The sequence below is a fragment of the Conger conger genome, chromosome 5 (genome assembly GCF_963514075.1).
Source record: "Conger conger chromosome 5, fConCon1.1, whole genome shotgun sequence".
Classification (NCBI taxonomy): domain Eukaryota; kingdom Metazoa; phylum Chordata; class Actinopteri; order Anguilliformes; family Congridae; genus Conger; species Conger conger.
The window spans coordinates 22,637,787-22,781,965 of record NC_083764.1 but is presented as its reverse complement, the minus strand read 5'-3'; the positions used below and the strand labels follow the sequence as shown (position 1 = coordinate 22,781,965).

The window sequence follows — 144,179 nt, the reverse complement described above, 5'->3', positions numbered from 1 at the left end:
TACACGGCAGTGGTTTCTTTCTTTTTCAGGACATTCCAAGTTATTGTACAGGCTATCCCCTATCCTCTTATCCAGGCTCTGATCGATTTTCTAAGCTTCAAAATGGCTTGCTTTTCTCCCAAAGACAGCTCTCTGGTCTTCATGTTGGTCTATCTAACAGAAATGCAGCCTTCACAGGGAAAACTCAAGGCTAAAACCAAGATTAGCCATTCAGAACTATTCATTGTTTAACCAATCACAGGACATATCTGGGCTACAAGAAACACCTGTCAGCCATATCCTCCAGTATTTTTGCTCACCTAAAAATTGGGTGGTCTGATACAAAAGGTGATACATTCCAAGTTGTTTAACAAATCTAGATAAAAGATACCAGGATATAAAAGCATAATTTGGATCTGTCGTCTCTGTACATTCAGTGTATAGCAAAAACAAAGGAATTGACCTTGCTGTTCCAATACGTTTAGATGGGACTATATGGTTTGAACAGGAGAACCAGCAAAAATGGGTCTTGGAAAAACAGTGTAGTTCTGCACTCATTAAAGCCTGGTCATTCACCAGTCAAGCTCCTGTAGAACTTTGTCACTACAAACAGAGTTCAGGCTGGGGCCTCTGGCACTTTTGTAAGCCTTACTACAGAAGCAAACTTGTCGACAAAATCTGAGGCCTATCAAGGTCGACTGACTGTAGTCAAGACAAAGTTGCAATTTCAATAAAAGGTTTGTTATATTCAAAATCCTTATCGGCCAACCTAAAGACCCACTCCCCATTGACCTCACATAAATTGTGTTTTTAAATTTTATCTTGGTTATCTTGGCTCTTACTCACTTTTGAGAGCATGCCCTGGAGGATTATTACATGTAGGGAATTCTGATACAAGCCTGTACCTGTCAAAGAAATAGCAGTGCAGTGCTACTAATATTTGTTCAATCAGCAAATGGCAAAAGTGGAGGTTCAAAATGTAGAAGTGAAATCTGCTGATTTTTGGAAGACTTTTACTTTCTGACTGCTGGACTTTCCACCTCTGGTAGACACTGATGCCATGTTCGTTCATCTTACAGTGAAGGAAAGGTGTCTTTCTGATTATTTATTTAACTGTGCTCACAGAATGTTTATGTTCCCTGACTTCAGTGTATCCTGACCTGACCTGCAGGTGATGTTGTATCTTCAGGACCACAGAAAACTTTAGATACTCAACTCCTCCATAGTTGTAATACCTGGCTCTCACTCCATCCATCAACCAGTCATGAAACTGCAGCAGTTTGGTGTGGGGAAAAACACAAACCTAATACAATGCTTTGGCATGTCAATCAATCATAGAAATGCTTCATTAATATAATCGCTACCAGCTGTGCCCCTCAGCTGATCCCCACATGTTACAAATGTAGAACCTAAACACTTTTCATCATTGTTTGTCTACAACATAAGATATGAGCTCCTCTGTCAAAATCCCATTTTTGGCAGGGGTCATAATGGATTTCATGTGAACTTGACCTCTAAATGAATAAAAGATGCTTCTGCTGAATTTCACCCTGGAACACCCCAATGAAGACCAAGAAATAATCTGTCTAGCATGTCTACATCATGAAATATACACTCAGTGAGCACTTTATTTGGTATTTATTAGACCATTTTTAGACTTATTAAGTCTTTTGCTGCTGTAGCCTATCCACTTACAGGTTTGACACGTTGTGTGTTCAGAGATGCTCTTCTGTGTATCACTGTTGTAATGCATGGTTATTTGCATTACTGTCATTTACCTGTCAGCTTCGACCAGTCTGACACTTTTCCTCTGACCCTGGTGTAGTGTAGTTTTTTTTTTACATATGAGAGGCCCAAAGGACTCACATCTTTGTCAAAAAGTGCTGGAGCTTCTGTAATATGCAACCTACATTACATTACATTATTGGAATTTGGCAGATGCTTTTATCCAGCCAAGAGAGAGTTGCAGTAGTCCAGGCGGGACAAAACCATTGGTTGGACCAGGAGCTGGGTTGCGTAGGGGGTGAGAAAGGGGAAGATTCTCTGGATGTTGTATAGGAAGAATCTGCATGACCGGGTCACTGCCACAGTGTTCTTGGAGACGGACAGTCTGTTGTCCGTCACCACTGCACAGGGCCATGCCATCACCTGTGTGTCAGATGGAAAGAAGGAGAAGAGGAGTTGGGTGTCATCAGCATAGCAGTGGTAGGACGAACCATGAGCAGTAATAACAGGGCCAAGGGATCTAGAGTATAGGGAGAAAAGAAGCAGGCCAAGGACTGAGCCCTGGGGAACTCCTGTGGCAAGGGGTTGAGGTGTCAATACTGTACCATCCCAGTCAACCTGGAAGGAGCAACCAGAGAGGTAGGACTCGATCCTGTTCAGGGCTGTACTGCAGATCCCTGTTGCTGACAGGTAGGACTGGAGGATGGAGTGATCCACAGTGGTAAAGGCAGCCGAGAGGTCTAGAAGAATCAGGACTGAGGAGAGGGAGGGTGCTCCTGCAGCATGAAGTGATTCACTGACAGAGAGGAGTGCGGTCTTGGTCGAGTGGCCAGGTCTAAAGCCAGACTGCTGGGGGTCTAGCAGGTTGTTCTTGGAAAAGAAAGAAGAGAGTTTGTTAGAAGCAGCTCGTTCAATTGTTTTGGATAAAAAAGGAAGAAGAGATACCGGATGGTAGTTGGGAAACATTGGAATCTGTAAGGGGAGAGAAAGTGGAGAAAGAGTGGGCGGGTATAGAGGGCGGGAGGGGCAAAGAGACGGGCGGTGGTTGCGAAGGAGCTGCGGAAGTCAGTGATTTTCTCATCAAAGAAAACTGCAAAGTCATCAGCAGCAAAGGAGGAGGCATGCTGAGGAGAGGAAAAAATTGAGAACAGTTTCCGGGGGTTAGAAGTGGAGTTATGAATTTGAGTATGACAGTAATTTACCCTGGTAGTGGTGACAACAGAAGAGAATACTGCCAGGAGGGAGTGATAGGTTGAGAGGTCCATCCGATGTAAATATTGTACCCATAAGTGAACTGCTGAGTATCTGAAGTCGGGTACACAAGAACGAACCAGGTGTGTACCTGGTGCTTCTGGTCTATTTTCTTTTTGGCTTGTTGCATGACACAATTACCATCCATGCATGTTAATTTCATGGAAAATGCTGGGTGTACATTATTTATATTTCATCAGTGTATTACCATCCGTGTGCCCAAAGTTCTCTTGTGCATGTGTGGGAAACTAACAGCAAATATTTAAGTCAGCAGTTAAACATACTGTAGCTAAGCTATCATTTTTATATTGTCCACTCAGAAAATTAAAGTCATGTGTTATCCAAGATTCGGACATCTTGGGGAACACATTGTGGACAAATGTTTTTGACATAAAACACTCAAGTGTCAACCGGCACCTCGCAGTGAAAGCTCTTATTGACTGTATCTTGTGGCATGGGGCTTCATTTACACACTGCTATGAATAGCTGACTGAGTGCCCCCCCCCTCCTCCCACCAAATAAAGGGCAGCTTGGGGGCTGGGTGCCTGGCAGAGCCAGGGCCGATAGGGCAGCTGGCACATGCTACCCCCCACCCCCAAACTGTTCTGCTGCAGTAAAAGCATTTTTGTGTTTCTCTTCCTCTACTGAGGGATGCGAAACAGACAGCTGTTTCAGCTTGGTTGGCTGTTTTCACAGCAGAGTATGAGTCAGCACATTGGTCCCTATTGCACCCAGAGCACCCTTCAGGAAGTACTTTTTGAGGATAATTCAACGACTTATCTCAATGGTCTTTTCCCAGAGTAATCCATCCAGTGCTTCTGCTCGTTATGGACATTCAGGATACATGTGCAGAAGTGGCTTTCTGTAGCCCCCTTTCCATTATTAAAGAATTCTATCACTACAACATGTAATGGAAAAGGGGCTTGTGAGTGAAGGGGATCTTATTGGTGTTTCTGTTAATATATCCATCAATAAACATTCCATTTCCTTCCAGTCCAGCTTCGGTTCCTCCCACTGCACTGGTTGCCATACCCTGCTGAAAACAGCTCAAGCTAGGTACGGTATGGTAGCTGGTTGACCAGTTCAAACCATCTCCCTGTTCAACATGGTTCGACCAGCTCAAGCTTGTCTGTTTTGAATAACAGCTGGTATCTGGAAAAGTCAAGATGGTCATAGCTGGATTTCAAAGCAGGGAAGAGACCCCAGTTTGCTAACCTGCAAGGCATATTGTGCCGGGTGATATTATTTTCAAATAAAATTATATCACTCCTTGCCTAGCGTTGCTGAGTTGTAGCCATTGCGACTTGTTAGTAAATCCCATGCGTGGTTTTATATGACTTTACTGCCAGCCAAGCACATGCATGTCCTTCGGTAAAATTGTCCTTTGTTTGTGTGTTAACATTGTATTACATTAAATTACATTTTATTTTTTTACTTTTATCCAAGGCTACATACAACAAAGTGTATCAAGGTTATTAGAACATACAGCTAACTCTGGTTAACTCTTGTCTGCAGCGTGGTCCTAACATGACAGCCAAACAAAAGTGGGGGGTCCTGAAGGACCATGTCACCACCGTCCTGGAGAAAGCCCAGGTAGACGGCAACCTGGAGAATGCCGACCCGGAGCTGTGCATCCGACTGCTGCAGGTCCCCACCGTGGAAAACTACTCCGGCCTGAAGCGACGGCTGGAGGATAGCGACAGCGCCTGGATGACACAGTTCCTGGAGCTGAGCGGCCTGGGCCTGCTCTTGGAGGCCCTGGACCGGCTGTCTGGGAGGGGCTGCGCCCGTATCTCTGACGCCCTCCTGCAGCTGACCTGTGTCGGCTGCGTACGCGCGGTCATGAACTCCCCCGCCGGCATCCACTTCATTGTGGACAACGAGGGCGGATACGTCCGCAAGCTGTCTCAAGGTTGGCAGGGAGGGTGGTATATGCCCAGTGGGGTGGGGCTTCAGCTAAATTAACAGCCAATTACAAATAATGTACTGTATAAGGTATTAGGTATTAGATGATTGTAATGATCACTAGGGTATAATAAAGAATAAAGAATAAAGAAGCAAATTAATGACTACAGAAAATATTAGTGGAGTTGTCCCCACAGTGGTGAGGGTTTGGGGAGGCAGGAGGAGAAGGGCAGAGAGAAAGAACAGAATTGAAAAAAATGAATACCTATTTTTCTTTTTGTGTATGTGTGTATTTTTTCTTTTTGTGTTTGGGTAGTGGATAGGAAGATTCGTGCACAAACATTTAATCACTGGATTAACAAAGTTGACCTCCAATGTGGGGGGGTGGTGGTGGGTTAAAAATTGAGACTGGTAGCTCTGTAGTCTGTTCATCTGAACATATAGTATCTTAAAATATATAAATGAAAACTGTTCGAATATATTTGCATACATTTCAAAAGGGACAATGAGACTGTATGCAAGGGAGAAAGAAAGAGGAAAAAAAGCAAGACCAAAGATGGAAGAGAGAGAGATGTAATGTAAGAGATGTAAAATAATGACACTGACCATCTTCCCCAGCTCTGGACACTTCTAACACCATGGTCAAGAAGCAAGTGTTTGATCTCCTGGCTGCCCTCTGCATGTTCTCTGTAGACGGTCATAGCCTTGCCTTGGATGCCCTGGAGCACTACAAGGTAGGTGTCAAAGAGCTGGGAGTAGCAGCTCCAAAAAAAAAAAAGAAACTTAAAAAAAAAGAAAAACATAAATGAATGAAATTCATTATTCATTATTCTAAGAAAAACGTCTCTTGTCAGGAAAAGCAGAAATGATCATGAAAAAAAGTTTTTAAATGTTTTCCTTGTCAAAGTAACTACAGCAGTGTTTATATGTATTTGGAGTAGTTTGGATTTATTTCCACTGGCAATACACTATTCTTACAGTGCCCTCTAGTGTGCAGCACATGTGATATATCAGAAACAAGTCTATACTGACTGCAGGATCCAATGAACAAGTTATGAATGTCTTAAGTATGTAAAGATTTAAATATGAAAAAAGTACTTCTGCAGGCTTTGAAATTCATGCTCTGTCCAAATGTGTATGTGTAGTGGACAAGTTAGAAATGTGTTCTAGTCTAATATCTACCCATGATACTGAGACCATTGTTTATACTGTTTGTTCAAACTGATATCAGAACTAGATTTTAAGATACTTTGGATTACACTGACCTGTAGGCTCTGAAACATCAAACAAAACATGTGAATCATTTCAAATTATTTTCTTCTATTTCTTAAAAAAACCCCAATTAAACTATGTCCTAATATACAATTTAATTAACTTATTTAATTAACTAATTAACTAATTAAAGAAACTTAAACAAGTCCATTTACCATGATAAACAAGTTGCAATCAAGTGCCTTGCATGAGCATGCCACAAAACCTGCCAAATAAAGGTACAGGCGCAAAGAATATACCTTCCTGGAATTGTAAGACATCCATGATTTAAAGCTACTTCCTTATTTACATGATCATCTCTGGGTACATAAACTGAGATTTGAAAAGGTTCTGTAACAGCTGTGTGTGTGTGATTGCATGCATGTGACTGTCTTTACAGAGTGTAAAGACCCAGCAGTACCGCTTCAGCGTCATCATGAACGAGCTTCAGGCCACGGACAATGTGTCCTACATGTTCACCCTCCTTAGTGTTGTCAATGCCCTCATCTTTGGCACTGAGGACCTCCGGAAGAGGGACAGACTGCGCAAGGAGTTCATTGGTATGACAACTACCCCCCTCTGCATTCAAGTTGCCAATCATTTTAATATTCAAAAATCTGTTATTTTGATATTAATAAAAAATGTATGTTGAGGTCACAACCTCCTGTTAACTCGATATTTACATGAACAAAATAAAGGGCCAATGTTTTAGAACTTTTGTCTCCATTTTCAATCTCTTGTCTGCAATGTCCACACCTTTGTATATCCTTGCATGTGGCCCTTCTTAGGCATTGGATGTATTTATGTTGTGGTAAAATCGCAAATGTATAATAAAAAATAAAAAAAAGGAATTCCCAGATAAATTCAAATAAGATTAATTCAGATTTTGTCTTGCAGGGCTACAGTTGCTGGATATACTTCCAAAATTAAGGTAAATGCTGGGTTTTGCACAAACTTCTTGGTTCCTTTCAGGTGTCACTGGATTTGGTTTTGTTGTGCAGGATAACCTGTATTTTACGATGTGGTTGGTTGGCTATGATTACTTTCTCAGTACTGATTTGACTCTTAATTGCACGGACTGAATGAAGAAAATGTTTTAAAATATGCTCTTGTAAAACAAATCCGTAAAAGCAAAGATGCTTTACAAAAATATTGAAATCAACAGTTTTAAATATCGACCACCGTTCACCTTTAAAACTGAATTATTTCTCTTCGGTACGCTGTCCTGTAGTTTCATAAGAAAATCAGCTAGTAGGTTGTACTAAACATATTGGAGAATTTGCCTCAGTTCTTCGCCAGTTTTTGGCTGTCTCGCTTGCTTCAGGCTATCGAGGTAATCGGAGACCGCCACGATCAAATAGTCTATTAATATCTTATTAATATCTTCCTTTATTTAAGAAAATGCATAATTAACATAATGTATTCTGATAGTATGCAGATTAAATGACATTGCTGAAATTAAATGCATTTGGCATATAAGAACAGGTTAGTGTGTAGATGCCTTTTTTCTCTAGCAACAATAAATACACTACACGTAAACCGATTAAATATTAGTTTACTTTTGCAACCTGTTGAACGGAATATTGACTGCCACCTCTGAGAGGAGACGCTTGGTGCGTTTGTGTCAAATGTATTTCTGATTTGACCCAGCCTATGTCTGCTAGGTTTGTTGGCTACTTGTTTGCATTTGGAAATGCTATGGATTGTTCTTTTACATCTAAACAGTTATTTTCCATCTAAATTGTTAGCTTTTTTTTCGCGAGGGCGGCGAACTTTGCAAGGTGCAATTTTTAATTCAGTTACCTCGGCAACAAAATGTTCGGTTGTTAAGGTAATGATGACGCATTTCATGTTCATATTCGAAAACGGCCAGGAATGCCGTATGTGATTGCCAATTTCGCAACAGTTAATCGATCATTTCAATCAGTCACATCCTCACCTGTCGTCAAAGTTTAAAACGTAGGTTGCTCCCGCATTATTAGTTGTATTCTTTATTTTGTTATTAGACTTAGAGTAGGCATTTTGCCTGCTATGCTATGTAATTCAATTCGCTATATTTTTCTAGCATATCACACAAATAATTTTTTTTTAAATGGTTGGACAGCCAGAAGAATTGCAGTTCCTCTGCAAAAATCACATCAATATTGAGCAATTTTGGCTACATAGCAGCGTATACTACTATGTAGCCATATGTACAAGTTTAGAAATTATGAAGTTATATTGCATTACAGTGTACTCTATATGGTTACTGATAGGCAAAAATGTTAATTTGCTTCATATTACCATAGCTACTTATAGTGACTGAAATTGATTTAAGGAGCCAAACCAGACATTATCCAAACATTCCAGTCTTTTTAGTGTGAGCAAGAGTGCTCACACTACATTTAGCTTATTTTTCTTATTTGAGTGCATGTAACAAGTAGCCACATTACTTTTTTGCTTCTGCCCAATGGAGAGGAACCAGTTGTTTATTTTTGCATGTGCCTGTGTGTGCTTGTGCGACAGGGAGCGGGAGGAGGAGGCCCTGGTCATCCAATGTGAGGTGTTCGAGGAGACAATGGCTGAGGATGAGGAAGAGCTCCAGAGGGCCTATGGGGGCATTGACATGAGCAGCCACGAGGAGGTGTTCTCCGCCCTCTTCACCAAAGTGAGCAACAAATTTGAATAATACATGTGGGGCGACGTGTCAAAGTGTCCCTGAGCTAGGCACCTAACCCCCAAATGCTCCTGATGAGCTGGTTGGTGCCTTGCATGGCAGCCAGTCGCCGTTGGCGTGTGTATGAATGGGTGAATGAAAAGCATCAATTGTACAGCGCTTTGGATAAAGGCACTATATTAATGCCAGTCATTTACCATTTACCATGATAAGACACGAATGCAAGCACATCCTTTTTTTAATCATCTGTTTTGGAATGGACAGTTCCTCGAGTCACTGCTGTGCCACCTGCACTTCACCCAACGAGCTCTGCAGCTGAATGGCATACACTCTTCTGATACCCCTTGCTCTCTCTTGATACCCCTTGCTCTCTTCTTCCCTTCCTCCTCCTGCTGTCTCTCTCCCTTTCCTCTCACCTGTAGGTGAGTAGCTCTCCCTCCTCTCTCCAGCTGCTGTCCATCCTGCAGGCCCTAATGCTGCTGGGTCCAGACCAGGCTGAGATGTGGCAGGCGCTAGAGGCCCTCACCAACCGGGCCACACTACTGGCCCAAGTAGGTGAGCTTTGGCACTGTTGCATGGAGGTGGTGGGGGGGCAGTCACCAGAAAATATTGTACTTAAGGATGAATGTGCATAATTAGCCATAGGGCTCATTCCAATCACTTATTTCATCCTTCATTGTCTCTTTGTTCCTTGCCTGACCCGAAAATCAATTTAGGTCCACCATCATGAAGGACATTCCAATCGGTAAATGTTCCATCAATAAACCAGGAGCTAGGAGGCTCCTGAAGGTTTCTTGAGCAAGGAAAATTTGCAGGAGTGTTTTTTTCTTTGTGAATGCTTGATGTATAAATGATCAACCTGTGGATCCACCTCTCCCCATCTGTCACACGTCTCCCTTGTCTGTAGTTGACTCGGCTTCAAACTGAGATTTGAAGAAGCGAGATGTGTCTAATTCATGTTTTCTTGATTTCCCTGTCTTCACGCACTTAACTGCACTCTCAGAGGACAGGTGTGCTTATCTGCACTTTGCTGATCTGAATCAGAACAGCATTATGATTAGCCTTACAGTTGAATTTGCGCATTCCACATTTGGGGACTAAATGTCAGCAGGGATAACTGGAATTGTGACCAGTATTACTTTGATTTGGGTTTGAGTCAGTGTTCTTTTGATATAAAGCATGGCATGTTTACACCCAATGAGCACTTTATTAGGTATTTATTAGACTTATTTTTTTGACTTATTGGTCTTCTGCTGCTGTAGCGTATCCACTTAGAGTTTTGACGCATTGTGTGTTCAGAGATGCTCTTCTGCATACCACTGTTGTAATGTGTGGTTATTTGCGTTACTGTCACCTTCCTGTCTGCTTTGACCAGTCTGGCCATTCCCCTCTGACCTCTCTCAATAACAAGGAATTTGTGCCTGCAGAACTGCTGTTCCCTGGATGTTTTTTTGTTTTTCACACCATTCTCTGCAAACTCTGTTTGTGTGTGAAAATCACAGGAGATCAGCAGTTTCTGAGAAATTCAAACCACGCTGTCTGGTACCAACAATCTTTGCATGGTCAAAGTCACTTAGGTCACATTTCTTCCCCATTCTGACATTTGGTCTGAAAAATTGCTGAACCTCTTTTCCATGTCTGCATGCTTGTATGCATTTCATTGCTTCTACGTGATTGGCTGATTAAATATTCATTAACAAGCTGGTGTACAGGTCTACCTAATAAAGTGCTCACTGAGTGTATATGCTTTGAAAAAAGAACTGAAACTGTTTTGTCCATGTGAAAGTTGTAAAGCTTGTGCTGCTCAGTAGAACCCTTGCTGTGATGGAATAAGTGATTACCTACAGTAGTTGCAGTGGTGATGTTTTTGTGTTCTATGTGACACAGCTGCAGTGGAAAGTATTGAGAGTGTCATGGAGCGGCTGGTTTCATCCAAGGCGGGGTCCAGCAGCCAGCACTCTTCAGATCCTGGGCTGAAGAGGACGAATAGAGCCATGCAAACGGACCCAACGGACCCAATCCCAAGCTCTGCGTCTCAGCCATGCCAGCCTTCCACTGTGGAAGCTCCTATCTCAGCGCCTCCTCCTCCCCCTCCCCCTCCTCCCCCTCCTCTTCCTCTTCATTCAGCCATAATGGGAGGCCCACCCCTGCCCCCACCATCCCCACCCTTGCCTGGATTGGAGCCACCACCCCCTCCTCCTATGGCCGGGCCCTTTGGTGTCCCACCACCTCCTCCCCCACCCCCCATGCCAGGAGGAGTAGGCGGGGGACCCCTGCCACCACCACCCCCTCCTCCACCAGGCATTGGACCCATAATAGTGGCGAAGACCAGTCAATCACTGGGGTGCTCCTATGGCCCGGCCCACAAAGCTGGCCGCTGCCCCACACATCGAATGAAGAAGCTCAACTGGCAGAAACTCCCATCCAGAGCTGTGGCCAGTAAATAGCCCATTGTATTTATTGCATCATTCCACATGACCAAAACTTGGTCATTCTACTTTTTGAAGTGTCCATGTTATGTCCATCAGGGATGTCATCATTCCCTATTTCTCTGTCGTTTTTTAAAAGACAGCCAGTCGATGTGGACGTCGGTGCAGACAGACCCCATGGAGCCGGACTACTCCAGTATCGAACAGCTCTTCTGTCTGCCCCAGGCGGATCTCAAGAACAAGAGCACAACGACTGCTCCAGCCAAGAAGGAACCCAAAGAGGTGATTAGATGTCCCAAACCCACCCCATTCTCTAGGCCCAGAAGGCCATCATGCATCTTACCGGCTAAATTCTATTCCTTGTTCCACTGACGCACTCTCTTGGCCATGCCAGTGATGACAGGGTGCCTGTTGTGTCAGGAAGATAGGGTTTCATTCAGTCTCCCCTGTGTCCTCTGGTTGATTGGGCACCCGCTGTTCATTAAATTGAGTTGTCCCCTGATCCAATGACTGCAAACTAAAAAGAACTGGCAACTGGAAGCTTGTGCTTCAGAGGATATGCGGGCTGGTCTGGACTTGATGGAGGGTATTGTAGAGATAAGGTGGAGTCACAAACATGATTGGGCAAACAGTAATTTGGTGAAAATAAAACGATAAATAGATGTGTTTTTGGTGCCTCTGTTTTCAGATATCTTTCATTGAGGCCAAGAAAAACATGAACTTAAACATATTCCTGAAGCAGTTCAAATGGTAAGTTACATTTTTCTGTTGATAAATGTAGCCTGCAGAAGTTTCTGGAACTGTTTCTTTGAGGATGGGCTAACCTTGATACCTTAAACCTTTGGAATTTCTCCACCTCCAGTTCGAATGAGGAGTTTGTGGCCATGGTGGAGGGTGGAAACCGCTCCAAATTTGATGTGGAGGTGCTGAAACAGCTTCAGAAGCTTCTACCAGAGAAACATGAGGTGAGCATTCTGCAAGGATTCAATACCAGACATTTATGGATAACCTTACTCTGTGAACGCACATCCAGGCTCTCTACCATAAATAAGAATGAAATTGCACATACAGGTTGCTTTAAAGACCCACTCAGTAACTTTCTCAGAATGGGCCTCATTTATCAGTATTTTCATAACTCAGTGTGCAAATGTATGTGCGATTGGAAACAAACAAACAAATTCCACCGGATTTATCAAACAGGATTTTTTTTGTATCCATGTGTGAATGTTGATAAATACCAATCAATCATAAATGAAAAGCGTGCACAGAAATCTTATGATTGTCATAAACTGACGCCCCTAAAATACCTTATTTGGACCATGGAAATCAATTCCAGGAAATTTAAAGAGATGGCCAAGAAAACATTTTAAAATGCTGTGTAGCCTGCACATGATCTGATTTTTAGCAATGCCATTATGTTTTGTTTTATTAAACTTGAACTCACCATTATTGTTCATTGTTTATTCTGTTAAAAAATGGAAATTAAGATGATTGTGGAGAAACATAAAGCGATGTGCCAAACTAATGCGACAAAATGTTGTCTACAATAAAGATGTGTAAGGAGCATATCAGTGACCAGGATTCCTTCTTTTCATCCAAACTAATGTGCCACATAGGACTGGGAAAAAAAACGAATAGAGTCAGTGTAAAATGTGGTGAGGCGTCCTACCTGCTGCATTCGCCTATGCCAATTTATATTCAACTCCACTTAAGCATTCATTAATCAGGATTACTTGAATGAAACATCACCCATTTTAATGTTGAATCCTGTTGCATTTTTATATTATATTAATGATTATAATATTCAATTGGCTTAAAATAATCGTGCCTCTCTAAATCAAAATAAAATATGAATGAATTGAATCATAAAATTAGCTTTCATTTCCGTGCACAATATGAACAGCTGAGACCACTCGTGAAGTGCGTTCGGAAAACTTTGAAAAAACTTTGTTTTCTGAAGGAAATTTGGCTCACGTTTCATAAATGAGGCTGTTTTTCAACAAAAATTATATGGATTGTAACTAAGTACCTTGGTGGATTATGGTACTCATGGTATATAACATCTTGGACTGTTGTCTTGGTAACCTGGACAACAACTTTGCTTAGCCCGCTAAACCTGCTAAACCTTACTGTTGCAGTTCATATAAAGCTACTGTGGCGATGTCAAGTACATCTGAGGTAGTCACGCATGGTTTATTTAGCAAAATGTTAGCAAACTCTATTTTGATATTTTGCCTGACAAGTGAGTTATGAGTCCATTTATGTGATGATGAGCTGAGCAAGGTCTCCAAAACGTCTGTTAGATAAAACAAAGAAGAATGAAATGTGGAAGATGGAAGTAGTGTTGGTCCGATTCTTATTTTTCCTTTTGAAGTGCTTTCTATGAAGATATTTACCATTATTTCTATTGGAATAATTCCATGTTGTACCACATTAGCTTGCAATCATGTATCCCCGCTGCACTAGCTAAGCAAATGTATTGCTAACGTTAGCTAGCAATAATGTATTCCCGCTCTACTAGCCAAGTAACAGTAATTACGTTAGCTACTAGAAATAATGTGTCCCCACTGCAATAACATTAGCTAGCTAGCTTGCTAGTTTACCTTACACTGATGACCCTGACATACAAGTCATTTGTCTTTGTAGTAGATGTTTATCTGCTCACTGCTAGATAATTTATGATTATTGTTATTGAAATGACTCATAGCGTAATTTCAATAATGAGTCAGCATTTGCTTTCTATCAAAATCATTCAACAAAGTCTATGTTGGAATATAAAAATAAATTGTTTAAGCTGAACAATTAAAAAAAGCTTTTTTTGTTGCGTAATTTCATTCAAAAAGTGAGACTTTCATATAATGTAGATTCATTACACAAAGTGAAATATTTCAAGCCTTTTTTTGTTTTAATCTTGATGATTACGCCTTACAGCTCATGAAAATAAACAATTCAGTGTCTCAAAATATTAGAATATTACATAAGACCAATCAAAAAAAGGATTTATAATACAGAAATGTTGACTCTGAAAAGTATGTTTATTTATCCACTCAATACTTGGTCGCGCAATCATGGGGAAGACTGCTGTCCAGAAGACACTCATTGACACCCTCCACAAGGAGGATAAGCCACAGAAGGTCATTGCTGAAAGGGCTGGCTGGTCGCAGAGTGCTGTATCAAAGCACATTCAAGTTGACTGGAAGCAAAAAGTATAGTAGGAAAAGGTGCACAAGCAACAGGGATGACCGCAACCTTGAGTGGATTGTCAAGCAAAGCCGATTCCAGCAGGACTTGGCACCTGCCCGCAGTGCCAAAACTACTACTAACTGGTTTGCTGACCATGGTATTACTGTGCTTGATTGGCCAGCCAGCTCACCTGACCTGAACCCCATAGATTCTCTATTGTCAAGAGGACGACGAGAGACACCAGACCCAACAATACAGACGAGCTGAGGGCCGCTATCAAAGCAACCTGGGCTTCCATAACACCTCAGCAGTGCCATAGGCTGATTGCCTCCATGCCACACCGCCTTGATGCAGTAATTCGTGCAAAAGGAGCCCCGACCAAGTATTGAGTGCATAAATTAACATACTTCTCAGAAGGTCAACATTTCTGTATTATAAATCCTTTTTTTGATTTGTTTTATGTAATATTCTAATATTTTGAGATACTGGATTTTTTATTTTCATGAGCTGTAAGCCGTAATCATCAAGATTAAAACAAAAAAAGGCTTGAAATATTTCACTTCATGTGTAATGAATCTTGAATATATGAAAGTCTCACTTTTTGAATTCAATTACGGAAAAAAAAGAACTTTTCCATGATATTCTAATTTTTTAGATGCATCTGTATATTACGTGAGCCACAAGAGAATGTGTATGTGCATTGAACTGAAAGTTGTTTCTCCTGTTGTTCCTCAGATTGAAAACCTGACGTCATTCCAAGGGGAGCGAGATAAACTGGCTAATGTTGACCAGTTGTACCTTCTTCTCCTCGCTGTACCATGGTACAGGAACTGCCTGTACATCTCTCTTAGGAGCATGATGGATGATAGAATTAACGAGCAACATACATTTTAGGCTTGCTTAATGTTTAATAATGCAAGCACCAGGTTGAAGATCAAAGTTTTTTTTATCAGCTTTCATAGTTGTAATCAACATTCATTGTTGCAAATTTGAGGTGAAAGTTGAAAGTTTGGTCAATTGCATCTCTGTGTCATTTCATTTAGTTACTCTCTGAGGATAGAATGCATGCTGTTGTGTGAGGAGACTGCCTGTGTGCTAGAGATGCTGAGGCCCAAATTGGACATGGTGGCCCAGGCATGCGACAGTAAGTCCCGCCCATCCCCACATGCCTGCCATCTAGTGGCGACAGAACCTGAGCTTCTTAGGTATTCCCCTGCCAGCATATCACAGTCAGGGCTCTTCCATCCCGCATACCATACTCGGGTTACTTCATTGACTGGCCATGTCTCTACTGCACTCATATGCATGATTAAAAGTTGCAGATGTTCCACTCTTGATTTTATGTTTATTTCTTTAGGTGTGAGACAGAGCACTCGGCTGTCCAGTTTCTGTAAGCTGATACTTGATGTTGGAAACTTTCTCAATTATGTAAGGGCCCTCGTACAATTCCACTCTTGGCTAATGCTAATACTGCTAATGCCTGTTAATACTAGTACTGCTGTTGCCACTGCTCCTGCTATTACTGGTACTGTTGTTAGAAAAAAAATTATTCGCTACTAGTAATATAATTTGAGTTGCTATTGTTAAGCTAGTGGTTCCACCACTGCTGTCACTAATACTGGTATTACAGTATTATCTACTACCTATACTACTGCAGTCATTAGTTCTAGTGGTAGACCAATATGGGTTTTTTAATGGCCGATGCTGATGCCGATATTCAGAGAACAGGGTGGCTGAAAAATACATATCACAGTCTGTATTTGGCTTACAAACTAAGAAAGGTCATGTATAATTCCCTCCATCTTTTCCAGTAACCGGTTGTATTAGATGGCAGTGGCGTACCATGCAATAGAACTACCGTATTCTGTAACATTACCTTTCAACATACGTTTCCGTTTACTTTGCCTGATTAACCATAGTTGCACAATTGATTCACTCAGTAAATAGCCTGAATTAAAGCCGTTTTGTACCAGTGTGAAACGGAATTGTTGCCGAACATTTTGGCCACTAAATTTCACATTGGCCACTTCAGGCAGGACAATTGAAAAATGTATTCCCCAAAATCAACATGAATAGGCTAATATCGGTTCAACCTTAAATTAACATATTGTGGACAAAAATCTGTATCTGGCATTTTAATGTGATATACTGTACACACTGTTTTAGTGACTTTTAAACTCACATTTTCCTAGCGTTCTATCAATGATAAGAGTAGTACTCCAATGGCAACGAAAACAGCACCACGACAATTAAGTGTTCCATTTGAGATGTATTACTATTCTAACACACTAACAGTTGGTTCTTGTAAGTTTTACCAGCACTGCTGTGAAGTGAAAAAGTGGAGAAACTCTGTTTTCTATGAGAAATGTATTGAGTTCACATGCACACACAGTGGTCTACATTCTAAAGCTCTATTTTGCATTAGCTAACCACATGAACTGTTAGGAATCCAGCCGACTTTCCCTCAGAGGATCGATAGTGCGTTAATTGAGGAGAATCTCTTTCAGGACCAATAACAGTTACATTACAATGCAAACAAAGACGCAAAGCGTCAACATTAAAAAGACACTGTTTGAAAAATCAACAATAATTATGCTGAGCAAAGGCTAATATTTAGCTGCTTAACAAGCTTGCAAAAGTTACGTAATATTAGCTTGCATTGGGTCATATTTATTTTCAACAAGGAATTGCATTCTCACTAAAAGACCGGAATCATTCGAATTATACATATAATAAGCTTTGTATAGCTTAACTACGATACTAAGAATGGCCAGTTAAATACTTTGTCACATCCAGCGTTGGCAGCAAATTTCCAACAGTTTTGACACAAGGGGAGCGCTAACCTTTTTGATAATCGGCCACAATGTTCTCAAAATGCCAGATTAATCGCCCGGCCGATGCAGCGGTCGACCACTAATTAGTACTACCATTTGTGCTATAGTTCACTGTTATTGCTTCTCCAGCTCCAATTGTATTACTGCTTTTTTCTTTACTTGGCCTATCTCTGCCTATCTCTTCCAGGGAAGCCACACAGGAAATGCTGAGGGGTTCAGAATCAGTACTCTGCTAAAGCTAGCCGAAACCAAGGCCAACAAATCCCGTGTTACACTCCTCCATCACATCCTGGAGGTATGGCGTGGGTGTCCTGTTGCATGATGGGTAGAGAACTGTGCTCATGGGGTTGAGGCAATTATGTGGTAATGGGTTTCCACTGAGATCTGTTTGCATATTTTCTGACTTATGGCATCTCTGATTGGCAGAAGGCAGAACAGAACCAGGTCGACCTGCTGAACCTCCCTGATGACATTGAGATTTGTGAAAAGGCAGCGGGGTAAAAAGCCAAGCGTTGAAATGACACTTTATCTTTACTCAAGAGAACTTAATCTTGATGTGATTTTTCAATCATCTGAATCTGTTTTTTTGGGGGGGGGTTTTCCGTCAGAGTAAACCTGGACTCCATCCAATCAGAGGCCAGCTCCCTCAGTCTACGCCTGAAGAACACAGAAAATAAGGTGTCTTCATCTGAGGAGGACATCAAACAGCAGTATTTGGCTGCTATTCAGGTGTGAACCTAAATGTACTCCTTCATTCGCTGTGTTTTCTTAAGCAGGGTCTTGTATGCCGACTGGAAAATTGAACCAGAGCCAAAGAACCACTTCAGTGCTGAACCAACAGAATTTGAATGACCAAAATGACCATTTAAATGACTGAATTTGCACTCTTAATGCAATTAGTGGGGTTTGTTTGAAAGTAGTGCAAATGCTTTTAAATTATAGTCCTCTCCCAGAGAGGTGGATTTGCATGCACTATGGGGGAACTGCATGCACTATGGATGTGAGGGGTGGAAGAGGAGGAGGTAAGAGCTACCACAGTAGAAGGCTGAATATGAGATATTAATGAGAAAAATGTGCAGACTATGCTTAGTCATTATGTAGCTTTATCTGTGACCACGTGCAACCACTAAGGTTATCAAAGATTCACAGGAACCTTATTAAATGTATTCAGCTGAAGGTTTGGAGAGACAGGGCGGTGACACACTGCCCTTCATGTGCACGTAAAATAAAACCGTTTGTACTATTGAATTGGGTTGTGCATCATCTGTTCAGCTTCAGATTTTCCTGAGACCCACCACTTGTGAAACAGAAGGGACATACTGGAATATCGTAAAATATTGTTTGCTCAATATGTTTAAATGACACATCTTCCAGGAGAATCTGGAAGCCTGCAAGGACTTGGATAGGCGCTTTGCTGAGATTGAGAAAAAGAAGACTGACCTGGCACAGTATCTGTGTGAGGATGCATCCACACTCAAATTAGAGGAGCTCTTTGGAACCATCAAGACATTTCGTGGACTCTTCCTCAAGGCCCTCAAGGTGGGAGGGGAACATTTTCTACTTCCTCTTTGAGGTTTGAGGCAGGACAGACCAATGAGACACTTCTTGTTTAGGGTTTGTGAAATGTCACAATCATTCATGTTTCAAAGAGAGGGCACCAAGAGGGCAAAGCAAAAGTTTCTTTGTTTATGCATTTGTACATCATTAATGCATGTTAATAACTACATTAGTTCATGCCAATTAGCATTGGAATGGAAAAAACTGTTCATATATTTTTTAGTGGATAACCAATTATGATTTTATCCTATGGTTTGCTAATGTTGCTAAATTACAACCCATTCTGAAATGGTGAAGTTTTATAGTTTTATAACATACAGCATACAGCATGGGTTAGCCTGCTTCTGCACAGTTGTGTGGTCTTACTTTCTACAGTGGTGCAGTGCCTCTTTAAAGCATTCAGGTCTCCTCTTCTGTGCTGCAGTGCTTACTCTACTCTGCACAGGTTTGTTGTCGGTTGTGTGTCAAATCGAGCAAACTAGTCTGTACAGTGCCATGTTCCCTCTCCTCTACTCGCATCACTGTGGTCTCTGGAGGGGAGTGTGGGTTCTCTCGACAGCACAATGGCCTCCACTCTGAATCCTAGTTCCTTCCGCCCTCAGGAGAACAAGAGCCGCAGAGAACAGGCCATCAGGGTCGAGAAGAGAAAGATGCGCATGGCTGAAGAAGAAGCCAAGCGACAGACAGAGGACGGTGGAGTGATCAGTGAGTGGCATCTGTTTATTTGTATGTCTATGTACTTTTATTATTATTATTAATGACAAGAACAATCATAATAATAATAATAATAAGAAGAATAATAATAATTCTGACCAAAAGCAGCTGAGCAGTTGTCCAATTAAAAAGTCAATTACTTTTTGTGCCCTAAAATTGGGTGACTATGTATAGAAAATGCAGGAATTACTACACAGATCACCCAATATGGATGTAATTAATTACTCAAATGAAAGCAGAAAGTCTGCACTTCAACTGCATGTTCATTGTTTCATTCATTATTTCAGATCCAATGAGCAGGACTACAGAAATAAAACAAAAAATGTGTCACAGTTTAATGCAAAAGCATTGGGACAGTATTTCAGGTGCTTTATAAGACTGAGCATCGCTCTTTTCCTTCAGAGCGAAGGATTCCCCCACCACAGGAAGAAGGCTGCATAATTGATAACCTGCTGGCAGACATTCGGAAAGGCTTCCAGCTGCGAAAGACGCAACCCAGGAGCCCCGCTGTACAAGTACAGAGGGATGATAACCATAGTGAGTCAAGGAGCATATTACATTTACATTTATATTATTATAGGCATTTGGCAGACGCTCTTATCCAGAGTGACTTACAACGAAGACTTGGGCCTTGTGGATTAATCTGATGACAAAGGATTATATCTATGATGCTGTTTTAGGAAACACAACGCTAGGAATAGTTAAACTACCTTCTGAAAGGTAACCCTTTTGGGTTTGTTTTCCTAGAGTCTGAATTACTCCACATATTACTGAAACAAAAGAAGCTCAAACACAGTGAAAGATTTTTTTTTTTGCACTGAAAATATTATCTGTTTTGACTGGATACAGATTATTGTAGCTGTGGCTTGTGTGCTTAGAAATACAGTGGAGCCAAGTCACAACACAAATCCCCTTTTGAAATCTGAGGACGATATCACAATGAAGTAGCTTTCTGCATCTATGTCTAGGCAATTTTCCAAAAAGGACATTTGGAGACTCTAAAGGACACATGGAAACTAAATGATATTACAGGTCTCATGAGGTGTAAAATACTGCATTTTGCTTACTAAACTATACAACATTTTTTATCCTGAAAAAAAGTGTTTACACTTCTCTCCGCCTGTCACCCTCCCCTACCTCTCTGCCCAAAACTCCCTCTCCATGCAGCCGTCCTCAGACTGCAACAGGTCAAGAAGATCATAAAAAGTACAATAATCACAATAATACCATCTCGTATACTAATATATTCATTGAGGTCCATTGATTGAAGTTTTTGTCAAATACCCAATCCCCATCAAGAAGTCAAACACATTCCATAATTTCTCATGATATTTATCATTCAAAAGCAGGCTGGCTACTTACTTTCTTATTTATTTATGCATACTGAATAATGATAAAATATTTTGAGAACCTATTTAGATGCTCACTGATATAAAATGGGGTCAGGTCACTGAAATAGCACCTCCATGTTGTCAACAGTGTTTTCACTGTCTTCCTCAGAAATATTCACTCAGATGAGAGATTTCTTGGAACTCCTTTATTTAGGCGTAGGCATCCCAACATATTTTTTTGTTTTTGCCTTTTTTGGCAACTGTTTTTGCCGAAACGCGACTCCACGTACATATTGAAAATGCTACATTTTCATTACGCAGGCAAAAGACTTGTTTTATACAAGTCTAACAAATTACTTCAAAAACATGTTCGTAGTCGGTCCTTTTAATGAGTTGCACTGAATTTTCTTACACACGGATGCATTTTCTCTACAACTAAATTACAAATACTGGTCAGAGATGATTGTACAGACATGGCTCATCATGTTCAAGATATAGCCTATAACAAATGTAGATAATAGCATTTCTATGTACAAGTAATTTTGTAGAAGTGTACAACGGCAAAACAGAAATGATCATTCCTCCAGAGAAATTTGAAGTAAAGAATGCACATTATATCATTATTTCTCCCATGTTTCTCTCATTTTTAGAATGAGAAACTTATGCATTTGGTCCACTGAAATCACCTTATTTCTTGTAGTATGTGGATTTCCAAAATCAAGAGAAGGTGAGGTTGGCCACACATGTTCTCTTGACTTCCAGTGCGCTTGCAATTGACAAGCTGTCTCTTTCTGTGTCTACAGGACAAAGCACTGTGGCTGAAATAGAAGCAAGAGCTTCAGACACTGGGGTCACCCAGCCCCCTGGCCACACCAGTACTGCTGAAGGTGTGGTCAAGGATGACGTAGGCCAAGAGGCACCAGCCACACCTGCCATCTGTGATGTGCCTGATTCCACCCTGGCACCGGCCAGTCCAGACGTGACCTCCACCACAGATGAGGAAAACTCCAAAAAACGCAAATCTGTCCTGAGTATGAAAAGAACCACCACTTTCCCAACTGCATTCTTATTTTGACACGTCATTTTTGTTTGCAGTGAATTCCCTCTAGAGTTTGTGTCACACGCTCTGCGACAGGTAATTGAGCAACGTTTCATCACGGAAAAGTGGCCAGTTATTTTAAATTGAGCTTTCCTTCTATATTTCCACAGGACAAAGCAATGTGCCTGAAACAGAAGCAAGCGCTTCAGACACGGGGCTCACCAAACCCACTGAAGACGCTCATACTGTTGAAGGGGTGGTCGAGCACGTGTCCTCCAGTGTAGACCTGGAGGCCTCAGCTGTACCCACCAGGTCCAACTGCAATGTGCCTGATAGGAATTTAGCTGACTCTACCCCTTCTCCGCCCAGCATGGACGTAACCTCCACCACAGATGAGGAAAACTGCAAAACAGAAGGTAATAACACCATTCGGTCAAATTCAACACCTATACATGCCACGTTCTCAACCACCTTCTTATTTTCACACTTCAAACTGGCTTGGGTTGCAGTGTATTTGCTGTAGAGTTTGTGCCCCTTTCTCTGCAACAGATAAGTAAGAAATGTTTAATCACATGGAAGTAATTAATTAAAAATAACAATTAATAAGTAATTATTTAAAATGGAGTTTCTGTGTCTACAGGACAAAGCACTGTGCCTGAAATAGAAGCAAGAGCTTCAGACACTGTGGTCACCCAGTCCCCTGGGCACACCAGTACTGCTGAAGGTGTGGTCAAGGATGAGTCACCCAGAGTAGGCCAAGAGGCACCAGCCACACCTGCCATCTGTGACGTGCCTGATGGGAATTCCGCTCCTTCATTGCCAAACCCGGAAGTGATGTCCTCCACAGATCCACAGGAGAAATCCAAAATGTACAAATTCTTACATAGGAACAAAAAGAACCATGGGGAAGGTAAGTGTCCCAGCATTGTGCAGGCAAAGCAGTGTATTAGATATTTATTATTTTTTAGACTTCGACTGCTGTAGCCTGTCCACTTAGAGTTATGTGTCGTATGTTCAGAGATGCTCTTCTGCATACCACTGTTGTATGTGTTGTTATTTGTGTTACTGTCACCTTCCTGTCAGCTTTGACCATTATTGAACAGCAAGGTAAATTTCTTTGTTTTTGCTATACACTGGCAGAAGACAATTGAGTTTGATATCAAAAGATGTACATGAGATGACAAAATTTCAGACCTTTTCATTGTGCAAGCAGTCACATTTCCCTGTCCATCTTACAATCCACTACTTTTCTATTGTGCATAGTCATCTCCCTCGTTTTTGGCCATCATTAGCCATTCAATCAACACTCAAGGTCAAGTTGCATAGACTTAGTGACCAATGCATTATGTATTTATTATAGTTATTTTTTGACTTATTGGTCTAAAATAGACTTATTTAGACTTTTGTTGCTGTAGTCCATCCACTTCAAGGCATTTTTGGCGACAGAACTGCCGCTCACTGGATGTGTTTTGTTATTTGTGCCATTCTCTGTAAACTCTAGACACTTTTGTGTGTGAAAATCCCAGGAGATGAGCACTTTCTAAGATACTGAAACCACGTTGTCTGTCACCAACAATCATTCCAGAGTTACTTAGATCACATTTCTTCCCCTGAATTATGGTCTGAACAACAACCTCTTTACCATACGTGCATGCTTTTATGCATTGAATTGCTGCCAATGACTGGCTTACACTGGCTTACACCCCTCCCCTTTAATTTTCTGAAAGCAGTCGCTCGCAAAAGGAAAGGACGCAGGGGTCGTAAAAAGAGTTGTGCTTTGCAGTGAGGTAGGTTTGGGGTTGCACGAGAGATCCCTCAGTGGCGTTCTACTCACTGATTTGATCTTCGACCTAACCAACGTCAGTTTCACTGTTTGTTCGTTTGTTCCTTTGTGTGTTTGATTTACTTATTAATTTGCCCTCTCTTAATCAACCCTCTCATCTTCCAAACTAGGTTTGGGGTTAATTCCATTTCAGTTAAGTCACTTAGGAAGATTACATTCAAGCAATTGTAATAATTTTGTGGGGAGTCTTACAATGAATTAACTGAACTGAACTGAAATGAAATGGAATCATCCCAACCACACTCACAAAAATAACAATTCTTGGCACTTCAGATGGGTGTGTTGCATTGTGGGTATGTGTACTGTCATATTTTATTGTATGGGTGTCTTTGGGGGGTGAGTGTGTCCATCACTGTAGAGCAGAGGTGGGCAACGAGGGTCGTATCTGTTTCTGGTTTTCATGCCAACCGCTGGCCTTAATTACTTATTTGGCTCTAACACTTATGCCATCTAACATTTTAGCTACGTTTCTTGATGAATGCATCAATGCCAGTCAAAGACTATTCTTGTGTCCCTATATGATATAGTTTTACTGTGATGTAATCTCAGTGAACTAGTGTTGGTGTGTACAGCCATTTAGCCAGAGTAATTGGTGGAAACAAAAACCTGCATACACACCGGCCCTCCAGGACTGGAATTGCCCACCCATGCTGTAGAGTGATTTGAGCTCTTGAGTGACTATTTGTGCCCAGTCCATAAAGCCTTAATATCATAAATCTGAGATCTATTGAGTAAACCAATACAAATCCCGTGAAGGCTGGAAGATCTGATGAAAGGAAGCTTGCCCTTCTCCCTGTAGTACCTTGGCAAGGTACAGAATAGAATGACTGTCTTCTAAGGTACATTCAGGCCTCTTGTCCAAAATGTGAGTTATGCTAATGTTTCTCTCCCTTTCCCTCTTTCTCTTTCCCTATCCTCCATCTCTCTCTGTTGCCCCCTCCTTCCCCCCTTCCCTCCCTCCAGGTAGCACCAGAAGAAAGACATTCTAAACCTTCACTTCATTCTAAACCTTAATTTCACTGTTTTAAAAAAATATATGTATACGTAGCCCTACATGTCTTAAGTATTATGTATGTATGTGTGCATTTTACTACCATTGAAAAGTTTGGGGTCAACTTGTCTTTTTCCGCTTTTTCTGAATAAATGTTTTATTTTCCCTGTTTATAATCACACAATTTATACGTAGTCAAAGTGCAGACTCAGAGCTTTTATTAAATTGTATTTTTAATGTAGTAATGACTGCACTTTTTATATGTAGTCCCCCATTTCAATGTTTGAGACAAATTAACATCATCAAAATAACAATCAAATAAAAGGGTCATGTTTTGTATTGGGTTGCATATCCTTTGCATGCCATGCTTTCCTGATGTCTGTGACCTTTCAACATCGTCTTATTTTCAGGTTATTCTACAAGCAATAAGAAAACTCTTTGCATTTGAATGGATCATAAATCGGAATTCAGGGGTGGGACTAGATTCAGCTGTAAATTATGCTGTACAGTATGGAACACATTTGCTGGCGAAATGGCTTGAAGTCAACAAGGGTCCAAGTTATCAAATGAGCCTCAAACCACCAGCTTGCATGCATGTATGTATAACATCTGCACTATATTTGAAGAGCAAATAGAGCGAGTGGGTGGGGTCTCCACTGGTCAGGCCCCTCCAAAGAAAAAATGTTGTATGTCTGCAGCTACTTCAGCACCTTCCTGTGAACTCTGGGTTAATGTGGTCCTTTTGGGAGTTTGTGAAGACAGCTGTGATATTGAAATATTTTGGTCGATTCTTATTGTAGAAAAATGTGATGGACCATTTTACACTGAGACTGAAATTACTATTAAAGTGTAGGTAACATGTATATTTTTGTATGTCTGATTATTAATTGGTATCCAGTGTTATACAAGTAAACTCAAACATCCATGAGACACAAGGCAGTGGTTGATGAACTCTAGTCACGTGTTCATATGTCATGTTATATTACCGTCCCCTCTTGAAGGACCCAAAAGATGATGGTTGAATAAATTAATCTGATATGGAGAAAGATTCTTTGACAATGTCTCTTGATAATGTTTTTTGTTATTCTATATCTTGTAACTTCAAGTCCATATAAATCAGGATAATATTTGGCTGAGGTTATCCTAATGAGGTTATGTAATTATAAAAGCCAGACATGGCCTTTTATAATGGGATAAAACATTTTTTTGGCTCTGTCTGCCATGTTTTGAAATGAAACAATGAGTATGAAGTGCAGACTGTCCGCTTTAATATATACAGTAGTGTGCAAGAACTTGGGCACCCCAGGTCAAAAAGCCTTTTATAATTAATATCCAAGTGAACAGAAGTGAACCTGACCTCTAAATGATACAACGTTAAACAGGACACGTCTTCAAATTTTAAAGCAAGATAACTTTTTATTACATATTATTGCAGTTTCAAAATAATAAAAAAAAGGAAAAAGGCCCTGTGCAAAAGTTTAGGAGCCCTGCCAGTAACCCCTCCTCGGGCAGCTGTAAAGCTTATAAATGCTTCCTGTAGCCAGCTAAGAGTCTTTCAATTCTTGCTGTTGGAATTTTTCCACATTCTTCCTGGCAGAACACCTCTAGCTCAGAAATATTCTTCGGCCTCCTAGCAGGTACGGCTTGTGTGAGATCTCTCCACAGATTTTCAATAATATTCAAGTCTGGGGACTGTGGTGGCCATTCCAAAACCTTCATCCCTGGAGGTACTTTATAGTTGATTTTGAGGTATGCTTTGGATCATTGTCTTGCTGGAAAACCTAGCCTTCTCCTTGGTGGAAATTAACCAATCTTCACTCTGAAATCCTTTGACAACTGTTTAGAGGAACCCATGGTTGTTCACACCAGACGGCATACCTACTGCAATTAGATACTTTAGAAGGCATGGAATTACTTCAGAAAAAAAGGTTCAGCCCTGGAAATATATTTATCCGACTCATCTAAGCCCTAACGAGTAAATTGCAATCGTAAAAAGAAGCTGAAGCTCCTGATCCATATCTGCATTACTATATGTATTGCACTGCTGCCACACAATCGACTGATTAGATAATTGCATGAATATGTACGTGTACAGTTGTTCCTAATAAAGTTCTCAGTGAATGTGTATCTGCATAGGTATCGTCCACATAACAGTGAACACCATGTGCCCAAATAATATTTTCAAGGGGTAGCATATAGTAGTATAATGCAAAAAGTACTCTTTCTAGCATTTCTCCTTGTGGAATACCATATTAGGGTCATTCTTGTTATCCGGCAAGCTGTGTGAAATTTCCTGAATTGCTGTTCATTTCTTAATAACATTATTTCTGTGGTGGGGTCCAAATCCTGGATTTGGTATTTCATGGATATGGTAAGAGCTTAGGTTTGAGTTACGGTTGGTGTATCAATAATTGGTTTCTTCAGTAATGGCTTAATAACTGCTACTTTTTGTGACTGGTATATACATATCCTAGTACAAGGGGTGTGTTAATTATTTGTAGTATGTGCTGGCCTAGTACAGGAAAAACTAGCTCTTTTGAATTTTGAAGGAATCATTTTCAGCAAGCAGGTAGTTGGTTTTGAGGACATAATTTGTTCAGCTCATCCATGTCAATGGGCATAAAACAGTTTTTTTCCTAGAGCATATGCATCCCAAGATTGCAAAGCTCAGGCAAACAAATTCCAGCATGATATAAAACCTGTTTGAAAATAATAATTTTCATATGGCCCTGTATTCAGACTCAAACTCAGGGTTTTGGGGGGTATCATCCTGTATCATCCCACCAGTTTTTCATGTAGCCTACTTTGCCTAAACACACAGCATAGACATTTTATGGTAGTAAGGACATTTAAAACCTTTTTTTGACAGAAAAGAGATTCTCATAGCTGCCTCGCCTCACAGATACCGAGGAAATTAAAGATGGTATCAAATTAATTTTATTTTATGGTAACGTCCTATGCGCTGTGCTTTAAACCATGAGAGTGAGAACTGAAAACACACTCCAGCACAGTAATACCATTGTCAGCAAACCAGTTACTAGTAGTTTTGGCACTGTGGGCAGGTGCCAAGTCCTGCTGGAAAAGGAAATCAGCATCTCCATAAAGCTTGTCAGCAGACAGAAGCATGAAGTGCTCTAAAATCTCCTGGTAGACGGCTGCATTGACTCTGGACTTGATAAAACACAGTGGACCCACACCAGCAGATGACATGGCACACCAAATCATCACTCTGACTGTGGAAACTTCACACTGGACTTCAAGCAACTTGGATTCTGTGCCACTCTTCCTCCAGACTCTGGGACCTTGATTTCCAAATTAAATGCAAGATTTACTTTCATCTGAAAAGAGGACTTTGGACCACTGAGCAACGGTCAAGTTCTTTTTCTAACTAAGCCCAGGCATAGTTTTTGCATAGCATTGTCTTTATATATATATATACAGTGGCAAGAAAAAGTATGTGAACCCTTTGGAATGACTTGGTTTTCTGCATTAATTGGTCATAAAATGTGATCTGATCTACATCTAAGTCCCAAGTATAGACAAACTCAATGTGCTTAACCTAATACCACACAAACAATTATAATATTTCATGTCTTTATTGGACACACCCATTAAACATTCACAGTGCTGGTGGAAAAAGTAAGTGAACCCTTATGCTAATGACTTCAACAAAAGCTAATTAGAGTTAGGAGTTAGCAAACCTGGAGTCCAATCAATGAAAGGAGATTGGAGCAAGGTGTAGAGCTACTTGGCTTATAAAAAACACTCAAACTTTTTGAGTTTGCTATTCACAAGAAGCATCTGCTGATGTGAACCATGCCTCGCAAAAAAGAGATCTCCGAAGACCTACGATCAAAAATTGTTGACTTGCATAAAACTGGAAAAGGTTACAAAGTAATCTCCAAGACTTTAGGCATTCACCAGTCCACAGTTAGACAAATTGTCTTCAAATGGATACGATTTAGTACTGTGGCTACTCTCCCTAGAAGTGGGCGCCCCGCCAAGTTGACTCCGAAGGCACAACACAGAATGCTCAGTGAGGTAAAAAATAAGCCTAGAGTAACAGCTAAAGGCTTGAGGGAATCATTGGAACTGGTTAACATCTCTGTTCATGAGTCTACCATACACAAATCAGTGAACAGGCAGGGTGTCCATGGCAGGACACCACAGCGGAACCACCGCTGCTTTCCAAAAAAAACATCACTGCACGCCTGAAGTTTGCCAAAGAGTACCTTGACACTCCACAACGTTACTGGGAAAATGTTTTGTGGACTGATGAAACCAAGGTTGAATTGTTCGGGAAGAACACGCAGCACTACGTATGGCGTAAAAAGGGCACTGCATACCAACATGAAAACATCATCCCAACGGTGAAGTACGGTGGAGGGAACATCCATGATTTGGGGCTGCTTTGCTGCTTCGGGGCCTGGACCGCTTGCCATCATCGAGGGGAAAATGAATTCTCAAGTTTATCAAGGTATCCTACAGAATAATGTCAGGGTGGCTGTCCGCCAGCTGAAGCTCAGTAGAAGTTGGGTGATGCAGCAGGACAATGACCCTAAACATCGAAGTAAATCTACTACAGAATGGCTTCAAAAAAAGAAAATCCGCCCTTTGGAGTGGCCCAGTCAGAGTCCAGACCTGAATCCAATAGAGATGCTGTGGAATGACCTCAAGAGAGCTGTTCACACCAGACATCCTAAGAATATGGCTGAGCTAAAGCAGTTCTGTAAGGAAGAATAGTCCAAAATTCCTCCTGAACGTTGTGCAGGTCTGATCAGCAGCTACCGGAAATGCTTCGAAATGGTTCGACCAGTTATTAAATCCAAGGGTTCACTTACTTTTTCCACCAGTACTGTGAATGTTCAATGGATGTGTCCAATAAAGACATGAAATATTATAATTGTTTGTGTGGTATTAGGTTAAGCACATTGAGTTTGTCTATACTTAGATGTAGATCAGATCACATTTTATGACCAATTAATGCAGAAAACCAAGTAATTCCAAAGGGTTCACATACCTTTTCTTGCCACTGTATATATATATATATATATATATATATATATATATATATATAGTCTGCGCTTGAAAGAGGTCAGAGACTCTGCCATTCTGACATCCACAGGGAGGTCATTCCACCACCGTGGGGCCAGGAGAGACAGCACTCGTGAGCGAGGAGAGCAGGTGTGGCGAGAGGGAGGTGTCAGACGGCACAAAGGGGTAGAACGGAGGGGTCTTGCTGGTGTATAGGTCTTGATAAGTGATTGAATATATACAGGGGCTGATCCCTTAACTGCCTGGTATGCGAGCACCAAAGTTTTAAATTTGATGCGAGCCATAACAGGCAGCCAGTGGAGGTTGCTGAGCAGGGGGGTGACGTGAATGTCTGGGAACATTGAATACCAGACGGGCTACAGCATTCTGGATCAGTTGTAGGGGTCAGGTATAGTTTTTGCAATGTCAAGAATGAGTCGCCATAGGGGCCCGTTAGGATGTATTTTTGCAAGCCATTGATGCCATTAAAATACCGCCAGGTGGTCTACTTGTAACTTCTATGTGTGGTTAATATTTCTCTGTATGTAGCACTCACACGGAGATGTGACGCAAACCTTACACTTTATACCTACTTTACTTTAGACCTCACACTTCCATTCACGGTGTAAACTGACTTATAATGAAACATGTATAATACAATTTCCCCTCACAACATAATACTCTTCATTGGGAATGTGGAGAGTCTGAAATAAAACTGCAAATTGTCCTTTTATGTCTCAAAGTATCAAAATAAATTAATAAAATTTTTCCTTTTCATGTTTTAATTTGTACACATTAGTGGGTAACCCTTTACTTGAACCCCTCACCATACAGCGTGCTCCCACAGCCGAACAGAGCCACTGGAGTCCCTTAATGTAGGGGTTAAGCATTCAGGGCTGTACTGTTTGGCAAACTCCAGATGCTTGGTTTTGCTTATAGTACTCTGTAAGGGCTGTCTTCGTGCCATCTAAATAATTTATTGGTAAAATATGTCTAATAAATACCTAATAAATATTTGCAGCATTAAAATAAAAGATTCAGGAGCAACCACGTCAATTTTCATGTGACATTTGAAAACTCATCCGGAAAGGTCATTCAGTTTACTAGCACAGGGCTGTCAACGCTTTTCACTGTTGCGTAATGTTATTAAGTGGTTGTGTTGGCCAAATGATGCGTTTCAGACTCAGTATAATGTTTGTGTCACTGTTTAATCAGCATCACGGAAGCGCCATTATATTGATCATAAAATCTTATTTTATTGAAGTTGTAGCTAAGTTGGCTTGCATTTCATACAGAGAACGAGAGAACCACGAGACGTACAATAACATTAGAACAAACTTTTTCAGGCTGGCTTGAAAAGCCCCTTCCGTTTTAATTGTCAACGTAGATCACAGAAGCAGCTGCGTTTTCAATAAAACGGTCATCGAATGGAATTTTGATCTGGAGCATGAGCAAATGCTTTCACTATTTTAAACCTTTGAGTATGATCTTTAAGCTCGATATGCAAGCAGGACACAGTCATTTCGAATGTCCGGTTAGGTGACGTAGCTGTTGCGTGGACATTTTTATTCCAGTGTCATACAAATATTAACTGTGTTTACTTTAGCTTGTTTGTAATAGGCGTTGGCATTAACAGCTGTAGAACCCGAGTTTGGCATGTGCTATGGTTGCATGCGGTAATATACAAATATACACATAATAAGTGTATATTGAGGTCAGGGGCCTCATTTATAAAACTGTGCTTGGATTCACGTCAAAAGGTTGCGTGAGCATGAAACCTAGGACGTGTGTACGCAAAACAATATTCTGATTTATAAAACAGTGCATACGCACGTCCCACGCCAGTTTTCCTTTATAAATCACAATCAACTCTAAATGTGGCGCAACTTTGCCAGCTTTTGCCTATAAATAGGCAGTGAAACACCCCTAATGAATATGCATTTCACGAAGACGACTGTGACGAGTGTGGTGGTTGTCTGTTGGGTGTCATATGTATATATGTGGGCGCATGGTATGTAGTCACCTAGTTAGACACACACACACTCTCACGCACTTGGACACGCACACACATATACACTCATACACATGCATTCATTTCACACACACACAACATGAGCTAGTCACTGTTTGTGTGGTGTGGGGTCGAGGGCATGTTTAATTGTGTAATTGACAACAGCTGCTTCTCCTTTTCAGGTGCTGGTTTGCACCTGAATCCCGGCCTATATAAGGAGGAGTTGGCTACACCATTGCGGCTACCATTTTTCACACATTATGTTGTAGTTTGTCTGCACAGTCTTTTGTTAGTTTTGTGTTATTCTTTGTTTTAGTTGCCTTTCCCCCTTTGGGAGGGTGAGATGCCTTGTTTTTGTATCTCTGTTGGACCTCACTCTCCCGAGGGGATGGTAATTATTTATTAAACACTTTTTCTTTTGGTTTCAAACAATTGTCTTGATGTCCCTATTTTCATATGTTTACGTTGCCATTGAGGGTTGACAGGAGCTGGGGCAGAGTTGTCAATGGCACAGGTAACAACGACAATGGCAAATGCTGAAAAGAAGGCCAAGAAAAGGGATTTCAGCCATTTGATTGCCTCTGAAAAGCTACAGGTGTGGGAATTATCCTGATTGATTGTAAATGACGAACAGTTCTGCACAACGAATGTGATGATGACGATGATAATAATAATAATAATAATAATAATAATAATAATAATACACGTTATTTGTCTAGCACCATTGAAAACAGTTACAAAATTAAGAGATAAAACGAACAAAAATGTATAACAATAAACACATTATAAAACATAATATATGAATATGATAACAATATATGAAACTATGCTCGTATCTGCCCGACTGACGCATTGTAAACGGCATCAGTGCAGCGCAATTTGTCCGACTGTTCACCATATTACTTATGAGAACACATTTAATAACATGAAGTATTGTTTAACAATTCGTCTACAAATTTGAGGGATTATTTTACAACAACATCTCCGTTTATATTTATCATCCTAAATCATATTTTTTGGGCACTCCAGGGAGCATCAATCAAACAGCTGTTTGTTTATTCATTGTAAGAGAGGCTTTTATCCGTTTTTGCAAATTAACTCTTCGTATATGATACGTGAGAGGTAATATTTCATTACATTACATTACATTACATTGCATGGCATTTAGCAGACGCTTTTATCCAGAGCGACGTACAACAAAGTGCAAATTAAACACAAGAGCAAGTGCAAATAGGACCTGAGAGGACAGTATAGTTCCGAGTCCTAGTGTAAACATGCAGAAAATCAGAACCCTTTAAGAGTACAATCAACAACAATCAATTTCGATTTATTTTACACAGTGGTATCTGTTATATATCATTTTCGACTTTTCTCGTCGCCAAATGTTGTGTTGCACTTAGGAAGGGAGAGAACCCGTATAGCGAGATTCAACAACACAACACTTTAATAAGTATAACAGGGACGAAGCACGTCCTTACAGCAGCCATACCCAGCCACAACTCCCGGCAAATCTTTATACCTTTTTAAATCCTGTTTCACTTTCCGTTTTCCTGGTCTTACGTCACAAGCATTAAAGGCACAATTTCTCATTTATCCAGTTAATGTGCGTACGCATGGGTCAGAGTTTCCGTGGAGGACCGCACATTGTCCCGTCAAGTTCGTTTTTTATAAATGCCAAAGTTTGCTTAAAAAGTGGCATACGCATTCTTTGGTGCCTACGCAACGTTTATAAATGAGGCCCCAGAACTGTAGAATCTCTCCCCACCTTCAAGCGCAAGCTGAAGACACACCTCTTCAAGCAGCACCTCTCGCCATCCCTCCCTACCTCCCTGTGAACCTTAATTGTTGTCTCTGACTTGCTTTGTGTATCAGTATTTTTAGTTGGCTAGGTAAGCAGTGTTTGGATAGTTAACTTTCGTCACTTTTGCTCTGTTGTTTGTTTCTTTGTTCAAAAAAAATAAAATAAAATTGGCCCTCGTCCACTTTGTTGTACAGGTAGCAGTTGAAATTGTACTTCCCTCTGGGGTCTTTCAGCAAACTTATCCCTGGTTATGGGTATGCACTTTGTTGTACGTCGCTCTGGATAAGAGCGTCTGCCAAATGCCAATAATGTAATGTAATGTAATGTAAGTGTTGACAAACCTCTCAAGTCTCACCCATTGACCGTGAGACACGCAATTCAACCAGTTCACACACTCACACGCCACACCTGTCTTTTCTCACGGTGAGTCGGCCGAGAAGGGATAAAACCCACTACACGGAAATAAACATAATTTTAAAAGCAGTCTTGTTGGATTTGGAGCCACGTTTGGACACTTGAGGTAGGCGAGGTTACTGTGAGGATCTGCCGCGTTTGTCCCACTCTGCACCTGCACGCCCAGAAAGGCGGTGTGCTCTGATGGGTAGGTGTACTATGAACAACGCTCCAGTAAGTTAGTATGTTTTAAATAGTAAAATATTGTTTCAGTTGAAAACTTCGACATATTTCATGTCATTTTTTTTCTATGAATTGTAGTGTTTGGCTGCAATACAAAGTCCCAATGGGAGGTTTTTAACCTCCCATGTCGAAGAATTTTATGCAAACTTAACGTTAGCTACTAGCTGCTATTAGCCTATGTTTGGGAACATTGCTTAAATATGAATATGAAAGTTTAAATGCAATTCCTTATGTTTTGTTTGTGCAGCCAATGAAAAGATGCCCCTGCGAAAATTATAGAGATAATTGATGTTAATTCGAATTTAAATGTTTACTGACAGGGGTTTACAGTCTACCAGACAATTTTACAAGAAAAACACTAAGTATTTTATTAATTTATTTCATATTTATCATGGTTGATTTATGTTGTAGATTTTTTCGACTCAATATTTCAAGGCGGCGCACTAGCACCCTTTATTGATGCATTGCCCCTGCTGAAGTGTAAAGAGTAAACAATGAACAGACAGTATGACTATTTTTTACTGTTTGCATTTGTCTATTTCGAAGATGTCAGGGAAGAAGCACTGACTCGACTCTGGCAACTTTTTTTTTTTTGTAATAATATACTCATAAAGTCCTCTACTACAGTTTATTAGCTGGTTCTAGGGCATCAAAAATTCAATTTACTTGACACTGCACCAATCTACCCCCCTGTTGAAAAAGGCCCCCTGCCTAAACCTTGCGGGGGGCTCCTGTCGAGATCTAACAGGTGCATAAGGCAATTTAATGTAGGACAGGTACGCCCGCCTCTTCATTGTCTCCCTCTCTTGTGTGTGTGATCCTCTAAAGGATTTAAATCGGCATGCTAATTGAATTCACGTAAGTGTACATTTTTAATTATACTCTCTTTTAATCTGGAGAACTGAGACCATTCTGGCTTGTAGATTGGCCCTTGGGCTACTGACTCTGCCCCCATTATATCAGAGTAGCTTTTGGTGCTGTGCTGTTGAAATTGTGTATTTCTTTGTGAACAGGGTGTTGTGACAACGGGTTGTGCTGTGCATCGCAGGGTTTTAGGACTATTATTGTGTTGTGTTCTACTCTGAACTGTTTTGGCATGACTCAACCCCTAAGGGCCTAGCCTAGCCACATGGTTGAAGTATGTACTGGGGCCCATCTGGGGCATCAAGGCATGTATTTATTTCTGATTTGTTGTATTTTTCTCTTTTGTGTATTTATTCATTTACTTATTCGGTGGGGAAGACTACCTGTAACACCAGGGGCCAGCAGCTTTGTCAATGAGCTGGAGTATTATCGCAAAACCAAACAAACTACTATTTAAGGATAAATAAAACATTTTTAAAATTTTTTATATTAACAGCTGTTGCTTCTCATGCTGTACCTAGCTGGATTCCCCTACCCATTATAACCAGGGGTGGTGTAGTCACTCTTAGCCTTGTTATGATTTACTTCCTTACCATCTGGTCACATATGCATTGGTTAATGGCATTCCTTAGGATTCTAGCTAGATTTTCTGATAACATAATATAGATGTAGTCACAAAATCATAGCTCCTGATTTCTTGCATAAAAATATCTATAACACATTTTTCTGAATGATTAAAGTAGCTGGCTGGGGAAAGGCTTTGCCAGAACCTCAGGTCTGGTGTGGTATTGATATATCAATAAATGAGAGAAAATAAATAACCATTATATATTTTAAGAACTCTGTGTGACTCATGTGACATAATGTAAACTTTATCATGGGCCTGTAATATAAGATGAGAGTCAATACGAAACTAGGGGCCTGTTACAAGGACACATCCTGGAATAAATGCAGTTTCCTATGGAGAATCGCCAATGGAATTTAGTCTAGTACTAGCCTTAATCTACATCTGCAATGCCAATGTCTATTCCACACAAGCTAAAGTACACACGGTTCATGAAAAGCACCGCATCCCCAGTCCCAGTTCGGTTATGTCACGTTTCATGCTTGTCACGTCATGTTTTATGTTTAGTTATTGTCTTAGTTACGTTATTGTGACATCACGTATTATGTTAGTCTAGTCTCGCCATGTTTTTATGTTTTATTTCTTGTTATATTTCATTGTCATTTCATGTTACGTTTCATACTTAGTTGTTACGAGTTAATTGTTAGTCTTGTCATGTCACGTTATGTTGTTCATTCATGCCACAGTTTGCAAACTTGTTATGTCATGTTGTTATGTTGTTTCATGTTATGTTGTTCCATTCATTGTTCAGCAAAAACGTTTTTGTGTCTTTCTGCAAACCTTGCATTCATGCTTTCTCTCTCTCCCTTTCTGTCACTCACGCTTCCCTAATTGTTTCAATTTCCCTTGTCTTTTTACTAATCTACTAACTTTAGATCAGGATTGGGTAATACTAACATTCTAACCATGTGTTCGTGTTACCATACGTTTCTTGTTTCTTTCTTGTTTCTCGTTATTCACCAATTTACTAACGCAAGGGCAGGATAGGTTTATTACTAACAATTACTAATTATCTTGTTAACTTGTCAATCCTCCACACCTGATTTCCATTCGCATGCTGCTCTCAAGCTAATTGTCTGCACCTGTCTACACCTGCATATAAGCTCAGTTTCATGTCATGTCTTTGCAAAATTGTTGCCTCCTGTTCGTCAGTGCATGGTTGAGTGGTTTTGGCAAGCCATTGTTTACCTGTTAAGATCAACGCCTGTTTATTAATCAAAGATTATTGACTTCTGTTTTGTTGACCAACTTTGCCTGCTATCTTTGTGCTTCTGCCCCGCCAAGTGGACTTCGGTCTTGACTCTTGCACTCCTCGGTCTTGACTCTGACCCTGAGCCTGCCTGCCTTCCGTCTGCACTACCGACCCGCTGACAGCTTTCGTGGTTACTGGACTTTTCGCATGGTTTACCAATTTCGAGACCGCCTTCTCCCTCGGTACTGTACTTTAGTTTTGGCTGGATTTCAGGTGTATGAACTTTGCTTGTTTTTCAACTACGCTCACTGAACATTCCCTGAATAAAGCCCTGACGGGTCTGTCTGTAGCTGGGGTAGGACTGCAGTGTCTGTCTGTAGCAGGTGCAGGACCGCAGTGTCAGTCTGTATTGCAAGCAAAGGATATGCTACCAAATATAAGTGTTATTTTACTTGCATTTACTGAAACTCTCTGTACCAATACTGTTGCTCACCTAAAAATTGAGTGGTCTGATACTAAAGGTGCTATGTTCCAAGTAGTTTAAGTCTAGGTGTAAATACCACTGCTGTAGCCTATCCACTTATGATGCGCTGTGTGTTCAAAGATGCTCTTCTGCATACCACTGTTGTAATGTGTGGTTATTTGCACTGCTGTCACCTTCCACAGTTTGGCAACTAGAAGACTAAGAATAGAACACTAAGAATAGTAAAATAATGAAATGCAAGTGTGGTCATTACATACAGCAGACACATAGCATATGTTGGTAATTATTATAGCTAGGTGGGGAGGGAAAGGTGGAGCCTGAAAAGGTGAGTCTTCAGTCTGCGCATAAACGTGGTCAAAAACTCTGCTGTTCTGGTCATTCCACCACTGTGGGACTGTTTGGTTGTATTAGCTCATATCACCAAACCAAAAATAATAATATTCATATTCATATTCATAATATTAACCAAGTGCAAAGAAAAGCTTTTTTCCCCCCCTCAACCTGATCACTATGGGGCTCTGTAATGTACACATTCATTTACACATGGGTATGTGTCTCTTCCAGAGATGATGGCTGATTGGTCAGTGTGCCCGTGTTTGATTCTCCTGATCCTCCACCAGACCTTTATCTCGAGATCAGGTACAGAATATTCTCACTTGCAATATAACACATTTTACATCATACATCAGTAACATCTCATGGAATTAACTGCATTACAACTGGACCAGCTATGCAAGTGTGAACTACAGTAACTACAAACTGAAATAAGGATTAGCTGTTCTAGTTATGCCGTTCTGTGTTCTAGAGGATTAAACCTGAGGTTTAAATTCCAGCTATAAGCACACTGTAGATGACCCTTTCATTTCTGCTTGCTTCATTTACACAATGACATACTTAGAATTGCATATCCCCCAGCACTTCCCACAAGACACCTCCGTGAACATGGCTGTAAGCTTTCTGGATTTGGAGAAGGTTACCTGAGGTATAGTGCCGCGACAAAAAACTACAAAACAAAATATTTGATTCCCTCTATTAATGCATATTTCAGATCTTTATACAAAATGTAGTATTAAGCAATCACCCGGAGTTGAGTGCTGCAGGACTGCAGTGTCTGTCTGTAGCTGGGGTAGGACTGCAGTGTCTGTCTATAGCTGGGGTAGGACTGCAGTGTCTGTCTGTAGCTGGTGCAGGACTGCAGTGTCTGTCTGTAGCTGGTGCAGGACTGCAGTGTCTGTCTGTAGCTGGGGTAGGGCTGCAGTGTCTGTCTGTAGCTGGTGTAGGACTGCAGTGTCGGTCTGTAGCTGGGGTAGGACTGCAGTGTCAGTCTGTAGCTGGGGTAGGACTGCAGTGTCTGTCTGTAGCTGGTGCAGGACTGCAGTGTCTGTCTGTAGCTGGTGTAGGACTGCAGTGTCTGTCTGTAGCTGGGGTAGGACTGCAGTGTCAGTCTCTAGCTGGAGTAGGACTGCCGTGTCGGTCTGTAGCTGGGGTAGGACTGCAGTGTCTGTCTGTAGCTGGTAGCTCGTCCAGCAGTAGTCTTAGTGTGTGCTCTTTCTCTCTGCAGAGATGTTCCAGGTTCTGGGTCCAGCTGGTCCTGTCATTGCTGTAGTTGGTGAAGATGTTGTCCTGCCCGCTCACCTCAAACCCAACATAAGTGCAGAGGACATGCGCATAGAGTGGTTCAGGCCGCAGAACAGGGACCCACTGGTGCATCTCTGCCTTCACAGGGAGAGCAGGAATGAGCCCCAGAACCCATCGTACGGCGGAAGGACCGCACTCTTCCCTGAGGAACTGAAGAAGGGCAATACCTCTCTGAGGCTGGGGAGGGTCCAGGTCTCTGATGAGGGGCAGTATTCATGTTACATTCAGTCCATGTCTGGCTCTCAGATGACTTGCCGTGTCACGGTTTCACTGGAAGTAAGAGGTCGGTGTCATTTTTATTTCAGGACATTTTACAAAAGGATAAATGTATAATATTGTATCTAGACATGGCAAAAATAGTAGTGCAGAGACTATTAGATGATATTAGCTGTTACTAACATTACATTTCTGTAGCTGTAGGAACTGTGCCAGTGATTCTCACAGATACAGACAGAAAAGGGGAGGTTGGCCTGCTGTGTGAATCTAAAGGCTGGTATCCTCAGCCTGACCTCATCTGGGAGGACAGTGGGGGTCACAATCTCACCGCTGAGAAACCAGAGGTAGTCAGGCACAGCCTGAACCTCATTGCCATCAGAACACATGTAATCATAAAGAGAGAAGGCACCAGCAGGTTCTTCTGTCGAGTTCTGCAGCAGAAGCTCCATGAGGAAAAGACGACAGAGTTTTACCTCCATGGTGAGTAAGACTTTACAGAATCAACCAGAGCATATACATTCCTGAGATGATCAGTGCCTGGAACTGTGTGGATGTGCCACCAATTTCTCCAATTCCTCTGAAGAAGCTCAAGCTATTAGTGTGGCATTACCCGGAGTCATGTGGGCTAGACATCTTAATTTATTTTAATTCACCACTGTGCATAGACTGAATTTCTCACTGACTCTCGCACACATTTGTTTATGCATCCATTGTGTTAATTTATTTTCATTATCTTTACAATTTCCTGCGCTATATACCTGGGATGTGCCAAACCTCCATATTTCTGTGGTGTGTGCATTTGGAGTGAATGAATGAGAGTGAATGAGTGAAAGAGAACTAATTATTTAATACATTTTATTGCATGTTTCAGATGAGATGTCTGACAGTCCATGGAAAGTGGCTTTTGCTGTCATTACTGTAGTTTCTTTCTTGGAATTAGCTATGTTCGTGTTCATCTGTTATTTTAAGAAAAGGTAATCTTTAACATAAATAATATGAAGGTAAATAAAACTATTCATGTCATTCTGAGAAGTAGGTCAGAAAAGGAACTTGAGAATATTCATTCATTATCCTAACCCGCTTATCCTAAACAGGGTTGCAGGGGGCTGGAGCCTGGAGCACCTTTGGGGTGTTATGTATTGCTGATTTAAATTTTTTACTTTGAATTTCGGTGTGATTTTGAATCCAGCCATCAGTTCATGATTTTGGTTTCCTTTGACCGTTGTTAGGTCATTTTGTTCTCAACAAATTATACAATGTAAATCAGTAAAGATTTTCAACTGGAATAAATCATTCATCAAGATCTGATGTGTCCCTTAAGTGTTCCCTTAATTTCTTTGAGCAGTGTATAAACTAGGTATGTAATGGGCTGATTTAAGCTTTAAAATGCACATTCGGATCAATTGTATTTTCTACGACAGATAATTTAACGACGGGACGCTCTTTTGTCCTCCTAAAATACATTTCTAGAGTGCTGTTTGTGCATGCCAGCCAAAGTACATTTTGTGCATGCCAGCCCAAGTACATTTAGTGCTCTGTACATTTTCCACAAGTTTAACATTCCTTTACCATCTCCTCATTTCACAAGTAAAGAAAATGCAATCTGTTTTGCATTTTCCTCTGGCATCAAGTCGGTAATAAAACATTTCAGAAACACAAGTCTGAATGTTCCATCTGCATGAGTGAGCATTCATCTGTCAACATAATGATATAATGGATGAATACTGAAGACAATGTTTTCAACTATTCTAAAGTTAAAATCTCGGAGCTAATCAAGGACTTGTGTTATGGGTCATTCCTATTCATCACTACTGCATAGTACTACTACTACCAGTTCCTCAGAAATAGGGTTCAGACGGGGAAGTTCAGAAACCTATAGTGATTTGGAGGTGCATTGGGATGCACTTATCAACACCGCAAGGGAGATCCAAACCCATACCCTGGACTGGATGCTTAAAAAGAGCCTGTTTCTGATTGAGTTGGTGCAAGTAGTTCATGTCTGAAAGTTTGAATAGGCTCAAAGTCATCAAGAGGAGGCTTGCTTGTGGCCAGCCATAGGCACAAGTCTTTACCTTCAGAGTAATTTTGTCAGGCTTTTGAAGTTACAAACTGATTATGTGACAGAACTCAACCTTGGATCCATGGGAATGAATCAGTGAATAGGGCATCCTCACCCAAGATCAGCAAATAAAATAATATCAGTATAATTGATATCTACTTTATCATCAATACTACCAAACCATTATATCTTTTTGCTAAGATGCCACTGTCAAATTCCTTGTTGCTGAGGTGAAAGTATGGTACTCAGCACACTTCACAACAACACTGGATTATATTAAACTACATGACATTCATTTGGCAGACACTCTTTGCAAAGTGCATCTGCATTAGTGCATTCGCATAATTTTGAATTACAAGAACAGCAGTAGTTACAGTTGTGTTCAAGAAAATAGCAGTACAACATCAGTAACCTGATGAACCACTGTTATTAGTAGTAGCGATATTTACTTATAGATGTAGTAGTGTAATGGAAAAACAACAGACCCAACTGTCATGACATGCACGCTGCTTCTGAGTAATTGTCTTGCATTGAAAGGGGTGTGTTCAAAATAATAGCAGTTTGGAGTTTAATTAGAGAATTAATTCATTCTGTGAAAATACAGGTGTCACTAATTGTCCTTTATTAAGGAAGAAGGGAAGCAAATGTTTCACACATTGTTATAAAATATATTTTCTTCTGAATTGCTAAGTAAAATGGGCTGTTCCAAACATTGTTTGGAGGAACAATGTCACTTGATAAAAAAGTTGATCGGAGAGGGGAAAACGTATAAAGAAGTGCAGCAAATTATAGGATGCTCAGCTAAAATGATCTCAAATGCTTTAAAATGGCAACAAAAACCCGAAACAAGCGGAAGAAAATGAGCAACTAGAACAGGGGTCGGCAACCCTGGTCCTGGAGAGCCACAGGGTGTGCTGGCTTTCATCTCCACCTTAAAATAAGCAACCGATTCAGACCCAAGAAACGAGGTGAGGTGAGTTAACTGTGTAATCAACGGCTGTCATTGATCAATTAATGCCAAGTAACAACGAAAGCCAGCACACTCTGCGGCTCTCCAGGACCAGGGTTGCCAACCCCTGAACTAGAAGAATGGTCAGAATGACAAAGATTCAGCCATTCATCAGCTCCAGAAAGATCAAAGAAGATCTACAATTACCTATGAGTGTTGTTACAGTCAAAAGATGTTTGATCAAAGCTAAGCTATCAACAAGAAGCCCCCATGAAGCACCATTTTTGAAAAAAGGGCATGTGCAGAATCAGTTAAAATTTGCCAAGGAACACATCGATTGGCCCAAAGAGAAATGGCATAACATTCTGTGGACTGTTGAGAGTAAAATTGTTCTTTTCAGGTCTAGTGGTCATCGACAGTACATCAGACGACCATTGGGTACTGAATTCAAGCCACAGTACACTGTGAAGACAGTGAAGCATGGTGGCGCAAAATCATGGTATGGGGATGTTTTTCATTCTACGATGTTGGGTTCATATACCAGGGATCATGGATCAGTTTGAATACATCAAAATACTTGAAGAGATTATGTTGCCGTGTGCCAAAGAGGAAATGCCCCTGAAATGGGTGTTGACAAGGATTGAGGTAATGGAGTGGCCAGCTCAATCCCCCGACCTCAACCCCACTGAAAACTTGTGGGGTGACATTAAAAATGCAGTTTCTGAAGCAAAACCTAAAAATTCACAGGAACTGTGCAATGTAGTTCATTCATCCTTGGCTGAAATACCTGTTTCTAGGTGCCAGAAGTTGGTTGACTTGATGCAACGCAGGTGCGCAGCAGTTATCAAAAACAATGGTTATGCAACTAAATATTAGTTCAGTAATTTAAAGTCAAGATAAATCTTGAAAAATGTGTTCAGCAGTGGAGGCTCCTCCATAGAGGTGGAGGAGGCCTGGCCTCCCCAATAATTTGAGAGAAGAGAGAGATTTAAAAAAAACAATAAATATATTTATTTTATTTATTTATTTTAACAAAAAACATATTTTTTATTTTTTATATTCATATTATTTTAGTTTTGTTCATAAATCTAAATTTTCCCATGGCTAAAACCCAATATTGCAATTGTAAAGCAACAGGCCAGATTTCCCTATCAGTTTGTATTAAGGGAGGCCAGGCCAGGCCAGGCCTCCCCTAGGAAATGAGATTCTCATAGAAGTCAATGTAATGCATTTTTTTTCATGCCAATATGTGATTGGCCAGATCACTGAAAATGGGTGGGCAACGGAGGCCTGGCCTCACCATGCATTGTGTCCAGGGCTGAAAGATTGACATTTTGTTCGTCCAATCACATGCTACTGGTTCATTTGGAATCAACTATCCTTTCCTTTCCTATTCAACACAGAAGCCATTTTGAGAATTCGCTAGTCACTTCAGTCAAACAAACACTCGCCATAGTGGCTACGAGTGTCCTATCAACTTGTGCTTTTCAGGAAATTTAGAGAACACCCCTGGCTATCATCCCTGGAGCTCATTTGGCCAAACACTTTTGCTTAAAACTACCTCGGAAGTCGGCGAGATTCTAGCGCAATTTGAGATCTTGGGCTGGAGATATGCAGATTCCAGATACTAGGGAGTGATAATGACATTCAATAGGTCATGTTAGACACCATTTGGGATTTATTGAACAGTTTTATTTTTAATGTAGTCCATTTCGTTTCATTACAAGTCAATTTAATAATCTTCCATATCAAATTACCGAATTGTTGCTCTGTGAGGAAATTCACTCTAAATACGAATAGAGTGCTGCCCTCTAGTGGATAACGTTAACGTTAGATAAAGCCAACTGGAACCATATTTTTACATATTTTATATTAAATATATTGAATAAAACTACATATGATAAAGAAAGTGTTATCTTATCTTTTTTATATGCTAAACTTGATTAAATTGGTGATTACATGTTGAAGCTGTAGAAGAATGAAAAATGTAAGCTAAACAAAATTGTTTTTAACTACATAATTAAAATTCCTGCCTTTTACACATGTTCACTTGGCATTTATATTACATCCAAATGTCATTTCTCAGCTTAATTATCAGGCAGGCTCATAGACTTACAGCAATGTCATTTCTTCAGGAAGGCACAAGGCTAAGCTCTGCACAATGAATTTCATCAGCCAGAACTTTCTGACTGTAGCTTACACTCCAAATAGTATGCCTTTGGCCAGCACAAAGACAGATAAGAGAACAGGGAACATTCCATCGCGAGTGAAGTGAGCAAGCGGAAAAAAATGGCCTCCTCAATTCTGGAAGTCACCAGCCTCCACTGGTGTTCAGTCTATACAGTTTGAAGAGAGTTTGAAGAGAAAAATGTCGACACTCCCATTTTTTTTAAAAGATTATTATACCTTTTCTTTGCTTCCTGTAAAAGAATAAAGCAGACTTGATAGAATTTGCTAATGCTTTGATTTGGAATTGAATGTGTAATGTTTCCACTACATTTGAAATATTGAACTAAAAGCTATGAATTTTTTTTTAACACTTTATTCACTTTTTTTAACGCACTGCTATTTATTTGAACACAACTTTATGGGAAAAAACTGTTAATAAAGTAACATCCTTATCACTAGCTCTGTTAGCAAAAGAAGATGCTAGCAGTATGCTGTCCTCACAGCAAGATCAAGCTTGCCCCTTCCACATATACCAGTAAACTGGTTTCAAATGCAGGTACATTCTTAAAGAGTGATTTTGAGATAAACTGACAATTTTCCTTTCTCTACTGTAAAAAACAATACTGATGGTGCAACAGAGGGTTGCTTATAGCTGATCCAAAATAATTACTTTGCGATAACAAATGAGCTAATTAGCACTCAAAGGTACACAGCCAGCCAATAAATGTAATCTAGTCAAATAGGGGAGATGTGCTATAATCTTAATATAGTTTGGTGAACATCCATTCAGATCCAATGTGTCATGCATTCAGATAATGTAAATCTAGCTAAAATCTGCACTTAATAAGGTTGCCAAAACAGCTAAATAGAGAGCTGACTGCTAATTGACCTATAAGGAAGCTAGGTAGCATTAACACAATAGCAGCTATATTGACTTGCCCATTATAGTTTTCCTTAAGCATCCACACATCATTTAGTCCCCCACATAATTACATTTCTATAAAAAGTGCATTGCAGTAAGTTCTACTAAGTAAGATTATTTTTCTTATCGTAGTAGTGATTGGTGCAATGTGAGTTCAATGAGAATCTGGCTAAGCAAGGGTTGAAGAGTTCTTTCACTATCACCACCAGTCCTTTTTGATTGACATATCTAGATTGACAACGTAAATTACCAATACCAATCATAACCAACATTCTTGTGATCAAAGTAAAGCCAGATTACATTGTATTCAGAATTTGGGCATCTTTTAGGATAGCAAAATAAATTGTAGCCTGAATATTATTGGGGAAAGAAAACATTTGTAACCTGTGATCAACAACACCCTGACCACATTCACAAATCTCATTGTGTTTTAGCTTTGTCATTATGCAACATTCATGCAAAAAAAATGTGTAACTTGAAATCAGCATCCCAACATTGTAAAAATGTTGCAAATTCTTGAGAAAACCATTTTGTATCCTGCCATCAACAATATCCTAGCAAATGTTGCAGTCAAAACGTTCCATCTTTAACATGTGACATTATTAGGACATTCTAGGGAAAACTATTTTGTGACCTCACATCAACAACATCCTGACATCATTCTAAAATTTAGTTCTAAAAACGTTGACAGGGTGGTTTGAGTATCTCAGAAACTTCTGATCTCCTGGGTTTTTGCACTCACCAGTCTCTGCCAAAATTGTGCAAAAACACACACACTCTTTCCGACTAAAGTGCTGGTTTCCGCATAGTAAGCCATATTTCACGCCAACAAAGCTAAATCCACTTGGTGATGGTGGAAGGAATTGTACCTTCATTCCAGCAGCTCCACTAAGGTTGCAAAAAAAAAAGTCAAACAAAGAGAAAGTGACTACAAACAGAGACGACCAAATCTAAATGTTTTGTAAAAGGGTGTAGATATGCAGGGCTCTGAATTGATCAAATATTTCACAAGGTGAACTTGCAAGAGTTGAAGATTTAGGGGGGGAGAGATGAAAGCAGGGTGGCAGATGCAGAGTCAGTGGGAGTTTGGAGAAGGATTCGAGAGGGGGGAGAGAAGTGGTGACAGTGGGAGCAAAGGAAGAGGCTGAGAGGATGGGGAGAAAGGGGGGGGGGAGAAGGAGCTGGAGTGGCTCTCCATGATGACAACCATGTGACAAACAAGTGTCAGCCTCAAGGCAGAGTAGCACAAAAGAAGTACACACATATCCGGTGAGACTTAAGCCAACCACTATGATTGGAAGGGATTCTATAATTGTGAGAAGGTCTCAGGATTTAAAGTGAACGGTTACAGCTCCACCATCATCATTGATCTTCCTCCTGCCTACACAAAGGACTGCATACCAGTAAACCACACCCATATTCCAACTTGAAACAGCCAAGTCCTGGATTCATCTCACCACGATGGCAGATAAAATTCCACCACTGCTAGATTGTGAGGTTGGTCTTCTCGTAGGCTATGACTGTTCAAAGGCACTAGCCCCTTGGCAAGTCATTTTTGGAGGAGATGATGAACACTATGCAGTTCACACAGACCTAGGATGGAGTATTGTGAGTCATTCATCACCTTGTTTTAGCTCAAATGTTACCAATTTGCATCTAAAAAAAACCATCTGAAGGATGAAAGGGAATAAAGTGCACTGTGAAGTCCATGAATGAGGTCATTGAAAAAAAGGGTGAAGCACTATGTTAAGCCCAGGATGAGGGACATTGGTATATTCCTCATCATGGAGTATACCATGCCAAGAAGCCCGAGAAGCTTTGTGTCATTTTTGATTGCTCCACCAAATACAAAAGATGACTTACCTTTGGAGAGAGCTTTAGGGATCAACTGGCATATTGACTCTGACTGTTTCCGGTTCTGTCTTAATCTCAAGGACCAGCCAACAACCCGCCGCGACATACTATCCAAATAAATGGTTTGCAAATTGAGTTTGCAATCAATTTGTGTTGCAGACCATGTCCGAGCAATTAAACATTACATTAAAAAATGTCCATGCTTGTCGACACTCCCCCATATCGGCTGCAGAGATGTACCTGGCAGCATACATGTGGGTTTTCCTAAATGGTTCACATACAAGGACTGGATTTTTAGATGCCAACTTTCTGAGGAGTCAAAGTGCATGACATCTTATTCACTGAAGTGGCAGGTGTATGGGAATAAGACAGACACGGGTGGTATAATTATTTGTTTCTGTCCTCATTTCAGCACACATTCCTGTATTTCTTTTTTAGACAAATACAATCCCACATGGTAGATATGTAAATATTTCTTCAGAACATGTTTGAGAAGCCTCACTGATATTCAGTATAAGGCCAACAATATGCAACCTCTTAATGCTGATCAGAAGGTAAATATAAATGTTTTTTCCTGGGCTGTAATGGAGTTCAACATCACATAAGCAACAAAAGACTTGTTATGAAGGAAAATATTGCATGAAGCATGACAATGTTGAGTGGTGACATTCCTCATCAGCAAGCAGCCGACGGCTCAGGTGAAAAAAATGTCCCTCACTCTAAGATATGACTGGCATTTCAACCCTTTTGAAATAGAAGAGCTGGAAATTGGTACTATAACTATAAAGTCTGAAAAGAGATGTTTGCCAATCACGCAAGGTCTGCATAACAAGGTGCGCCCCTCTGAGTCTGAGAAGATCCGCCAAAAGCAGGAAATCTACAGCAGAGAATCATTAAGTCGGTATGGAAATCACACTATTCACTTACCCCAGCTTTTCCTTCAGAACGTGGGCGGTATTATCTAATTGTGTGGACAAGGCTACTACTGTTTTTACCCCACCCCTTTCACTTCTGTGAAGAGAGCTGCACACCATACCTGGAAGCCCCAGTTCATTACACCTGCCTGCACTCTCACTGCCAGGGAACATTTAGAACTAGGCAAGCCATTGCAAACTTAGGCGACATTGTGTGAATTGCAGAGTATCAGACACTGAGAGAGGATATCTCCACACACTGCATTTAGAACCTTCAAGGGAGAAGGTCAAACGCTTTACTGCAGAAACACTGAGGTGAGTCAATGGCCATTTCCTTGTTTTTGATTCAGTACAGCACTGCACAGATCACACAGACCTTTTAAGAATGTATTTTGGGCTAATGTAATAACTTTAGCCAATGTGAGGAATGGATAGACCGACAAATGCACCCTTTATGGGGCAGCCTGTGGCATGAGGTTCAAGGTAGTGGCTAAGGTTCAAGCCCTGATGTAGCCACAATAAGTGGCTAAGGTACTCACACTCACACTGGAAGAATATTAATGGATATCAAGATGTATCTATCAATATGCAAATTTAGTTATTTAAACAATTACACTCAGCTTAGATAGTTTTTATTGTAACGCACTAGATTTTTTGCATATGCTGTAAATACAACATTGTCGCTATAAATTGAATTGCATTGTGCAGACTTTGTAGTGACAAAGTGATATGTTTGTCTTTCTCGATGGTCACCATGTCAGATTAGGCAATCATAGTGTCATAAATTCTTGCCATGTCTTGGCCTTGGAGAGTGGCAAAACTAGAAGTATGACCCCAACCAATCATATGCTGCCATCATCATGTCATCTGCTGTCATCAAGATTTTGCACTAGTTCATAGGTCGTCTGGGTGGAGTGCCAAGAAATTGTCAATCATGGCTACAGAAGCGCTATGTGTGATGCTAGTGATCTTGTGTGCCAAAAATAAAATAAAGAAAAAAAGATTGTGGTCCCATTCCTGGGTGTCACAAAGAGGACAGTATGGGCTGTCTAATTTTGAGAACGTATTTTTAATGAATGTGTTAACATATCAAGAACATTACATAAATGTAGCTAGCTACCAGGTTTGCTGTATGTAAGCAGAAGGCCTCGTGAATGAAAAAAAGAGTTGGTTTTGGGAATTGTATACTCGTTATGGTACGTTAAATGAAGATACAAAGATATGTTTTAATATCAGGTGGTTTTACAATCACTATAACTAAAATCTGTCATCCTATTGAACACGTCGTAGATCGTTGTCAGGAGTGTCAAACTAGGCAGGAAAATACAAAAAATTCTGACACACTAGACTTTTCGTCAGAGTGTCATGGGGCATCCCAGATGCCACATTGCTGATCTTCAATTATGTCATGCTACAAGTGGTAAAGAAAGTTTGTCATTCCCAATGTTCCTATTTGAGCCCAACACTGGAAATTTGTCAGCGGCGCTATCTGGAATCCCACTGGAGGGTGACACCAATAGTCTATATGTTTTGCCTGTCCTTGCAGAGAGCCAGAAGGATGAGTCACAAGCCTCAAAGAAAGTGGTGATGTGGCCATGCACCAAATCGTCTAATAAAGCAGTACATGTAATGTAAAGAGAGCTCAGCTATTGTAATAAAGTCTAATGCTGCATTCACGTCATATTGGAATGACCAAATTACCACCTTCCGACTGGGAAAAACAGTTCACGTCAACTTCTGACATTAAACGCGAGGCAAAAAACAAAGCTTGTAAACTAATGAAGCGCATCAGCCACATGCCATGCCAATCTTATACCATGATCTCACCGTTGATCTCACCGTTATTGTTCATTGTTAATGGGCTAGCTTTAACCTGATTGAGTTGGGGGATTGGGATTCTCTTTCTCTAATACACAATCCTTCACACAATCCACATTTGATATGCAAATCAGCTTTGTGCCTTTGGAACCCTGTAATCTCACAAAAGCCACTGTCCTCTAGCAGAGCTGATCTAGAGGCCATATCTGACTGCATACATGAGGTGTTTTATATGCTGCCATGAAACCAATTGGCTTGCATTTTGCAGTCATCTCACCTCTCTGATTGGCTGATATAAATGCCTAGCAACCACCTAGCAATTGATTAGTAATCCCCAAGCAAGATATATAGACTCATATAGTATATTGGCTACATAGATTTTCATTAAACATAGATGCTCATCCATCCATCCATCCATCCATCCATTATCTGAACCCGCTTATCCTGAACAGGGTCGCAGGGGGGCTGGAGCCTATCCCAGCATACATTGGGCGAAAGGCAGGAATACACCCTGGACAGGTCGCCAGTCCATCACAGGGCACACACACCATTCACTCACACACTCATACCTACGGGAAATTTAGACTCTCCAATCAGCCTAACATGCATGTCTTTGGACTGTTGGAGGAAACTGGAGTACCCGGAGGAAACCCACGCAGACACAGGGAGAACATGCAAACTCCGCACAGAGAGGCCCCAGCCGACGGGGATTCGAACCCAGGACCTCCTTGCTGTGAGGCGGCAGTGCTACCCACTGCACCATCCGTGCCGCCATAGATGCTCATGTACTTCATATATTTTAATGAAAACAATTGCCTTGCATTATGCAATAAGACCTCATGATGGTGATTGGCTTTTATGAATACCTAGCAACCACCTAGCAATACCTTAGTAACAACATAGCAACACCGTAGCAACCATATCGCAACACATTAGCAACACCCTAGCAATCACCTTACAACATCATAGCAACCACTTAGCAACACATTAGCAACATCCAACGACCACCTCGCAATACCTTAGCAACTACCTAGCAATACACTAGCAACCACCTAGGAACACCTTAGCAACCACCTAGCAACACCTGTTATGAATACCTAGGATGGCCTGTCCATTAGCCATTGGGTCCATTGGGTCCTTGAGCAAGGCCCTTAACCCTGCATTGCTCCAGGGGAGGATTGTTTCCTGCTTAGTCTAATCAACTGTGCGTCGCTCTGGATAAGAGCGTCTGCCAAATGCCATTAATGTCATGTAATGTAAACGAGCTGATAACCCAGGCGAGAGGAGATTTCAGAGAGAGATATCAAACTGACGAAGTGTTAGGCACTTAATTTTAAAAGGGTTCCAGTCCTCTGACTCCCCTGTCTCTTTCCCAGCTTTGTGAATGAAAGGACGTGAAATGTAACACAGAAGCACTGGGCTTAGAAAAGACCCGCCTTATATAGATCACTAACATCTGTTTGTGATTACCAACTCCTTGTACAATCAGCGATACTGGCTGCATGAGGTAAGCATGAATGTGTCAGGCATGCCCTCTTGTAATTCCAAGAGTTAATGCCCAACGAAGCAAGGCAACCATGACAGCAGCTGGCACATCCTACACCCTCTCCCTCCCCCCCCACCTGTTCTGCTGCAGTAAAAAAATGTGTCCTTCTCTTCTTCTACTGAGGGATGCCAGACATACAGATGTTTCAGCTTGGTTAACTGTTTTCTCAGAGTATGAGTCAGCACATTAGTCCCTGTGCACCCCTCTGAACCTCTGGAAGTACTTTTTGAGGAGAATTCAGTGACTTCCTCCCACTGCACTTCTTTGCTATGTCAGAGTCTCTCTGCAGGCCGTGCACTGGTTGTTGTACCTGAAAAAGGAGTAGGCTCTCGGAAGGCATAATGGTTGGTGTGGAGCCAACCACCATAATGGCAACATACAGAAAGAACTGTGAATTAAGGTCATTAGAACATACAGAGCAGGTTGGATAAGCTACATTTTCCAAAGAAACTGTTGCACAACTGTAAGCCAGTCATAAGTAACATTTGGTCTCATGCGCTGGTCAGCTTGCTGACTTCCCCCTCCTGGAGCATACATTGTTAGCCCCCACCGTTGGCACACATGTCTGTGGGGGAGAGCTAGAGAAGGATTCTTAGAGGCACCTTCCTTTCTCACATTCCAGAACAGGAATATTGGAGATGGTATAAAGATGTTTCATGATAATCCCAGGTCAGAATATAGTGATGTTTGGTGTTATTCTGATGGGTTCAGTGCGACTGGTGTAATGGTCTAGTTTTTGTAACAGTCTACCTTTGATATCACAACCATTCAGGAGCCGAGGGGAAACTGGGCAAAAGCTGTCTCTGTAGAAGCCATGTGTTTTAGCCCCCTGCCTGGTGGGCCTGGCTGTAAATTATAGATGGGTGACTCACTTTTAGGGTCAAGAACTAAGGCCTGGATTTCGGAGATAAGGAGAAGAAACCAAACAGTCTGGGATGTCTCCTTTCCTTTCATTCACCCAAATCAGGTTTATCCAAAAGGTATATTACCATGAGAGGCACAAAGACATATTTACAGCATAATGCAGTTATCATGAAAACTCCCAACTACAGCATTCATAGATATGATGGGGCGGCCTGTAGCATAGTGGTCAAGGTCAGGAAGGGCTGCCATTTGTGAGGGGCCTGAGAGCTGGGGTTTCAATGTTGTTTAGACTACCTGTTGGGGAGTTAAGATGTATGAGTGGTCCAAGGCCAGCTGGGTCATGGGAAAAGAATCCTCCCGAACATTGGTGACCTCCCTGTGACCCCATACCTGGTCACTTCCAAGGGGGAAGACTCCGGACAATGCCACATTGCCCTCATTTGGGCACTGCTGTCATTACACCGGTGACTGCTCTCTTAGATTAAATATTCAAAACTGCTATTAAGATAGTAAATAGACCCGGTAACACCTTGAAAACATTGCCCATGTGATCCTTGTATTATTGCATTAAGTCTTATGTAATGGTAACAGGAATTGCATGTAAAATGGATAATCAGGAGGGAGGTTTCATGATAACTGCAACATAATAAAACATAAGGGTAATCTGTTTGGTATGGATGTGATCTGATAAAATCAAGGAATCGGATGAGATACATTTCATACCAAATGGAATTTAATAAACTATAGTTTCAGTATCCCAAGGGAAAACCTACACGTCCTCTCCTGGTAATCATCTCATTTTCCCTACTCAACAACCCCCAACGGTGGTTTGACCACCCCTCCGGGTTGATTTATGGCACTGCCGCCTGGTTCCAAACGTATGATTTGGCATAAAAGCAAGGGAGACAGACCAATCTGGGAAGATCGTATTCGACTTCCCACACAACATGTCTTGTGTATGTATGTATGTATGTATGTATGTATGTATGTATGTGTAGCAGTGGAAGATCGTATTCGACTTCCCACACAGCATATTGTACGTGTATGTAAGTATCAGGAAGATCGTATTCGACTTCCCACACAACATGTCTTGTGTATGCATGTATGTATGTGTAGCAGTGGAAGATCGTATTCGACTTCCCACACAGCATATTGTACGTGTATGTAAGTATCAGGAAGATCGTAGTCGACTTTCCACACGGCATATTCTATACTCTGTGTTTGTGTGTAGTCCAAGCAGGCTAGGTATGATTATTTACTCTATCTCTATTCTTAATTTGTGTATTTTATACTTGATTGTGATATTCTAAAGCTAATAACCTACCTGTCTGCGAATAAACTATTTTGTTTGGAACTTGCGTGATCTCCATGACTCTAATTCATCTTGTACCTTTTCAGCCTAAGTTACAACTGAATACTCAGGGGGAAATGGTGGCCGAAGACCGACCGATCGGCGGGGCGGTACACCTGTGGTAGTTCTAAGCTGTGCGGCCAGCAATTTCTGTCCCTTAAAGGGTCGGGTGACGCACGGCTCTTGTGATTTGGTGCGAAGGGAACCCTTGGGCGTTATGGCGCTGGTTCCTGCCAAATTAGCTCTAAGGAGCCCAGTTAATGCTACGCCAACCTGGGCTCGCAACTATCATGGCAGGTTTGTATGTATTGTGTTGACTGGACCCGCAGCCTCTGAGTTCTCCACCGAACTGAGATTTCAGCAGTAATGCTAATCCCGGGAGCATCTATTGAGTAATGGTGGCGCAGGTACAAGTCGAATGTAATCACTCCCGAGGTCCGCGTAAGTTGCAAACCCAAATTTCTAAATTATATTTTAAATGGAGTCAGATAAACGAGTAAAACTATAGTAACCACTAAGCGTACAATACGGCCCCGTTTGAGAACGGAGAATATTAAGAATTGTACTGATCCGTTTCTGGCCAGCTATAAGCGGGATATGGGGCAGGTCAATCCATATCCGACCCATGGCAACGGACCCAGTATATTCTTAAACATAATTGTGCTCTGTTCTTGTACGGAGGATAATAATTAACCCAACTAATGTTCTCCCAGCAACGCCAGAAGGACAAGCACGCAAAACCCCCTTCGGCCCCCGCTAAATTCCGTCATTGGGTTAGCTGTGGAGTTTTACAGTTGGTGACCCCGACGTGATCAAATTTTCATTCATATCTGATTTGTCCGACGTGATCAAATTTTCATTCATATCAGATTTGTCCGACGTGATGGTAACTTTTCATTCATATAAGATTTGTCTGCCGATGTGATCAAATTTCATGCATGTGTGTGGAATCTGGAGTTTTACAGTTGGTAAGCTCGACTTGAACAGCTTTCATCCATGTGAGATTCGTCTGCTGAGGCTTACAATGGGTGAGCTGTCTGAAGTTTGCTCCTTCTGGTGGTGTTGTTGCATTCCGGCATGATACCCGTTACCGCGGGTGTGTGGTTTTTCTTCCATCTGGTTTTGCTGTCCTTGGTGTGGTGAGTAGCACAATTTCTTTCATATCAGCATATGTTAGGGAGAGTTGTGTTATTTTACTGCATGTACACTGTTTAGGGGATCGAAATATCCTGGACAGGGCTGGGACCGTAGAATCCAGTCATATTTGCAGGTTACTACCTCTCAGGGTATGTAACGTCATTATTGGAGGAGGTAAAGAGAGAGAAATGTTGATGTGCATGTTTTGTAACGGCGCTGTGTTGCTGTGGCTATTAGCTTAAAGAGCAAGTAGGCTCCGGTAGCAACAGGTTTGCAAACAAGCATGTCACAGAGAAGGGATGAGTGGTTTATGAACTGGTAAGTTTTGAAAGTTGCTGTATGTAGGGATGAGAGGTTTATGAGCTGGTAAGCTTTGAAAGTTGTATAATAATACATATATGTGTGCGGTCTGTTAGGATGCGCATATATAATATTAATTTTGGAGTAAGCTTGAGCTCCGTTAAAGGTGGCAAGTTTCTCCATTATAATTGCATAAATTGTTATAAGTTGCAACTGGGTGCTGAATCAGGGCCTAGGTTCTAGGTTCCAGACCTAGAAGCAGAGTCTGGAGAGTGCTGATACTGAACCCAGGGTGTCTGTGTTCCACGGCGGGTATACTTCTCAAGCCCTTTGATTGTAGTGGTTATAACAAGTGTGGGGTTTATAACAAGACTTTAGACTATCGGGTATCCGTCCGTAGGGAGCAGCAGTTTTAAATCTCAGGGATTGAGGCCTGTATCGGTGGTTGCGATATCTCTGTATACTAGGCCCGATGTTACGTCATAGGGCCGCTGGGTACCACAGCAGATATAAGTCTCCACCCCTCTGATGCGCTGCTGCAAGGTTGGGGAATATGCTGCACGTGGTGCCTATGTCTAGACCTCTGAGACTGGTGTGGGGTGTTGCCTCACAGAATTTCTGTCTTTCTGAGCTGCTGGAAACTGAGTCCTCTGGCATGTGCTACCTGTAGTGGCAACAGTTGTATACTTGTAATTAAATACATAGGCTATAGTTTGGAAAGCATTTGTTATAGGCATGTGGATAGTTAAATATGCAAGTGTTCTGTAATAAATGTCAAATAAACTTTCTTAATACATCTGATACATTCTTAATAAAAAGGATGAATTCCCTGATTACATAATTTATCCTATCGGATAAATTAAATAATTCAGGCATAGGCCAAATGTATAGTGCATCTTGGTGCACCATATTAGTTTCCTCTGCTTCACTTCGTGTGCTCTAGCTGCACCACAGTGAATGCAGAGGATTTATATTATTATATATGGTATACTGCATGTCTGTGCATATCATTTAAGAATTGTTAGTTAATAATACTAATATACTTACTTGGATGCCAGTTAGATTAACTGAGGCATGTGTGTATCTAAATCTAATTGTATGTTTGTGTGGTTTCTCCCACTAACACAAAATATATATATTAGAATATTTTCTAGACCTTAGATGAACTAGTTAATGCCATGAAAGGAACCCTTTAAAGTTTTCACTGATTTACAGTGACCTGTGGCATCTGTACCTATACGGTGAGGTGTTTACAACAGGAGAGGTCTTTATAGCCCAGTAACACTGAATTGGCTTATATTTTGGAAGGTGTTCCAAATGAAAAATGTTTAAGCAAATTTCAGAGTAAAAGAGAAGAAGCAATTCCTCCTCTTATTTACATTTCTGGGCATAAAACCTAACAAGGGGGGGTCATTTTCTGGCAAGGACTGATTTATGGGTCATTCTACTCCCCCCACAGTTTCAAACTTCTCAGTTCCTCACTGCCCCCCCTCACAGCTCTCACTGCTCCCTTTGTGCGTCTTGTCTCTCCTTCCCTAAGTGTTTGTCACGTGTGGTGTTTCTTGTTGTAAGAGCAGTGAACCTGCACTCTCAATGGTTTACCTTGAGAGTGTATGAATTGTTTTGTTTTGATGTTGTTTTTGATCAATTCTTTAATTTGATTACAGATTTATGCAGACATTCACCCTGCATAAATGTATATATTTTTATTGTTTTTGATTAATTCTTTAATTTGATTACGGATTTATGCAGACATTCACCCTGCATAAATGTGTATATTTTTATTGTTTTTAATCATTCTTTAATTTGACGTATGGATTTATGCAGATATTCACCCTGCATAAATGTGTATATTTTTATTGTTTTTAATTAATTATTTGATTGGACGTATGGATTTGTGCAGACATTCACCCTACATAAATGTTTATATTTTGAAGCAAATAGCTGCACTATACATCTTGTGTTTGGTATATGTTAGTTTTAACCGTCCCAGCATTCTGTTCTGCATGCGATATACTGCAATATAGTAGTATGCATGGCTACAGGCACAGCTCGATAATTTAGTTCCTGAATTCTTAGGCAGACGTGCCTTCCAAATACTTATAGGATAATTAATTATCCTAAATTTCATCAAGTTTGGTAAACCAGATGATCACTGGTCTCAAACATATCATTAATAGTTTACAAAAAATATATTCACGGCTGTTAGATCTGAAGCGCAGGCGCTCCATTCTATTAGCCGTTCACTTGTCCATCAGACCCATACCATCGAACGTGTCTTAGCCTGCAGAACATATGCCAAGGGTTGGTTTGCTGCTGCCAGCAAGATATTCTGGACTTTTGTCTGCACAAGAACCCTAGTCATGTCATAAGGGAGTTCATTGAAGCCTTAGGCTGGCATAGGTGGATTGTGTCAGAACAAAGATAAATATTCTTTATCCACCTCATTAATGTGTCTATGTATTGTTTGTATGTTTACTATAAATAGTTGTACTGTCTATATTGGATTCTTGGTTTCTTTTTCCTTTGATTCACCTAAAACAGGTCTATCTAAATTCCACTACCATACACTCAACCTGCGTAGGAGTGAAGAATCAGGTATTTAAATTAGATCACCGTATTGGTGCATATCTCTATAAGGGACATGAAGACCATATTGACTACTCTCACTGGTTGTCATGAAACATCTTGTCATTATTATATGTCTAACAATATTTTCCCATTTTGTGCCAAATGTATTGGTGTTCAGTTTTTGTATGGCCACGCTGAGATCGTCCAAGTGTCTCACCCACAGTAGTACGTCATCAGCGAGATGAGCTCCTTCACGCATGAAGGTCTGACCTCTCCAGCGAGTCACTTGAAGTGATTGAGGACTTCGTAATGGGTCAGATCTGCGTTCTGAGGAGAATTCCGCTGGAGGTGGACGTCTCTCTGGTGGAAGGACACTATTTCTGGACAGTGTGCGTGGTCTCTGACTGACCTAATGGACCTGGTGCAACGGGTCGTCCAGGGCTAGCTCCTCTACCAGCTCTGCCCTGGATGCCTACATATGGTGGGACTGGTGGGACTGGGTATTCTGAGGGTCCGTCATCACCAGCCTCATTCCACTCCCTAAAATCTTCTACCCCTGCTGTTTCGGTGCTCAGCCCCCTGCAGGTGCCAACACTGTCGGGATTGAGACCCCAAGCATCCGCAGGGAATTACATGTACAGCCACGGCTTTCACAGTGACCCCTTGGAACTGTGTTGTTTGTCCCTCGGGGCCATGAGGGGGAATCTGTAAGCCAGTCATAAGTAACATTTGGTCTCATGCGCTGGTCAGCTTGCTGACTTCCCCCTCCTGGAGCATACATTGTTAGCCCCCACCGTTGGCACACATGTCTGTGGGGGAGAGCTAGAGAAGGATTCTTAGAGGCACCTTCCTTTCTCACATTCCAGAACAGGAATATTGGAGATGGTATAAAGATGTTTCATGATAATCCCAGGTCAGAATATAGTGATGTTTGGTGTTATTCTGATGGGTTCAGTGCGACTGGTATAATGGTCTAGTTTTTGTAACAGTCTACCTTTGATATCACAACCATTCAGGAGCCGAGGGGAAACTGGGCAAAAGCTGTCTCTGTAGAAGCCATGTGTTTTAGCCCCCTGCCTGGTGGGCCTGGCTGTAAATTATAGATGGGTGACTCACTTTTAGGGTCAAGAACTAAGGCCTGGATTTCGGAGATAAGGAGAAGAAACCAAACAGTCTGGGATGTCTCCTTTCCTTTCATTCACCCAAATCAGGTTTATCCAAAAGGTATATTACCATGAGAGGCACAAAGACATATTTACAGCATAATGCAGTTATCATGAAAACTCCCAACTACAGCATTCATAGATATGATGGGGCGACCTGTAGCATAGTGGTTAAGGTCAGGAAGGGCTGCCATTTGTGAGGGGCCTGAGAGCTGGGGTTTCAATGTTGTTTAGACTACCTGTTGGGGAGTTAAGATGTATGAGTGGTCCAAGGCCAGCTGGGTCATGGGAAAAGAATCCTCCCGAACATTGGTGACCTCCCTGTGACCCCATACCTGGTCACTTCCAAGGGGGAAGACTCCGGACAATGCCACATTGCCCTCATTTGGGCACTGCTGTCATTACACCGGTGACTGCTCTCTTAGATTAAATATTCAAAACTGCTATTAAGATAGTAAATAGACCCGGTAACACCTTGAAAACATTGCCCATGTGATCCTTGTATTATTGCATTAAGTCTTATGTAATGGTAACAGGAATTGCATGTAAAATGGATAATCAGGAGGGAAGTTTCATGATAACTGCAACATAATAAAACATAAGGGTAATCTGTTTGGTATGGATGTGATCTGATAAAATCAAGGAATCGGATGAGATACATTTCATACCAAATGGAATTTAATAAACTATAGTTTCAGTATCCCAAGGGAAAACCTACACGTCCTCTCCTGGTAATCATCTCATTTTCCCTACTCAACAACCCCCAACGGTGGGGGTCTAAATTCCAGATTTGACCACCCCTCCGGGTTGATTTATGGCACTGCCGCCTGGTTCCAAACGTATGATTTGGCATAAAAGCAAGGGAGACAGACCAATCTGGGAAGATCGTATTCGACTTCCCACACAACATGTCTTGTGTATGTATGTATGTGTAGCAGTGGAAGATCGTATTCGACTTCCCACACAGCATATTGTACGTGTATGTAAGTATCAGGAAGATCGTATTCGACTTCCCACACAACATGTCTTGTGTATGCATGTATGTATGTGTAGCAGTGGAAGATCGTATTCGACTTCCCACACAGCATATTGTACGTGTATGTAAGTATCAGGAAGATCGTAGTCGACTTTCCACACGGCATATTCTATACTCTGTGTTTGTGTGTAGTCCAAGCAGGCTAGGTATGATTATTTACTCTATCTCTATTCTTAATTTGTGTATTTTATACTTGATTGTGATATTCTAAAGCTAATAACCTACCTGTCTGCGAATAAACTATTTTGTTTGGAACTTGCGTGATCTCCATGACTCTAATTCATCTTGTACCTTTTCAGCCTAAGTTACAACTGAATACTCAGGGGGAAATGGTGGCCGAAGACCGACCGATCGGCGGGGCGGTACACCTGTGGTAGTTCTAAGCTGTGCGGCCAGCAATTTCTGTCCCTTAAAGGGTCGGGTGACGCACGGCTCTTGTGATTTGGTGCGAAGGGAACCCTTGGGCGTTATGGCGCTGGTTCCTGCCAAATTAGCTCTAAGGAGCCCAGTTAATGCTACGCCAACCTGGGCTCGCAACTATCATGGCAGGTTTGCATGTATTGTGTTGACTGGACCCGCAGCCTCTGAGTTCTCCACCGAACTGAGATTTCAGCAGTAATGCTAATCCCGGGAGCATCTATTGAGTAATGGTGGCGCAGGTACAAGTCGAATGTAATCACTCCCGAGGTCCGCGTAAGTTGCAAACCCAAATTTCTAAATTATATTTTAAATGGAGTCAGATAAACGAGTAAAACTATAGTAACCACTAAGCGTACAATACGGCCCCGTTTGAGAACGGAGAATATTAAGAATTGTACTGATCCGTTTCTGGCCAGCTATAAGCGGGATATGGGGCAGGTCAATCCATATCCGACCCATGGCAACGGACCCAGTATATTCTTAAACATAATTGTGCTCTGTTCTTGTACGGAGGATAATAATTAACCCAACTAATGTTCTCCCAGCAACGCCAGAAGGACAAGCACGCAAAACCCCCTTCGGCCCCCGCTAAATTCCGTCATTGGGTTAGCTGTGGAGTTTTACACAACCATGTGCATCATTTCCAGTACAAATAGGCAAATTAAGGAATTAGAACTATAGTGCTGTACAAGAAATATAAATGCAAATATAATACGAATACAAATTTAACTGCAACAATAGTAGATTTGACCTACAAAGGGCAAAAAATTCAGACAGGTGAACAAATAAATGGCAATGGATTAGGGTACTCCTTGGTTAACTCTTTTCTCATCTGCAGTGTGGTCCTAAGATGACAGCCATGCAGAAGTGGAGGGTCCTGAAGGACCATGTCACCACCCTCCTGGAGGAGGCCCAGGCAGACAGCAACCTGGAGAATGCCGACCCGGAGCTGTGCATCCGACTGCTGCAGGTCCCCACTGTGGAAAACTACTCCGGCCTGAAGCGACGGCTGGAGGGCAGCGACAGCGCCTGGATGGCCCAGTTCCTGGAGCTAGGCGGCCTGGGCCTGCTCTTGGAGGCCCTGGACCGGTTGTCTAGGAGGGGCTGCACTCATGTCTCTGACACCGCCCTGCAGTTGACCTGTGTTGGCTGCATACGTGCGGTCATGAACTCCTCCGCCGGCATCCACTTCATTGTGGACAACAAGGGCGGATATGTCCGCAAGCTGTCTCAAGGTTAGCAGGAAGTGTGGTATATGCCCAGTCGGGTGGGGCTTTAGCCAAATTAACAGCCAATTACAAATAATGTACTGTATAAGGTATTAGGTATTAGATGATTGTAATGATCAGTAGGGTATGATAAAGAATAAAGAAGCCAATTAATGACTATAGAGTGGAGTTGTCCCCCCAGGGGTGGTTGGTGAAGGTTTGGGGAGGGAGGAGGAGAAGGACAGAGAGAAATGTATGTGTGTATTTTTTGTTTTTGTTTGGGTAGAAGATTCATGCACAAACATATCACTGAATTAACAAAGTTGACCTCCAAAGTTGAGAGGTGGTGACGGGTTAAAAAAAGAAGACACTGGTAGCTCTACAAGTCTGTTCATCTGAATGTACAGTATGTTAAAATATACAAATGAAAACTGTTAGAATATATTTGATTATGATGTAGAGAGAAATGTAAGGAAAATAATGACACTGATCCCCAGCTCTGGACACTTCTAACACCGTGGTCAAGAAGCAAGTGTTTGACCTCCTGGCTGCCCTCTGCATGGTCTCTGCAGACGGTCATAGCCTTGCCTCGGATGCCCTGGAGCACTACAAGGTAGGTGTCAAAGAGCTGGGAGTAGCAGCTCCAAAATAAAAAAATAAACGTTTAGAAAAAACAAACAAGTAAATTCATGAAATCCATTTTTGTCACAACTTCATTATTCAAAGAAAAACATCTCTTGTCAAGAAAAGCAGAAATAGAATCAGGAAAACCTTTATTTATGCTTTCCTTGTGAACTTAACCATAGGAGTGTTCATATGACCACTTCAGGGCACCATAACGTTTGGGACACATCAATGTTATGTACATGAAAGTAGTCATGGTTAGTATTTTGTTGTATATCCTTGCATGCCATGACTTCCTAATGTCTGTGACCTATCAGCATCATCAGAGTCTGGATATATTATTTTCATGCTGATAGGTCACAGATATTAGGAAGTCATGGCATGCAAGAATATGCAACAAAATACTAACCATGACTACTTTCATGTACATAACATTGATGTGTCCCAAACGTTATGGTGCCCTGAAGTGGTCATATGAACACTCCTATAGTTAAGTTCACAAGGAAAGTATAAATAAAGGTTTTCCTGATTCTATTTCTGCTTTTCTTGACAAGAGATGTTTTTCTTTGAATAATGAAGTTGTACTTAAAGTGAGTACTTGCATTTACATAACATTGCTGGGTACATTTGATGCTCTGAAATGGGGGAACTATGGATAAACACTGCTGTACTTTCTACATGGTGAAACCAAAATGCATAAAAATGCCCTTTATTAAAATAAGTGTGAACTTTAACCACATGTGATTTTTTAAATTACAATTCTCAAATTGTGGAGTGCAGAGGCAAATAAATAAATGATGGGTATTTGTACATTATGGAGGGCACTGTACATGCTGACTAGATATTAATGGTATAACATGGCAAAATAACTGAAAGCATGTGGAATGGTTTGAATTTATTTCCACTGTGGGCTTTGTTCTTACAGTGCCCTCTAGTGTGTAGCAGATGTAATATCAGAAACAAATCTATAATGAATGTTTGCAGTCCGAAGTATGTAACGATATCGACATGATAAAGTACTTATGTGGGCTTTGTTACTTCATGCTCTGTCCAAAGGAACTTGCAAAATAAAGGGACAGACGCAAAGAATATACCTTCCTTTCTCATTTACATGATCATCCCTGCGTACCTAAGCTGAGATTTGAAAAAGTTCTGTAACAGCTGTGAGTGTGTGTGTGATTGCATGCATGTGACTGTCTTTACAGAGTGTAAAGACCCAGCAGTACCGTTTCAGCGTCATCATGAACAAGCTTCAGGCCACAGACAATGTGTCCTACATGTTCACCCTCCTTAGTGTTGTCAATGCCCTCATCTTTGGCACTGAGGACCTCCGGAAGAGGGACAGACTGCGCAAGGAGTTCATTGGTATGACAACTACCCCCTCTGCATTCCAGATGGTCATTTTAATATAAAAAAATCTGTTATTTTGGTATTAATAAGAAATGTATGTTGAGGTCATATCCTCGTTAACTCAATATTTACAGAACCTTTGTGTCTCCATTTTCAATCTCTTATCTGCAATGTCCACACCGTCGTATATTCTTACATGTGGCCCTTCTTAAGCATTGGATGTATTTATGTTGTGGTAAAATTGCAAATGTTTGTGCCAAGATAAATTCAAATGAGACTCTTTCAGATTTTGTCGTGCAGGGCTACAGTTACTGGATATACTTCCAAAATTAAGGTAAATACTGGGTTTTGCACAAACGTATTGGTTCCTTTTAGGAGTCACTTGATTTGGTTTTGTTGTGCAGGCTAAACTATATTTTACAATGTGGTTAGTTGGCTCTGTTTACTTCCTCAGTATTCATTACACTGACTGAATAAAGAAAATCTTTTAAAATATGTAGTTGGCCTACTGTTCAAAAGGCACATGTAAAAAATCTGTAAAAGCAAAGATGCTTTAAAAAACATTTCAATCAACAGTTTTAAATATCGATCACCTTTAAAACTGCATTAGTTCTCTTAGGTACACTGTCCTGTAGTTTTATAAGAAAATCAGCTGGTAGGTCTCCCCAAACATATTGGAGGACTTGCCACAGTTCTTCTTCAGATTTAGGCTGTTTTGCTTGCTTCAGGCTATCCAGGTAATCCCAGACCCAGACAAAATGCATAAATTAATATAATTTATTCTGACAGTATGCTGCTTAAATTGCATTGCAGACATTAAATACACTTGGCATATAAATAAAAACAAGTTAAATAAGTTGGTGTGTAGATGCCTTTCTTCTCTAGCAACAATAAATACATGTTTTTATTATTCGGCCTCAAGAATGTTGGTTCAAATGACTAATAAAAAATTACTTACGCTGATAATTTAACCAGGTCAATAAAATAAAGACACTGATGTCTGGTGACGTGTAGCCTACTCGTTTAGGTAAAAACTGATTAAATGTTAGTTTACTTCTGCGACCTGTTAGACGGAATATTGACTGTGACCTCTGAAAGGAGACGACTGGTGCGTTTGTGCTTAAGTCACTGTGGTCAAATGACCCAGCTCTGATATGACCCAGCTCTGTCTGCTAGATTTGTTGGCTACTTGTTGCCTGCATTTGGAAATGCAATCAAGAGCTGCCTTTTCGCATCATGTCATTACACTCGTGGGCAGTTCGCGAACGAACAAATCTTTTCGAACTAATCTTTCAAATAAACAAACGGATTTAATTTTCCATTAAAGATTTGTTCGTTAGGCTCTCTCCCCGAGATCTGCCCGCCCCGCTTAGCCAAAGACAGTGATTTTTGTTTTACTTTGGGAGGCTACTAGCTGTGAGATGATGATAACATTACGTTAATTGTGGTTACAAAGCAGAGTAATATTGAAACATGCGTGAACATTCCATTTAGCCGAGCATATATCATAGATATAGGCCCAGCTGGAATGCAAACTGACCAATAGAGACAATGAACCGGACCTATCCGTTGTATAATTAAGCGTTATGGAACGAGAACCCATGGTGTATCGTGGATATTGGCACAGCTAGTGGGGTGGTTGGGCACTTTTGGATTTTGGTCCACTCCTCTTTGCAGATCCTCTCCAAATCCTTGTGGTTCCGAGGCTGTCGCTTGGCAACTCGAAGCTTCAGCTCCCTCCACAGATTTGATGGGATTTAGGTCTGGAGACTGGCTTGGCCACCTTAATATGCGTCTTTTTGAGCCACTCCTTTGTTGCCTTGGCCGTATGTTTTGGCTCATTGTCCTGTTGGAAGACCCATCCACGACCCATTTTCAGTGCTCTCACTGAGGGAAGGAGGTTGTCGCCCAAACATTCCTGGTATATGGCCCCATTCATCCTCCCCTTGATACGGTGAAGTCGTCCTGTCCCCTTAGCTGAGAAACACCCCCAAAGCATAAGGTTTCCACCTCCATGCTTCACAGTGGGGATGGTGTTCTTGGGGTTGTACTCAGCATTTCTCTTCCTCCAAACACGGGTTGATGCCAAATAGCTCTATTTTGGTCTCATCTGACCACATCACCTTCTCCCAAGCCTCCTCTGGATCATCCAGGCAAACTTCAGACGGGCCTGTACATGTGCCTTCTTCAGCAGAGGAACCTTGCGCGCCAGCAGGATTTTAATCCTTCACGGTGTAGCGTGTTACTGATGGTTCTCTTCGTGACTGTGGTCCCAACTGCCTTCAGGTCATTAACAAGCTCCTCCTGTGTAGTACTGGGCTGATCCCTGACCTTTCTCATGATCATTGATATCCCAGGAGGCGAGATCTTGCGTGGAGCCCCAGACCGAGGAAGATTGGCGGTGACTTTGTGTTTCTTCCATTTTCTGGAAGAAAATGGGATCTGTGGGAGCCAGAATTATTGCATTCATATGATGTTGTTATTGTGGATTATTTTGTGATATTCTGTCTCTCAATGTTAAAATGTACCTATGATTCAAATTCTGGTCATCCAATGTGAGGAGGAGAAAATGACTGAGGATGAGGAAGAGCTCCAGAGGGCCTATGGGGGCATTGACATGAGCAGCCACCAGGAGGTGTTCTCTGCCCTCTTCACAAAAGTGAGCAACAAAATCTGATAAGACACTATTGCAAACACTTTTTTTAATCATCTGGTTGGAATGGACTGTTCCTCGAGTCACTACTGTGCCACCTGCACTTCACCCAAGGAGCACTGCAGCTGAATGGCATATGCTCTTCTGATTGGTCACATAAGTACACAGAGAGCCACAATTGGAGGATAGGTTTATCTCTCATTGATGATAACTGGGAGCTTGTGAGCAGACATATGGTATTTGAGCAATGGGTTAATGAGCGCAGATCACATCCCTATCTGTACAGCATACCAGCAGACATGATAACTTTGAAGACCAGGGTTTGCCTGCATTCTACTTCAGGCTCTGTGGTGTGGCAATGCCTTCTGATGGAGGCATTGCTGTTTTTCTATTGACTTAGGCTCACCACGCTTGTGTCATTTGTATTTGTGATTTATAAGCATATTTATCGTGGAAAATAAGAAGAAAAAATGAGCACTTCCAGGGTGGCAAAAAGTAGGAGTTCAGTGACTAAAGAAGGCAGTCTTTTAGGACGGTCTACTCAAATGCTTTATAATTTAAAATTTGGTAGTTACAATGTGGTTTTTTCAATAACCTCTGTGGAGTGCCCTGAGTCTTTTTTCATTATGAAGCATTTTAGTGTGCATCCATGTTTGGTTGATTATGGGAGATTGCATGGTCTTGTTTCAGTCTGATGCAGTCTCCTAGTTGTCCAGGTCCAAACCACATTGCTTTTAACGTGTTCACCTTGACCTTGGCTAATGTGTTCATCTCCCTGTTCCTTTCTTTTCTCCCTCCCTCCATCCCTCTCCCCTTCCCCACATCTCTATCCAACCCTCTGCATACCTTGCTCTCCCTCTTTCCCTCTACTTCACCCTCACTGTCTCCTGCCCCTCTATCTTACCTCCTGCTTGTTTGTCTCCCTTGATACCCTTTGCTCTTCTCCCCTCCCTCCTCCTGCTGTCTCTCTCCCTTTCCTCTCTTCTGTAGGTCAGTAGCTCTCCTTCCTCTCTCCAGCTGCTGTCCATCCTGCAGGCCCTAATGCTGCTGGGTCCAGACCAGGCTGAGATGTGGCAGGCGCTAGAGGTCCTCACCAACCGGGCCACACTGCTGGCCCAAGTAGGTGAGCATTGGAACTGTTGCATGGAGGTGGGGGGTGGCAGAAGGTTTCTTGAGCAAGGGAACTTTGCAGAAGTGTTTTTTTTTTCTGAATGTGTGATGTATAAATGATCAACCTGTTGATCCACCTCTCTCCATTTGCCATACATTGTCTTGTCTGTAGTTGAAGTGGCTTCAAACTGACTTTGGAAGGAGCGAGGACATTCCATTTGTCTAATTCACATTTTCTCGATTTCCTTGTCCTCACATCCTTTTCTCACTTCCTTTCCTTAACTCCACCAATGGGTAGCAAGGAAAGGAAGAAGAAAGAGAAAAATAAGAGTGAGTCCACAGGATCACCTTAGGAGGGATGTTTTCTGTTTTCAGGTTTCAGGGTACTTCCTCTTTGTGGAAGTGGTTGATGAGATATGATTAGATGCATGTTGTCTGCCTGCCTTTGCAGTAATGCATTTCCCCAGTGAAATGGCTGTGCAGCTTGGCTGCATAGACGAGTAAAAATAACTGCAAAATCCAAGGACAGGTGGGCTTCTCTGCACTATCCTGATCTGAAGGAGAACATAATTTTGATTGGGGTTACAGCCAAATTTGGGCATTCCACATTTGGGGACTAAATGTCTGCAGGGATAACTTGACTCAAACCACCCTGTCTGCCAATCATTCCACGGTCAAAGTCACTAAGATCACATTTTCTCCCCCATTCTGATGGTTGATGTGAACATTAACTGAAGCTCCTGACCCGCATCTACATGAATTGTATTGCTGCCACACAATTGGCTGATTAGATAATTGCATGAATAAGTGGGTGTAATAAAGTAAAAATGTTCCTAATAAAGTGCTCTGTGAGTGCATATTCTATACTTTATTTGTCAATTATTTCTGCATTTCTTAGTTCTCTGTGTGAATTTACTTTAATTGTCTATTTTCTGTTTTGTCATTGTATAGACGCAGGGCCCCCCTGAGAACGAGATTTCGCTCCGGGGGTCCCCCTGCATAAATAAAGGATAAATAAAATAAAAATGCGTGTATGCATTTAGTTGCTGCCACATGATTGGCTGATTAAATATGCATTAACAAGCTGGTGTACAGGTCTACCTAATAAAGTGCTCACTGAGTGTATATGCTTTGAAAAAAGAACTGAAACAGCTTTGTCCATGTGAAAGTTGTAAAGCTTATGCTGCTCAGTAGAGCCCATGCTGTGAAGTTGGAATAAGTGCTTACCTACAGTAGTTGCAGTGGTGATGTTTTTGTGTTCTGTGTGGCACAGCTGCAGTGGAAAGTGTTGAGAGTGTCATAGAGCGGCTGGTTTCTTCCAAGGCGCGGTCCAGCAGCCAGCACTCTTCAGATCCTGGGCTGAAGAGGACGAATAGAGCCGCACGAACGGTCCCAACGGACAGTGAGCCTGGGGGAATCCCAAGCTCTGCTTCTCAGCCATGCCAGCCTTCCACTGTGGAAGCTCCTATCTCAGTACCTCCTCCTCCTCCCCCTCCTCTTCCTCTTCAATCAACCATAATGGGAGGACCACCCCTACCCCCACCAGTCCCACCCTTGCCATCCACAGTGCATGCTGTTCCCCCGCCCCCTCCACCCTTGCCTGGATTGGAGCCACCACTCCCTCCTCCTATGGCCAGGCCCTTTGGTGTCCCACCACCTCCTCCCCCACCCCCCATGACAGGAGGAGTGGGCGGAGGACCCCTGCCACCACCGCCTCTCCCTGGCATGCCTCCACCACCCCCTCCTCCACCAGGCATTGGCATAATAATGGCGAAGACCAGTCAATCACTGGGGTGCTCCTATGACCCTGCCCCCAAAGCAGACAACTGCCTCACACATCGAATGAAGAAGCTCAACTGGCAGAAACTCCCATCCAGAGCTGTGGCCAGTAAATAGCCCATTGTATTTCTTGCATTATTTCACATGACCAAAACTTGGGCATTCTACTTTTTGAAGTGTCCATGTTATGTCCATCAGGGGTGTCATCATTCCCTATTTCGCTGTCGTTTTTTAAAAGACAGCCAGTCGATGTGGACATCGGTGCAGACAGACAGCCCCATGGAGCGGGACTACTCCAGTATCGAACAGCTCTTCTGTCTGCCCCAGGCGGATCTCAAGAACAAGACCACAACGACTGCTCCAGCCAAGAAGGAACCCAAAGAGGTGATTAGATGTCCCAAACCCACCCCATTCTCTAGGCCCAGAAGGCCATCATGCATCTTACCGGCTAAATTCTATTCCTTGTTCCACTGACACACTCTCTTGGCCATGCCAGTGATGACAGGGTGCCTGTTGTGTCAGGAAGATAGGGTTTCATTCAGTCTCCCCTGTGTCCTCTGGTTGATTGGGCACCCGCTATATGCAGTTGTCCTGCAATGACTGCAAAACTGAAAAGAACAGGCAACTGGATTGTCTCAATTTGATGGAGGCTATTGTAGAGATGAGGTGGAGTTACAAATATGATTGGGCAAACAGTAATTTGGTGAAAATGAGAATGAGAATCAATACAATAAATAGATGTGTTTTCGTTGATGCCAAGAAAAACATGAACTTAAACATATTCCTGAAGCAGTTCAAATGGTAAGTTACATTGTTCTGTTGATAAATATAGCCTGCAGAAGTTTCAGGAACGTTTTTTTTTTTTGTGACCTTGATAACTTGAACTTTTTGCAATTTCTCCACCTCCAGTTCGAATGAGGAATTTGTGGCCATGGTGGAGGCTGGGAACCGCTCCAAATTTGATGTGGAGGTGCTGAAACAGCTTCAGAAGCTTCTACCACAGAAACACGAGGTGAGGATTCTACAAGGATTCAATATCTGACATTTATAGATTAATGATTCAGTGTGATAACATTACTCTGTGAATGCACATGCAGGCTTGGTACCATAAATACGAAAGAAATTGCACATACTATCACCTGGTACAACTAATATCATAGCCTACACTTTATAGTAACATTAGGCGTTTTGTTATTTGTTATATCCAAATTAAACCTAACTCAGTTACCTAGACGCCATCCATTAGTAACATCCCCTGTGATGAAGCGGTGACCCAAATTACAGTGGCTTCAAATGTAACTGTTGTGTGTGCTCCTAGTTTATTTATCCACAGCATCTAATCACATACTCTGTAAGTGGCATCACATAGGCTATGACTTTTATGATGCCGATATTTACAGAGTGGTCATCTACCCATTTCTATACACAAGCATGTGTGCATTCTCAGTCAGTGCATTCATGGGAATTTGTAAAGAAGTAGTGCGAAATTTCACTTGACTACTGTGTTGGGTAGAGACGCAATAGAGATAAAGCAATCTGCGAGTGAAAATCCTTGCAAATCTCTTCTGTGAATTTGGGGAAATTTTGTGAAATTTCCTTTATTAAGGAAAGAAGGGAAGCAAATGTTTCACACATTGTTATAAAATATATTTCTTTCTGAATTGCTAAGTAAAATGGGCCATTCAGAGGAACAATGTAATTTGATTAAAAAGTGGATTGGAGAGGGGAAAACGTATGAAGCAGGGCAGCAAATTATAGGATGCTCAGCTGAAATGATCTCATATGCTTTAAAATGGCAACAAAAATCCGAAACAAGCAGAAGAAAACGAGCAACTACTGTTAAAACAGATGGAAGAATAGTCAGAATGGCAGCCATTCATCACCAGAAAGATAAAATATGATCTACAATTACCTATACGTGCTGTTACAGTCAGAAGAAGTTTGACTGAAGCAAAGCTATCAGCAGGAAGCTCCCGTAAAGCACCATTGTTGAAAAAAGGGCATGTGCAGAATCGGTAACAAATTGCCAAGGAACACATTGATTTGCCAAAAGAGAAATGGCGTAATACTCTGTGGTGAGAGTAAAATTGTTCTTTTTGGGTCCAGTGGTCATCGACAGTACTTCAGATTGTGAAGACAGTGAAGCATGGTGGCGCAAAAATCCTGGTATGGGGATGTTTGTCATACTACGGTGCTGGGTTCATATAACAGGGATTATGGATCAGTTTGAATACATCAAAATACTTGAAGAGATTATGTTGCCGTATGCTGAAGAGGAAATGCCCCTGAAATGGGTGTTTCAACAAGACAACGACCCCAAACACATGAGTAAGCAAGCAACATCTTGGTTCCAGACAAAAAGGATTGAGGTAATGGAGTGGCCAGCTCAATCCCCGACCTGTACCCCATTGAAATATTGTGGGGTGGCATAAAAAATGCAGTTTCTGGAGCAAAACCCAAAACTGAAAAAAAAACAGGAACTGTGGAATGTAGTTTGTTCATCCTAGGCTGAAATACCTGTTTCTAGGTGCCAGAAGTTGGTTGACTCGATGCAACACAGATGCGCAGCAGTTATCAAAAATAATGGTTATGCAACTCAATATTAGTTCAGTAATTTAAAGTGAAGTTAAATCTTGAAAAATGTCTTCAGATTATAGTTTGAAGAGAGTTTGAAAAATTCTGAACAGATTTTTGAACAGAGTAATATTCCTTTTCTTTGCTTGCTGTAAAAGAATAATGCAGACTTGATTAAATTAGCTAATGCTTTGATTTGGATTTGAATGTGTAATGTTTCCACTACATTTGAAATATTGAACTAAAAGCTATTAAAAAAAAATTTTTTTTAACGCACTGCTATTTATTTGAACGCAACTTTACCTGGGATCAGGGACTGCTGTTAATTAACCTTATTAATTATTCAGGCATTGTTATTAACTAGCTTTGTGTCAGTATGCAAGTACCTGGTTAAGTGAACCATAAGAGAATGTGTGTATGTGCAGTGAACTGAAAGTTGTTTCTCCTGTTGTTCCTCAGATTGACAACCTGTTGTTATTCCAGGGGGAGCGAGAAAAACTGGCTAATGCTGACCAGGTCTATCTTCTTCTCGACGCTGTACCATGGTACAGGAACTGCCCGTACATCTCTCTCAGGAGTATGAAGGACGATATAATTTACAAACAGCATGCATTTTAGGCTTGCTTAATGTTTAATGTTGCAAACACCAGGTTGAAGATCAAAGTTTATTAAGTGTACCAATTTTTCATGTGTCAGCATTCATTGTGAATTTGAGATGAAAGTTGAAAGGTTGGACAGTTGCATCTCTGTGTCATTTCACTTAGTTACTCTCTGAGGATAGAGTGCATGCTGCTGTCTGAGGAGACTGCCTGTGTGCTAGAAATGCTGAGGCCCAAAGTGGACATGGTGGCCCAGGCATGCGACAGTAAGTCCCGCCCATCCCCGCATGCCTGCCATCTAGTGGCGACAGTGCCTGAGCTTCTTGGCTATCGTTCAACCTGCTTGATTCCCCTGCCAGCATGTCTCAGTCAGGGCTCTTCCATCCCACATACCATACTCTGGTTATTTCATTGACTGGCCATGTCTCTACTGCGCTCATATGCATGATTAAAAGTTGCAGATATTCCACTCTTGATTTTATGTGTATCTCTTTAGGTGTGAGACAGAGCACTCGGCTGTCCAGTTTCTGTAAGCTGATACTTGATGTTGGAAACTTTCTCAATTACGTAAGGGCCCTTGTATCATTCCAGTCTTGGCTACTGCTAATACTGCCAATGCATGTCTAGTACTGCTGTTGCCAGTGCTCCTGCTCCTGTTATTGCTCTACCACCAATAATATTGCTTTGAGAAATAAAATAATAAGTCTTTTCTACAAGAAATATTCCTTGGTCTATATGACTGTCTCTTCCAGGGAAGCCACAGAGGAAATGCTGAGGGGTTCAGAATCAGTACCCTGCTAAAGCTAACTGAAACCAAGACCAACAAATCCTGTGGTACACTCCTACATCACATCCTGGAGGTAGATATTCGGTGTCCTGTGGTATGATGGGTAGAGAACTGCGCTCATGGGGTTGAGGCAATTATGTGGTAATGGGTTTCCACTGAGATCTGTTCGCATATTTTCTGACTTATGGCATCTCTGATTGGCAGAACCATGTCGACCTGCTGAACCTCCCTGATGACATTGAGATTTGTGAAAAGGCAGCGGGGTAAAAAGCCAAACGTTGAAATGACACTTGATCTTTACTCAAGAGAACTTAATCTTGATGTGGTTTTTCAATGATCGATGAATCTTTTTTTTCCCCAACAGAGTAGACCTAGCCTTCATCCAATCAGAGGCCAGCTCCCTCAGTCTACGCCTGAAGAACACAGAAAATAAGGTGTCTTCATCTGTGAAGGACGCCAAACAGCAGTATTTGACTGCTATTCAGGTGTGAGCATAAATGTACTCCTTCATTCGCTGTGTTTTCCTAAGCAGGGCCTTGTATGCCAACTGGAAAACCTTGAACCAGAGCCAAAAAAGTGTTTCAGGACTTGGGCGCATACTGTATTAGAATTCTATACACTGAGACTAAGCATTTCAGATTATACCATCAGAATTTATATGACCAAATTTAACCAAATGACCACTCCTAATGTGATTAGTGAATGAAATCAGTGCAAATCAGGGGCTAATTATAGCCCTCTCCCAGAGAAGTGGATTTGTAAAGAATTGGGCAAAATCTGCCCTTTACAGGAAATAAACTTCCTAGATTTCAAACACTGTTGCCATGTTTGCTACTCCCATTTCTGACATAGAAATGTAGGATTTCTTCTACATGTGTTGAATATTGTATTTACATGTTAGCTCAATATCCAAACTGTTATGAAAGCAATGCATTAGAAGCAAGAAATGGTTACTGATATGTAAAATGCTAGCCGTCTCTCTTAAGTAAAGCCAGCCTTTACTTAATACTGCCTTGTTTCATACTGCTGTTGGTGCTGTTCTGCTCTTGGCCACTGAAGGGAAAAATCACAAGTATAAAGTGAGGGGTAATAGTAAAAATGAGCAATTAGCTATATGCTGCAATACGACTGTTTTTTTTCAGCGGAATTTTGATGTTTTTAGTGAATAACATGTAGACAAGTAGGCCACAGTAATCCAGGCAAGGGTGGAGGGGGCAGGAGGAACTGCATGCACTATGGACGTGAGGGGTGGAAGAGGAGGAGGTAAGAGCCACCACAGTAGAAGGCTGAATATGAGATATTAATGAGAAAAATGTGCAGACTATGCTTAGTCATTATCCATGTAGTTTTATCTGTGGTCATGTACAACAACTGACGTTATCAAAGAGTCACAAGAACTTTATTAAATGTATTAAAGAATATTCAGCTGAAGGTTTGGAGAGACAGGGAGGTGACACACTGCCCTTCATGTGCACATAAAAAAAAAACACTTGTACTGAAGGGACATACTCTAATATCATAAAATATTGTTTGCTCAATATGTTTAAATGACACATCTTCCAGGGGAATCTGGAAGCCTGCAAGGACCTGGATAAGCGCTTTGCGGAGATTGAGAAAAAGAAGACTGACCTGGCACAGTATCTGTGTGAGGATGCATCCACGCTCAAATTAGAGGAGCTCTTTGGAACCATCAAGACATTTCGTGGACTCTTCCTCAAGGCCCTCAAGGTGGGAGGGGAACCTTATTCACTTAATAATAATAATAATAATAATAATAATAATAATACATTTTATTTGTATTGCGCTTTATATATTTTTTTAAAATCTCAAAGTGCTACAGATGAAAAAGCAGAAGTGCTAAAAAAGAAATACAAAACATGAGAATTTTTTTTTTTTTTAATCTAGCAGAAGGCTCTAGAAAAAAGGTCGGTTTTTAGACCTCGTTTAAAAGTATCCACAGTCTGTGGTGCCCTTAGGTGGTCGGGGAGAGCATTCCACAAACTGGGAGCGGCCGAGCAGAATGCCCGATCCCCCATTGTGCGGAGCTTGGTCCTGGGGGGTTTGAGGAGGTTGGTGGTTGCAGAGCGGAGGTTACGTGAGGAGGTCTGAGGGGTAAGGAGTTCCTTGAGGTAGCGGGGGGCATTTCCGTGTATGCACTGGTGGGTGAGGAGGGAGACCTTGAACTCAATCCTAAGTGAGATGGGGAGCCAGTGAAGCGATTTGAGGATGGGGGTGATGTGATCATATTTGCGCACCCTCATCAGGATCCTAGCAGCGCTGTTTTGGACATACTGTAGTTTCTGGAGGCCGTTACTAGGAATCCCGATGAGGAGTGCATTACAGTAGTCAAGCCTGGAGGAGACAAAGGCACTTCCACTTCCACTTTGTGCAGCAGTGATTCCTCTACTCTTCACAGCTTTGTTGTCGGTTGTGTGTCAAATGGAGCAAACAGTCTGTACAGTGCCATGTTCCTATACTTGCAGTACTGTTGTCGAGGACCCGGCCCTATGCCCCCCTGATGAGAGATTGACGGGGGATGGGTTAGGAAGGAATGCATTGTTAACCCCTCGCACATGCCATCGAGGTGGTAGTAAGAACGCCCGTAAGAGGAAAAATATGTGGTTCAGAGATAATGAGCAGCCATACTTGTCAGTAGAGGAGTCTGAAGTCGGGGGACTTAGATTTAGGGTTTTAAGGAGCAAGGTTAAAGTTCTGACTGAGAATACCCCAACCCTACAAGGGATGCCTGGCTAAAGCAAAGATAAGGAAAATGGAAGGGATGTCAATACCGAAAGAAGATTAAGAGGCTTCAAGGGCCTTCCTGATTATAGCACAAATAATTTATCGGATAGATTCAAAGGACTAACAGTGGAGGAGTTAAATGATAAATTACACTCAGCTATTAGCTGGATGGTGGCAGGCACTAACTTCTGGCTTGCATGAGATCAAGGTGTGGAGGAAGTCAAGGAGAGACTATGAAATTGAAACAGACACCAGTGATGAATAGGTTCCTTAAAAAAATACAAAAAAGCTAGTGTTTTTCCACTCGTATATTAAGATGGTGGAAATTCCCAACCGGAGGGGCACATGAGATAAAGTATTGGGGAAATTTCTTTTGAGGTATGAGAAAATGACAGTGGGAAAAACAGAAGTGATGAATATGGTCATTAAAAAACAAGTTGCATAAGAGATAAATGTCTTCCCGCTTGATATATTGGGGACATTTCTTATCAAAAAGGTACACTTTTGGATGCAAAAAGGATATATAAGGAATAAGCTTTTAGACCTTAGGATAGCACTGTGGTCTCTCTGGCCTCCACTCTGAATCCTAGTTCCATCCGCCCTCAGGAGAACAAGAGCCGCAGAGAACAGGCCATAAGGAAGTGCATGGCTGAAGAAGAAGCCAAGCGACACACAGAGGACGATGGAGTGATCAGTGAGTGGCATCTGTTTATTTGTACCCCTATCTACTACGTATTTATCTTTTATAATAATAATAATAATAATTATTATTATTATTAATGACAATAATAATAATAATAATAATAATAATAATAATAATAACAATAATAATAATAATAATACTTCTGGCCAAGAAACAGTTGAGCGGTTGTCCAATAAAAAAGCCAATTACTTATTGTGCACTAAAATTGGGTGACCATGTATAAAACATGCTGTAATTCATACACAGATGACCCAATATGGATGTAATTACCCTCAAATGAAAGCAGAAAGTCTGTACTTCAACTGCATGGTCATAGTTTCATTAATTATTTCAGATCCAATGAGCAGGACTATATAAATAAAACAAGAAATGTGTCACTGTGAAATGCAAAAGCATTGGGACATTATTTCAGGTGCTTTATAAAAGGTATATGAGGTGTAAAATACTGAATTTTGCTTACTAACCTATACAACACTTTTTATCCTGTTTGCACTTCCCTCCACCTGACACCCTCCCCTACCTCTCTGCCCCAAACTCCATGCAGCCATCCTCAGCAACAGCAACAGGTTGAGGTCAAGATCATACAAAATAAGTACAATAATCACAATAATACCATCTTGTATACTAATATATGTCATTGAGGTCCATTGATTGAAGTTTTTGTCAAATACCCAACCCCCATCAACAAGTAAAGCATGTTCCATAATTTCACATGCTATTTATTATTCAAAAGCAGGCTGGCCTTTTTTAAACGTCACTGAAAATGCCCTCTGCTGTGTTGTCAACAGTCTTCCTCAGAAATATTAATTCCTTGGATTCCTTGGAACTCCTCTAAAGGAAATTCTCTATTTAGACGTAGGCCTCACACAAAAAATGTTTTTGTTGTAAAACGTCAAATTTTTTTGGCATAAAATCTCAAGTACTGTTTTTACCAAATCCGCTTGCATATTGATAATGCTCCATTTTCATTTTGCTGGCAAAAAAAATGCTGTGTTTTATGCAAGCCTAACAAATTATACAGCATTGGAAACATAATGTCATTAGCTAAAATGCTTTTTAGTCGTCACTTCAATAACTTAGACGGGGATTGTTTAATGGGCTGAATTTTCCTACGGATGCATTTTCTCTGCAAATAAATTACAAATACTGGTCAGAGACGGTTGTACTTGGGCTCATCGTATTTCAGAGATCCTATTCCAAATGTAGATAATAGCTGTTCAATGTTCAAGTACTTTTATAGAAGTGTACAATGGTGAAACAATTATGATTTCTCGAGAGAAATTCTAAGTAAACAATGGACATTCTATGAATGTTTCTCTGAGTTAGCACATTTTTAGAATGAGAAACTATTTTGTCCCCTGGAAACTACCTAATTTCTTGTATGTGGATTTTCAAAATGCAGAGAGGTCCCCCCAAACTTGTTTTACCACCCACATGTTACAAAACACAACCCTAGTAATGACAATGGTCAACGGTCACCTGCAGCATGAGTTGAGTTTAGATGTTTTGTTTTCACTCACTGGTCATTGACCACACTTCATGTTCTCTTGACTTTGTGTGCTTGCCCTAGAGATGCAACAGATGTTAATCAGTGTCTCCTCACAGGGAGGAAAGTGGTCGGTTAGTTTAAAACTGAGCTGTCTCTTTCTGTGTCTACAGGACAAAGCACTGTGGCTGAAATAGAAGCAAGAGCTTCAGACACTGGGGTCACCCAGCCCCCTGGGCACACAAGTACTGCTGAAGGTTTGGTCAAGGACGAGGTAGGCCAAGAGGCACCAGCCACACCTGCAATCTGTGATGTGCCTGATGGAAATTTGGCAGAGTCCGCCTCTTCGCCGGCCAGCCCAGACGTGACCTCCTCCACAGATGAGGAAAACTCCAAAAAAAGCAAGTCCTTCCAGAGTATGAAAAAGAACAGTCATTTCTCGACTGCATTCTTATTTTTACACTTGATGCAGTCTTGGCTTGCAGTGACACATTGTCTGCAATGGGTAATTGAGCATCAAGAAACTGCCAGTAATTTTAAATTAAGCTTTCCTTCTCTGTTTCTACAGGACAAAGCAATGTGTCTGAAACAGACACGGGGCTCACCAAACCCACTGAAGACGCTCATACTGTTGAAGGGGTGGTCAAGCACGGGTCCTCCAGTGCAGACCTGGAGGCCTCAGCTGTACCCACCAGGCCAAACATCGACGTAACCTCCACCACAGATGAGGAAAACTACAGAACAGAAGGTAATACCACCCAACTTCTTATTTCACACTTCAAGCTGGCCTGGCTTGCAGCAGGGCTTAAAGCAAGACAAAATTCTGTGCCTGAAATGTATTGTTCAGAATAATCTGAATTTATTCTCTTAAAGTGGTGACCTGTGGGGGGGTAATCCACATAACGGCTAATCTACATCAGCGCTAGTCTACTTATAAATGCTTACAAAGCAATTAGGTTCAAAATTAGGAAAATATTAGACAAGTTATGCTGGTATTTTATGTAGTTACGATTAGTCACTTTTCAATTTCATAATGATTCAATGACAAACTGCGCAATGTTATTTTAAACCGGCAAATGGCGCTGTTAGACATCGGATTTCTTATTTTGTATTTTTCTTTTTAATCGATTTTAAACTTTTAATCCATCTTTAGTTAAGGCGGGGCCATTTTTTGTTAAGTCTGCCCACTTTAGCTATAAACCACTGCGGGAAACACAAAAATATGCTAGATGCTGTGTTATAACTTTGCCAAGATCATCATCATAATAGCCAACTATGAAATTAAGAATTCTATCAATGTTCAGGCTTGTAGACTCATCAGTATTCAAGGAAAACATTCAATTTTTCAACTTGTCAGACAACTTTTCTACTGCCGTGTATGAGTTTCTGTCCCCACCATTTTCTTCAACCCAAGCCCATCTCCATTCATTTTTCACTCACCTCTCAATTAGGCTTGTGTCTTCCTGAGTTTGAATGAACTTCACTTCCACATTTCAGTGGATACTTAGAATTTTGTGCACAGCAGGAAGACTGACATGGTGACTAATGGACTGACAGTAGCTGCATACTCATGAAAAAACTGCCACCATTGGTAATTGAAGAATAAATGGTATTTTAGGGGGAAAATAGCAAAGTTATGTATTATTTTGACTTGGCCGGGGAGTGGTTGTTGTGTTTTCTCTTTTATTTTATTCATTTTATTTTTTGTGAGAATATTATTTTGTAGAAAAAATGGCCAAATACCAGAAATCCGGCACGGTGCCTGAGAACTTTAAGTCCTGTTGCAGTGTATTTTCTGTAGAGTTTGCATCCTTTTCTCTGCAACAGGTAATTAAGCAATGTTTCATCACAAGGAAGAAAGTGGCCAGTTAACTTAAAATGGAGTTCCCTCTTTCTGTGTCTACAGGACAAAGCACTGTGCCTGAAATAGAAGCAAGAGTTTCAGACACAGGGTTCACCCAGCCCCCTGCCCACATCAGTACGGTTGAAGGTGTGGTCAAGGATGAGTCACCCAGGATAGGCCAAGAGGCACCAGCCACACCTGCCATTTGTGATGTGCCTGATGGGAATTTGGCAGAGTCCGCCTCTTCACCGGCCAGCCCAGATGTGACCTCCTCCACAGATGAGGAAAACTCCAAAAACCGCAGATCCTTCCAGAGTATGAAAAAGAACAGTCACTTTCTCAACTGCATTTTTATTTTTACACTTGATGCGGTCTTGGCTTGCAGTGAATTACCTCTAGCGTTTGTGTCACATTATCTGCAACATAAACCACAGCAGGAAAAATATGCTAGATGCTGTGTTATAACTTTGCCAAGATCATCATCATAATAGCTAACTAGGACATTAAGAATTCTATCAATGTTCAGGCTTGTAGACTCATCAGTATTCAAGGAAAACATCCCTTTTTTAAACTTGTCAGACAACTTTGTTACTGCCGTGTATGAGTTTCTGTTCCCACCATTTTCTTCAACCCAAGCCCATCTCCATTCATTTTTCGCTCACCTCTCAATTAGGCTTGTGTCTTCCTGAGTTTGAATGAACTTCGCTTCCACATTTCAACAAAGACACGTGGAATCGCGTTATAACATTTACGTTTTAAGACCTTGTGTTGTATGTTACAAAAGAAGGGATGTTATCATATTGATATATTGCACGGACTATTATTTTAGGGGGAAATAGCAAAATTATGCATTATCTTGACTTACCCGGAGAGTGGTTGTTGTGTTCTCTTTCTATTTCATTCATTTTATTTTTTGCGAGATTATTATTTTGTAGAAAAAACGGGCGAACACCGGAAATCCGGCACCGTACCTGAGAACTTTAAGTCCTGTTGCAGTGTATTTTCTGTAGAGTTTGCATCCCTTTCTCTACAACAGATAATTAAGCAATGTTTCATCACAGGGAAGAAAGTGGCCAGTTAATTTAAAATGGAGTTCCCTCTTTCTGTGTCAAGAGCTTCAGACACGGGGGTCACCCAGCCCCCTGGCCACATCAGTACGGTTGAAGGTGTGGTCAAGGATGAGTCACCCAGGATAGGCCAAGAGGATGAGTTACCTAGGATAACCAGAGGGAAGGTAAATGTCCCAGCATTGTGCAGGCAAAATCAACTCCTATATGGCCCACTTCCCAACCTGAAATCTTTTTTTTTGCTGGATAATATTTGGAGTGTATCTTACATGGAGTGTATCTTACACAGGGAAAATGCACCAGAAGGTATTAACAACAATACAATAAAGAAATGCATCAATAAATAATCCTTATATACACTCCCTGAGCACTTTACACATGAACACCTGTACACCTACTTATTCATGCAATTATCAAATTAGCCAATTGTGTGGCAGCAGTGTGGCAATACATAAAATCATGCAGAAATGAAGACCATGAGCTGTCTTTGGGAGAAAAGCAAGCCATTTTGAAGCTTAGAAAAGGGGGGAAGTCATAGCCATTGCACAAGCATTGGGGATAGCTTGTACAACAACTTGGTATGTCCTGAAACAGAACGAAACTGCTGCCGTACTGAGCAACAGATATTGAGCAGGTTGACCAAGGAAAGCAACAACAGTTTTAAGTCTTTATTTGTACTTGCGAGCCAGTAAAGAATGGGGGTATGTGCTTACCAACACTTTCCCTAAAATGCAAGAGGGGCAGTCTCTCTTTCCTTTTTTACTTCGCCTAACATGTGACAGAATATTTTAACGGTATCTCAATCAACTGTTCAAGAGAGACTTAGAGAGCAGCAATATAGAGGCTATACCACAAGATGCACACCACTCATCAGTAGTAAGAATCAGAAGGCAAGATTACAATTTACAAAGTACAGAGATCAGCCACAAAAGTTCTGGAACAAAGTTTTATGGGCTGATGAGACCAACCTTAACCTCTACTAAAGTGATGGAAAGGCCAAAGTGTGGAGGAAAAGCGATCTGCTCATGATCTGAAAGCTCATCTGTGAAGCATGGTGGAGGAAGTGTCATGGCTTGGGCTTGCATGGCTGCTTCTGGAGTGGGCACAGTAATGTTTATCGATGATCGTAGCTGCAGGATGAATTCAGAAGTCGACAAAAGCATTCTCTCTGCCAACCTATGGGGAAATGTGTCCAAACTATTTGGGTGGAACTTCATCATGCAGCAAGCCAATGACCCAAACCACACTGCCAACACATCAAAGGACTTCTTTAGGGAGAAAAAGTGTAAGGTTTTAGACTGGCCAAGTCAAACACCAGACCTTAACCCAATTGATTCATGCATTTCACCCCCTGAAGAGGAGATTGAAGGGAACCCCCACCCCCACCCAAATAAACAACTGAAAGAGACTGCAGTAAAAGCCTGGAAAACCTCAAAAGAAAAGTGCAACAGTTTGGTCATGTCAATGGGTCGCAGGCTCAATGCAGTTATTGCAAGCAAGGGATATGCTACCAAATATGAAGTTTTATTTACTTCATTTTACTGAAATAGTTCCAATACTTTAGCTCACCTAAAATTGGGTGATCTGATGCCAAAGGTGCTATGTTCTTTTAACAAATGTTTGTTTAACAAATCTAGGTGTAAATACCAGGAAATAAATTATTATTATTATTTACTTATATAGCCTGTGTGAAAACAGACCTTTTCATTGTGCAAGCAGTAACATTTCACTGTCCATCTTACAATCATCCACTTTTCTATTGTGCATAGTCATCAGTTGCTGGCCGTCATTAGCCATTCAATCAACACTCAAGGTCAAGTTACATACACTTAGTGACCAATTTATTAGGTATTTATTATATTTATTTTTAGACTTATTGGTCTACAATCGACTTATTTGAGTTACTGTCGCCTTCCATTCAGCTTAAACAAGACTGGCCATTCTCCTCTGGCCTCTCTCATTAACAAGGCCTTTTTGCCAACAGAACTGCCGCTCACCGGATGTTTTTTGTTTTTCGTGCCATTCTGGACGCAGGGGTGGTAAAAAGAGTTGTGTTTTGCAGTGAGGTAGGTTTGGGGTTCCATGAGGGACCCCTCAGTGGTGTTCTACTCACTGATTTGATCTTCAACCTAACCCACGTCAGTTTCCCTGTTTGTTTGTTGCTTTGTGTGTTTAATTTACTCATTAATTTGCCCTCACTTAATCAACCCTTGCATCTTCCTAACCAGGTTTAGGGTTAATTCCATTTCAATTAAGTCACTTCAGAAGATTGAAATTGCAATTCTTTTCTGGGGATTTTTACAATGAATTAACTGAACTGATATGAAATGGAATCAGCCCCAACCACACTCCCAAAAATAACAATATTAGCTTTTGACACTTCAGATGGGTGAGTTGCATTATGGGTATGTGTATTGTCATATTTTATTGTATGGGTGTCTTTGGGGGGTGAGTGTGTCCATCACTGTTGAATTATTATATGTGCCCAGTCCCCAAAGCCATAGAAAGTGACCTTAATATCAGAATATATTTCTATCCTTCCCCCTCTCCCCCATCCTTCCTCCCTCTCTCTCTGTTACCCTGTCTTTCCTCCACATCTCTCTCTCCTCCCTCCATCCAGGCAGCACCAGAAAAAAGACCAGGACAAGAAAGACATTCTAAACCTTCACTTCACTTTAAACCTTAATTTCACTGCTTTTCAAAAATAAATATATGTAGCCCTGCATGTTTTAAGTTAGAGTATTACAGATGTATTTTACTGTATGTATGTATGTTATGTATGTACACTACCGTTCAAAAGTTTTGGGTCACCTCGTCTTTTTCTGCTTTTTCTGATTAAATGTTTTATTTTCTTTGTTTGTTATCAAACAATTTATATGTGGTCAAAGCACAATATTTCCTGTGACCCCAGCTGTTACACAACCCCACAGCATAATGAATCCACCTCCATGCTTCACAATTGGCAACCTGTTCTTCTCTACAAAGGCATCACCCTTTTTTCTCCAAACATACCTTCTTTGTTGGTGGTCAAAAAGTTTGGTTTCAGTCCAAAGCACATTCTTCCAAAAGGCTTCAGGCTTCTCAATGTTTTCTTTTACATCCTTCTGATGATTAATTTTGTGTTGAGGTCATTCTTTCTGGCAACTCTGCCATATAAGTATTTGTTGTTTAAAGTAGATTGTATTGTTATCCTGTGAACAGCTAGACCTGTGTTTGCTACTTTTTTTTGCAGTGATGTGTGGGTTCTTTGGAGCATTTCTCAACAGGTCTTGAGTCATTCTGTCTGAAATCTTTCTTGGTCTTCCAGACCTTGCCTTGACTTCAACTTCCATTTATCTTTCATTTTCTAATAATGCTTCTGACAGTGGAAATAGGTAGTTGGAAACATTGAGTTTTTGTAGCTTCCTCCTTCTTGGTGGAAATTAATCATCATCATTGGACTGTTTAGAGGAACCCATGGTTGTTGACACCAGACAGAACAGCCACAGCAGTTGGATAATTCAGAAGGCATGGAGTTACTTCAGAATAAAAAGTTCAGCCCTGGGATTTATATTCACCTGATTCATTGAAGCCCTACCGAGTAAATCACCTGGGTCTGGGCCTTATACATGATCATTTGAAAAAGTAACAAAGAATAACCAAAAGGTTTTCCAAAATTTGCACAGGGCCCTTTGCACAGGGCCCTTTTCCTTTTTTAAATAATTTTAATTGTAAAAGTGAAAATAAAAAGCTATCTTGCTTTAAAATATGCAAAAAGGTCTCATCTTTAACTCTATACCATTTAGAGTTAAGGTTTGCTTTTGATCACATAGACTCATTGTAACAGAAATTTAAAACAGGGATTTTTGCAGCCCTGTGTAGGTATTTACATCCATATTGGGTGAGCCATGTTAGAATCGCAGCCTTTTTGAGACATTTTAGGGCAGCGTCGCCAAACGACAATTGCTACCGGCTGCAAGAAAATTATTATAAAATTATCATTTGGAAAAATGAAATGGTGTAAAGTAAAACATGATAATTAACTCAAAATACGATTTTGCATATCATCGCTTGACTCTTAGCCTAAAGTGAAGCTTTTAAAAGAATGCCTTGCTAGCTTACAATACCTTGCTAGCTAGCTCACTGGCTGATATGGAATATTTCTCATTACACATGAGAACAATCTTGCAAGCAAGATTGAATTTAAAGGTACAATAGGTAAGATTTTTGTGTCAAAACATTGTTACAAGACCATATGGTCCCCACATGGCCCCTTCCTATCATTGAAAAAGGCTCACTGACATGTTGACTCACCCTCTGTCTGTGTTTATAGTCCTTAAATTCGGGTTTCAAAATATGCAGTTGACGGGCCAGCAGTCTGTACCAAAACATTGTATAGCTGTACAATAATTCAAGCTCATTGGTTGAAAATTGGTTCTAATTGCCACAGCCAATGACGTTTCAACGTCAATGCATTCACAGAGAAGGGGTGGGATAAACAGTGTTGTGGTTTGAGCGTGTTTGTTGCTGCAATTCCTCTCTTGACTGTTAGATGTCTTTCCTAAAAGTCAAGTGGTGCACATGGTTGTTGGAGGTATCACTCCTCTTAGTTGAGCGCTTTGCAAATTCACAGATAAGCTTGGGGTTCTGTGACTGAGACCCCCCGGTGGGATGTCTTGTTTGTCTTTCATTATCACTTTTCTGTCCTGATCCTAGGTAGGCTATAACACAGTTGGGAGCTTGGGTAGGCATCTCCCTTGATTTATGGGCGTACCTATTTCCTACTCGTCTTATGACCACCATAATCAGTAGGATGTGAGGTTCAGTTTCTCTGCCGTTAGTTATTTCCTTGCTCGATTCAGATTAAACTTTTGACCTTTTTGATAGGTCGTTTTATTAGTTGGCTAATTGCCTTGGAGTTATTTAATCCCTTTCTTGTTCACCCCTTCCTCCTCTGGGGTGTATCCCTTGTCTCTCTCAGTAGCTCCTTGCCCCCAGAAAATATTAGTGATTATCTCATGTCTTGCGGTTAACTTTTAGAACCCAACTTGGTCACGTTTGGTCCTCCGACCCCGCTGCTATACATTTATGAATACATTTACTATTAAACACAGCAAGGGTATTTCACAAAGCTGGCTAACTGAGTAAGCCTCACTTCTGTGCAGAGTAAACCCCGCTTCAGTCCATGGGTGGAGCTGGTGCGAGTAGCCTCTGCCAGGCAGTCCAGCCATTTACACCGGTACAAATAGACGCTCAATTACCCTGCCTTTTTATTATTTTTTAAACTAAAAATATGCAACTGTTGTCCAAATTGGAAAACAATAAAAGAACAATTATTGTAGTTTATTTATGTACTATTATAATGAACTGAATTAAAAAAAAAAAAAAAGGTAAATTGACATAAAACACCCAATGTTTCAGACTTGAGGACTTGCCATCTGAAGTTAGGGATTTAGGTAACTTGACTTGACCTGAGCTCGGTGACTTGGGACTGAACTTGACACTTACATTTGACTGTCAGTTTTTATGGGTTATTGAGTGGTAGTTTGATGGTCAAAAATGACAATTTTATTCATTTTAAATTAATTCTACAACACAACGAAGTGTGCAAAAAGTGAAGGAGTCTGAATACTTTCTGAAGCCACTGTATATTGTTTTTTTATACTCAAAATGCAAACGTGAAAAATACTCTACTGTTTCAATATAACCAAGCTAAATTGTACATTAATTTCTTTAAATATATTACAAATAATTAAACCAAAATCAAGGTACTTCTGTATCTTTAATTTATTCAATGGCGTATTTGTGTTTTCGTGAAATGCTACGCAGAATTGAAACTAATAGCAAGTAAATGTTTTTCTTCCACATTTAACAACCGTTCTCATAAACCAATAGAGAAATTGGGTTTCCTTAATTCTAACGTGCACATAAAAATGTTGAGCAATAAAGTTACAGGGCAGCGCCACTAGGGTTGAGTCTGCAGTGGGCAGGTCTATGACCTCCTGATTGGACAGTAAGGACACGGTGCTCATGACCATCTGTTGTGGTCCTTCGGCGTAATTTCGTTGATCACATGTAGATTGCTGTGCGCCTGTGTATTCTGACATCACGGTCGTCCGTATTTGGGTATCTAGTACAGATACCGACAGGACTGGTTTCCCTCTTTCATTTGGACGGACTGCAGTTGCAACTGCGCTGGGGTAAATATGTCGGGTGGCTGGACGGTAAAGGATCATAAGAATTACACGAACCCCAGTGCTGGGGTGAAGCGACCTCGTAACGACGTAGGGAACAGAGTAACGGTTGTTCTCGGAGCGCAATGGGGCGATGAAGGCAAGGGAAAAGTGGTCGATTTATTGGCAACAGATTCCGACATCATTTGCAGATGCCAGGTAAAATAATAAGTAGAATGTGTATAAATAACTCACGAGACAACTCGCAATAAAGTTAAAATCTTTGTAGGCTACATCGCCGTTTCTTCTTGAGCAGTGAATCATAGAATACTCCTGCTTTGAAATCCGTCCACGATGAAGACAAGACAAGTGTACTTGATGTTGACATATATTGTAATACAAAGATTTGGAGTCGGTCAGATGCAATGAACTTTGTTGCACGAGTTGTCTCGTGAGTGTCTGCAATTACCGTACATTGTATTATATTGAAATATTTTATGGATATTGCGGAGCAATAGAGAACGTATTTCGCAGCAACCCGTTATTAGAATTGTGGGAATGTCCGTGTGAAATATTGCAATAGAAGCTTTGTCCACCGGGACTTTCTAGAGTTTTACTTAGCTGCATTTTCCAGTACGCGAAGGACGAAAGTAAGTACGTAAGAGGAACAGTATGCTTTTGGGCGTAGTTGAATGCTACATCAAAAGCACCCTGCACACTATAAATACAGGCAAATGATCGTGCAATGTAACCAGAGCGCCGTGACGCCGTGACAAGAAAGGCCTGTGAGCTCTAATGGTGGGTGTAACGGAATCTGCGAGGGGTCGGTTACCGACTGCTCTCGTGTGCTGAACTTTGTCTCTGCGTGGGTGTTAAAGGTCTCCTAATAACGACGCATTCCAATCCCTGTTAAATGTCAGCGCTTACTGACAGGAGCTTGAAGTTGAATGATCGGAAGCGCCGCGTAGCGAGTGCTCTTAAAATCAATCAAAATAGTTTATTGTACAGTTGATAAACCTATATAGTAGCCATTTTCTATGGTTAAATGTAGCGATTCTAATTCTCCAACATGTGAATAAATAGTTCCTAAACGTTAGTATTTAGCATTTATTTTAAACCTTTTTTATCGAATGTAAGTCATATTTGTTGAGTGCAAGAATGCGTGATATTACTCACGAAAGTGAGTTTAGTAGATTGCCACATTTGCCCCTGTGTGTGCGTGCGTGCGTTTGCCACGGAATAATTATTGGAAGAAACAAAACGTCAGCTGGTTCTTTGATCCCGCTAGGTTAAAATGCAAACATGACAATACTGGTATCTGCTATGGCTATGGCTATGTCTCTGACTTTCAATGTTGTTGTAGTTTGTTGCTTGTCTGGTATTCCAGGTTTCTCAGATGGCAAATTAAAGGTAACTTGTAAAATTAGTCCCAGAGTCCAAGTGTTTCCACTCCTGGTTCTGGAGGCCCTTGTAACATTTTGAGTAATTTGAGTTCCCATCCAATCAGTAGCGCCATACAATAAGGCCTGAGCTAGTGCAAACAATAGAAGCAAACATGTTGTTTAGGCCCTTTCTGTTGCCATACCATCATTTATTTGGCTTTTGCAGTAGGGCTACATAAGTTACACAGCTACCTTACAAGAATGTAGACTATCTATCAATATATCAAGTAGGTGAAACAGACAGTATAAGATACTGTTTGAGAGAGAACATTAGCTACTATGCATTGTAGTTCTCCTCCATAACCAGAGCATAGATGTGCTTCATTAGATAAACATTTGAATTGTGTTCACGCTTCACTTTTTTGCAAAATGACAATATACACTTAGGACTTTATTATGAACTTTATTAGAGCAGATGTACATGATGTACATCTACATGTACCTGTACACCTATTATTAATGCGATTAATAGCCAGCCAATCATGTGGCAGAAGTGCAATGCATAAAATCATGCAGATGCAGGTCAGGTACCAGACGGGCTGGTTTGAGTATTTCTGTAACTGCTGATCTCCTGGGATGTTCATGCACAACAGACTCTAGAGTTTACAGAGAATGGTGTGAAAAACATCCAGTGAGCAGCAGTTCTAACAGGCAGAAATGCATTGTTAATGAGAGGTCGGGGACAGACTGGTCAAAGCAGACAGGAAGGTGACAGTAATGCAAATTACCACACATTACAACAGTGATATGCAGAAGAGCATCTCTGAACACACAACGCATCAAACCTCTAAGTGGATAGGCTACAGTAGCAGTAAATTACAAGAAGAAAAACAATGGCTTCAGTAAGAAGTATGGAGGTCACATGGTACCGCTTTACTTCCCAACTCCGATAACACAATTCTAGGATAACTTTTGTGGCCTTGTAGGTTAGTAGAAACAAAATGTTAAACTATTTATCTTATTATTTCCCCTTTACTGTGCTTTGAAGAGTATAACCAGTCTCACATTTGTAATCTATCACCAAGACTTAGTTTCAGGAAATGTTACTTCCCATTATACACCATTATACATTAAAATGGTGGATGGTGTCATTCAGTCAATCAGTCAGTCAGTCAGCCAATCTAGCAATCAATAAGGATTAGAGGATGTGTTAGTCATTCAAACCCTGGACATCATGTTCCTGGTGGTTCACAAACTCTATTTTTTCCTTGATCCCAGAGCAACACTGCACCATGTGATGAGATCAGGCATCCAAATGTGGACTTGGGGCAGATGGATGGAGAGAAAAACTTGAATATTAGGGATTTGATATGTGGAAATTATAGCACTGAGATCTATAACTGATACCAATTTGTTATATTGCCTGTACCAATACCAGTTTCAGTGCCTAATGTAAACTGCAAACACGTTTGTAAGCTTATTTGCAAACTTAATTTACAGCATCGATGGTGGATTAAATGCAATATTTCTCTGGTGGATCAATCTTATTGGCCATGTTCTTACCATATTGGCTAATTCTGATATGTATTGTCTGTTTTAAGATATTATTTGCCCACACTGATCCTAAATATGGCTAAAAGCATTGTTGATTAATATATTTTTGGTTGCGGTTGTGATAAATCTTTTATTATTTTTATTTTTATCTCATATTTCTTCATTTTTCCTGCCACTGTGGAATTCTTAATCATATTCAAGGTTGGATAAGGTTGTTCTTTGGACTGCCAAGCAGCCCAAACCCAGGTTAATTCTTTGTATTCCAGATACTGGTATATCGGTAAAGGTATGTCTATATGTGTCCCATTTTTACAGCAAAGGATGTTACACATATACTCAGTGAGCTGTTTATTTGGTCTTTATTAAACTTATTTTTTAGACTTATTAAGTTGTGTATTCAGAGATGCTCTTCTGCTGTTGTTGGTTTTTTGCGTTACTGTCACCTTCCTGTCAGCTTTGACTAGTCTGGCCATTTTCCTTTGACCTTTTACATTACATTACGTGGCATTTAGCAGACGCTCTTATCCAGAGCGACGTACAACAAAGTGCAAATCAAACACAAGAACAAGTGCAAAAGTAGACCTGAGAGGACAGTACAGTTCCGAGTTCTAGTGTAAACATACGGAAATTCAGAACCCTTGAAGAGTACAATCAACTTCAACTTCAGACTAGCATACCACAGTAGGCAGCTAGAATACAACAATACAACAGCCAATAAAAACAACAATACCTATACAAGTAACGATATCTATACATAAGTGCCATTACGGTCTATGGCTAATCACAGTGATTGTGACCTCTCTCATTAACTTCTGCTCACTGGATAGTTTTTGTTTTTCGCACCATTCACACTGTTTTGCGTGAAAATCCCAGGAGATCAGCAGTTACAGACCAGCCCAGTCTGGCACCAACAATCATGCCACCGTCAAAATCACTGAGATCACATTTCTCCCCATTCTGATGGTTGATGTGAACATTCCTAACTCATATCCGCATGATTTTATGTATTACGCTGATGCCACACAATTGCCTGAATAGATAATTGCATGAATAAGTAGGTGTAATGGTGTTCTCATTAAAGTGCTGAGTGAGTGTATATTGGATCTTTTATTTGCTGATCATCATAAAAATATTCAACCACAGTTTGTAATAACAACCAATCTTGTTATAATAACAAGATTATAATCTGATGACTTTAAATACATTTGATAGCGATTAATTTGGTCAAGGAGAGGTTATTACAAACAGGTCTGGTCTTCTGCTTCACAAACATAGCATCCTCTTTCTTTTCTGAACACTCCAAAACAAAAATGTGTCTTAACGAACTTACATTTATCATTGCTCCAGCCACTCACAATTCTCAAAGAAGGACTGGGGTATCTCTCAAATTTTTCATCAACTTAAATTGAGACGTGGCTAGGCTGGGAAGATAGTGTAAGCCTGAGAAGTGGCACATAAAACAATATTTATGTGGTGAGGAGTTTCTTTAATATCATTTCTCTTGCTAATGCTAACAGGAATAATTTTGTAGGCTACGGTCAGAGAGACAGTTGTTCTGCAAGGGCACCTGCTGGTATACTGCATGAGCTAACAAGAAATTATAGATCCACTCTCCTATGAAAATTCCCTAGAATTCCCCAAAGTAATCATTGCCTTGCGCAATGGGAACTCCTGCTTTTCTAATCAGGAGGTCACCCAACAAGAATGACTTGTCAGATTTATTTAATTTGTTCATCAACTGTTGTCAACCAGGGCCAAGGTAATTTACTTGATTTCCCATGAGGTTCTGACGTGCCACTGACTGGTAGTCCTAGATAGAGAAACAGTAGTCCAGTAGTCTTGATTTGCCCACCTTTGCAAATTCAAGAGAGTACAGATTAGTGACAATGTTTGCATTGAAGTACTGTACTCAATGTAGTATAGTAGCTGGGGCAGGTGGATATTCATTGTCTCTTCAAAGAGTTGGCGTTAGATTATGAAATGGGGCATGCCCTTCGTACTGAAAGCCTTTCCCCACCTCCCTCGAACCTGCTACAGACAGCACTGGCATGGTCAATACTTGCTTTCGATGGTAAAGTGCATCACTGTTCAAAGGAACAGTGCTTTAGATGGAGACTCCACACATGTCCCATTTGAAGGAAAAACAAGAGATGTAGCTGCTGTGTATTTGGGCTTTCCTTGACCAATTTCCTGTGCCAGAGAATTTCTATTACCCAATGTTGGCAATAACTGAGACATTTTTTTCATGAATGCATGATGTGCAACACCAGGCAAAAAATAGCTCCATGTAACAACTTACGCATTGTGCATCTGCATTTATCTAACACAATGCCTGATTTTGCTCGTTTGTCAAATTATGCTTTTTCATAGGACGATATGGCTAATAATAAGAAAAAAATCGATTTAAAAAATGTTCTGTGCTAATATAAGCTTAGTACTACATATTGTACTATGTCACACTTATTAGAACTAAAAGATGTTTTCAAGCAGATTTAAAAAATTACAATTTATATATACATTTTATGTATCTCACAAAATGTTATTAAATACAATTTAAAATAAAAATTCACGACCCCACGTTTTGCCTTGACCCAACTTAGTCTTGACTTGACCCAACTATGTGTTTTGACCCACAGGTTGGATATAGGATACTATAGATTCCTGTTCTTAACTTCAGCATTATTCTGTTTCACAAATTGAGTTGTTTTAAAAATACTTGTCAACTGAAAGAGAATAACAACAGACTCACACCTTGAATGTATTATGGTAGAAATTATTATTATTATTATTATTATTATTATTATTATTATTATTATTTTAATATTTAATTGTAAATAATTATTTTTGCAACTAAAAAAATGAAATGCAGTTTTCTGTCACTGCAGCACAGAGATAGCATTCCTCACCAGGTCTCAGGCCATTCTATCGCAATATTTTTGTAGTCTTCCAGACATTGTCTTGACTTCCATTTATCTTCCATTTATCTTCCATTCCATTTATTCCATTCCATTCCATTTATCCTCCATTTTCTAATCATTTTTCTGACAGTGGAAATAGGTATAGATAGGTACATTGATAGAGTTTTTGTAGCCTTTTGTAGCCTCCTTCTGAGTGGAAAATCCTCACTCCTTGCAACTGTTTTGAGGAACCCATGGTTGTTAACACCAGACACTGCACTTGGATACATTGGACTCATTGAAGCCCTAACGAGTAAATCACCTGGGTCTGGGCCTTAGAAATCATCTTTTTGAAAAGTAACAAAGAATAATCCATAAGGGTTCCCAAACTTTTCACAGGGCCCTTTTCCTTAAAAGGGAACAGTAAAACAGTAAAAAACTGTAAAACAGTAAAACATAAAAGGTGTCATGTTTAACTCTGTACCATTTAGAGTTCAGGTTTGCTTTCGATCACAGACAGATTCATTGTAACAGACCAGGGGTGCCCAAACTCCAGGCTAGAATAAACTAATGAAATTTGCATAATTTGTGCATAAAAATAAACATTTAATTTAGCACTGCAGACATATTTTTTCACATGCAAAAGGTTTATATAACTTTTAAGGAGAAGTGCCCACTTACCATATTAGTGCAAACTTGATGCAAATTGGTTCATCATTCTAGGAGGACATGTTGTTTAAGTATGTGCCGTGGAATTCAAAATGCAAAATTGTTTCAATACTGAATATTTGATTGATCGCTATAGCGCCACCAACTGGCCGATATGTGCCATTTGAAAATAGGGCCATCAGCCTTAACATTCCTGCCAATTTCCTTGAGTCCAAACAGACCTTATAAGCCTTTAAACCAAGAAGAAGAAAAAAAAGATAATATGGAAGCATTGGTTAAGGAAGTACCAGTGGGCGGCAACATTCTCCTGCCAGTGCTGCCTGCCCACCCACCCGGCATGGATCGAGGTCACATTCATGACATATGAGAAGGGCAGACAGAGCAGGACTCTCCGCCTACCCTCTCTGGCACAGGAAAAAAAAACACAGCCACCCTAGCCAAGAGCACTAAAATAGATCCGTCTTGGTGGGGAGGGGGTGTAGCACCTGCCTCTCACTCTCCCCTTGGGGTGGTGCAAGGAACCTGCATGGTTTGTCTGGTGAAGAAAACAAAATGATAAATCTGTTTTCGGAGATGGTTCGAGGGCAGACCCCAGAGGGTAGTATCAAGTGTCCGCCCAAGCCTTGCCTGAAGCTTGTATTCTTCCTCAAGACCTTCATCAGCCAAAAAGGGGGGGGGGGGGGGGGGGGTGAGTTTACCACCACAATGTTCTATTTGTATCCTGTCTCTAACATATGTGTACTTTCCATTTAAACACAAGAAACACTCATCAGCCGTCCTTGAGAGGCCATAAATGCCAGCGGCATGCCTTATATAAACTATACTTATCTGAAAAACATTTGAGGACCCTGAAGACGTTCTGGTTAGGTACTTCTGGTTAAGCTGGCTTTTCAATCACTACACTACACTGTCACACACATTATGAGCATGAACCAAGAACATACAATTTAACACATATTCAAATATACTGAATATGGCAGTAAGTGGAATAGACAGTATAAACTTTGAAGAGAAAGTTAATTACACAGTGACGTGAAAATTCTCAGTCCAGTCTGAGGTCAAGCCAAGGTCACAGACTACAAACATAATCAGGAGTTTTTCTCTGTACCTTGATCACTATGTGCTATCTGTACAAGAGCCAAGTTGCATGCTAGTGGAAAATAAAATTAGCGTAGCAAAGACAGACCTCATTGACTTCGCAGGGTTATCAGTGACTTGCTAATTTCAGCCAGTTACACTGTGTGCTCGAATGGAACAAACACCAGCTGAATGCTGGGAAACAATGCTGTTCTGAAGAGTCCATTTGACCTTGACAGGCTCAAGCTTTACAAGCTTGACAGGCTCAGGCTCCTTATACATCTGTTTTGCTTAATGCAGGGCGGTAACAATGCAGGACACACAGTAGTGGTGGATGGGAAGGAATATGACTTCCACCTGCTCCCAAGTGGAATTATCAACTCCAAAGCCATCTCCTTCATTGGTGAGTATTGCTCTTGCCAAAATTAGCCAGTGAGAACTCTGTTGCTCTCCCTGTTCCTTTTGACCCAGAATCCCTTGCTCTTTGCAGGCAATGGGGTTGTCATACATTTGCCAGGCTTGTTTGAAGAGGGGGATAAAAATGAGAAGAAAGGTATGGTGAATGTTTTTGCTTTCAGTTTTATTTCCTTGCATTCTCGCTCAGTGTTGCTGTTTCGAACACGGTGGAGATGTAACAGACTTTCAGACTGTGATGCCATTTCCACAGTGCTTAACTCAAAAAAATTGTTTTGTTACTTGCAGGCTTGAAAGATTGGGAGAAACGACTGGTCATCTCTGACCGGGCTCATATTGGTACGTCTGAAACACAGGTTATTTAAAGACCACAGTAGTTCAGTACACTGGGAGGATCCAGTGTGAGGGTACATTGTGAGGATAAGTGTTCTGGCTACCATGCTCATCAAGGGAAAGGCAGAGTCGAATTCAGGAAGCTGTGTGTGTGTGTGTGTGTGTCTGTGTGTTTGTGTGTGTGTGTGCATGTGTGCATATTCTTATGCACAGATACAGTATACTGTGTGTGTGTTAGTATGTGTGTGTGGTGTATGTGCGTGTCCTTCTATATGTATGTTTGTGTGTTCTTACATATATAGACATATGCATGTTTGCACTCATCTATGTGTGTGCACGCATGCCTGTTCATCTATACATCAGAGCTTCTGTGTGTGTAACAGTGATCATTCTCTGTGATCTACAGTGTTTGATTTTCACCAAGCTGTGGATGGATTGCAGGAGGTCCAGAGACAAGCACAAGATGGGAAAAAGTGAGCTAATCACAGTGAAACAACAGAACATACGCACTCAAACATACACCCTGTTTTAAAATCCAGCTATGACCAGCTTGAAATTCCCAGCTACCAGCTGTTTCAAAACATAGCTTGAGCTGGTAAAACCATGTTGACTACAGAGCTGGTCTAAACTGGTCAATCAGCTTCTAGCTGTTTCAAAACCTAGCTTGAGCTGTTTTTTTCAGCTGGATAGCCCTGTCTGTTAAAAAAAGTATTTGATTGACAGGAGATCCTGTGTGCGATGCAGAGTTTTTTCCCCACAATCAAATGTCTAATAAAACAGTTCTGGGGCCATTATAAATCTATTCTTACCTCCCCAACAGCATTGGAACTACCAAGAAAGGCATTGGCCCCACCTACTCCAGCAAAGCTTCTCGTACTGGACTGCGAATCTGTGACCTGCTGGCTGACTTCAAAGATTTTTCTGCCAGGTATGGCCAGGTGAAATCCAACGGATATCATGTTGGATAAACATTCACAAAGTGGCTTTTTTAATACGTTTTTTTTTTCCATATATTGAATGCGTACAATATAAAGCAATGTAATATACAGTGAGCTCCATAAGTGTTGGGACAAAGACATATTTGTTCTTTATTTGCCTCTGTACTCCACAATTTTAGGTTTATAATGCAAAATGTGGTTAAAGTGCTTATTTTAAGCTTCTTTTAAAGAGTATTTGCACATACAGTCACAGAAACCCAGCAGGATCTAGACACACAGGTTTTTCTAGGAACAATCAAGTCAGAGATGTCAAAGCCATGAATGGAGGAATTCCACCTAAATGGAGACAAGGTCAGCTTTATACTCATTACATTAATCCAGAGTGATGCACAGTTGATTATACTAAGCAGGAGGCAATCCTATCCTGGAGCAATGCAGGGTTAAGGGCCTTGCTCAAGGGCCCATCGGCTGTGCGGATCTTAATGTGGCTACACCAGGGATCGAACCACCGACCTTGCGTGTCCCAGTCATGTACCTTAACCACTACACTACAGGCCGCCCTATATCAACAGGTGGCAGCTGTTCAGTCCATACCTGAGTGGTTATACTAACCAGAACAAGATGGCATGCTGAAGAAAAGACAAAAGAAGCTGTTGAGGTCAGGTAACTATCCACTGAATGGGTAAATGGCAGCAAAGGGACGCAGTGCCTCCCAGCACATACACCTGCTGACAGGTCTGGTATAACCACTGCTAAGCAGATGAGCTATAGAGGCTTTAAGACAAGTGCACATAGTAGATGAAGCCAACAGACTTCAGAGCAGGATATCTAGCTATTTTTCAGCGACTAGGCAAACTAAATGAGCCTTATCACATTGATCTTGAACCAGAAGCCAAGCCCATTTTCCTCTTAACATCTTGACAGGTCCCTCTGCCCCTCAGTGGCAAAGTGTTAGAGTGGAAAAGATGAGGGTGATCTCAAAGGTGACAGAGCCCACAGATTATTGGGCTCGGTGGTGAAAGTGCTATATCCTACCAGTAGTGGACCAAACATTTGCAAAGATGACAAATGTAAGAGTGACCATAAAACTGGATGCAAGATTTGGCAGATTACGCTCACATCAGAGTCATGAACCCTCACAACATTCATCACTCCTTTTGGGAGATACCAGTTCAACCTCCCATTTAGCATTGCATTGGCTCCCAAGAGTTTTCAGAGAACAATCTCCCTGATGCTTGAGGGTTTTGATATGGTACTCCGTCATGCAGATGGAGTTCTCTTATTTAGCAGAGCCAGACAGGAGCATGACCAGAGAAATCAGAAAATTCTAAATGAGGGCTTCACTCTCATTGAAGTGCAGTATGAGAAATGTAATTTGGCAAAGGAACACATAATCTTTGTGTGGCACAAGGTCTCAGCATAAAGTATTGAGCCTGATCCTGTTAAGGTGAAAGGAATACTGCAGATGCTAGCGCCAACATGCGTGGATGATATTTGACGTATCCTGGGCATGGCTAACTGCCTTGCTAAATTTCTCAGCTGGCCAGTCACCTTGCAACTGAAATAACTGTTGAGGGATAGGAATTAATGGATTTGGGCAGATCCCCAAATCACAGCTTTTCAGGAGCTGAAAGAGGAACTACATTTTCCAAAGGTCTATGCACTGTACTATCACAGAGCAGAAACAAAGGTTCCCAGAGATGCATTAGCAGATCTTTTTGGGGACGTCCTCACTCAGAAGCGGGCAACCCGTGACATACATATCTAGAGGATTAACAAATACAGAATTGTTCTGCACAAATAAAAAAAAAAGGGTCATAGCAGCCACATGTGCGTGTAAAAGACCCACGTCCTACCTCTTACTGTAGGTCTACAGTTCACACTATTGATGGACCATAAGCCTTTGATCCCACTGCTGGGCACCAGAGGCTTAGACAATTTACTGCAGTTTTATTTCTGCGGCGGCCATGCTTCTCGTTTGACATTGTCCATGTTCCAAGGAAGAGCATCATAGCAGGTACCCTGTCTAGGGCTCCAATGGGGGATCCACCAACTGCAGATCTACAACTGTATCTTGCCTCCCTACCACAGACAAATGGCTGAGGAGATCAAGAAGGCACCGCATGAAGATGAAATTGAACAAATGATACCCTGATAAAATGGCCAGAGAAAAGAGACAAAGGCCACATTTTAAGCTTACTAAAATCACATGCTTGGATCATTAAGAAGAAAGAGTGCACTGATGAGCTCAGTAATTGCAAAGGGCCTGGTAGGCCAAGGAGCATTCTACGGTTGATTACCTAAGAATATAATGAAGAAAAAACCCCAACACCTGTTGACAGATCAGAAACACTCTTCAGGAGGCAGGATGGATTTGTCAGTGACTCCTATCCTCAGAAGACAAACAGAACAACACAGGCTACACTGCAAGATGCAAACCATTATTTAGACACTGAAACCGGATGGCAAGGTTACAGTTTCCTAAGGTGTACCTAAAAGAGCCTGCAGAGTTCAGGAAAAAAGTCTGGTGGAAGGAATTCATCCTGCAGCAAGACAAAGGGCCTCATGCAAGAACATTTTTTCAATCTTATAATACATTTCTCTTACTCTTTACATACAAAAGCTTGTACGATTGTGCCATGTCAGACTTCTAACTTCAGAAAACTATCCTAAATGAAGATTACCACTATGATAATGTAGATACGGTAATGTAGGTGGGTTCTGTCATATAGTTGGATGGCTAATGGGACTAACAAGAACAAGGGACATCTCATGTAGTCGGTACTTGATTGGGTAGACTGTAGTTCATTGGTTTTTGGCAAAACATAATAACATGGTCGGACCATTGATAAACCTTCTCTTATTGCTCCACTTGCATATGTTTCTGAAAACATTTGAGGCCAGAAATAAGCAATGCATTTGCTGAATCTTCATGAAAGTTTGAAAGTTTGATCTGAGGTTCTGCACTGCAAGTCACACTGTTTACATGATTTGTATGCCAGGTCAGGACCACTCATAAATGTTGTTTCTATCTAAGAAATGTGTATAGAAATACCCTGAAATAGAAGTTGAGAATGGGTACTTTAACCACATATTAATTATTTGATTACACAGAAAAAATATATTGTAGGGCTGCGTCCAAAATCGCATACTATCTTATTATTTAGGATGTCAAAATGGCAATTGTATATCCGAAACCATAGCTGTATAAAAAAGTGTGCTAAAGCTACCCAGATGACACACTAGATTCGATGAAATATCAAAGTATATAAACACTGGTTACTCCTCTGGCATGAGTATCCCACACTGCATAGAGCATGAAGAGAAGAGCACTACCTTTAATTTTGCTTAGCGGAACCTTGTTAAAAGGTATTAAACCGGGGGCGCCAATAATTGTGAATACAGGTTTTTGGGGAAATATATATTTTTGATTGATTCCATTGACTCATTACTAAAGCACACTATGTTACACATGTGGGAAATAAAGTTTATGTCAATAACAGTATTGTTTTTCAGTTTATCATGGGTACCAATAATTCTGGGCCTGATTATGTGTATAGTGACTTGAGTGATTGGTGTAATGAGAGTAGTCCATGTGTGGTCACTATTTGGTTTCAGGTTTAAGAATCTTGCCCAGCAGTACCAGTCTATGTTTCCTTCCCTGGAGATTGATGTTGACGCTCAGCTTAGAAAATTAAAGGTTTGAAAAACTGTTTGTGTTTGCATGTGTTCAGCAAGGTTATTATCTATAATCTACACTCAATTAGCAATTTATTAGGTAGACCTTTACACCAGCTTGCTAATGCCTAATCTTAGTGACTTTGAGCGTGGACCGTGGTCTCTAGCATTTGCAGAGAATGGAGAAAAAAACTAAACATTCTGTGAGCAGCAGTTCTGTAGGCAAAAACACATTGTTAATGACAGGTCAGGGGAGAAGGGCCAGACTGGTCAAAGCTGACAGGAAGGTGACAGTAACGAAAATAACCACGCATTACAACAGTGGTGTGCGGAAGCGCATCTCTGAACACACAACGAGTGAAACCTCTAAGTGGATAGGCTGCAGCAGCAGAATAAGTCTAGTAAATACCTAATAAAATGTTCACTGAGTGTATTAAGCTCAAAAAAATGAATGAACAAATCATGTCAGTATTGAATATTGTCTCCAGTGGTGAATTGAGAAAACTAAGAAGATGAAGATCTAAGTAGTGTAATAATTAAAATGACCAATTAAAAAATGTGAACTGTGTGCGTGTATTTAAGTTTATCTGTCATGTCTCAAGACCACACGGTCTTAAAAAAACAATAAAACGCGTATATGCAGTTACCCCCTCTGAACACACACACTGGCCAACTCATATCTCATAGTCCACTCATTATCACATAGTGACATAGCAACAGTAATAATAACCCATACAATAAAATAAAGTGCAAAAATGAGTACCACAATTATCAATAAATATATACATCAGCAGATGAAGGTTGCAGGCTGCTCAGTAAACGGACAGCTTGTGGGAAGAAACTGTTGTTAAAGCGATGGGTTCTAATCCAGATGTGAGTAGCGCCTGTCTGAAAACAGGGGAGTAAACAGTCTGTGTGCTAGGTGGGAGGGGTCAGGTAGGTACAGTACTGCAAGCTTTGTTGAGGCAATGGTTCCTACATGTTCTCCAGGGACACTGTAATCCTGTATGTGTGCTTGTGTGTGCCTTTGTCTTGGGAGTATATAGTAGTATAAACCACTGGTAGTACAGAATGTCTACAGGAAAAATCCATGCAGAAATGAGATGCAAAATGGACTCAAATGACTGGTCACCTTAAAATCCTAATATCAATTCAAAGGCCTTTTGAGTTCAGTTACATTAAAAAAAATTAGATTCAGCCTACAGTATCAGTAGCAGTTGTGTATGCAATAACTGAAGAAAGTTAGCCAAATGGAAAACGTTGTTGTGTTTTTTTGCACATAGGAATATGCTGAAAGGATACGGCCCATGGTTCGAGATGGGGTGTATTTCATGTATGAGTCCCTTCATGGGCCCACGAAGAAGATTCTGGTTGAAGGCGCTAATGCTGCCCTGCTTGACATTGACTTTGGTAAGAGAATACCCTGCTGGGGCTCATTAAGGAAAAGCCTGTGATGTAACTCAGAGATATTTCTAAACGTAAACAGCAGTGGTTTACAATGGCATCGCTAATTTCATATGCACTGCAGGGATTGAGATGGCACAAACCTGTGCAGTGGAATAGAAGGTTCACAGTGGCCTACTTCAGCAGTCTATACTGCACATATGAAAATGTTTTGCCCGTTTTTCACTTTAAATGTCATGGCTAATCTTGTTTTAACCTCCTGATATGATGCATCGTGGAGCGAGGACGTTCAATTTTGGCTTCCCTGAGCTCTATACATTATTTAATAAGGGGCACTCAATTAAAATGAAATAAAATAGATAATTTGAAATTTTTTTTACTGTAACATGTTTTTGTATTTTGTATTATGAAAAATGTAAAATACATAAACTTGTAGATGAGTATCTGTCCTCTCTCCCTCAGGCACGTACCCCTTTGTGACGTCCTCAAACTGCACTGTGGGTGGGGTATGCACCGGTTTGGGTGTGCCCCCCCAGAACGTAGGTGATGTCTATGGGGTGGTGAAGGCCTACACCACCAGGGTTGGAATTGGGGCCTTCCCAACAGAACAGCTTAATGTAGGTTTGCCTGAAGCACCACCACCACCCATTGAGATACTAGTAACTATGTAGCCTAGCCTGTCACTATGTGTGCATATTCTACCTCAGATATGAGGGATTTTTTATATGTCATTTGTACATAGCTTGGCTTCAGAACATGCAACTCTCACACATATTAGACCCTGGCCAAGATGATGGCCTCTTGAGAGCGGATGTGTGGTGTGGGCTTTAGACGTGGAGTTGTAACTTGCAGGTTAAAGGCTCAGATCCCTGCATGGCCATGGCTTCAGAAACTATTTAGCTACATTAATTCATTAATTACCCAAGACACATATTGATGCCTTTTATAAACAGCACTTAAAAAAGGAAGAAAGAAAAGGTGAATAAAAACTTATCAAACAGAAAACACAAATGTAGCAAGACGTAATAGTAGAAGAACATTGAGAAAAACAAATGTAATGTCAAAAACAAAACAACAAATATATTGTGTGATAAACAGGAGTTACACTTGTAGTTGTGCTTGGGTGTCACTCACTATACTGACTCTACAACACATGCTGGCTGAATATGGAATGGAGCAGGACTGTAATCACAGGTGGTTTCACCCCGCAGGAGGTCGGTGAGCTACTGCAGACAAGGGGCCATGAGGTGGGCGTGACCACAGGCAGGAAGAGACGCTGTGGTTGGCTGGACCTGGTCATCCTGCGCTATGCTCACATGATCAACGGTTTCACTGCGTGAGTGACGTCCGCCAACCGCCTCACACCCCGTTTTCCATTACTGTCTCCTCCAGCCCTGCCACAAGCACTGAATCTGGATCTCCTTTCACGGACATTGGTCGCCATAAGGATAGAGACTGACTAAACCAATCCTAGCTCAGGATCAAGGAGCACCCACAGCTCCCATTGGCTGTGTAATTTCTCACCTCTGTTCAATATTACCTGCAGCTGTAGTGTTTGATTGTCTTTGTTATATCGCCATCTACTGGACACAAACAAATTGTCTCATATTCTGCATGGGAATGTGTCGTTTTTTGCAGTGTAGAACTCAAACTTGTTTGATTTTTTTCCTGTTGCAGGTTTGCCTTAACAAAATTGGATATCCTTGATGTGCTGGATGAAATAAAAGTGGGAGTGGCCTATAAACTTAATGGCAAAAGAATTCCTTACTTCCCAGGTGTGATCTTTCAACATAATACAAAGTTAATTGCGTTGTGTGTGAGATACATACAGTATACTCAGTGACCACTTTACCTATGTATTTATTACACATTTTTTGGGACATATTGGTTTCTGCTGCCGTAGCCCATCCACTTCAAGGTTCAACACATTTTGTTCAGACACTGTGTTCAGAGATACTCTTCTGCATACCACTGTTGGAATGTGTGGTTCTTTGAGATACTGTCACCATCCTGTCAGCTTGATCAAAACTAGCTGTCCTCCTCTGACCTCCTCTCCTCTGAGTGTGAGTGACTTTTTTATTTGCTTGTTTGTTTGTTTGTTTGTTTGTTTGTTACACGTGCCTCGACCATCTAGCTAACATGGATATCCTGCACAAAGTTGAAGTGGAGTATGAGAAACTTCCGGGCTGGAAGAGCGATACCACAGCTGCCAGGAAGTGGGACGACCTCCCACCTAAAGCCCAGAACTACATCCGCTTTGTGGAGAACCACATCGGTGTCCCCAGTGAGTCTAGCAAGGGAATGACAGTTGGCCAATCATGTTGCATGGACACTAAAGTCATCAGCTTGACTTTAGTGTCACTGTGAACCAGAGGGCTTCCCAAAATGTTGTCTGTGTGGAATCCCAAGGGGTCAACATCTGCAAAAAAAACCAAAAAACATATTTAATAAATTACATATTTTACACTTTCAGATAAACTAAAACTTATGTACACATGCTAATATAATGGGCATTGCAAATTGGCATAGTGCAATGAATTATTTAAACCATACTAATTGGCTTTTTTATTAGGGGGCTTGAGACTCAAAGCCTGTGACTGTGTGTTGTCAAAAATCCAATAGTCAGTTCTGAGCTTTGAAATGTTCCCTCATTCCCTCTTTTCCTGATGTTTTCTCTTTGCAGTCAAATGGGTCGGAGTCGGGAAGTCTAGGGAATCCATGATCCAGATGTTCTAGGCACGGAGACCCCCACCCATTCTTGGCAGCCTTGACTGAAATATCCAGGATATATTTTTACTCTTCACGGATTTCCCCTCTTTAAACTGGTGCCGCAGACCTGGACTCTTTTACTATACCAGAAGGAATGCACAAACACACACCGTGCAATGCGGTCCCCGCTACACTATCATTTCGGTGGCTGATTGTTCAGTGCATTTTCTGTCTATGAATTCCTTGAGATGAGTCGAATTGGCTTATTTTGTTTTTGCCAGGAAAATGTTTTCAACACTGAGCAAGATGGATCCTTCTTGATTTTCATTTCTTATGTGGAAGGCTTCATTGTGTATGTACTACAGAAGAGAAGTTGACCAAAGTACAAACTTCAGATATTAAGGTTCAAACAAAGCTTTATGTTGAACATGAAGCATCTTGGTCCCAAGAAAGGGATTAGTATGTTGCAGCATGTTGTATTCGAGATCTTTTATTCAATTTGTAATTGAGCAGTAGTCAGAGGCACTTGTAACATTAAGCCACCATCTTAAATCCTGAAAAGTTGGCAAAACTTATTTAAATGTATGACCTTTTAATTGCTCAATTTCCGTTGCATGTGTCTTGTGATTACTTTGCAGTTTTTAAGTCAGCCATACAAGTTTAACGGCAGTCAAAAGAGTAATAAAAAGAAGCATCTTTTTTGTTATTTGTTTTTTAGCAGCAACATTCAGCCGACAAGATCGTCAAGTTGAGGGTTTATGTACTCTCCCTTAATGTTATTTTCCCTGAGCACTCCTTTTTCACTGATTTGACTTGCATTAGAATCATTCAGATGCTGTCGGTTGATTGGATGCTGCTCATGCCAGTATCTACTTTTGTGTTCACATGGATAGTTATCAATAAAGTTTTTTGGATTCTTTCTGCCATCGCCTAGCAAGGGTCATCCTGAGTAGATTGCATTGACTTTACTTGAATATGCCTTGGCCAGTACCCAATGCTAAAGGCTTATCCCTGCTTGTATTGTCACACTTGTCCATGTTAACTGTGATGTATGTATATGCAGTATCATGTTGTCCAAAACTGTGTGGAGAAACTACTATTATTGTATTGTAATCAAAGCATGACACTGCCGCAGCGCACAATAACGTTCTCTTAAAGACACTGGACTTTGATATGTATTTCCTTTCAGTGGCTGTTAACCCACACCCAACCCAAGGCTCACATCCTTACAAAATCAGTCAAACAAAGCCGAATAATTCTGCTGGTGATTCTGTTGAAACCCAACTGCAGTTCCGTATTAAAGAAGAGGAAATCTAGCTGCCAAATAAATGTCATGTAGACTGTTCTATTGTGTTTCTTTCTTTTTTCAACACATTAAACGCATTAGAATTTGACAGGGCGACATTGGCTCAGGCAGTTAGAGCAGTCCTCTGGCAGTCGGAGGGCTGCCGGTTTGATCCTGCCCTGGGTGTGTGGAAGTGACCCTAACCCTGTCAAATGCTCCTGATGAGCTGGTTGTGCTTTGCATGGTGTTGGTGTTGGTGTGTGAATGGGTAAATGAGAAGCATCAATTGAACAGCGCTTTGGATAAAGGTGCTATATAATTACCTACCATTTAAAATGTGGTTTTCGCATTTAAAAACTTGTTGCAGGCATTATGTTTGGACCACTTCCCCCAAAAGGATGACATCCTGCTCATCTCTGCAATGTAGCTACATAGCCAAGGTCATATCATCCAGACTCCAACAGAATTTATGAATCATAAACAATCACATAGACCAGAGATACTCAATCATGCCCAGAAGGGCCGGTGAGGGTGCAGGCTTTTTGTTCCAGCCAAGCAGGTCGCCGCCAAGCAGTTACACACCCGAGTCTACTAATCAAGGTCCTAAGCAAACACTCAATAGTTGACTCAATCAAAACCATGCTCATGAACCTGTAGGGTTAGAATATGCAGTTCTTTAAAAATGCTGAATATATTTTTCTTTAATTTATTTATTGTTCAGAGCAAAAGTAATCAACATTTTGCCACCATTTCTGGCTAATATGTACACTTTGTGACTTTTCACATTTTGATTTACATTTCTAACACTGATCGAAGAATATTACACATTTTTTCACAATCAATAATCAATAGTCAATAACCAAATCAATTTATTACAAATTAAAAATGGCAAATCAAATGTTTTCTGCATGATGCATAACATATGTATTAAATTCATTCAGGAAATATACAAAAAGTAATCATACTAAGATAAATAAATAGCCAACTCTGGAAGAACTTAAATTAGTTACATGTCACATGTAACCAACCATTAAAACATACAGCCAATGTATTGACTGAACCACAAACAGTCACAGTAACAGACAGACAGGCTTCCAGTGTTGAACAGTGTCATTTTTTTCCTTCTTTTTGTCTACAGCTTTAACATAACTTACAAGCAGGAAACAGAACTGTGAACATTAAAGGAAAGGGAGTGAATGACATCACACGTTAGCAGCAGCAGTTGTATTACTGGAGTGACAGCCAATCGGATAGCGTAAGCACAACCGTAGCTGAGCAGCAGTAAAAAAAAACTTTTTTCCAAAAGCTTATCTCTGCAGCATCCTACACCATAGCCTTGATGCAACAAGCATACGGATGAACAGTTCTGGGGCCAGCTGCTGTCCGAATATTCTCCCTCCATAAATCCCTCCACCCATTTACATATGCCATGGAGGATTTTCCAACACTAGGTGTAATGCTTATATTGTTCTGCTTATTCTCACTCTTTTATTTTACAGACTCTTCTGACAGGAAAGGATTTAACATAACAAGTGCACATAAGGTGAAAAAGCCACAAGTCTATCCTGAATAAACTGCATGATATATTTTACATTTTTCACATAGCTTTTTTTTCTTATATTTTAATTTTAGTTGTCTACAGCAATCATAACATACAGTCTTGATAACCTCAATCACATTCCCAGGTGAAATGAGAAGCTAACTAATGGTTGGTTACCATTATCTATGCGAACACAGTTTCAACACCAAAAGGACACAGTGGTGCTCTATCAGTGCAGCCAGAAAGAGGGCATTGAGATAATTATTTTTGTTTTTGTACACAAACAGTGTATAACAGCACTGGTGACAACAAATAAATCTCAGCTCCCATGTAGGGTCCATTTCCTCTTAGGTGGTGGTCCAATCTTTACTAATAAATTCAAGAACAAAAACACTGGTTTAAAAAGAAAAATCACGTTGAATTAATATTGGAAACAACAGTTTACAATACTAGTTTTACTTGCAGTAGATTAAACATTTGCTCAGCAAAGGCCTTCGTCCATAAAAACAGGTCATCTGTTTATGTTGCTATATTGCTGGAGACGTTGGCTAGTTGGTTAGTTACTGCATTTCCCTTACCAGGGCCACTGCAGGAGACACTGTCGTATAACATTCTGTCTCTGAGGCCCAGTTTCCTAAACCAGGGGTTGATATAGGCAGAGCCGGCTGCTGGCATAAACACAATTCAAGTTAAATGGTGGGTGTGATTTATGCTAAAGCATAAAAAAATAAAGAATAAAATTCTAATTTTGGGCCACCAAAACTCTCTAGCCAACACAGGAAAGTACATATATACCGGGTAAAAATGTACGGAATATGGAAATACGTACAAAATGTTTTAAAAGAATTTCCCCATTTTGCTGAGAACCACCCCTAGAACACCATAATGGTTTCCTACATCCCAGTTTGAAAACCCGCGCTCAAGCCATTACACCCCATTGCTGACTTTAAATGGATAACTGAAGCATGTATGCTAATGTTAAGGCTGTTGCGAAGACTATGGAATGTTGCTCTTTGGCTTAGCGCTACAATGACGCAGTGTCAGCAACAAAATATCGCTAAATATGCAATCCGACACTTGGGCTGCCGGAAAACACTCTAAAATACCATGTTGGGTCAAAAAAGATATAAATTCAGGCAGCATAACCACAAAAAGCAGTGAGGAAGCCAAAGAGCATAACTGCTCAAAAATATACCCTGTTTCAAAGCCGCAAATGCTGCTAAACCACTTCCAGAGTGGTCATCATTACTGTCACTCGAGACAAAACAATTAGTATAAATTTAATGGCCGGATAAGGTGATAAACCGGCAGATCGATGGCGTCTTTTCAAACGTAAACCACCAGAGAAAGGTGTAGTTCAAATTTCCGAAAGAAACAGTGGTCGTCTTCCTGCAAGCAGTGTGCTCAAAATGTTCCAGTGATGCTGTTACATGCCTGTTTTTTTTCCCTGGTCCAGAGGGTATATCTCCACACAGTGTATACCCATATATCATATACATAGTGAAATCAAATTAGTTCCAAATTACTGTAAACTTCCTAAACTTGCAGACTTCACAGTTGTGTAATACTTCATCCAGACTAGGGATGAGTGATATTTCATTTATGTACAATAAACCAGTGCACATAATGGTTTTAAGGGCAGCATGCATATATACCGTGATACTAGATTTTTATTATGAAAATTGCTTAGTTGCAGTGATCTTCCATACACTGCCATAATTTTATTTTAATTTGATATAACAAAACATCAACTTTAACCATCAAGTTTTTTATGGCTGAATTGCTCCAATTTCTGTTATGGCACAGTTCACGTTTCAAAATAATTATTTTGTCTTGAGAGTTATTTTGATACATTTATAAGTTTGGGTGACCCTAGTGGCCCTTTCTTGGGATAGGTAGAGAGTGTCTGGGTATGCCAGGCCCACAAAGAGCACTCATCGAATTATACAAGACAAGAGGTGTGCTTTTGCTATTAATCTCCTAGGAACATCAATTGTTTTTGCAATGTTAGCAAATAAACCGTAGGCACAAAAACACCCTTGTGCAGAGAAGAGGGACCGGCTTTGACTCAAAATATCGATGCCAGCCATCTCACAATACTCAAACTGTTATAACTTAACTCACCCTCTCAAATATTGGTGCTTAAAGAGAAATAAAGAAAAGATTCACATGCTATTGGTGCCTCACAGTTTCTGACTTCTTAGCTTATCATTTCCTTATTCATTTCACGCAGTGTCCAATTCATCAGATCACAACACATATCCTGCTGTACTAAGACAAAATAAAGTAACAAATGTTCTCATTTTCATACAGGAAACAGATGCAGTGGCGTCTTAAAGGTTATCATGTAGCCACTCTCAGTGTAAACATTTCCAGTATAGCCGACAAAGGTTTCTGCACCAGACCTGCATGTGACGCAATGTCCACACATCACAAGAAACCCATCTATAAACTGATATATTTGTTAAAGTGAAAAGAATTTAGCCTGGGAGCATAAATCGTGAGCTGAGAATTAGAAGGTTCTATCTGCGTTCTGAGAGTTTTGAGATATTGAGCTTCAAAGATTCCAAAGCCCAAGCAGATACAACTTTCAAATTTAGCAATTTGTCATACCTTTAAACAGTATTTTTGTATAAAACTTCAAACATGTATTTAGTACCCTATAAACAACATATTTATGACACTAACTTCTCTAAAATGTCAGTTAGAACCTGATAATTCTTCGCTCACAAAATGTGCTGCATTGCTTTCAAAGTTGTTTTTTTCTTCCTGGTGTTTTCTGAGGTCATCAAGCCGCCAGCTCCTTCCAGAAAGCAAACATGATTGATTCAATCCGAGAACTATAACATGTACATGTCTGTGAACCACAGAAAGCATTACACCCACAATCCCTAATAACATTCAGCATTCTAGTCAACATACAGTTCATTCTACTATTCAATAAATAAACAACATACATTCGTGTAGACCTTATCTTCATATGCACAGAACTTCATACGGCTCACATAAATGCCTTTGAACGTAGCTTCATTTGATTCATAAATTCTCAATAAGGTATTTTTGTTATTGCAAACTGAAAACATCCCTTCACAGTCCATGCCTGCAAAACACAACTCAGTGACAAAACTCACAACTCATGTGTACATGACCCCCATGTAGAATACTACATCCGTAAAGATGTTAAAACTCTCGTCTCATCGATATAGAAGGGTTGCGTTCAACCTGGACTGCACACTAACTAAAAGGAAAGCATATAAGGCTGGCATGCATTTTATGAGGAATGCATCCTCAATGAATTTGTATTTGTATTTATTATGCAGTGGTCACTGGACATCAAATGCCCATTTGAAACATCTACCTACAAAAAGAAAAATAATAAAAAATCTGTTACCTGTTACACCCAATAATTAAAGCAGGCCAAAAAGATCTGTTGATATTATGAACAGAGAAGCTGAAGTGCACTCTTGCGATGTTGAATTTCTGAATTCAATTGTGAAAGCTGAGGTATCGGACATCTTCCTGCTCTCCCTCTTCATGGAAATTTGGCCTGAACCACTGCACCGCTTTCTCCCCCAAAATCAAAAGGAAAAAGCCTTTTAAGTGAAGCAGACAACACATATAGGACATCACCTCATGTACGATTTTTACCAATTGTTTGGTCGACTTTCCTTAGAGTAACAGCTCAGGAGAAATATACAGTGATGTCTGAACACATTAAAAACATCGGAACATCCGTTCAAAAATGGCCTTGTTGCAGCCATAAGGGGTTGGGGCCATAAGGGGGCGCAATGTGAAGAGCGGCTCAGGCCGCAAACCTGTCACCCTCTGACCCTGCTGTGCTGCCTTTGGCCCTCCCGTTGGCATTGCCAGGCGAGCTGGAGCTGACCCCAGTCACCCTGCGCGTCTGGGAAAAGGGTCGGCTGTCCTTGGTGAAGGTTTTAGACTTCCCTGTGGCTGAGGAAGCTCTGGCAGCCAGCTCAGGGTTGGCACCGGGTTCGATGATGGTGTTGATCACTGAGGAGGAGCAGAATTTAATAAATTTGTATTAATTTATTCAATTAAATTCATTCACTTCTCCACCTATGGTAAAACAAAACACCATATCTGTTTTTGTTAATAGTTCAGTAGCTTGAGGATTTCTTTACATTTTTTAATCTGCTTTAGCAATGCTGTAAAGCAGGGGCCGGACACTGGAAATCTGGAGTTCTCTCAAATATTGGAAGAATATGGATACAGTGCATTCCATAAGTATTTGGACATTGGTACAATTTCTGTTCTTTTGTGTCTGTACTACAGCACATTAGATTTTAAATTAAACAATGAATATTAAGTAAAAGTGCAGACTGGCAGCTTTAATTTGAGGTTTGATTTCAAATCCAATGTGCTGGAGTACACAACAGAAATTGTACCACTGTACAAATACTTACAAACTGCACTGTATATTTCCATATTCCATAAATAACATGCCGGTATTTTTATTTTTAGGTAAAGCTTATGATATAATGACATCATGATTTAGATGACCATGTACTACTATAGTATACTATAGCCACAGCATTATAGTCTGGTGTGGGTGTTGGATGAAGGTGCCAAAAATGAATCACAGGGTAGTGCTTTCAGAAGGCCTTGAGAGAGAAAACTGGGAAACCCTTAAATAATAAAACACCCTCTGGGAAGTTTTTTTTAGACATGATGAAGAGATGAACTAGAAATGTTTAATGCACTGACCTTCCAGTTGTTTCTGAACTCTTCGTAGCTCCTTCAGAATGGAGGAGATTTCCTGAAAGGACACAGATTTTGTTCACATGAAGAATTGTCACTGACATTCTGCTGTGGAGGCATCGCAGTGATTCAAAAACGTAGCCGTGGGAAATATGAACCAAACCTTGTTTGACGTTTTGAGTATGGGAACTTCGTTCTCAGCATTGATCTTTGCTTCAATCTCCTCCCAGACTTCAGTCTTGTTATGGAACAGTGCCCTGTGAAAAAGAGAAGTACACAGTTTACAGTACAGTGTGGTGACATATCAGTAACTTCAGTCATCAGTGGCAGTGAGAAAATGGGGAAACTATTGGAAACAAAACTTCAGAAGGCATTGATTGTAAATTTCAAAATAAGGTTGTTTCATTTCTTCTCCTCGGGCAAGAAGCTTGACTCAACAGGTGTTTGTTGTCCTAAAAAAAAAAACGTGTTTTCCTTAAAAATGTGAGGTATGCAAGTTTCCTCACTTGGCTTGTATTATAAGAAATATTCTCTAAAAACTGGTATTTACTATTTGCCTCCTGATTACACTTCAACTTGCCTTCAAAAGTCAACACAGTCCAAAATGAATTGTATGGATAGGGTTTGTTTCTGACAAAGCACCAACATAGTGAAGGCTCATATGCAATTAGAAGTAATATTCAGACAGAAAACTTTAGCTGGGTTATCCTGGGGCCTGTATCACAAAGCAGGATTACTGAGTTAACTGGATAACTGCACTGACTAAAACCGAGAACAACTATTTTCACAGACCATGTTCCAGATATTGGAGGGTTTCCGGTTTCACTCAGTGCAGTTATCCAGCTAGCTCAGTAATCCTGCTTCATGTTACAGGCCCCCGCTATAAAAGGGAGCACCACTGATACATTTCTAGAGTCCATAATGAGGTAGAGAAGTGGAGATGGCTCACTTCATTTTCTCCGCCAGTTGCTCAGTGTTTTCCCGGATAGCTTGGGACAGCTGGGAAACAGGATTCAGCATGAGGTTGTCCAAAATAACCTGGGGAGAGAAGACAGTCCGAATGACCCGAGAGTCATTATCCAGTATCTTTTAATGGGCAATACTTTATTATTGTTTAAATCACTTCTAGTTTTGGATACCGATGTTGAGATTGTGTGTTTGTATGGTGTATTTGTATGTATTTGTTCGACGAATCCACATACAAGTTACCCTGAATAAAAATGGAGATTCATGTGATGACAAAGAACAGCAACAACTTCCATAACAGTGACAGCAACAGGAGCAGCAACAACAACACCAACAACATGCATGTAGCCTTAGGCAAAGGTGACACCATGGAAAGCGGACAAATTGACTGGCAGAAGAGAGAAAGATATGTAAGAGGGTGAACTGGGATGGCAGATTCCACTGTTGAGTCGTATAGTTAGCTCATCCCTGAAACTTTGAGGAAGGATGGGATCCCTGATGAAATAGCTTCCTAATCCAGGTGTAATTCTGAACATCAACAAGTATTATCCCACAAAGGGTGGGTCTGCAACATCAGGTTGGTTTCCTCCTTCCGCAGGAAAGTGGGCAAGGAGATTTAGCAAGGTTCCAGAAGTTTCCATTACACAAGCACCAAGCCCACCAGGTGCCTACATCAGTCTGAGATATGAGTCTACTCTCAACAGAACCAGCTGTTGCGTGAGAAGCTGTGCAGCCTACAGTGTGGACAACAGCTTCTGGTTTGTAAGTGAGGGTACTGGATGTGGGTGTGTGGTATAGTGACTGATGCAAGACCATACAAGTGGTGATTCCAAATATGGAAAAAGGTGGTAACACTCCAACAAAAAAGACTGATTCTTAAAGGGTAACATGTCCTAACGGCATATTTTTTGAATGAACATTTAGAGTAGCTTGAGGATATCAGAAGACCTGTCCCATCGTACAACAACCTGCATGAATTTGAGAAAGCAGAGATGATCACACGGCATCATCAGAAATTTACTTAACAGTTGCCACTACATTCAGCAAGAGCTGAGGCAAAGGACTGAACTGCTTAACACAGCTTTTGTGCCCAACCAAACCCAGAGCTAATTACACCACTCTGCAGTGCTGCCCATGCATTGGTAAAAAGCAGCATCTATTCTTGAGAAGGAAGTCAAATAATAACCTCCTCATAGTTCCAAGGTCAGTTTTTCGACCCTCAGGTTTTGGTCATTCATGCTCACAAAACCATAAAGCAAGCTGGCCTCAGGAATGTGCTGGACTAACTGTAGGTCAGCAGGAAAAACACAGTGACCAATCTTGGCCAAGCAGACCAAGAGGGACTGCTATGAAGGTACAGGGCACAGAGTTAGTGCATTAAAGTAACATGCTGGTTGGTCAAACTTTCTAGGTTTTTATCTGCAATTTTCACAAGAGGGCATTGAAGAAACACAATGAAAGTATTAAATTGAGAATGTTCTCCTTGTAGTGCGTCACACAAGGTTAACTACTTCATTTATCCCTCCCCTATAACCCGTGACCCATAGTTTGCGCCACTGGCCTCCAGGCAAGACAATGCAAATATTAGACAAACGTTCAAATTAGAGCGCCGTTTAAGGACTATGAGACTATTTCTGGTTATTCATAGCTAACATTAGCTAGCTAGTTAGTTTGTTTCCAAAGGTGACATTATTGATAACGTTAGCTAGCTAGTTTACTTTCATAAGGATGTTATAGTTGTGCTTTTATCTTAACTTGGTCAGCTAGCAAGCAAAAATTATCATTGGCTAAGTCAGTGTCCTTACCATAGCTATCGATAGTCGATATACTAAGTTAACTAGCTTGTGGAAATTCAGTCACCCAAGGTGGAAATTCAGTCACCCAAGATGAGCGCGTATCATCAAGGTAGCTATGGTAAACAAAAATGTGTGGAAAGTGGGAGCAGGGTCTGTCAATAGCTAATTAACCACACCCAGACAACTTTTATAGTGGGAAATTTAGGCTTAGAAAAATATGTTTTAAAATGCATTTAAATGACTGAATAATACAAATAATACAAATTATGCACATTTGTTTTGCCTAAAGACAACTGGTAAGTGTCACATGCAACCACCGTGTTACAAATTTAAGCTTGAAACTAGAGAACGTTGTAGAAATGTTGGAAGCGTGTTGGCGCAATGTAAGTGGCAGCAACTTAACCTTAAGACCCGCACTCTTTTTTGGTATGCATTTTTAATTTCTCTTTGCTATTTGGGCTTATTGGGACCTGATAAGTATAAAAACTAAGCATCATCTTTTGACATGATGTAGTTTTTGAGAAAAATGATGTCCACATATGTGGACTCTCGGTCTTAAGAATTAAGTATTATGGTTGTACAGCCCAAAATGTGGAGTCCACGCATGTGTACGCCAGGTCTTAGGAGGTTAAACAAGTTATAAGTAGAGTAAATTCTTTGTTGGTTTTTAGGTCCACTCTTGGATGAAAGCATGTACTAACTATATTATGGTTGATGTAGTGAAACAGCTTCACATTCACATTTTGGATACTACCACACAAGGACACAGATAGACTCCATTTAGCCAAGGATGAATGAGATATGTGAAAGAGAAATACAAAAGAACGCAGGAATGAGATATGCACCTGAGATGAGGAGATGACTCGCGAGGGCGGACATGTCCTCTGTTGACATGAAGAAAGAAGAAGAATATCTATAAATATCAAGAGATATGACCAAAGAAAAAGCCAACTGCTTTAAAGGTTGTGCTATGAGTTTTAATAGAAGCAAAGCAAAGAAAAGCAGAAAAGTGTATGTCCACTTTGCCACACACTGAATTTAACACTCAGCAACCCTCTCTCCCCAGGGAAACTCACAATGTCATAGAGGCGATTAAAAGTGGGTGGGTGGGGGTTGTGTGGGATAGACCAGGCTCAATTGCATAATTGCTTTGGATTCAAATACTTTTCTACGCTTTACTGAGCTTGTCTGGTGTATTGCAACCAATGCAACCCCAACCTTCTGATCCTCTTGGTTGGCTCAGTTGTACCAGGCAAGATCAAGTCAGCACAGAAAAGTAATTGAATCCAAAACAATCGTGTAATTGACAGAGGTCCACTGTGGGTGCCTCACCTCCTCTCGGGTGGAAATGTTCGTAGCGGGCATGTTGGCTGTGGCGCTGGGTGAGGTGCTGGTTGTTCCCACGGCTGAGCCACTTGGTGAGTCACCATCGCCTGCAACATCATGGATCTCACGAGCCAGAATGGCCAGGTCCTTGGCCAGGTCTTGACTGAGTCTGGAGCAATGCACAATAGGATACTGAGGATATTTACATTACATTACAGCTATTTAGCTGAAGCTTTTTTCCAAAGCAACTTACAGTTGATTTGACTAAGGGGGGCGGCCTGTAGCGTAGTGGTTAAGGTACAAGACTGGGAGCCGCAAGGTCTGTGGTTTGAATCTCAGTCTAGCCACAATAAAAATGATCCTCCACAGCCATGGGCCCTTGAGCAAGGCCCTTAACCCCACATTGCTCCCCGGGCGCTACACTGTGGCTGCCCACTGCTCCTAATGACTAGGATGGGTCAAATGCAGAGGACAAATTACCCCACGGGGTTCAATAAAGGTATAAAAATAAGCATGGGCCAACCCCCCCTGGAGCAATGTAGTTAAGGGCCTTACTCAAAGGCCAAACAGCTGCACTGATCTTACTGCGGCTACACTGGGGCTTCAACCACCAAACTTCCGGATCCCAGCGAAGCACCTTAGTCACTAAGGCATAGGCTGCCCCGCAATACAAACACGTGCATACACACAACATAACTTCATCAACATTGCATCAGTCTACCTGGATCCATTGACAGTTAAAAAAGTGAATACAGCCAGGCAAGAAGAAATTACATTTGACAGCAATATGAGACAGCCCCAAGCATCACAAAAGAGAAGGGAATACAGTTATTCATATGTCAAGAGCTGATGTGGGAAGTAGCAAGAAGCCATCAGGATCCGTCTATTACGTCTATAAGGTGCGCAACAAGGGTCGATCCCTCTCAGGATCTTTCACCAAGTTCTGCACTTAATTATTTAATTTGCTCAATCATATCTTGATCTGACATTTGTATAAGCACCAGCTATGGCTGCAAGTGTATCCTAAAGGTTTTACTGTGCTCAATTACAGGAGTAAACCAGCATAGTTGTCAAAACTAGAACTAAGGTAGCTACATGGTTGGAACAAAAACCAGCATGCAGACCGAACCACTAGGACTTTTACACCCCCGATCTATTACAACAGTGTTTCTCAACTCAGTCCTCAGGACCCACTTGCCAGGAGGTTTTTACGTAACCAGGAACTCATACACCTTCTAATCAAAGGCATTTTTAGTGGTTTGATTGGTTCAGTCATTAAATCAGAGTTCCCGGTTACAACAAAAACCTCCTGGCAAGTGGGTCCCAAGGACTGCAGTTCAGAAACATTGTTCCAACACTGACAGCTAAAACAGCAATGGGTTACTGTGCGTTTGAATGAATCGTGGCAGTGACGATGCAGCGTCATTGTTGCCACTGAAAAGACCTATACAATCACTATACAGACCACCACTGGCCACCGTGTACCTTGCAATCTCTGCGCTGTGCGTGGACCAGTGCTGGTAGGGGTCCGCCTCCTGGTCCGGCTCCTCCTCCTGTTCTGTCCGGCGCTGCGTGGGTTTGGGCGGGGCGGGGGCCGAGGCGGCCACAAGCTTCTGGGAGACTGCCGTCTGACTGGCTGCGGAAGTGTGGGGGCGTTTGTGTTTAACAGAGGAGGAGCTGGCCTCATACTCCTCCTCCGATGTGGAGGTGTAGTCCGGCCGACGCCGGGAGCCTTTCCCCCGAATGATTTGGTTGGAGGGAGGTTAGAGGTTAAGGAGAAGATGAGGGGGCGAGGGGGAAGATGGAAGGAGGTGGAAGAGAAGGGGACACTGCAGTAACTGATCACCGTAGGAAGAGTTCACCAAGCCGTTCTGTGCGCTCGTTTACTGCCGAGCCTCAACAGTAAGCAAGAGACCAGACACTGTTCATTTCATTCCCAGTTTGCCTTGTGAAACTAAATACCAAAATTCTAGACCAAAACCTTAACAACAAATGCAAATGTTTCAACCACATTCAGCACTGCTCTTTTGAAAAAGATTAACCCTTCATCTTTATCGTTAACATGCTTTTTTCACAAAATGTCTTCCCAATGTAGTATATCCAATTGTATTTGCAGGCCTGTCCCTACAATGTCCCCCGTCTAGTCAGGAGAGCCCTTTATCTAACTGGAGAATGAAATGATGCGTTTCATGGAAAAAATGTCAGTTAGGTAAATTATTCAGCCGGTTGAATGGAGCAAATTTACGGGGATAATTCCCTCAAAGAACACTGTGCAGACCGTTTTACGGATGAGGAACTGAAAATAAACAGGGCATGATGGAAGTGTTAATTATGGATAGGAATATCATAGGAAGAGGTTAGTGTTCCCAGGGGCGTGGTAAAGACACCCACAGCATTTTGTTATTGCTCGAAATTGTATTTGCTTGTATTGAGTTGTAGTGTACAGTGCAGACATATTGCTGGGAGTAATTACTGTGGCTAAAGTGAGAAGATGAACTCCTGCTGAAAATTAACACAATTAGAGCAGGAGTCCTGTTTCTGTGACAACCCCCATTTTGGAAGGCCCAGATGCACAAAGCAGATTTGAGCATTGGACACAGTTTTTCCCCCAAGCTCCTGCAGTGTTAATGCTTGGTGTGAAAATAGGCCTCACAGGCCTCAGAGGTTTCCTCACAAAACGACCATATACCTTTTCTACCAATCAAAATGACTGCTATACCATTGTTTTTTTGCCCCTATTAAAACCCTACTAAATTTTCTCAACCAAAGAAGTCTAGATTTGGGTGGAGCTACTTCATATTGGGCATGGCACTGAAAGGGTTAAGTACCTGACTTAAGGCCTCAACAGCAGCGCTGCATGGTCGTATGAAATCTGTAAACTGGTGCAATACTGTAGGTTGGGGAGGAGTACTCACTGGCTGCGCTGGGGTATTTGGCACTACTGGAACGTGCTCGGACGATTGGCTGCCGCCCCACAGCCCCCGCTTTGGGCTCGGGCGCTGCAGCAGGCTTCCGGGCGGGGCCGGTGGCCCTGCCCCCGGCGGTCTCTGGTTCGCTGGGAGCGGTGAAGGAGCCGCTCCTCTTCCGGGGCATGGCCAGCATGTCCAACCGGGACAGCTTCTTGGCGTCGGCCAGAGGCCTTCCGGGCGCCCCCACATCCGACCCCTGGGAGGCCCGGTCCGTCTCTCCGCCCTCGTTGTCCGAGGTCTCCCCCAGCCGGGCGCGTCGCAGCAGAGAGGCGCGGGTGGGCCGCGGGGCTGAGAGGCTGTTGGAGCGGATGAGGGCCTGCTGCACGACGCTCTTCGAGGCGGCCTTCGCCCCGTCGTCCTTCAGCGCGGGCGCGGCGGCGGGGGCTTTCCTGCGGGAGCCGGGCCTGGAGCCCGACTCATGGTCGGAGGAGGAGGCGGTGGTAGCGCTGTTCCAGCCCTGCTGGTGGTCCGAAAGGTCCAGGGAGCCGCGGTTCCCGGTGCTGCGGCGAAGCTGGAAGCGCTTGACAGGGTCGGGCTTGCCGGTGGAGTCGGCGGCCTGGGTGCGCCTCTTCTCGGACAGACGCTCGCGGGCTGTGGGCTGCCGGGCCTGCTCGCGAAACGAGTGGCTGGAGGACGACGACTTGTCCTTCAGGCTGCCGGAGGCCGGCGGCCTCTTCCTGGGTTGGGCGGGAGCGGCAGGGGCGTTCTTGCTGCTGACCAGGCTGATGGTGCTCGCCGTGTCCACATCCGACTCGCCGGACAGGGAGTCGTCGGCGTGACCCAGCCTGGGCCCTCGGACCCTGGGGAGGGGAGGTATGGTCTCCGCGTCCAGTCCCCAGGGGTCCAGGTCGAGGAGGGCGGGGTGGCTGGAGATGTGGGGGAGGCGGTTGAGCTGTACGTCGTTGCTGGGCCGGTCTTTGGTGAAGCTCTCCTGCCGGATGATGGAGGGTTCCTTGGTGGGGTCTCGGGACTGAAGATTGGGGGTGGAGGCATTGGGCTTGAGGGGTTTTCGAGGCTCGAGAACAACTGGGTGCCTGGTGGGGGCGGGGGCTGTAGCGGGGGGTGTTTTCTGTGTGACATCCTGTTCTCTCTCCGGCTGGGCAAGGACGGGGCTACGGGCTAACTCTCGTCTGGGGAAGGCCTGCTCTGACCCGATATAGAAAGAGGTCGACCTGACCCCTGGCCCCACCCCTTCCTCTGCCCCTTCCTGGAGGCCCCTTGCTTCCTGCTCAGCTCCTCCTTCTGTGACCTGATCCCGGCTCCTCCCTCTCCTCCTCGCCCCCGGGACATCGTCTGACCTGCTGGTGTCGCTCAAACTGTCTGGATCCAAGTCTTCATGAACGGGCAACTTGTCACCCATCTCAAGCTGACGTAGGGGGCCGGGTCCCCTCTCAGGGGCCTGGTGGCCTGGGTAGGGGTCGGGCTGGATCAGGATGCCGGGGAGAGCGCTTTCAGCCTTCTCTGATGGTGGCACCTGTGGAAGCAGCCGCCTCGCTCTGGACAAACCCTGGCTTCCGTCAAACTCAGGCCCTTCTATGTTTGAACCTGGCATGTCCTGATCGACAAATTTCCCATCTACAAAGCAAAATGTAAGCGCACATTTTTTAAACTGGTGAGTAATAATTTACAGGCATCCATGTACAGTACTGTGCAAAAGTCTTAGGCACCTGTATAACATTCTGTACAGATAAGATTCTTTCAAAAATAATACAATGAAAGGTCCTAAATAAATATACATTTTAAATGACAATTTAGTAATTTGGCAGAATAGTTAAAAACTGAGTCGAATCAATATTTTTTGTGACCACCCTTCGGCTTTAAAACTGCATCACTTCTCTGAGATATAGAACTGCAGGACAGCGTTGGCTAAGACAATCAGCAGGGAGGTTGTTCTAAGCATGTTGGAGAACTTGCCACAGCTCTTCTGCAGACTGGTTGGCTCCTTGTTTCTGATCTCAGACAGCCTTGATCAAGTTTTTATGTAAAACGTAGTCAATTGCTTACAGTAATATGTTACTTTTTTTAATTAAATACAAAAATGTCAAATTAAATCTTTTGGAAAATGAATATGTGGAAATCTCAAATGTGTGCTTTTATACTAACACACACACAAAAAAAAAACATATACATATATATAATAAAGTCTAGGGTGCCTAAGACTTCTGCACAGTACTGTATGTAAACAAATTTCTAGTGGAGTTGGAGTCAAATCTCCGACTTCAAACCCAACCACTTTGGTTTTGTTTGATCATTTTTATACATAAAAAAGGTTTTGGGGTTGGCTGTGATGGTGAGGAGTAGTTGAATTGAAATTAATAAAACATTTTTACTGCTTTTACAGTCAAAAGGTTCAGTGCCTCACCTCCATCTGCAGACTCTGGTGGGTTGTCCGATATCCCTGTCAGGGGCCCCGAGTCGCTGTAGCTGTCCGCCAGGCTGGCCCACCGAGACACCCACTTGGGGCCACCCAGAGCAGCTGAACACTGGGGATCCACCTGCAACAATGATGCAGACTAAGTCCCTGTCCAAGGCTCCCAAAATTAATGACTTACTTGGTCGAATCATTTCACAAAATTTTTTAAGGGGAGGCACCACAGGTGAAAAAGGCATTTGGGCTGGGTAAGAAGATTGAAGTCATTCATTTAGATGTTTTTGTACCAGCCGTGTCATGTAAACCAACCACCAGAAAAAAACATATTGATTTTACACATTTTACTTGGTGCTTCATAACAAAATTAGCAGGGGAATTACAGTTGGGTTTTTTTATTTTTTATTTTGTCATTTATATTTTATGGGGTATTCTATGAAAAATGGAAAAATAGCAAAAGATACACATTTTCTGGATAGTTTTTCAGAATAATTAATCAATAAAACACATTTTAGCCCCACTGTAATTCCTCATTATTGAGTCATTTATCACACTGAAATGGAAAAAAATTAACTCAGACTTAATCCACTGAGATAAAAATATGCATATATGTGCTTTCTTAATTATTCATGATCTAATTTCCATATGCTCTTAAAAAAAACAAACAGTGATGATACAAAAAATGTTTGCATTCGTGTCCACATTCAAAATATCAAATGTAATTTGTTTGTTTCCCCTATTCACCTGTGGTACCTCCACGTAAATCTTATAAGAACAAGCTTTAATTTAATGAAAACATTTTTGAAAGATATACATTTCATGTTTAAATAGAGCCATGTCCATTTCAATAAGAGTGACATCATGGCAGAGCTATACCTGTAGTGGGCCAGTGGGGGGGCCACTGAGAGAAGAGGCACTCGAGTCCTGTGGTGTGGCTGCCTTTGTACCCAGGGAGCCGAGCTTGGCGTGCCGTGGGCTTCCCCGCTCGTCTCTCTCCTTGATTACGGGCCGATACGTTGACGGGGTCACACCGGTGTACTCAGGCGAGTCAAGAACTCCAAAAACCTTTCGGAAAGAGACCGTTTGATGAACATTAAGGTAAGCCAATCAGAGAAAAGGTAAGCCAATCAAACTGCATTGTCTGCTTTGCGTCCATTGTAAGCCAAATAAAATGCTACTATTGTCATTGGAGTCGATTAGACTAACAAGGGAACAATCCCCCCTGGAGCAAATACATGACTGGGACCCCGTTTGCAGGGTGGGCTTTCCAAAGCCTGATATTTGTATCCCATTAAATTCTGAGAATTATGGTAGGAAAGATTAGGGAATTGTTTGTTTGTTTGTTTGTAATTTTTCAAATGGTAGCCTACGCATCCACACACCTGTCCTATATTTTGTGTAGAATATGAGCAGAACTGAATATATTGCAATATATAATAATACTGTAATAATGATACCAATTCTTTTTTCAAGCTTAATGTGTTCAGAGCCCATCATATTTACGTACTAATTATGATCACATTCAAATGCTGTCTGGCACCTATAATTATTCCATGGTCAACGTCACTTAAATCACATTTCTTCCCCATTCTGACCTTTGGTCTGAAAAACAGCTGAACCACTTGACCATGTCTGCATGGTTTTATGCTTTTAGTTGCTGCCACATGATTGGCTGATTAAATATTTGCATTAACAAACTGGTGTACAGGTCTAACTAATAAAGTGCTCACCCCAATTTAGCAACTGATCACACATGAAGGTAATCAGGGGAGCTGGCATAATTATCAGTCCATCAAGTTAGGTTGTATAATCACGTTATATATTGTAGGGAAACAGATGAATGGCCATTTTAGTAGCTTTATTACAGTCAAATACTAGGCTACCACACAGAGTAAGCACAGCAAATCCTTACCTGGTCGATCATGTTCCTGGCCTCCTCAACCTCCTTGTCCTGGGACTCGGTCTCAATGGTATAGGTGCCTGCGTCGCTCAGACTGTCCTCCTCCTCGCCCCTCACCGCTTTCGAGGTCTTGGGGTCCACGCTGCGGGCCACACCCAGGGGCACAAGCTGTGGCAGGGGCATGCTGGGGGCTGGAGCAAGGGCTGGGGCAGGGGCAGGGACTGGGGCAGGGGTTGGGGCAGAGGCAGGGGCCTGGACGGGGGCGGGGGCAGGGGCAGGGGTCTGGACGGGGGAGGCAGCTCGCGCAGTGGTGCAGGCATCAGGCTGCGGGACGAGCAGGGGTTGGGACGGGGAGGGGGACGGGGAGGGAGAGAGTGACCGAGGTGGGGAAACGAAGGGGATCATGGGTGCGTACGATACAGTTGGGGGCGCGGACGCGGGGGGCGAGGGGAAGGACGGAGAGGGGGTCTTGTCTCTGGCTGGGTCCGCCTTATTCGTCTCCTTCAGGAACTCGGCAGCGAACTCGCGGGCCAGCTTGGAATTCTTGCCCAGGCTGCCGAACGGCTTGACGGCAACTCCGGAGGAGGTCGCCCGCTCGTCCGCCTTTTCACGGTGGAGGGAGCTGGCCCTCTGGGGCCCTCCGTGGCCCTGTCCTTTCAGGGGGACGGTCACTTGCTGGGTGGGCGGGATCCCCTTCCTCCTCTCCAGCTTGGCCTTGAGGGCGGAGTACGTGTCCGCCTGGGCGTGGGCGGAGGTGTGGGTGAAGGACTGCGAGCGCTTCTTGCGCGGGTTGTCGTCGAAAAACTCGATGACGAAGGCTTGCTGGCTGTGGAGTTCGGGCGTGGGCGGCTTGCCCAGACTCTGGGGGGGCGAGGCCGACCCGGGCGGAGAGCGGCAGGGGGCCTCTTCCAGGGCCGGGGGGGTGGGCGGAGTCGGCTGCCGTGGCGACAGCGCCCGGGACTGGACTGGTTTGTGAGGAGGGGGGGCGGATGGAGGTGGCAGTTCCGGCTGCTGCGATTTGCTCCGCTTCCCCTTCACCACAGGGTCCTCGGAATCGCTCTGGGTTCCGTCGTCATGGTGATGGCCTGCACACCCAGATGACAAAAATAAATATAAGTTTCAGATTTGGATGAATCAAATTTTCATCCCTCTCATGCACTCACTTAGCAGACAGATGGCCAGATTACATTACATTACATTTATTTAGCTGACACTTTTATCAACAGGGACTTTTAGTTGATTAGACAAAGCAGGGCCAACCCCCCATGTGGCTTTAAGGGCTTTGCTGAAGGGCTCAATAGCTACACTGATCTTACTGTGGCTACACTGGGGCGTGAACCACCAACCTTCCAGGTCCCAATCAAGCACCTCAACCACTAGGCTACCAGCTGCCTTAACTAGACTACATTGTCATTTGTTTCCAGACTGCAATACCAGAGAGAGCTGCCACCTATTGGGGGAGAGGCATATCCCTCTTTGACAACAAGAGACATATATAAATAATCTGTGATTGACTGGCGACCTGTCCAGGGGGTATTCCTGCCTTTCGCCCAATGTATGCTGGGATAGGCTCCAGCCCCCCTGCGACCCTGTTCAGGATAAGCGGGTTAGGATAATGAATGAATGAATGAATATATAAATAATATTTCATAAAAATAGTGTCAGTCCATGAATCTGAGCAGATTTAAAACAGCCCAAGGAAAATTGTGGCACCTCTGTCGACATTATACCAAAGTTATACCAAGGCTCAAACTTCCAGGCCGGGCCTGAGCCCACGATGAATGCCTTTCACAAACCGAAGCGACTGAAGGCACACATCAATACAAAAAAAGGAAACGGATCCATGCGGCATTCTCCGCCCTGACCTTTGAGAGTCTTGATGTGCACGGGCAGGTCGCTCTTGGTGCTGCACACGTCCTCGCACTGAACCCTCTTCCTCATCATGCCCATGTCGCTGTGCACCAGCCAATCGGCCACCTTGCTCTCCGCCGACATCACCTCGGTGGGCGTGGTGGCCAGCAGCCTCCCGGGAGGTTTGTGCTGCCGCGAGGAGAACTTGGTGACATGGTCCTTGATCTTCATCTTGCCCGGCGTGCAGTCGTCAAACTCGATGGTGAAGGAGGCGTGGCTCTGCATCACGGGGGGCGTGGGCGTGGTCGGGGCTGGCGAGGGAGAGGGCAGGGGCGGGGCGTCGGTGTCCTTGGTGGGGATCTCCTGGACCTCGGTGTCAGGGGACGCAGGGCGAGCCTGGAACTCCTTGGTGGGGATTTCGAAATAGCTGGGCTCCCGGCCGTAAGAGTAGAGGGCCTTCCCCTGGGATGTCCTGTAGTCCATCTCTGAATCGAGAGCAGAACACTCCTTCTGGCTTTCTGTGGACAGAGGATAGTAATAGAAATAATAATAATAATAATACTTTGTTATTCAGCCCATACCCTTTTATCCAATGCGGTTTATTCGACAAAGCAGGGGACCATCCACTCTGGAGCAATGTGGGGTTAAGGGCCTTGCTCAAGGGCACAACAGCTGTGCAGATTTTATCATGGCTACACCGGTGCTTGAACCACCGACCTCGAAAAGCCCATCTTTGAGCATTGATGTTCTCTGACTGCACTGAGTCTTATATGCTGTAATAAAAGTTTGTGAAGCAAATGCGAGTTGTTTGATGTTTTATATAGTCTGTAATTAGAAAAATCTGAAAAGGGCAAGGTGTGTCCAAATTTCTGACTGGTACTGTGTGTGTGTCTATGTATATGTTGCATCACTGTAGCAGTGTCTCTGAGGTTTTTGAAAAGCAGCAAATGCATTAAGATTATAACGTTATTTTGTTTGATAAATCTGTGACTTCTTTTATTATAATTTATTCTCCCTTTACGTATGAAAATAGATATGTCCATTTCAAACGTTGCAACTGTCACTGGCCACATACTTCCAATGCGTCCTTTACATTGGCATGGATGTTAAGCAATACATCCACTAGAGGGCAGCATCAAAAGTTTCCAACTGACAACAAGGAACATGGTGACAGTGGAGGCAGTCGTAATAATGTAAGACGCAAAAGCTGAGGCAACATTGTAAATGGCGGTGGTCTGTGAGGCCATTAAATACATCGCGACATGTGGATGGTGAATTCTTATCACTAATATCAGTGAAGTTCCGCCATTCGTCATTCCTACGGTTGTGTCTCGCTTGACCTATTGGCTAGACCACCCCCACGATTTCCGGGGGTACTGCGTTTGGTCCGTATCCGTAAGCTTCCAGAAAACGCAGTGTATGGACAGGAGGCTCCGTCCATATCCTAATACGTATCTAACGTTGAGCATAAACAAGCTCTTGAGGGGACAGCCTGGTGAGGGAGACTGACCTGGGTGACCCTCGTCTGGCCTGCGCCCCTCGCCGTGCCGGCCCTTGTTGCCGGCATCATCCTCCCCCCACCACGAGGGCTGGCCGTACAGAGGAGTGGGCCTGGATGCAGGGGTCTCTGCGCATACACAGAACGAAAATATGAGGAAACATAATAATGAGAACAGACTTCTGGCTTATCATTTATACACATACACAACATTTATATACATACACAGGCACGTACAAGTCTGCTCATATACGCTCCAGACCTGGGTCGAATATGTTATCGTTTCGGATTCAAGTACTTTTCTGTGCTCGATTGATCTTGCCTGGTGCAATTGAGCCTACCCAGAGGACCAGAAGGTGGGTTTTTGAGAGTATTACATAAGTTCCAATAAACCAGACAAGCCTAGAAAAGTATTTGAATCCAAAACAAGTACGTTTTTGACCCAGTTCTGGTATATGCACGCATGCATGCACACATGACAGAATACGCACTATACTGTACATTTGACTCTGAGCCTGAAGTCATCTGGGTTAAAGGTGGAAACTTCTAAACACAAGCCGTACGGAAGCATAAAGTTTAAAGCACCACAAACCATTTGTCATCAAAAAAGTACAAAAATGAAGTACCAATAATGCATTGGAGCCATTAGGTATAGCCTATATGGCACATCTCTGTTGCCCTGCTTTTAAAGAACTGCAACATGTTACACCCCAAGGTCAGGAGGATGTGTGTTTGAGACCCATGAAACCCATATTGGCAAAAGCCATTGTAATGGGATTCAAGATCCAGTGCACATCAAACAATCCGTCTGGCACCAAAAATCATGTCACGTCCAAATCAATGGCATCAAATTTATTTTCCCCATTCTGACGCACCTGACCCATAGCTGCATGATTATACGCATTGCGCGGCTGGCACACGATTGGCTGATTAGATAATCGCATTAATAAGTAGGTGTACAATAAATAAAGTAATAAAGTGCTCAGTGAATGTATTCTCAATTGGATGTAATATTGTGACATACATGCAAACTGTGAACATTCCTATTATAAGACTATTGTAAAATGAACAGCCATCTCTGGCACAGGAGAGGGGTAGGACAATTAGTGTCGCAACGGCTCAACCAGAACATACCAGACCACATTCCGCAGGGTGAAAGCAAGAGGGACATCATAAGCCAGGCTAAAACCAGGCAACTGTTGCCATGGAGATTAAACATGCAGCAACATCCAAGGACAGAGAAACGCAGGAGAGGAAGAAAGGGGAAAGGGATAGAAAGTCTCTAACAGTGACACAGGACGGGATTTCAACATTGGGGAGGGAAGTCTAAAAAATAGAAACACAATGGGATAACAACACAAGTCAGCTGTGGATTATAGATGACATCAAAAAGAGCAGAAAGAAATCCTAAAGCAGAAACTGTGAAACTGCCTTAGTCATTTGAAGAGAAGCACTAATCTGACCATGGTCAGTCACCCGGTCAGGCTCTGCTCTAAAATGTCACCGATGAGGCAGTCAGCCACATATGATGGCCACAGACTGGCGAACAAATGAACAATGACCCAATGAAATGCTTTGATAAAACTGGCCAAACAGAGGGACTTGAGCTGGCATGCACTTTCATTATAAACACAGTGTGTTTTTACTGTTTGTTGCCATGACAAGCAGGAGAAATTGTGTGTATATATATATATATATATATATATATATATATATATATTTATTATGTATAATAATTATTTGTAGAAGATAATACATAATATATGAGCTTCACCTTAGCAAAGCAATACACAGAAGATAAGTCAAACGGCTGAGATTATTCATCATCTGAAGGGAGGTTTTAGGCGATTTGTTTTGTGTGATTTTGTAGGACGAGTGATGGGGGAGGGAAGGAGGGGGTCAGATAACACCACAGCATGGCCAGACAGATGCTCCAGGTGTCCAACTGTGCAGCCAGCCTGGCCTCTCACACCGATTGTATTAATGCATCTCACCGAATTTGCAGACACGATTGGTGGAGGATGATGTGACGTGCAGTCCGTATGTATTTGGACAGTTAGTAGGATTTCTGTTCATTTGGCTCTGTAGTGCAGCGCATGAATTGACTTTGAAATTAAATGTACTAACTGATGATGATATAAAGTGCAGACTGCCTTCTTTAATTTGAGGGTATTTACATTAGAGGGGACCAAAAGTATTTGGACGGACAAGTAACTGTCCTAATACATACGGACTACACTGTATAGACAAATCCAGCTACTGCATGGAAAACAGTATCTCTCAATGCACGGTACAAAAGGAAGAAGAGAGATGTAGGTAATTATAGGTAATATAATTATATTATAATTGTAAGTAAAGTATGCTATTCAAAGGCAAGCTCTCAGGTGCCATGTCACATTTCATCATCGGAAACACCAAAATATTTGACTACAAAGCTGGAACCTGCCCTGGTGGTTGATTAGTACGCAAGCACCATAATGTTTTTCTGAATATTTACTGTACAGATTTTTTTTTTTTCAATAAAAATAAATTCACAATTGCTTGGGTGAGAAACACAGTCAAGAACGTAAAACTGAAAACCTGACACAACATAAAAGGATTTAATCATTCATTTAACAAATCCCTGGTTCCATTACTGTACAAGAGTATACACCAATTGAAATGCACACCTGCTGATACTGCAAAATTAAAAGTTTAGAATCTACTGGAATTTTGGAGTTGTGCCCCGTTGTTTTTTAATGTCCCTGGGGATACCCCGTTTCTACACATGCAGCTAGTGGAGGCTGTGCGAAGATTAGACATCGCATCCCTGCAGTGGAGCAACCGGCTGTGTAATCTATAAATTAAGACATCCCTAAAAGTGCTCATTTGCACAGCAGGGTATTCAGCTAAAACAATTTATTTACAGAAATGAACGTCCCCCATGTAGACACGGGCAGTCTGTCTATTCTCGCAAATTTGACGGCTTCTCTCAGAACCGGCTTGAAAAAAACAAAACAAACAAGAAAATGAACACACCGGATGACCCTCGAGTAGTCTCTTCCCAGCGTAACGCGTCTGTGTATCGTGCCGTTTCTGCAGCAGGCCTCCGCAGTACGCGCGCAGACAGTGAGCCGAGACAGTGCTGCGGGATGCCAAACCTGCCAGCGTTACTCATTGGCAGCAGAGACTGAACTCCTGCCAGCCAGCACCAGCCATATGGCATCAGCCTTAGCAGAGAACGCAATTCAAGACACAAAAGGACCCAAAATAACTCAAAGGAACCTCAAAAGTGAGAAAAGATGACATGACGAGACCCGTGGGTTGAATTCTGGCTTACATAAGATGCCCCGACTTCAACTTGTCAAGTTTTGTCACACACAAAGTCCACACCCAAATAACTTGGTAATGTAATGTGACGTTTAATGTAATGGTTGAGAGTCACAGTGGCTTACCAGTGGCAGCCCTGCGGTCAGACTTCTCTTGTCGGGAGCAGAGGGGGTCCGAGGCCCCATCTGGAGGGTCTGGTCTCTTTCTCTCCACTGGCTTCAAACCCATGTGCAGGTGGCTGGTGTACTTCTCGTGCTGAAATTGTAGGAAGCCATAAACTAGGGGCACCGAGCGAGATTCGCCCAAGTTTCCCTCCAGTTCCCAGGACCCAACAACCCCTTCCACTGAATCAGCTCCAATGTACCGTGGTCTCCCTGAAAGCAGGCAACTGTATCATCTTAGCAGTAGTTTCAAAGCCTACTCAAGTGAAACCCGAACTAACTAGGTTTTAATTACATTCCTGAAGAGAAATTTGCACCTGACAATATGCAAAAATAATTTTTAAAAAGTAAAAATAAGGGTCTAGTTGAAGTTGAACACTCTATAAGCATAAAATGTGTACATAGGATGAAAAACAGTAGAAAGACATATAGAAAAATTTGAATTAGACTGTGCACCGACTTAACATTTCATTTGAAGCAAAGTACAGATGTGGCAAGCTCTGCCGATACCATAACTGCTGTAGGCTACTGTCAAAACCACCACACTCCAAAATACATTCAGGTTTATTCATGTTAGTAGAAAAGCCCAAGAAGTAACAGTTAACCTGTAATGGCAGTGAAAACAAATGCAAAATAACCAAGTGATGAATGACAACCCTAAAACAATTTGCATTATATATTGATAAAAAATCAAGACAGTCATAAGCACGTTCGCATGCAAGCAGGCAAACGTGCACATACATGTACCCTCACCTTGAGAGCCTCCTCTGGGACATGATGTTGACTCCTCTCCAAAGTATACACATGGGAATGTACATGTTGAGTTAAGGCTGAATAGATGATCGTCCAATCACAAGAAAGTACAGGAGAACTGTATTCTCTACTATGCTGTACTTTCAAAGGCAATACACACGAGTGACACAGGAAATTCGTGAAACCGGGACGACTTCAAGAATGGCATTACCCCTTATGGAACCCTACGCCAATCAATACTTTCACAGGTTGTGCCATTTCACCATCTCATGACATTACTGAGGCATTTGGTATGTAAGTACAATATAGCCAAAGTCATTTGGCATGTTTATCAGTGATCATAAAGGCTTGATGAAGCTCCCATTATAGGATTCTTCACAGAAAGTGTCACAGTTTGCAAGTGTTTAGTCAGCGTAAGACTGGGACAGGATTTCTTGCTCGAAAACCTCCCCTTTAACAAATCAAAACCTCACTGCAAAACTGTCCTGCAAGCTAGCACAAATGTACATACTTTACTGACTGTGACCAAAACATGAGAATCTGATTACCCGACTAACAGTCTCTGACTGACATTCCCTACGATGCCCCACTTTTCTCCCTTAAGAATCCATACAGCGGAACGAAACCCAATGATTTTTCTCAAATGATCACCGCGTTCCAACTTAGTGACAGTTCCAACTTTCCCTAAGACTGATCAAGAGGGAAAAGTGGCTTAAAGAAGCTATCCAAAATAACCTAAATGAATTGGGTGGCTCACATAAACACAAGTGAACATAAGTGACAAAGCGTGAAGATTTTTAGCCATCGCAGGGAAAACAACTGTCTCACCAGCAAGTCATTATCCAGTTGCAATATGACAATACACGGAAATTGGTTCTCTGGACCAAAGCGACAGGGAAATTAACAAATTAACAAAATCTTGCATACGTCTGTTCTAACCCAACAGAACCGCTCTGTCAGGTTCTAAACAGGAAGGCGTAAGAACAAAATGCATATCTCTGCGTGTAGAAGATAAGGATATCATATCCAAAGCGGATGACGTCTGAGAGCTTGAGGGTGACATAGGTCTGATCCGGGATCCTCTGGTCATTCACAAACGTCTGTTGAAACAAAAGAAGGAACCAAACAGGTATGTTAAGAAACATACAAAATATGTGCAAAATATGTGGAAGAGCCATGTATTGACAAAGCTAAGAAGATACATTTTAATGTTATACTCTCTTTTTCGCAGAATATTTTTTCTAAATACGGAACGTGAAAATTGTATTATTATTTAATTATTTATGAGAACCATGTAACCATAGTATGCCATTTTGTATTTCAGCCTTTGTATGGTGATATAATGTGCAGCTTACACATCTTGCATCATATACGCCTGAAATCGGTAAGCTTGTGGAGCCACTGAGCGTCACAGTGTTTTTATTGTGAATACTTAGTTACTTTGTCATGGGTTCTACAGAGCTTAAATGGTTTAAACTATGAAGGGCCACTACAAGGGCAAAGGAAACTGCCACGTGATAACAGCAAGTGTGCATTCTCTCTCTTCCCAAGACACAACAACAACTCAGGATAATGAAGCAAAATAAGCTGTGCAGAATAGCCACTGGCTTTTAACCCTTCTGCTTGTGCTCACCTCAGGGCCTGCATAATGGGACGCTCTCTTTAATAACTTATTCATTATTCATTTATTTATTTGTGAAAATATATTATATATGTTTTTCTTTTATATGTATCAATGTACTTACTACATTTTATAATTCATTTATTTATTTGTGAAAATATATTATATATGTTTTTCTTTTATATGTATCAATGTACTTACTACATTTTATAATTTCAAGACAGGGAGGAAAAAAAATACTATGACCCTTTCTGAGAGGGGGGTAAAACAACAAACAGACAAAAAATAAATAAATAAAGATACATTAAAAAAAAGCATAATCATAATAACAAAAATAAATAAAAACATATTTATTTTCTCCCTGCTACCTCCTCCTGCTTAAAGGGACAACCCCCCTGCTTAAAGGGTTAACAAGCCATTTTAAAATCATGGCAGAGGGGCAATTGCACAACGGAGGCATCACTGGATTATGGTTTATTTTATAATTCTACTGTGCCTCATCAATAGTCCCTTTGGCTTTGAACCCACAGCTCCACACCCGGAATCCCTTGGCATCCGCTACCTCCGAGCACCTTCAGCTGATGCTGATGCAAGACAATACACTGCAAGAAAAGCCACTTGGAGTCCTTCCACATAATCATTCTCAAATCGAGCAAGGACTATGTCAGCGCATTGCAAGAGAACATGCTTACATACTCAGCAGCCACAAGTATCGGGCTCAACACTTAATGTAATCTGGGGGGAAAAGCCTGATGAAAAAGATACCATAGCACAATACTTTTTTTAAAGTTTACTTCTAAGGAAAATTTTATTAAGTCAGCTAAATGTAATGAATGCCTTGCTGCAGTACATTTGAACATGACTGCAAGGCTTTTGAGAGAATAGAGTGAATATTACTGATCCGATGTGTGCCAGTCTAATATGCAGGGACATACAAGGCATTGGGAAAAAGCCAATTTCAATGTTAAGGTGAGAGGGTTGTGGCCACTAAGCAAAAATGTCTATCTGTCCTTATCCTCGAGGGATTCCTGAATGTAGTTAAAATGTTGGAGGGGGGGGTGGGGGTTACTGGACTGTGGTCACTCACCCCATTCAAGCTGCCCAGGTCCTTGACCAGGTGTTCATCGGTGGCTGGTTCATAGTTGATGACAGCGTGTTGCTTGTCCACACTGCGGGACTGCAGGGAAAAAGAGAGCAAGCTTTAGCTTACATTTCAAACAGCACTACATTGGTACAGAACACATACCTTAATATTTGCACTAGCTGGTGGGAGCCTCAACAACATGCCACATCACAACTGAAGCTCCTCTTACAACTGCCGGTCATTGATTTCCTTGATCATGTGACAATTTTGCGGCACTGGGGTATTTCCATCTGTCATAGTTTTAAACAGAAACCAAATTCTACAATAGAAACATTTTACAATAAGGTCACATGAATTAGCATAAACTAAAGTACTTTATAACTAACCAACTACTGAGAAGTTCAAATAAAGTGTATCCTATAGTTTGCTAATGTATAAATATGAATGCAATGAATACATTGGTTCGCAGTTAACAAATACATGAACTAATTTCATGCCTAATGTATTTGTGCATCAAGTTTTTTTATTCTAACAACTACATTAATGTTTATGTAAGTGTAAATGCTTGAAGTGTGAACAATTTCACAGTATCTTCTAAACACCGTTTGTGGAATTTAATCTTTATTGGCCACGACAGGTTTCACCAGGATTTCTCATTTCTCATAATTGGCATTATTCAAAGAGCTGATTCAAAGCCTTCCTAAGTCAATGTGTCAATACCTCACCTTTGCTGGGCGATGCTTTCGTAGGCAGCTTTCAACATTCCTTCAATTCCTTACCACCCAATTCCTAAGCACCTGATCATCCGGTACACTCAACAGCCGGCACATGACCTACTCCCAAGACAAAGTGGCTTTGAAACTACTTATTGCTATAGCCACCTTTATTTCTAAGCGCATACACTGCCATCAAACCACCTCATATAGCCTTAATGGAAGATAACATTGACTTTATTCTTCTTTTACAAGTTACAACCACTTCTTTTGTTCCCCAATTGTAATCGGCAATTGCGTTTCAAGTCAAAGATGTATCACTGCCTTCTGCACGCATAATTCTGAATTTTTTACACCCTCCAGCCCCCAAAATAACTACAGCAGACAGCCAGCATTGGCTGGAGAGGAGATGCACTCAGCCAGCATTGGCTGGAGAGGAGATGCACCTTGCTGATGGGAAAGGGAGGAACTAATGTAGCTGTAGGGCAGCCTGTAGCGTAGTGGTTAAGGTAAAGGACTGGGACATGCATGGTCGGTGGTTCTAATCCCGGTGTAGCCACAATAAGATCCGCACAGCCATTGGGCCCTTGAGCAAGGCCCTTAACCCTGCATTGCTCCAGGGGATTGTCTCCTGCTTAGTCTCATCAACTGTACGTCGCTCTGGATAAGAGCGTCTGCCAAATGCCAATAATGTAATGTAATGTAATGGAACCTGAGAAGGCCCAGTTATCTAAAACTAGCCCATATCCACTGCGGGCAGGAAGAGGCCAGATGTCCAGTCATCGATGGCGACTAGATCTTCAGTGAATCCCCTGGAGATTATGAGAGGCACTATGTAAATGCAATCCAGTATCCATTAATATTATAGGACCATGACTATCCTCAGAATGGCACCTTTACAGACAAAGCCATTTGTAAGCCTGGAAATTCACAAGTTTAATAATAAACATGGAGAGACACTGGAAAATCAAAGCCAAAGCAGCAAGGAAATATCATATCCATATCCAAAACCCCTCTAGAATTGAATGAGTTGTCTCCGTCTGCTGGTAAGTCGGCTAGAGTGAGATGGGAGGAATCGGTCTGAAAATTTGAATTCCTTTCAAGTGCACAGTCAATGAATTTTCTAGACAATACACCGGCGACCCATCTTCCACTTAAGGCCCTCTTCAGTCCACTCTTTTAAAGAGAGGAGGCAATGGGCCAGACTCATTAGAGGACACATAAATAATTCAACTGATATTTTCCCCATACGTGCTTTCTTAAATACAGAATCGGTTACCCTCATTTTTAACCTAAAACCTATTTAGCATTCAGGCTCTGGAGTCCTGGAAACCCAAATACCGTGCAGTCCGTAATTCTTTGGACAGTGGTAGAAATACTAAATGAATCATTATTATTCATTTATTACCCAGCTAGCAGAAAATATTATTACAACAATATTATTGGAATAGTGGTTCATTTAGGTATAATTTATTTCCATGTCCTAAACAACATTAAAGCTAAGCAGCAAATGGGTCCAGTTCACACAAACATTATCTGTTCTGCAGGAAAACACATTGAGGACATCCTGATCTGAATCCTGGTTATGTGCCACACCTTTGACTTACCGAACAATTCACTTAATTTCTCTATGTTAAAAGTAATGTGATCAAAGAAAAATATGGAAGCGCCTTTCATTTGGATTCAAAACATCCTGGTTGTAAGATGTAGGAAAAGACATGGGAAATATAGGAGAGGTGCCAACTTCTCCAGTCCATTATCAATCCATTATCATAAAAAGGTTCTTTAATTTATGCTTGAATTTTGTGATTTGTGGACATAACCAGTGGCTGGATGCCTTCTCTGGTGATGCTCTGCCAGGCCTGTATTGCAGCCATCTTTATCTCATGCTTGTTTTATATGTACAATCAAACACACCTGTGCAATTACAAACATCTGGGAAGCCATGTGTCCCAAACATTATGGTTCCCTGAAATGGGGGACTATGTATAAACACTGCTGTAATTTCTACATGCTGAAACCAAAATGCATAAAAGACCGTATGGGTCTTTGTCCCAAACAGTACGAAAAGCACTGTAAATGCTTTCCATGGATCTTATATTCTGACGGGAAGACTCCTGAAAAGGTTCCTTTTATACCCCTTTCCCCAGGCCTTGGAATGAAACGTGCTTAGGTCTTGTTGCTATTGGCAACAGCTGCCCAGGATACCTTGGACATCGACAGTTCTGCATCAGGAGAGATGTGTGTGTACTTACTGCAATGTACAGGTGCAGTGCCAGGAAATGCTTGGGACCCAAATTCTCGCCTGCTTTGGAGGGGAAACTGAAAAGCACCTGATTCCACACTGTTTGTGAATCAATGTTTAGAGCTCTGAACCAACAGACTGTTTCACCTGAAAGATTCAACCTGGACTTCAGTCGCACTAATGTTTGTTAATGACAAAAGTAGGTAGTTTCACAAGGGCAAGGGCATTCAGACTTTTGGGGGCTTATCTCATGTTGCTGAAAGCACTCCCCCAAAAATCCTCAAGGCGTGGTGTATATTAAGTTAGGGATGATGATTTTTCAATAATTCCAGAGCTATAGCATAAGGTGATTGATTCTAAATTGATTTCTGGCCCAGGGAATCTATTTTTAGAACGCATCTTGGCGGTCTGCAGAACTGGTTCTATAGAAAATTCTTGCAAGAGGTCTCAATTCTGGCTTTTGCTTACTGGGCTGTTTGAATGCCCGATGCATCCTACTAAATGCGCCTTCGATAATAGCTCCGCCCCCTCAGCCATTATCCCGCTTATACCACTGCTTACCAACAAAAATATATATTTATAATCAAATACATATATTTGCTTTATTCTATTCATAGTAGATTAAGAAATATCCACTTTAATGCTTTTTTAAATTTTTTATTTTTTTTTACATACATTGTATTCATAAATACTAGTTGCACATTAATAGGTTTTGTGATTAAATAAAAAAGATTGAGTAGGAACCTATCCAATGATTCATCAATTACTCGTACCCATACCTACTATCCAATCATATTGCTGTGGCATCTCGCTGGACTTGAAAAGGCACCCTTTCTTCTCCACACTGACCCAGACCATAACTGTTTATGTATTTTCTTTGATTACTTCATATAAGTTAGTAGCTGCAACAGAGACTTCTGGGGTGTCTGAACACTGCAATCTCGTAACTCAGCAAATTCAGAGCGAGTCAGAGAAACAGAGAGACCGTTAGGGCCGGGTGAATTTGACTCATTTCCCAGCTTTGTAGGGGCTTGGGAAGTCGCCCCTACAAAGCCACCAACAAGGTCTCAATCCATTTATATAAGGGTCAGTGACAAATAAGAGATTCCAGTTTTGAAAATTAAATGGAAATAAAAAAAAATGTTTTACCTTCATTTGAATGATATTCAGTTATTTCTAAAATTATATTTTCAGCAAATGTAATTGATCTATTTTAATTTAGAATCATATGATGACATCAGTCACAATTGTCGTAAGTTTTGCTTTTACCACCCAATAACCAGTAAATATTGAAGGTGAGATTTCATCAAGTATGTAGTAACTTATTTTTTATAGAAATTGCAATTATAGGGCAATGTTTTCAAGTCTCTTACACAAAACTTGTGCTGAGAAAATGCTGAGAAGTGATCCAATCTGGAAAATGTCCATGGCACTATAAAGCATTGTGTTCTCAACTCAATACATTGAAATGATGCATTTTTACAACAAACAATCTGTGTTATCCACCCTGACAGAAATTGTTACCCAGTCTGGACCCATAAACGAGTGAAAGACAGGCCCTGGCACGCACACTTGCAAGACGGACTGACCTTCTGTTTGTGCAGACCGTCCCTCACGCACCAACGCGACCAATTTCCGGTCCTGACGCAAAACCTTCACAGAGCCGCAGAGAGCGACGGCAGAAAACCCTAACCTGTTTTTCACGATCAACAACCCTGGCTCTGTCACTGAACACAGCCTGAAAGCAACCCGTTTCCTATCTTAATCTGGCAAGATACCTTTGTTCACCAGCCATTCAAGAAATGTTATTGTGTCGAAGGGACTGGGAATTGCTTTTTAACTGAAAACCTCTTGTTTCTTTGGGCTTTTTTCCCCCCACATGAGGTACACAAAGAAATGAGCTCCCGCATTCAGTACAGTCAAGTAAAAAGGAACTAACTGCTAATGGGAAACCTCATTTAAAGTCACATGGGTTGTAAGCCCTGCAAAAACAATTACAGCCTCTGGAAGGCTCCCATATAAAGGCAAGTTATTTTCTGCCCTCCGCTGTCCATAGCAAACAGCCCACAGATGGGCAGTGTAATGACGTATCATGATGTCGCATTTTGCTTTCTGTAGACTAGTAATCAGGTACTGCAAGTATGGCTAGTACATGGAGTGTACGCTAAAAAGTGCTACTTATGTCAAAGGTGCTGTGAGTGTGACAACGTAACCACCTAAAGTATTCATTTCATGTTCCATTCAGTCATTCATTCATTATCGTAACCCGCTTATCCTGAACAGGGTCGCAGGGGGGCTGGAGCCTATCCCAGCATAAATTGGGCGAAAGGCAGGAATACACCCTGGACAGGTCGCCAGTCCATCGCAGGGCACGCACACCATTCACTCACACACTCATACCTATGCAATTTAGACTCTCCAATCAGCCTAACCTGCATGTCTTTGGACTGTGGGAGGAAACCGGAGTACCCGGAGGAAACCCACGCAGACACGGGGAGAACATGCAAACTCCACACAGAGAGGCCCCGGCCGACAGGGATTCAAACCCAGGACCTCCTTGCTGTGAGCCAGCAGTGTTAACCACTGCACCATCCGTGCCGCCCATTTCATGTTCTGTTATGGCAAAATAGTTACCTACACATAGTGGATACACTACTAAGACCTGAACCAAGACAAGCACACACACTAAATTATATTTTCACTCACGGCTTTTCTTTTAGGCAGTGGTAAGAAAGTTCTGAATGTGTGTTTTGGAAGTTCTTCAGCAATTGAAATGTGAGACGTTACGATGCGCAAGGACCCCAAGCAGGTCGTTGAGGCGAGCAGATCTTCGACCGACACCGTGGTCGCTCACCTGTAGCATGAGCTCGCAGTCCTCCCGGCCCACGAAGATCATCTCCCGAGGGAGCCGGTGGCGAGTGGCTGAGCTGCTGACCAGAAACCATGACGTCACGCTCATCTTCAGAGGCCTGCGGAGAAGCCGCTTCGCATCCTGGGAACATAGGAAATAATGGGAAACGGCTCAGTCAAGAGTAAGAGTTGTGATTGAGCTTGTGTAGCCACAAACCAAAGTTTGTGGTCTCCACTTAAGCCACAATGTATTCAAGTTTCTAAATAACATTTGTGATCTAGCCAAGCAACCAAAAGCACTCCCTTACAACCTGTGGTCCTTTCTGCTGGACATCATTCCTGCTGTAACTAAGGTTTATCTATGGGCTATGCAGAAATTAGATAATTATTTGAATGCCTTAAGCTATGAGAACAGACTCGATGGCAGTTTATAAAATTGAATCCATTTGCATGGCACACTGCTCTAAAAATTATTTGCAGTCAAAGGACTCATTTTGTCAAAGGAAGTGACAAAACAAGACTTCATTACCATTTCACAGACCATGGCTGTGTCTGAAAACAGCTTAGCTGCTTACTTCTTCATACCTAAATTTAGTATACTGGATGAGAAAGTTGTTAAGTAGGCAAAATGTTTCTCTAAATGTAGTACTGATGATATACATATTTTGTTGAGTGTGGACGTGCCCAAAACTATTGTGTCCTAAAAATATGTAGTGTCTACAAAACATACTGCCGACTGTGTGACATTTCCCCATGGTATTTTCCAAGGGTACAGCGAAACTGACAAAAGCGCCCACTCTTGTAATAAAAAGCCCCCACCTCTTTCTCTATGATCTATTGGACAGTGATTGGACTTGAAGATGGCTCCGCCTCTTCCTATTAGTGGGACCTCCTAAAATGGTCTACTTCCTGAAAAGTCTGCTCCAGAATACACTCAGGGAAACCCTGGAAATATCTATATTAAAGTACATTAAATTGAGAGAATTTACTGTACTTAACTTAAACTTATCCAGTGTACTCACGGTGTGCATTTGGGGACACATACCATAAGTGGTTATTTAGAAGACACTACATATTTTGAGGACACAGTAGTTAGGAGGTTTCAGACACGGCCCATTATCCAAGAGTGACAACTGGAAATGGTAAATGGTAAATTGTCTCCCTTTATATAGCGCCTTTATCCAAAGTGCTGTACAATTGATGCTGCCCATTCACCCATTCATACACACACTCACACACCAACGGTGATGCCATGCAAAGCACCAACCAGCTCGTCAGTAGAAATTGGGGGTTAGGTGTCTTGCTCAGGGATACTTCGACACAACCTGGGCGGGATCAAACCGGCAACCCTCCGGTTGCTGTTACCTCCTGAACCAACTGATTGATTGACTGATTAATTGTAACTGCTAGCTTGACCATTAGCTAACTGTTATATTGGGTGTGATCTGGGGTGACTATGGTTATCTTTTCAGCAGGACCTTTGTGGCTAACTTATGTCTAGCTAGATTAGATAACAAGCTTGATATGGCCAGCACCAATGGCGAACACAAATGTTCCCTTTCATAATTAGTTTGTTATCCATTCTACTTCTACACTTTTATCTAGAATGACATACAGTAGGCATACTGTATGTAAACGAGATCATAGCAATATACATTCTATACACTACAATATACACTTTAATACAGGATCTATCAATTAATCACACTCGTTTAAAATGGCATGCTACGTACCAACACAGTTTGTGTTGAACGAGTGATACAAGATACACCCACCGAGCACTTTATTAGGAATATTTTTACTTTATTACACCCACTATTTTTATTACACCTATTATTCATGTGATTATCTAATCAGCCAATTGTGTGGCAGCAGTGCAATGCATACAACCATGGAGATACGGGTCAGGAGCTTCAGTTATTCACATGTTCACATGAACCATCAGAATGGGAAAAAAATGTATCTAAGTGACTTTGACCGTGGAATGATTGTTGGTGGCAGACAGGGTGGTTTGAGTATCTCAGAAACTGCTGATCACCTGGGATTTTCACACACACTATTCTCTAGAGTTTGCAAAGAATTGTGCAAAAAACTAAAAAAAAAATCCAGTGAGCAGCAGTTCTGCAGACAGAAATGCCTTGTTAATGAGAAACGTCAGAGGAGAATGGCCAGACTGGTCAAAGCTGACCGGAAGGTGACAGTAACGCAAATAACCACACATTACAACAGTGGTATGCAGAAGATCATCTCTGGACACACAATGCATCATAACTCTTAAGTGGATAGACAACAACAGTAGAAGTCTAAAAAATAAGTCTAATAAATACTGAATAAAGTGCATGGTGAGGGTACATGGTCTCAAATAGGACACATGGACATGGTGCAAAATAACTACAGTCTCCTCCAAAAAGTATTTGAATAAGGCCAATTTGTTTGTTTTTGCACTACACTGAATATATTTGGTATTTCCTGGTATTTACACCTAGATGTGTTAAATTGGTAGAGGGTAATCTTGGTCTCATCAGTCCATAAAACTTTGTTCCAGAACTTTTGTGGCTTATCTCTGTACTTCTTTTCAAATCATTATCTAATCTTGCCTTCCAATTCTTATCACTGATGAGTGGTTTGCATCTTGTAGTATAGCATCATTATCACTGCTGTTCTCGCTAACTGAGAGTCTTTTCACAATCTGGCATTGGTATTTTGTGGTTTTATCACGTCAGAGATTTTCTTTGACATAAATATGATTGCGACAATAATTTGAGACGATTATTCATTAGATGCTGGATACAGTCCATTCTTACTCATATTCCAGGATACATGTGATACCCAAGAGTTTGGGAGCCCTGTTGTGTTGTATCAAAAACAGTCCAAGACTTGGCTACAAGAGAACCCAGAGCAGGCTGTTACAAAGAAGAATACAGCTCACACGGGAAGTCAAGGATAAAGTGTCCAAGACTTTTCACTGACAATTCACATTGAATGCCTTACTGAGAAATACATAGGAGCCCCCAAACTATAAATCGAACCCCAAACTATACACCTAAAGTCTGGAGTTGTTTCACAAGAACTGTACAGCCTCAGCTTCCTTAATTATCTACCACATATACATCTACATTGTTATCCCAAGACAGGTCACTTTCAGTGGCGGTATGGGTAATTGTTTAATGTCATGCTCAGCATTGCACTCCATTGTAATTCTGGTTAAATTAATAGCACACCTTATCTATAAGTGATGCTGTATCTTATGTTGTTGACAGAACAGTGAAAGAGCGACATTGGAGGCCACAAGGCTACTGCTCTACTGCGAACACACGCATAGCCTACTGCAAGTTAGCTGACCTCAGAAATTAGTAAATGAATATGTTCATCCAACGCCAGGCTGCAGAGAGTCAAATTTCAAATAAGAGAATCGTCTCTTTTAAAGAAAACATGGCTGCTTAAATGCATATGATCTGTTTCCACAGTAATATCCGTTTCATTATTTAAAAAATTGGCATCCTTTAACATGATTCCGAATCCAGTACCTCAGTATTCACGCGTACGCGGGCGCTCCTCATCTTTTCCCAAACCTGGTCCGGAGAAAGAGAGAACTATCCTCACTGTATTTCAATGAAGGGATATTATCACACGTTTAGCTAAAAAATAATAAAATATCTGTAAAATACAGACAGATTGTGCGAGTCAACAGCGAGCAATCCAATCCACAATCGTCATATTATCATCCCCACTGACAACAGTCGACAAGTCTTGATTACACTGCATTTAATTGCTCAATTATTAGATAGCGTTTCCTTAAAAAAAACATGGAACCCCCATTAAACAGTGAGTAGGAGCAGCCTGATCCAAGCACAGCAGCATCAAAGAACCGAGAGGCTGGTCAGCTCTTGAAGGACACACAAACTACACATACATCCTCAACATATGGGAATCTTACATGCATCCCCACCCAATTAGGGACGGATAGTCGAGTCATTGGATGCACGCGACGCATAGCCTACTCCAAATACCATTTCACTGGCCCCTCGCTAAAAATAAATATTGTCAGTATGACAATGCCAAATTAACCTGTCGCATGCAAGACTCAATGGGTGGGCCGACAAATGTGTGTTTATAGCATAAAAATCAACTCATGATGTGAAGAATAAGGTACTCGTGTAGAAAGCTAGTATGCTACAGCTATTCCCAGACAGTTGCATTATGGCTATCAAAGAAAACACACAGCTCTTTCACTGCCATTGGCTTCTGATGTACCCGACACTGCCAAAAATACCAAACATTAGTCTAATTTTTACTACACAACACATTATTTCAAGCGTCCTGTTGAGGACACTCATTTCAGTAAACAATACGCTGTTTATCCAGCAAGGATTAGGTGCGAAATCACTGCATTTTTGCAGTTATGTTATCTTATTCAATCCCTAGCCCCCATTCCAATAGCTGCAATTCCTCACAAATAGCCTAAGCGGTATGCGGCCGTTTATTTCCAGTCATACATCTGGTTTTGACACGGCCACCGCGTAGATTAGATTGTTTGTTTCATAAGGCCAAACACCATTCAGGAAATGATCTTGAATGAACATCTTGCTACCCTTCGCAACCAGCGTCGTATCACTCCCATTCTCGCGACATACCTATAAATTCCAGATCCCGCTTCCCAGAATAAAGCACCAGCGGATATCAGCATTAAAACGCTGGGAAAACGCTGCCTTCCGTCCGAGATGAATATTAGAAAAAGCAATACGGTCCGCTTCTCAAATACACAAAACGAATGCCGCCGTTGACAGCTAGTCCAGGTGAAAGGCACAAGCAACACACCCTTCCCTCGGCAACGAGACCATGCATTTTCTGACTGTATAAGTGACACCGTGAGCAGCTCAACACCGCCTCCCGGTTAGCAGGTTATTGACGCAACACCAAACGCCCAGGCGTGATGCTTTCGGCACCTGTAAGGAACTAAATCAGGCAAAACAGGTATGCGAGTTTCACGATTTCACAATCACAAGCAGCCCAACATGTTTTCACTTATCTGAGGATTTCCTCCCCATTATTGTTGAACTATAGGCTATTTCACGTGGGTTACATGAGACCCAGCCGTCTATGACGTCACTGTCTTTGTTTTCAATAAGAAAATATCTTATTGTTTTCCATCATATTATGATTGTTTTATTGAGAGCAATTTTGTTGAACCATTATTCGAACAGTAAATTAGTTAACAACCGGTCATC

General features: G+C 41.6%; 4 protein-coding genes across 7 annotated transcripts in view; 3 read left to right on the top strand and 1 right to left on the bottom strand.

Annotated features, from left to right (window-relative positions):
* The window catches only part of LOC133129723 (inverted formin-2-like), a 31,007-nt gene extending 5,456 nt beyond the window's left edge, over positions 1-25,551 (top strand). The window contains exons 1-25 of one of the 4 annotated variants that reach the window (XM_061243991.1): positions 3,948-4,011; positions 4,471-4,867; positions 5,479-5,594; positions 6,512-6,671; positions 7,009-7,042; positions 8,617-8,758; positions 9,190-9,322; positions 10,655-11,206; positions 11,336-11,478; positions 11,885-11,946; positions 12,059-12,161; positions 15,115-15,200; positions 15,423-15,523; positions 15,737-15,807; positions 17,401-17,508; positions 17,640-17,710; positions 17,822-17,942; positions 18,588-18,752; positions 19,373-19,475; positions 19,887-20,021; positions 21,619-21,846; positions 22,025-22,270; positions 22,495-22,764; positions 23,582-23,645; positions 24,665-25,551. In XM_061243991.1, the coding sequence (XP_061099975.1) occupies positions 4,483-4,867; positions 5,479-5,594; positions 6,512-6,671; positions 7,009-7,042; positions 8,617-8,758; positions 9,190-9,322; positions 10,655-11,206; positions 11,336-11,478; positions 11,885-11,946; positions 12,059-12,161; positions 15,115-15,200; positions 15,423-15,523; positions 15,737-15,807; positions 17,401-17,508; positions 17,640-17,710; positions 17,822-17,942; positions 18,588-18,752; positions 19,373-19,475; positions 19,887-20,021; positions 21,619-21,846; positions 22,025-22,270; positions 22,495-22,764; positions 23,582-23,640 (3,594 nt within the window). In that variant the 5' untranslated portion in view covers positions 3,948-4,011; positions 4,471-4,482 and the 3' untranslated portion in view covers positions 23,641-23,645; positions 24,665-25,551. Of the gene's footprint in view, positions 1-3,947; positions 4,012-4,470; positions 4,868-5,478; positions 5,595-6,511; positions 6,672-7,008; positions 7,043-8,616; positions 8,759-9,189; positions 9,323-10,654; positions 11,207-11,335; positions 11,479-11,884; positions 11,947-12,058; positions 12,162-15,114; positions 15,201-15,422; positions 15,524-15,736; positions 15,808-17,400; positions 17,509-17,639; positions 17,711-17,821; positions 17,943-18,587; positions 18,753-19,372; positions 19,476-19,886; positions 20,022-21,618; positions 21,847-22,024; positions 22,271-22,494; positions 22,765-23,581; positions 23,646-24,660 lie in introns of those variants that run through there. The other 3 variants (XM_061243992.1, XM_061243990.1, XM_061243993.1) reach the window with 3 other exon arrangements.
* A 35,561-nt stretch (positions 25,552-61,112) lies between these two features.
* Positions 61,113-78,245, top strand: LOC133128828 (inverted formin-2-like). Its single transcript, XM_061242636.1, has 21 exons — positions 61,113-61,497; positions 61,968-62,083; positions 63,300-63,459; positions 63,745-63,778; positions 64,991-65,004; positions 65,982-66,103; positions 67,088-67,220; positions 68,481-69,095; positions 69,225-69,372; positions 69,728-69,787; positions 69,896-69,998; positions 72,020-72,105; positions 72,325-72,425; positions 72,656-72,726; positions 72,912-73,040; positions 73,151-73,209; positions 73,311-73,431; positions 74,510-74,674; positions 76,295-76,382; positions 78,051-78,151; positions 78,213-78,245. The coding sequence occupies exons 1-21, from the start codon at positions 61,113-61,115 to the stop codon at positions 78,243-78,245; spliced, it is 2,844 nt and encodes a 947-aa protein (XP_061098620.1).
* An 8,627-nt stretch (positions 78,246-86,872) lies between these two features.
* LOC133129257 (adenylosuccinate synthetase isozyme 1 B) lies at positions 86,873-105,339 on the top strand. Its single transcript, XM_061243218.1, has 13 exons — positions 86,873-87,158; positions 94,819-94,921; positions 95,009-95,071; positions 95,221-95,271; positions 95,672-95,738; positions 96,086-96,193; positions 99,822-99,903; positions 101,165-101,291; positions 101,748-101,902; positions 102,497-102,621; positions 102,963-103,060; positions 103,420-103,569; positions 103,969-105,339. Exons 1-13 carry the CDS (start codon positions 86,973-86,975, stop codon positions 104,019-104,021), a joined length of 1,368 nt encoding a protein of 455 aa, XP_061099202.1. The 5' UTR covers positions 86,873-86,972; the 3' UTR covers positions 104,022-105,339.
* A 632-nt stretch (positions 105,340-105,971) lies between these two features.
* LOC133128827 (centrosomal protein of 170 kDa protein B-like) lies at positions 105,972-143,832 on the bottom strand. The gene is given in 20 exon segments (XM_061242635.1): positions 105,972-110,833; positions 111,548-111,599; positions 111,705-111,798; positions 112,491-112,579; positions 113,694-113,729; positions 113,731-113,793; positions 115,597-115,798; positions 117,115-117,361; positions 118,545-120,173; positions 120,961-121,093; positions 121,843-122,031; positions 122,879-123,951; positions 124,732-125,235; positions 126,228-126,344; positions 129,650-129,779; positions 130,439-130,497; positions 131,460-131,538; positions 133,147-133,236; positions 138,956-139,093; positions 143,586-143,832. Coding segments are annotated over 19 exon segments (5,103 nt in total). The 5' UTR covers positions 139,061-139,093; positions 143,586-143,832; the 3' UTR covers positions 105,972-110,621.
* Between the last annotated feature and the right edge of the window lie 347 nt (positions 143,833-144,179).

Coding starts and splice junctions, on each gene's coding strand:
- LOC133129257 (XM_061243218.1), top strand. CDS start 86,973: ATGTCGGGTGGCTGGACGGTAAAGGATCATAAGAATTACACGAACCCC. Junction 87,159..94,818: donor ACATCATTTGCAGATGCCAG/GTAAAATAATAA, acceptor TGCTTAATGCAG/GGCGGTAACAATGCAGGACA. Junction 101,292..101,747: donor CCTGCTTGACATTGACTTTG/GTAAGAGAATAC, acceptor TCTCTCCCTCAG/GCACGTACCCCTTTGTGACG.
- LOC133128828 (XM_061242636.1), top strand. CDS start 61,113: ATGACAGCCATGCAGAAGTGGAGGGTCCTGAAGGACCATGTCACCACC. Junction 72,426..72,655: donor GGTGGCCCAGGCATGCGACA/GTAAGTCCCGCC, acceptor GTATCTCTTTAG/GTGTGAGACAGAGCACTCGG. Junction 76,383..78,050: donor AGAGGACGATGGAGTGATCA/GTGAGTGGCATC, acceptor CTGTGTCTACAG/GACAAAGCACTGTGGCTGAA.